A 124,726-nucleotide genomic window follows, 5' to 3' on the forward strand; every position below is an offset into this window, starting at 1 on the left:
CCTTTGTTTTGTTTGTGATATAGTGCTCCTAAATAGGATTTATTAATTTTATTACAAGTATAAGTGAATAAGATTCTATGCACAAATGTGTGTATTTGAAAAAAAATCAATTTCAAATGTAATTTAATATTTTCGACTTGGTTTTGAAATAAAATGAAAAAATATTGAATATTCATCTATGGAGATCAACAACTTCAGGCGATGTTTTCCATGTATATTGCCTGCCTAGGGCCCTCTTGGTGTTGGGTAGGGCTGAGCACCGACTGTTTCGGAGTCAGAGGGCCCAACCTCCGACTCCGACTCCGACTTTGTCAGAGGTCGAATCCGACCTCCGACTCTGACTCCGCGATGTACATAATCCGCTCTGACTCCAACTCCCACTTGTCGGAGCAGAGTTGGAGCAGAGTCGGATTTTTTCTTGAACGAGATAAGGTCTCTGCTAGAGGGCTGTGCGAGGGAGGGGCTTCACGAGAGGGTCGTGCGAGGGAGGAGCTGCGCGAGAGGATCTGCGTGAGAGGAGGGCTGCGCGAGAGAGGGGCTCTGCGAGAGGGCTGCACGAGGGAAGGCCTTCGCGAGAGGGCCGCACGAGGGAGGAGCTACGCAACAGGATCTGCGTGAGAGGAGGGATGCGCGAGAGAGGGGCTCTGCGAGAGGAGCGGCGAGTCAGCGACTAGCAAGAGAGGGCTGCGCCTGCTCGAGAAAGGGGCTCTGCGAGAGGAGCGACGAGAGAGGGCTGCGCGAGTTTGAACTTTGAAGATGATTCGAGATTCATTCGGGAACGAGGAACCCGCACCTGACCTAATTAGTTCAGTACCCTAGGTCCCCAACGGCACCGTATTATCAATTATGTATTGTATAGTAGTATAGTTACTAATTAATATGAATCTATTTTATATTATATATATATATATATATATGAAGATTCATAAAAGAATATATGATATATATTATTATATATGACTATTAAAAAAAAGGGCACCGTATACGAAATATTAGTAATACACTAATATACTTGATATATATAATATATATATTAAATCTCTAATATCTTATACTTGATATATATAAATATATGTAATATACTAATAGTATTATATATTAGTATTAGTTATTATTAATACTATATATTATACTAAAAGTGATATTAATACTATATATAGTTATAGTCATTTAGTATAACTATATTGGTATAAGTTATAGTGATGTAGTATAACTATATAATATATTAGTATAAGTTATAGTGATTTAGTATAGTTATAATACTACAAGTTATAACTATAGTCTATATTAGTATTAGAATTAGTTATAGTGATTAGAATAACTATATATTAGTATTTGCTATAATGATTTTAATTTAGTATAACTATATAATAGTATTAGTATACTATTACTAATACTAGTATATCGCTATAGTTAATAGTACCCTATAGTAATATAACTATATTAGTATTACTTATAGTGATTTAAATTTTAGTATAACTATATTAGTATAAGTTATAGTGATTTAGTATAGTTATAATACTATAAGTTATAACTATAGTCTATATTAGTATTAGTATTAGTTATAGTGATTAACATAATTATATATTAGTATTTGCTATAGTGATTTTAATTTAGTATAACTATATAATAGTATTAGTATAAATATTATACTGACTATATCACTGATTGTATTAGTACACTAATCACTAATGTCTAATACTAGTATATCACTATAGTTAATAGTATCATATAGTAATATAGTATTAGTAATTAATACTATAGTGATTTATATAGTAATTTATATATAGGCTTAAGGTGGTTTACTAATTTATATATAGTAATTAATACTATTAGTAATTTATATGAATAATACTTTAGTTATTATACATTAGTATTATATGTTATTATAAATTTATAGATTAGTGTTTATACATTAGTATTACAATATTACATGTCGATATTATTATGCATCTTAGTGTTTATAGTATATTATATATACATTAGTATAATATGCTATTATATTTATACATTAGTAATTTAGTGTTACATGGTAGTAATATTGTAAATTTGTAATAGTATGATATTCACATATAGTCATATACTAAACTATTATTAGTCAATTTAGTCTATATATTATAATATAAATATATTATTTAACTAGTATATTATTGAGTTTAACTAACTATATAAAATATAGTTGTATAAAATTTAAATAATTAATATATAGAAAAACACATCTTTTTAAAAAATATGTATAAAATCAGAGGTGGAGGCGGAGTTGGAGGGCCACGTCAAATGCGGATTCAAAGTCGAAATCGGAGGCAGATTGTCGGATTTTTGCTCAGCCCTAGTCTAGAAGGGGCGGCGTAAGGTGGTCGGAGTACCGTTGCTGGTACCCCGATATGGAAAGTCGTCGTCGACTCCATGTAAAACACCTTTTGGGTGGTGGCCAGATTTGTGAGATGGGTTTCAGAAAAGAAAGGAAAAAAAAAAAAAGAAGAAGAAGAAGGAAAGAGGTGGACATCAGTGGTGGGAGGAGGCCGGGAAAGGCATGTCGGCTTCTTCTCGTCGGCGACGGCCATGGCTGTGCCAAACTGAAGGAAAATTAGATATGAAACATGGGGCGACGTTGTTTAAGGATGAAGAAGAAAGAAGAAGTAGGGTATGATTTCTTAAAACCTGTTTGGACCTTGGACCCATACTGGGCCGTGGGCTTTGGCCCAGTCCAAGGAAATTAAAACAAAGGAACAACGGGCTAGCACAATGGGCCACTGTGTGGCCTAACCTGAGAATAACCAAAAAAGAGGAAGGAAAGGGTTGTAAAGTCGGGCTTGTACAATAAGCCTAACCCGCGTCTATCCATTACACTAAACCAGGTTGCAGTCTAGGTTCTCAGACCGGTTTCGTCCAGACCTAGACTGTTTAGATTATTATATTATTATTTATTAAAAAAATCTGAAAAATAATTCTTTCTTTCTCTTCTCTTTCAAAGCATGTACTTTATTATTTAATAAATGTATGAATTATTTAAAGTTGAATTATAGCTATTAGTTATAAAATTCTTAATTATTGTTTCTTATGAATTTTATTCTATGGTAGGCCATATAACTATATGAATTATTTGTACTTGAATTATGGCTATATGTTATAAAATTCTTAATTATTATTATCTTTGAATTTTATTGTATAGTTATCCATATAAATGTATGAATTATTTGGACTTAAATTATGGCTATTAGTTATAATTATTTATAAAATTCTCAATTATTGGTTTTATGATTTTTATTGTATGGTTGACCATACATATATAATTGTTTATCCCATATCGGGCAAATGGTTTGCACCAAAATTAAGGAAAATATTTGTTGCCCAAAAGTATAAGATTTTTTTTTATAATTTTTTTGAAAAAACCATTAAACTCCATAGTAAAGAAAAGTATGATGAAGTGAACAATTTGTGTGTCAAGATTTACTCCCAAATAAGGATTTTGATGACATTATTAGTTTATCCATTAAAGTAAAATTGGAGTGAACAATTTGTATGCTAGAGTTTACTCCCAAAGGAGAATTCTGGTGATATTGCTAGTTCATCCACATAACTTGAGGTTGGAGGGAACACTTTGTATATCAGAGTTTATTTCCAAAGAAAAATTCTAATGATACAACTAGTTCATCCATAGAACTTAAAATTGGAGAGAATATTTTGTGTTAAGGTTCACTCTCAAATGAGGGATCTCAATGACACTATTCGTTCATCTATAATGGTTTAAATTCTATTATTGTTTATGAGTGTTGAACTCAAAGTATTAATTTGATTAAAACGTTTTTCTTGCAATAAGTATACAAATATCTTTACAAGGTTTCCCGTACAGAATGAACTCTAATTTAGAGAAACATGAGCATGCCAAATTTGCACTAAGAGTTTTAAACCTTGGATTATCTATTCTAAATCTAACATAAATTATTATTGAGAATAATGATAAGGTTAAGAAAAGTACATATTTAAGAAGATTAAATTAATTACTACATATCAAACTATAGGAATTTTTTAATTTTGTACATAATATTTTACTTCAAAGGCATTATTATTTCATTAAAGTAATGAGATATGAACAAGTTGGTAACATGATTGTTAGCTAGATACAAATTTATTTTGCTAATTTGTATGAAAAATTATTTGTATCTTTTGAAAAATGAAGGAAATGATAGTGATGAAAATATAAGAATTGCGTCAAGTTTGAAAGAAATAAAGACACATAAAGATTTAAGTGCCCTAACATAAGATATAATTCGAAGGGAATGGTAAACCTTTTTTTGTATAAGTTTTGAATCAGATCTTATACATATTTTATACCTTCTTATTAGATTAAACTCGAGTGCAAATGTTTATATTTATATAAGTTTCAAATCAAGCTCTATAAATATTGATACTTATTTTAGTAGTTGAACTCGAGCACAAATGTTCAAATTTTTTAAATTGTTTCAACATGTTATTTATGTTTGTTCTATTTTTCCTTTTAATAAAATTTTTATTTGTCATGCATTTATAATAATGCTTTTGTTAAAAGTTTTTTCTTTTCACTCATGAGGCATATATTGGAATAAAATAAAAAATAATTTATGAAAATCTTTTTTGTGGTATAGAATTTTTTGTTTGTTTGAAATAAACTTAAAATTTTGCGTACCTATGTAATTGTTTTTCATAAATTTAAGATAATAATGTAATAATCATAGGCCAACTTTTCAAATTCTCTCATTAGTGACCAAATAAATTGTTCGACAATACATTTTGGCTTTTAGATTATAATCTCTTACTCCTTTAAATGAGAAAAACAATGCTAAATATATGTAAAAATAAAATAATATCTTAATTTTATCACCTCTAATTATATTGATTAATATATATACTTAAATGTCTATTAAGGTTTTGCTTACTGTCACAAAATTTTTATTTTATTTAATTTAATTATTATAATATTTTTAAATTTTTAAATAAAATAAAATAAATAATTTAATTTTTTTAACTATTAAAATAAAAATAATATTAAAAAAATATATTAATAATATTTTCTTCAACTTTTAATTTTTATTTCAATTCATCACATTTTATTTATGAAAATATAATATGAAAAAAAAAAAAAAAAAAACTTACAATCCTGGTATCAACACTTCAACAGAGAACGGGAATTTATGAGGGGGAGTCCCAAGCCCAGTCCGATGGAGCCTAAAATCATATTAGCGGAAAGCTCCGACTGACAGCAGCTCTTCGGCTACTCTCTATCTGAGCCTGCTCTTCTTTAAAGGTAGGGTTTTATTGAAGCTAGGGTTCCCATTTCGGCCTAGAACAATCTTCACGAAATTTTATATTGTCATGATTGCTTATAATTACTGCACGCACGCGCACACACATTTGGTCACACGGCTTGTGAAAATTGCTGTGGCTGTTTGATAATTTGTAAAGCTGTTGTTCTTTTGTAATTTTAGTTGGGGGCAATCTGCTGCAAGATTTGGAGGGGGATGGCTTCCCTTTTCAAGGTAAGTTGGTGCCCTGCTTTTGTTTTAGGCAACTTCGCCATCTTCATTTTTTTCCGAACTTATAATAATACCCATGAATGACTATACGTTTCGTATAATTATTTCGGATTATTTGGAAATTCCATAGTAAGTTGTTTGGGAGTGTGGAAGAAGTCCTGTCAATTGAAGTGGGACTAGTTGAGTTACAAAAATATGCTACCAAGGAACTCGGGTGCATTTCTGAAATACTGTCTCTACTTGTATTTTGAGAGGGGCTGTGTTGGCGTTCCGTAAAATCTTGACCTTGTCATGCTAGTTTCTTACAGACCTTGTAACCATCGTCTTGTATTATATTGTTCCGTAAATTCAAGGGTTGGAACTATTGTCATAAAAAGTTGAAACAATCATCTCATGGATTTTTATGGACTAATCTATGCGACCACATCGAAATAGGTCCAACTTTTTCCAATAACACTGTTCAAAATAATGAATTCCTGTATTATATGCGTGTAAAGTATGAATGAGCCTATTCAAATTCTAAGAGAACCAGAACTGGCCTTAAATGTTGTTAGTGCTTGTCTGCTAGGTTTCTTATTCAATATATTTTCACTTTTTTTATTTTGTGATATTTGTGTAAAATTGCGCATTACCACCCCTTCAAGCTCCCCTATCCCCCTCAACCCGTAGAAAAAAAGGAAAAATCAGTTCTTGTATTAAAAATGAAAGTATGTAAACTATTTATTACCAGACTATTATGCTAAAAAAAAAAACATTACATGAATACTCTTGTGCTATGTGCTCCATCTTATTAATCACTGTTCCTTTCACTGCTTATCAAACTTGCTGATTATCTTATTTTTCATAAATTGTAGGATCCATCAAAGCTTTCAGCATATAGGGATAGAAGATTCCTTGGATCGCAAGAGGACTTTGAACACGCACTTCAGACATCAATTACCGTCTATGTGGGTAATATGTCTTTTTATACAACTGAAGAACAAGTTTATGAGCTTTTCTCCCGAGCTGGAGAGATTAAGAAGATAATTATGGGCTTGGATAAGAACACGAAAACGCCTTGCGGCTTTTGTTTTGTTCTGTAAGGCCCCGCTCTTCTTCATAATTGTTGACATTTTTGGATAATTTTTTTATAAGATTTTATTAATAAGCGCAATGGTGCAACCCAAGTATATAGGTAGTATGCATGAGAGATACCCAGCTAGTAGAAGAAAAAGATTCTACAGTCATGTAGACTAAGACCATTAAAGTTTATAGATAAAGTCCATGAGAGAAGAGTGTGAATAAAGAAACTTTTGAGCTCCTCCGTCGTCCGTTCGCAATCCTCAAAGGTTATCTCCTTTCTTTCAGTCCATATGCTCCAAATGAGGAATTATATAGGGACCATCTTCCACTTTGTTGCGATATGTATTTTGTGGGCTGCCACGCCTTCTCCAAGCATAGAAAAGCTCCACTACTCTTCTAGGCATTACCTATGCCATTCCAACCCAATTGAAGAAATCACACCACAATGCACTTGCGATCTCACAGTGAAGTAAAAGATGATCAACTGACTCCCTATTCCTCTTACACATGCAACACCAGTCTACCAAAACTATATTTCTCTTTCTCAAATTATCCATTGTAAGGATCTTCCAAATCATGGCTGTCCAAGCAAAGAATGAAACTCTCATGGGTGCTTTTGTCCACCATATACTTTTCCATCGAAAATAATTAATATAATGAGCGCATAGAATATTATGAAAAGAGCATACTTTATAACCTCTTCTTTGATGGAATCTAATGAACCTTGTACTCATTTCCCCTTCTTATTCTAGTGGAATTTAACATGTTAAAAAACTCAATAAAATCATCCATCTCCCAATCTTGTACCTCTCTATTGAAGCTAACATTCCATTGACTAGTATTACTTGAAATCACCAAATTATCCACTATAGAAGCCTCCTTAGTATGTGCCACATCATACACCTCAGGAAACACTTCCATAAGGGCCCTATTCCGACACCACACATTTTGCCAAAATCTAATATTTGATCCATCTCCTATTATTTTTTGCCTAAAAAGTGGTCCCCAGTAGAAGCCCACCACCTTACATATCATGATACCTGCCAAATTTTACACATTAGCCACCTGACCCACTAGGACCAATTATGAGTTACCTAAGTTTATCTTTAACCCGCATACCGCTTCAAAACATAGGAATAGATGTGTCATCTGCTAACCAAAAAAAAAAAAAACATAGGAAGAGAGCTCACAAACAAGGTAGTTGATTTGGATCATCTATGTCATTTGCTAACAAAAGATGAGATAAATTTATTTCTGGAGTGTTTTATGCCCCCACAGAGAAGCCAATGATGAAACTCCCAACAATCAATGCAATAATATTTTACTAAGAGCTTCCATGACAATAACAAAGAGCAAAGGTGACAAGGGGTGCCCCTATCGCAAGCCTTTTAACTGCCAAAGAAACCGGAAAGAGTGCTGTAAAGACCTGGCCCAATAATTCTAAAGTCGGAATATTGATAATTTTTATTGGGTCTAAATTATATTTAATGGGCCATATTGGATAAGCTCACGAGTAATAAATTATTGAGATTGATTAGGAGTTTTAATTAGGCTCAATAACTAGGTTAAATCCCATTTATTATTTATTGAACGAGTTAGACTCATTTTAGAATTTAAAGATTGGCCATTAGAAATTTATTTCAATTTAAAATATCACTGATTGAAGTTCCTTACGCAGTCTCAGTCACTGTCAATCCTACATCGAATGAACTACAGGATCATGTTTTTAAATTCAAACTTTTTTCTTGAATGATTGCGACCGAGTCTAACTTGAAATCAAACTTATTGGCATCCTCTCCCAAATCTCTCTATAAATATCTCCATTTCATGTGTTATTTGGAAAAAAACCTTAAATCTCCATTAGTGCAGTGGCTGAACCCAAGATACCCAGTTAAGCACTGTGTGTGTCCCACGTTCACTATTTAGTAGACTGCCTCATTCCTCTCACAACATCCTTCACGTTTTCTCTCCTTCTAGTTCACGTGATTGATCTCATGCCAAAAATATTGGATTAACGTTGAGAGGTAAGTAGCTTGATCATAAACTAGGTTTAGTACACGTTAGCTAGTTATATATATTATTATTAAAACCAATTATTTGGAAGCCAATGTTTATGTACTACGCATGTCATGATATTTGCAAGCATGTCATTCATCATGTTTCATTCCGCATATTATAGTTGTGTATGTATTATGTATCTCATGCAACTTATCAAAAAAAATATGTATCTCATGCATCTCATGTTGCATAAGACACGTAAACTTTCATAAAATCAAGTGTAAGATATAAATCAGCTTAATCATATGGCCATTCAGATGCATGGTACCAATGCAGTCAGAGTGGATGTGCAAGCCACGGACTCAAGCGTGGTCCATCATAGTATTTTATCAGATCAAATCAGCGATTCTAGAAAAGTCTGTTAATTCAGATAAGTCGTGCATGTCATCAACATATTTATGAACAATTATGATTTTAATTCTCAGCATGAAATATTTTATGAAAACCTTATGTTAAGTATGTTTATGTTATAATGAGTTTCTTATTGAGTTATCGACTCATTTTAGTTCGTTTTTATGTTTTTAAACCACCCTAGGTCAGAATATTTATGAAGGTAGAGCTGCAGGATGAGAATTAGTCTAGGGATGCGTGACAGTGGCCTAGATCATGTACAAAGATTTTAAGTTATGATTTTTATTGCACGGACTTTGAGAAATTTTAATAAATGCTTCAGTGCACTCTCATTAATGATTTCAGTATTTTAATACAAAATGATTTTATTTATTATAAGGAATCTTTGTATCTGGCGCAATTATAAGAAAATATTTTAAAGTCAAGTTCAATAGTAGGACTCTGGCTTCCGTGATTTTCTAAAAAAAATGACGTATTTCTTAACCGTGGGGAGTAGCTTGTTACAAGTGGTGTTTATTAAAATTGAGAAATGCAGAGTAGATATGCAATTTTGCATCTAGAGTCGCCATTTTTTCCCAAAACCTTATCTCTCCAACAAATATAAAAGGAATTTCCAATTGACATGATCATATACCTTCTCGATATCCACTTTGTATAACACTCTAGGAATTCCAGCTTTAAGTCTATTATTCAAGCATTCATTAACTATACAAATGGAATCTAAAATTTGTCTACTTCGATAGAAGCATTTTGTGGTTTTGAAATAATCTTCTCAACCATTGAACTCAAACCTATTAGCAAGTACTTTTGAGATGATCTTGTACATTCCTCCCACCAAGCTTATAGGCCAGAAGCCTTTTATCTCCACCGCCCCAATTTTCTTTGGTACAAGAGTAATGAAAGTAGCATTTAAGCTGTTCTCATCTTCTCAAGTTTTCAACTTTCATGAAACTCATGGAAAGCACGCATGATATCCTCATCCCAAAACTCTTGAAAGAAAGCAGAAGTAAAACAATTTGGGCCCAGAGCCTTTTCACCATTCAGAGCTTACATAACTTTGAGCACCTTCATCTCTTTTAATCGCCTCTCAAGTCGCTCAGCCTCCTACTATCCAATGGAATCAAAAGAAATCCCATATAATCGGGGTCTCCAAGAAAATTGCTCAGTAAGTAATCTCTCAAAAAACTGCATAATTTGATTACAAATCACATCTTGATTTGTAGGTATGGAGCTATCAACTAGGACATCTCAATTGAGTTTTTTCTATGATTTGAGTTAGCCATTCTGTGAAAAAACTTTGGGCACCCACTGGTCCTTGACTTTTACCTCCAACACACCTCCTATAATAATGTAATCCTCTCCAGCTCAAGCTTGACTTAGTTCCTCCTCCCTCGTTCCTCTTCAATTAAAGCTCTTGTTTCTTTTGTACTATCCAAATCTCATAATTCTTCTATATGTGCCTGTACCTATTGTTCAACATTGCCAAAAGTCTCTTCATTCTGCTATTTTAGATCCCTTTTTAATGCCTTCAGTTTTCGGGCCAAAATTTTATTAATATCCCAAAATGTAACTTTGTGATGGGATATGTAGTCAATATGAAATTTCTTAATGAGTTGGCATTGAAAATATCCCATCCCATAATGGGACTTCATGTGGTCAACAAGTAATTTTCAAGTAATATCCCATCCCATAAATAATATATCCCATTCTGTTGAAGATTTCAACTTATATTAGTTATACTTTCAAGTAATTTCTTAATGAGACTTTTTATTGTGTCTATTATGATGATTTCCTGGGCTAGGTTTGGTAGTGGAGAATACTCCACTATTCATTATTTTATTATTACTTTTCACCTATTTTTCACAACTATTCACTACTATTCAATATTCTATCATTACTTTTTCACTACTATTCACAGAATATCTGAGATCACCCCACTACTCAAACATAACCTAAGATTGAAACTTTTCTAGCATGTTTCTCCAAAATTTCCACGTTCATACTTCACATCGTATTTCCATTATCATATGTTTTGGAGTTTTTCCAAGTAAATGTTTTTTTTATGACGAGGGTCCGCAACGTGTCTTTTGCCGGGTTAACCCCGGACCTGTGTAACATGTCCCTATCACACAGATAAGATAAATCATTGACTTTCCACCAATGGGACGTGGCCCCTAGAAATTGTTTACAGCCAAGGCTTTGAACCTTAGACTTGGAGGGGGCATAGGCATACTACCAAGACCAAGACCCTTACCACTTGAGGCAACTCCTAGGGGTTAAGAGTAAACTTTTTGTTTTCACTGCATGTCAACTCGTGCCAGGGTTTTTAAGAATTGATGGTAATCTGAATGGAGTGTTTACAAAGCAAATTTAACTTGATTTGTTCAACTTGAAATGTACTGGAAATTGGCACATCCTTTTCCTGAATCTTTTCTATTCTGATTATAATATACCTCTCCTTCTTCTAGTAGTTCAGGGCTGGTTTATCAAGTTACCAGTAAGCTACTTTTTGTGTATCCTTGTTGTATCATACAAAATCTAGTTTGTTGGTGAGCATATGAATTTCCTTTAGATCTTAGTCTCTTATTGTGCATCTCTTTTAGTTTTACATCTCCCGTGCTTCTCTTTTATACCTCCTGAGTACTAAGGCTACTCCCTTTTTGTTTTCTTTTATTGAAAAATGCAAAAGGTGTAGCCCAAGTACACATGATGTATAGAAGCACCTAACTTGAAAAATGAAAACTCAGTCCATTAAATATAGAAGCTGCTGAAAAGGAACAAAAGTAAAGGAAAACAAAGTCTTAAGCTCCTCCATCATCTGCCTGTGATTCTCAAAATTTCTATCTTTCTTTTCTCTCCAAATACACCACATTAGATAGATAGGACCATCTTCAACACTGCTGTAATTTGTGGGTTGCCATATAACTCTCTCTCTCTCTCTCTATATATATATATATATATTTATGAGCATATAATGCTCTAATTAGCAAAGAGGTCTAATATTCTTTTGGGTATAATTCAAACTAACCCAAATTGACCCAAAAAGTCACTCCACAAGGCATTGATGATCTTATAGTGGAGTAAAAGGCTGTCTACAAATTCACCACTCTTTCTGCACATACAACACCAATCTGTCATAATAATATGATGTTTCCTTAGGTTACCCTTGGTAAGGATCTCCTCTAGGGATGCTGTCCACACATAAAAGCAAATCTCTTGGGCATCGTTGTCTACCAAATACTCCTTATAGGAAGAAGTTACCATCCAAAGGTATAAGGACTTTATAGAAAGAAAATCACCCGAACCTCCAAGACATAATCTAATAGAGTACAATAGATTGAAGAATTTTGTGAAGACATCAACCTATCAATTATGACCCGGCTTGAAAAAACTAACTTTTCACTGATTGGAGTAATTGGAGATCACCAATAGATCATCCATTGAAGCTCCTTACACATGCGACCACTAAAGCCTGTTACACATGCAATACTATAAACCTCTAGGAAAGCTTGCTTGAGGGCCCTATAATGACATCATAAGTCATGCTAGAATCTATTCCTAGAGTATAACCCACCTCAAGTTTAGCTTGACTAAATAAGCTTTCTTCATCTTTTGACGTTATTTTGTATCCCTACCCTATGCAGCCTATATACCTCATTAGAATGGTACCCACCCCATCCACAACCAGATTTTGAATCCACCAAGGCTTTTTAAAAGGCCTCCCTCTCATGCTAGTCATGCAAAAGTCACTTCCCTAGAAGGGCGCAATTGAACAAAAGCAAATTAGAAACCTTGGCCCATTTTACCAGGTGATTTTGAACTTTTCACCTTGTAATTATTGGCAACGCTAGTGGGAAGGGGAAACAACGACAATAAATATTTAGGAAATTAAAGGTACTTTTGATCAAGGTGATCCTACCATCTTAGATAAATACGTCATTTTGCTACTAGTCAATTGGCTCTCAATATTGATCATATGAAGCATTTCAGATGTTTGATCCCCTCTTAACCATCTAATTTTGAGGTGAAGCTCAACAAGATATGGGTTTGTTGTTAGAAAGTACCGACGATACTCTATTAAGGACTTGTTTGTGTAGAGGAAATAACAATGGAAGTTGAGGAAGCTGATGTCGACCCTTCTTTGTGGATCATGCAGTAGGAAGACCCCGCAAGAATTTTTTTTTTTGCTAAGTAATAATTTTTATTGATGTGAATGAAATTAGGCGATGCCCAAGTACACAGGAAGTATACAAAATGAGACACCTAACTAAATTCTAGTAGGCTAGAAAGAAGATAAAAACTCATGAACATTCCCTTCCTTCAATACAATAACAGAAAACTACTGGAAAAGAGAGAATACAAAAAAGTTCCAGATTTTCCCCGCTATACGCTCCTTGTTATTAAAGCACCTGTCATTCCTTTCCGACCATAAACACCACATTAAGCACAAAGGAATCATCCGCCACATGGCTGCTAGTTGGACACTACTATGAGATCTATTCCAGCATGCTAATAGATCCACCACACTCTTGGGCATAGCCCGACTCAGCCCAGCTACTAAGAATACCAGCCCATAGCTCCCCAACCACCTCACAATGTAAGAGCAAGTGATCTACCGATTTCCCATTCTTTTTACACATGTAGCACCACTCCGTGATCATCATACCTCGCTTTCTTAAATTATCAACCGTCAAAATCTTCCTATGAGCAGCTGTCCAAGTAAAAAAAGCAACTTTAGATGGAACTAATACCTTCCATGTACTCTTCCATGGAAAGAAAGTGGGCTGTAGGATTGTGAAGATCTTGTAGAAGGATTTAACAGTAAACTTTTCTTTCCTCGTGTGAGTCCACAACATACGGTCACCCCCATTGACCCCTAGCTTTGCTGAATACAAGCAACTGTAAAAATCTGCCAGCTCTTCTAGTTCCCAGTCTTGAGCATTTCTTGTAAAAGTGACATTCCAAGTGATCATCCCATTGGCACGACATAGAACTTCTGAAACTGGAATTTGCTGATTTCCAGCCAAGTTAAAAACAACTGGGAAAGCCATGCAAAGAGGACTATTCCCACTCCATACATCGAACCAAAAGCGGGTACGTGTTCCATCGCCCACCTCAAACTTGAGATGTTTTTCAAAGGTGTTCCACCCTTCCTTATGAATTTCCACAGGCTCACTCCATAAGACCCTCTACCCTCCTTAGAGCACCATCCCCCCCACACAAAACCATACTTATGATCAATAACCTCTCTCCACAGCGAGTTCCCTTCCATATGGTACCTCCACAACCACTTTCCTAATATTGCCTTGTTAAATACACAGATTTCGCACCCCTAACCCCCCATTCGCAAATGGACAGCTCACCCTTTGCCAACTTACAAGGTGAAGTTTGGGTTCCTCCCCTATGCCACTTCACAAGAAAGCTCTAAACAACTTTTCTATCCGGTTTGCCACACCCACCGATAATGGAAATAGAGAGAGATAGTAAGTGGGAAGGTTGGAAAGAATGCTTTTGATAAGGGTTAATCTCCCCCCTTTCGTTAAATATATCCGCTTCTAACCCGATAGTCGTTGCTCAACCTTCTCTACCATTCCATCCCAAATACTCTTTGCTTTGAAGGACGCCCCCAAGGAGAGTCCAAGATATTTCATAGGGAGAGAGGCAATTTTACAACCTAGTAACTCCGCTAAAGAGGCTATATTATTCACCTCCCCCACCAGAATCAACTCCGACTTCCCCAAGTTCACCTTGAGTCCCGAAACAGCTTCAAAACACAACAAAACTGCCCTTAAAGCTTGAATCTGGCCATTGACAGCATCACAAAAAATGAGTCATCTGCAAATAGTAAGTGAGAAATGGAGCTGGTATTACTGTTGCTGCCCACTGAAAAACTAGCAAGAAATCCCCTCCTTACGGCGGCCTCCACCATACGACTTAATGCCTCCATTACAATAACAAAAAGGAAAGGAGATAGCGGGTCCCCTTGTCTCAAACCCTTTGAAGATTGAAAAAAACCACATGATCTTTCATTTACTAGGACCAAGAACCGAGCGGTCGAGACGCAATGTTTAATTCATTCACACCACCTATCCCCGAAACCACATCTTCTAAGCATATAGAGTAGAAAATCCCAACACACATAGTCATAGGCTTTTTCCATGTCGAGCTTGCAAAGAATCCCTGGGGTGCCTTCTCTCAACCGATTATCCAAACACTCATTTGCTATCAAAACTGAATCCAGGATTTGCCGACTCCTTACAAATGGATTTTGAGGAAATGAGTTTGTCCATCACCAAACTCATACGATTAGCTAACACTTTTGATATGATTTTATATATCCCACCTACCAAACTAATAGGTCGGAAGTCTTTCAATTCATATGCACCAACTATTTTCGGAATGAGAGCAATGAAGGTGGCGTTTAGTTACTTCTCAAACTTTTGACTAGAATGAAAAGCATGAAAAATCTGCATCACTTTCTCCTTCACTATGTCCCAACTCTCTTGAAAGAAAGCCATACAAAAGCCATCCGGACCCGGGGCTTTGTCTCTGCACATACTTCTCACCACGAGATGCACCTCCTCTTCATCAAACGACCTCTCCAACCAACCTGCTACATCCGAATCCAGTTGAGTAAAGAGTAAACCATCTAGTTTGGGACGTCATTCTTCTTTTTCAGCAAGGAGATCCTCATAATACTGCACTATGTGGTCTTGGATTTCTTCGGAAGAATGTAACACATTTGAACCGGAATGGATGATTTCAATAGCATTGTTGCGCCTATGTGAATTAACCACCTTGTTAAAGAACTTAGTACATTTATCCCCCTCCTTCAACCAAAGTGCCATTGATTTTTGCCTCCAAGATATTTCTTCCAACAACAAAACTTTCTTAATTTCGGTCACCACCACTTTCTTCCTTAATAAAGAATCCACATTAACTACCCCTTCCTCCAAAGCCTGCAACTCATCCCAAAGGATATTTTTCTGCACTTCCGTATGTCTAAATTCTTCTTCATTCCACTTCTTTAAATCATACTTAATGGCTTTAAGTTTACCCGCCACTATGAAACTAGGGGTACCATCAAAAGAATAATTGTCCCACCAAGCCCCTACCTTCTCCGCAAATCCTTCAACTTCCAACCACATATTCTCAAATTTGAATGAACGTCTACCCCCACGAATACCATCACAATCAAGCAACATTGGAAAATGATCGGAGCAAACACGTGGCAGTCTTTTCTGACATAGGTCCGGACATTGATTCTCCCAAGAAGAGGAGACTAGAAATCTGTCCAGCCAGGATCCCCCTAGGCTATTGGACCAAGTGTAGGCCCCCCCAACTAGCGGAAGATCCACAAGATTCAGATCAAAGATCAACTTTGAAAAGGTTTCCATTGCACTTGACAACGTCGAAGCCCCTGCCCTCTCACTAGGGAACTGAACAATATTAAAATCTCCGCAAAAAACCCAGGGTAACCCATAAGGAATGAAGACCCGCCAATTCCTCCCACAAGAAGCTTCTATCTCTATCTACATTGGGCCCATACACACCCGCTAATGCCCACATCCACCCATCCTCAATGTTCTTAAAAGATACAGCCATTGAGAACACCCCCATGCAATCCTCGACCATCTCCACCACTCTCTTATCCTACATCACCAACACACCTCCCGAAGCTCCCGAAGCTCCCGATGAAGCTAAATAACACCACCCCACAAAAAAACAACCCCACAAGCTATGAATTATGTATCTATCAACACCACACAACTTAGTCTCTTGAAGGCAGACAGTGTCAACCTTCCAACTACGGAGGAGGGATCTAATGCAGGGACGTTTATTCACGTCATTGATCCCCCTTACATTCCAAGAAAGGATTTTAGGCTTCATTAAATGACGAAGTCCGCTATCCCTTCAACCTCTCCCTCCCCACACTTCCCTCCTTGTTATCGTAATTAATAGAGCTTTTGAGACGTTTCAACTCCCGGTTCCGTTTCACTGCTGATTTCAGAACTGTAGGTGTCCTTGCCTCCATCGCAATCAAAAGGGCCTTAAACTGTTTTGCATACCCAGCAAACGATATTCCCACACACTCTTGAACTTCCTCTACTTTTTTTAACAGCCAGTCGGCTGTTAAATTGTAAACTGGCTTTGGAGTGATAGTGCGTAACGAGGTAGGGCTTTCCAACTCATCCTTATCACCCTCAATGCTACTGACCATAAGCTGATCCACTGATTGAACCATAGAGTCAGCCTCCTTCGACACCACTGATGATGATCCAAGACCCCATCAAACCCCCCTTCCATATCCACCACCCACAACTCCCGAGTGATACACCCCTCATCCAACTCCCCATCCTCCAAAATTTTCCCAAAGAATCCATCTTTTTCGACCTCCATCGCCTCCAAAACCCCCTCTGCCACTTCCAATGCCAGGGGCATTGCTTGAGCTACGCCTGGAGATTCGACTGTGATCGGCGGCATGGTCTGTGCGCACCCCAACTTCCCCGATGAGGGAATGTTCTGCGATATTGGATCCGCAACCATCTCCCCTGAAACTTCAGTCCCCAGTGGACAGAGCCGCTGCAATGACGTCGAAGGGATGTCGGCGTCCTACGTCGCACCTTTCCGTGCAGGTCTCGATGATTGGATAGCAGGTACACAGATGTTCCCATCACGTCGCTTGCTCTCCTATGTTTCTCGGGACTCTGCCGATGTATATTCCGGCACCCCATAAGTCGACCTATGACGGCGACCCCTAACCCATCGTTGACGGTGGGGGTTGAGACCCACCCGACGATGATGGAGTTTCGGCTCTCGATGGCCGACGTCTCCAAACTTTCCCCTCGACCTGCTGCTTGATAGGCTGGGCCTGTTGAGTCACGTAGAAGGCCTGTTGGGCCTGCAGTTTAGGTTGCTGGGCATTCACGAGCCCATCAACAGAGGGCCCTATCCCTTTAGAACTAAGCCCTTCAACCTGAACCAAGCCCAACTCCCTCCACCCCCCCTCCTCAACGCTGCGTTTCACTGTCTCCATATTACTCTGCAGAGTACAGATTTGAGCCTGCATTTCTGACAAGAGACGAACGATGCTTTCCTTGTTGAGGCCAGCACGTCCCCTGCCATCCTCCCAACTCCTCTGCACCCCAACCAAACCACCATCCCTTCTACGCATGTTAGAGCTAGAGCCCAGTCTAACTGTACCTCAAGCAATGTTCAGAAAGCTCGGTTTCTGTAAAGCTACCAGGCTGCCGTCGACGCTGGCAATGCCGACCCAACATCACGCCCTACTTTACCAGCCTCCCTCAAAACCTCCGCCAACCTCCTCCATCCCGCTCTCTCTCGATCCTCAGGAATAAAAATAAAGTTCCGATGACCCCCCTGTTTATATTCCACCAAGGCCATTAATGCTCCTTGAGGATTGGAACATCTTTGAGCTATGAAGCCCCTATCTCCTTCCCGATGAGCTGTGTAGAACTCTCTTTTCCCCAACTTCAAGCAGTTATCTAGTGCCTTGATGAACCAGTTTGTTGCAGTTGATCCCAAGTGTAGTTTTTTTACAAACTTCCAGCCACGTTCAGTGATAAGCACCCTAGAACCATCTCTCACCACCATAAAGGACTTAAATTCAATGTTAACAACATTCGGAGCTACCATTTTCCTATCCATACACTCACAGATCATTTAGTCAATCTCCCACAGACATCAACACAGTTCAAACTAACGAACAGAGGAAAAGTGTACGGAGAGAAAAAAAGAAAATGGTGGACTCGAAGAAATTTATTCTAATAATTTTTTCCAAGAGTAAGATTTTGTTAATGGTAATGCAGACGGTAATCGTGTATCTGGCATGGTTCTTTTTTTTTTTTTTTTTTCTGTTTTATTAGTCTGTGGCATATTTCAAGAACTAGAAATATTTGGGGATCCCACAAGAAAATTAAATAGGGTACTTGCATCTTTCTCTCTCTCTCTCTCTCTAACTTATCAAAATAAAGAGTGTGGGCAACAAATGCAAGTGAGGCGTGCATAACCTAAAAGCATGAGAGTTGCTGATAAGAATGGAGTAGGTAGTGAGAGTGGAGCAAAAATTTCTAAACAAGCATTTTGGGGATAACTTAGAGGTGCTGGTTTTCCAAGGTTTAATGAATGGGAATGCTGATTTGACGGGCATTGTAATGGAGTTGTAGAAGGTAACCAAAGGGGAAATGAGGACTAGGGAAGGCAGAAGTGGGAGGGGGGTGATTTCGGGAACTTTCGAAGAGCTTGCTGTATTAGAAGACCCCATAAAACAAACATCTTTCTGTTTTGATTTAATTCTCATTGACGAGAATGAGCTGAACTACTAGATCCACTGCACAGTAGGCCCCCTGAGCCCCTGAGTCCAGGTACCTCGAATTGGGTGTTGTAAAAGGTAAGAACTTTTCATAAGCTTGTGGGATTATCTTGTGATGGGTTTGAAGGATAGCTGTCAGCCTTATTTACAACAATTGATGCAAACATAGTCTTCTAGATGTCTATCAGAAGAGGCTTCCCAGATTGCTATTGGATAATTTCCCATTGGTGTTTGATTGCAAAGGGTATTGCTTTGTATTGGCAAGCAAGTTGAAAGCCTTGAAAGAAGATCTTAAAAAATGGAATGGGGATAAATTTGGTCATATAGAGAGTTGGAAATCGATGTTATTGAATGAGTTTTGTGGTCTTGATTGGATTGTGGAAAAGAAAGCTCTATCCAAGGAGAAGTCTTGCACAAGGAAGATGCTATTATGGAATCTTATGGAAGAAGTGAATTGGAGAAAAATCAAGGACCCAATGGTTCAGGGAAGGCGATGGAAACACCAAGTTCTTCCATTGAGTGGCTAACTCGAATAGGAGGAATAATTGCACTAGATCCCTAGTGATGATTAATGGTTGTCTCATTAGACCATACAATTGTAACTTGGCATATTGTATAATTCTACCATTGCCTATACTTCGAATAGTTTTGTTGGCGCCCTAAAATGGACGGCATAAGTTTTGAGGTTGTTGGCAGGGATGATGCCATTTGGATGGAAAGAAAGTTTGAGGAAAGTTATGTCCTTGAACCATTGCAAGCCTTTAATGGCGTTTAGACTTGCTCTTCTAACGTGATCAAATGAGAATGGGTAAAAGGCTCGCAGGGAATGACGCGACAGGATATGGATGGCTAATATCTTGGGCCGAAAATGCATTAATAAAAGAAAGACATATACTAGAACCAATCCTCATTACCAATGAATCTAGACAGCAGAATCTGGTCAAGGGCACTAGGGGACCTATGGAAGGCTTATGATCACACAAATTGGGATTTCTTGCTATACTTGTCAAGAAGATGTGGCTTTGGGGCAAAGTGCATGAGTGGATAGCTCAGTGTTCACCCTTCGGATTTATCAAAAGGTTCTGTGGTTTGCATCAAGTGGACCCATAATCTCCCTTTCTCTTTGTAGTTGTCATAGAAAGCTTTGAGTAGAATGTTAGGTGTAGTGGTGGATAGGGGACTGCTATTAGGCTTTTCAGTGGGACAAAGAAACATGAATGAGCTGCTGGTCTCTCATATCCTTTTTGCCGAAATTGTTATTCTATGAGGATGATCCAAAATATTTTTGACATTTACTTTTTGTTTCTATGCTACGAGGTTGTTTTAGGCTTGAAAGTCAATTTGGGCAGAATCAAAGTTGGTTTCTACTGGGAATACATTTAGGCACTGTCCGGTATCCTTGGATGTAGGGTGACGCCTTTGCCTATATCTTCCACTAGGGGCTTCATATGAGGAAAAGTATATATGGGACAGTATCATTGAGAAGATGGAAAAGAGATTGGCAGAATGGAAGCAACTTTATTTGTCTAAAGGCTGATGGATCACATAGATAGGGGTGGCAATTCGTGTTCGCGGGTTGTGTTTGTGTTCATGTCACGTCAAGTCATGAGTATTAGACTATATGGGTCCACTCTAACGATCCGTTTAATTGAATGGGCCAGATCCTAAAACCCTAACATGACTGGTTATTTCATGTCGGGTTCACGAGTCGTGTCATATATTGCGACCCCTACACAAATAAAGAGCTCCATCACTATTTTTTTACATATTCTGTCCTTTTCCCTTCCCATTCGGTGTGGGCAAACGGATTGAGAAAATTCAAAGGGATTTCTTGTGGGATGATGTAGATGGTGAATCCAATCCAAATACCATCTATTTAATTGGTCTATGGTACGTGCTCATGTTTGGGGGTTGAAAACTTGATTGTGTTTAAATCGAGCATTGCTAGGGAAATGGCTGTGGTTAGGGGTGGGCACCAGGTGCCCGGCACCTGGCCTTCCCTTTCGTCTCGCCCGACTTGTAGGGTACCGGGCATGTGGGATGGATTGTTCAATTATTGTTTTTAAACGGGGTGGGTAGGATATCTACCTGCTCGCCCACCCTACCTATACAAAAAAAGCCCCTACATTTCTACACAGTTTTCTTCTCTTCCTCTTCTCCCTACTGCACTTCCGTCTCGTCCCTCTTCTTCTTCTTCATCTTCTTGTTCCTCTTCTGGGCGAGACCCATGCCATGATCAGGAGGATCTCAAGTAGAGGCGGGTTATTGGTGTTGGAAATTAAGTTTGGGATATGTGGGGCAGATGGTGCTCAATGCAATTAATGGACCATTTGGGTTAGGTGTATGGAAAAAATTCATGAAGAATTCTCTAGGTCCGCTAGATATGAGTTGGAGTGATGGGTCTAGAATTTGTTTTTGGCATGACTTATGGTGCAGAGATCAAACCTTAAAGGAAATCTACCCATTAATATTGATAATATTATTTTGTAAGGTAGGCTTCAAGACTGATGGATTCTTCCAGAGTGAAGAAAAACTGCAAGGATCAATTGGGGTGGATTCATTCAAACAGAAAAAATTGAGTTTAGATCTTTCCATCAAATATTGCATTTTATGGCTGAACACTCTTTTCCTACGGTGGCTTTTTTTTTTATTTTTTTTTTATTGTATGGACAGCAGCCCATTGTAAGATCCTGACTAAGGAAAACTTAAGGAAGAAGCATCTTATGGCCATATACCATGTGCAATAAGAGTACAGAAACTGGACCATCTGTTGCTCCACTGACGTTGCTAGAGGGTTTTGTGGGTGTCGATTTTTCAGCTCCTAGAGATTTGAGTGGCTGATGCCCCAAAGGGTGGTGTATCTATTGGGGGGTTTAGGTAGGTAGACCAGGAGACAATTATATATGGAAGATGGCTCCGATGTGCATAATGAGTGGGTATTTGGAACAAAAGCGCTCAGATTTTTTAGGACTGTGAGAGAACACTACCAGAGCTAAAACTCTTTATGCTTGTATGATTTTACCAATAGTCAACCACCCACAACACTACTAGATTTTCTTCTTTGTAACTTTTTTGGACTCTTGTTCTCTTTCCCATTCTTAGATAGGCGTCTTTTGTATACTTCTAGTGTACTTGGATAGTATCCTTTAGTGCTTTTTAATGAAATTCAGTATGGTTACTTGTCAAACAAAAAAAAAGTTTCTTGATCGCGGTGCCATTTTTCATGAATTATATGGCTTCTTTTGACTGGTTATGACTTGTGGAGATGGATGGATGGTGCGCGCAATAACTTATTGTTTATAATCACATCTATTGTTGATTGTTATGTTTGTTTTTTATCAGTTACTACTCTCGAGACGATGCCGAGGATGCTGTCAAATATATAAGTGGAACGATTCTTGATGATCGTCCTATCCGTGTGGATTTTGATTGGGGATTCCAGGAAGGTAGGCAATGGGGCCGTGGTCGAAGTGGTGGACAGGTGAGCTGTTTTGCTTGCCATATATTGCCTGATATCTACGTCTTTACTTGCTTTAATTGAGTCTTATCTTTTTCCATGCAGGTGCGAGATGAATATCGTACTGATTATGATCCTGATATCCTTCTGTTTTTTATTTTTTTTTTATTTTTATTTAATGTAATTTCAATGTCATAATATGTCTTTTTTCATGGTAGTGCTGATATTTTCAGAGGTTAGTAGGGGTCAGGAAAGTTGTTTGATATTTGTATTGTTGAACAGGTTATGGTTATTAAAAATGTTTGTTTGCTTATTTTTATATTCAGTTAATATATTGAGCTTTTGCCATGGGTTTTTATTTAGATTGTAATGCGTCAAGGAAAGCCCAAAGCACATTTGGGTTTATAATCCAATAGGACTAGTCAATGTTACAATTGGAATCCCTTGGAATCATTATAAAGTGCAAGAACTACTCAATCCGGGCTAACACAAATAGCAAAAATGTGTAGAGGACGATTCGCTGGAATTTTAGCTAACATTCACTATGAAATATCTATGTTGATGGATAAAAGTTTTATGTGGATGCTAATCGGTTGAGGGAATCGACCTTCTTTTCTTTCTTCCAAAACCTTTCTTTTTTAGGTATGCCACTCCGCAAGCTGGGAACTTGTTATCCCCCATCTTATTGACCTAAAGTCAATTGAAGAAGAGGTTGAATATTTTGCAGTTGCACTAATAATGATCCTTCCACTCCTCCCTTTCAGCCTCCCTTCTGCCAAGTGTGCACTACCATGAAATGATCCTATATCCTGTTTCAACTAGATGCTGTTGTTGGCTTTGTTTAAACCAGCATTAGCTCAAGCTATTTGTTATTTTTTCCCTAATTCACTTGGTGGAGCCACTTTTTTGAAATGGGCATAAATTATTTACTCTGAATTCTTTTCTAGGTTAATCTTAGGAACTATAATTCCATGAGGTCAAGGGTGTTGGAGTTGAGCATATCAATATGGTTTCGTGGCAATGCTAGGAACTTACCCTTCTCCTCTCATTCTCTCTAAATCTTGTTATACTTTTCTACATATTACCTTTTTCCCATCACATTGAGCCATTTCATTTTGCCCTTAATGGAAACTATGTGACAGTTGAGTTTTGATCTTACGTTTAGCCTGATGATAACTGATAAAAGATAATTGCTTCACTTTTATTTCCATTCAATGAGCATGCTTGACTTTATAGATAAGTTTAACTAGTGGAAATTAATTTCATTTTCGATTGGCATTCTTTGGTGTTGGGATGTATGTGATAAATATTAGCTCTGCCAACCAAAACATAAATGACTTATTCTTCTGTACTTTCTTTGCATTCTTCAAATATATATATCCATGTCTTGTAAATTAATCTCATTTGACTTGTGCTTGAAGAAAGATTGTTCTGCAATGTTCTTGTATACTACCTGTGTACTTAGGCTTTGCCTATTCGTATTAATATAATATAATCTTTACCTATCAAAAAAAAAAAAAAAAAGATTGTTCCACAATGTTGACCATTTGATGCCCTTGTACTTTTGTTATTCTTAATCATGAGCTGGAAATAACCTTATACTTAGTTCATGTGGTTTCCTTAATAAATGTTTTACCTAGAGGAGGTTATGGAAAGTTAGTTCAGAGGGAGCTGGAAGCGCAAAGGCAGCTTGTAGATTATGGTGGCGGTTCATTGGGCTCTTTCCCGCCAGTTATGCCACCTCAGTGTAAGTTATTCAAAGCTAATCCATGTACAGGTCTCTAGCTTATAAACTATGACTATAGTTCATAGCTTGGCCTTTTTTTGGCTTGACATTCCAGTCTGGCTTGTTTGCTTATCTTTTTTTTTGTTTTTTTTTATCGAAAAAAAAAGTTTGTAGCAAAAAAGAAAAAAGATAAGTAAAGAAGCACCAGGAAACAACAAAAAAAGCAATGGAAACTTGATCTATAGCCATGATATACAAGCACCACTAAGCCCTGACCATCTTAAAACACCAAAGTATACAATCTAACCGCCAAACCAATAGAGGGCCCATCCCTGTCTCTTTGAGGTGTAAACCACATCCATAGCTGTCACGGTCTTCCTCCTAGAATCGCAGATGAATTCTCCAAGAAAATCTTGAGAAATGCTCTCCTCATAGATCAGGCCCCTGACATGCTTTACACCAACCCTGTGAGCCAAACAGCGAATTGTGGGCTTGGTGATGCCCTAGATGTTATCGTGGAGGACCTTACGGCGCCGCTTCGCTCCTCCCTTGCCCAAACCTTACCTCCTTTTCCATGACCTGGCATTTTCCCAGAAAGATGTTGAGAAAGAAAAAGTCAGAACTGAGCTTGCTGGTAGTCAATTAGATCCTATCTTGTTTACATATCTTAGGCGTATTTTGAACATTGTGGCCACAAGTGTATTCTGAGTTGGTCAAGTTAGGAATTTCATATCTGATACATTGGACTGAGCCTAGTTAGGTCAGCCACAGCCAATCATACAGTACCCCAAGGCTGCCTCTGACCATGGGCCGAGTAGATAGGTCTGGGTGCAGCTGGCCTGTTGTTTAAAATGCAATTGCAAACACAGTCAAAATTTGCTTATATAATACACTTGTCGGCCATAAATTGTTTGGTTGATATGTCGATAAATTGTTTTACCAAAACATACATGGATACATGCACCTGCAATTGTTATTAAAGAGAAGTACGGAATAGAAAATGGACAAAGGCGTGCAGGAAGGTTCAAGCATTATGGAAAAAAGGTTAACCGGCCGTCGTAAAAGCATGGCCTTTGGGGAAGGTTCTTGTTCTAAATACTTTTGGATGATGAGGAATCTCTAAGACCATGCAAACCCAACATATCTTTAACCTGGTTAAACCCCGGACCCTTGTAATGCGTCCTCATCACATGGATCAGGTAAATCATTGGCTTTTCACTAATGGGATGTGGCCCTAGAATTGTTTGTGTCCAAAGGTTCAAACCTTAGACCTTGTTCTAAATATTTTCAGTTGATAAATGATTTAGGCCTTGTTTGTTTTCCAAAAACATCTCATCTCATCTCACCTCATTATTACAACTTTCTCAAATCCCCACACAAAATAAAATAAACAATTCAACTTTTTCAAATCCCAAAATAACAATAATATTAAAAAATATACTCTAACAATATTTTATTCAACTTTTTAACTTTAATATCAACTCATCTTATCTTATCTCTGAAAACAAACGAGCCCTTACCTTGAGTGCACCGTTTTTGCAGTGTGCTGAGAGATGATGGTTCCATTGCAACTACTCTCCAGCATACAAACTGTATTTGTTTTTCATCAAGAAAATATAGATTTTTAGATATTTTGCTGGTCCTAAAGTGACCCATTTGCATGACACAGAGAAGCGTAAACCGCCCATCTTATTACAAGGTCACTTCTGGAGCTCTTGGAAACCATTAGAATAACAGACTGTTCTGGTCTTCTGTCATGCACAATATATGGTGTTGCATATTGGGACCTTTGAAAAGCTTTATTGTAGTCTTAAATTCCTATCTGTTATCCTTAATAATATCTGCTTCTGCAAACTCTGACTGTTTTAGTCCTGCAGATGGTCGACATGGTAGAAGCCATGGTCATGGGGGCTCTTATCGTAGAGGTAGCTCCTTTCTAAAAACAGTTCTGCTATTGATGTACCTGCGGTTTATACAAGAGTTTTGGCAATTTTTGAACTGCATGAGACTGTCATAGGGCCAGAGATTCTGTTTAATTGGTTTCTTCTATTGTAGATTACCAACGGAAGCGACACCGAGATGATGATGGCCATGGGCATGAGACCTCAAAGAGAACCTCAGATCATGAATCCAGGAGAATCTCTGATCACGACTCCAGACCGGTAATTCCCACAAGATGATTTTGGCTAATTCCTCTGCATTCTCTTGTAGAATGGCTCCAACTGCCAATCCACTAAGAACTTGCTGCACTGCTTATGCAAAGAGTATTATTTTTTTTTTTATAGTAGGGTTTTACCCTGAAGGGAACCCTTTCTGAAATGCTCGATGGCCTGAGCTTGAACCCTGGCCAAAGAGGGGTTTGGAAATAGTTTTGAACCAGCAATAGAATGCCACTCGGTTAGAACCTCACTAGCTATGTTGCAAATCTGCTTCCATTTCATTGGATTTGCAACAAGTTGGTAACTGCCACAGTTGTTAGACATTGGAAGAGGCATGTTGTGTGCTTTTGTTGTAATATTTTGGTTATTGTTCTCCCTCAATTTGACATCATTTTGATGTGACAGGAGAAGAATCCGCGATTTCGGGAGAGTGGCGATTCTGATGATGATGAGGAAGATGACAGGAAGCAACGATCTTAGCCAGATTAATGTTACTCTATCTAGTAGAGAATTTTTACTTGGCAGTTGTGTTTTGATAAGCAGACGTTTCCAGATTTGAGATAGGACTCTTTTATGTAATGTACACTCTGTTTGAACAATTTTCTGCATTTCACGCGGGAATCCTTTCTCAAGATTTAAGTACTGTAAAGTTCATTTAGTGTCTCTGGATTATGGTCAATTTATCCCACGTGCTAAATTATGGTTAATGAGTCGGACTCACTTAATGGATGGTTGTAATATGGTATTCCCAGGGTTTAAGACGATGAATCTATTCATGAGTAAATATGAGATCGAAGGCCACTTGGCATTACATTTCCATGTCTGACCCACGTCATGGATGAGGCAATTGCCCCTCATAGGCGCTGGTAAATAGAATCTGAGCTAAGTAGGAACTTGATAATCCGCTCAAAATGGCTAGTATCTGCTCAACTGTCAACTCTAAATGAGACGGAGCAGCAATTTTCCTTCCCATTGACAATTAAACTGAATTTTGCACATTATACATTATCACTTTACTGGATCTAACAAAACTGTTACATGTGAAGGCCTTGAAAGTCTTTCTTCCTTTGGACCACGGTAGGCAACAGAATAGTGAATTTGAAGGTTTACGCAACCCATGGAACCAAGTCTTGAGCTGAAGAGGAAACCTTCCAATGGAAATCAAACCCACTTTTTTCGATCGAGAATCCAACCAGAGAACCATATACGCGCAAGCACGCTACCCAAATGCACCTTTCGCATAAATATTTACTCAACTTCTGTGATGATTCTTCTTTTACGTAATGGTCGCGTTGAAATGCTTCCAGGAGCACTGTGAGCTTTTCTTCTCTCTTCTTTCTTCCTAGCAGCTTCAGTCATGGTGCGCCTCAGTGCAGCAGCCTTGTATATTGGTAATGGCAAGTGCCTATGCCTGCAGAATTATCATCAAACATCAGTATATGCGAGATCATTCCTTCCTAAGTATTCATTTTGCCATCACTTCACGGGAGATGGAACAAGCTACCAACTAGACACTTGAAATTTGCTAGAACTCCACGTATTGCATTCTTAGAAACATCCACCTAGGAAAGCTCTTTACAGAAAATGGATTAGAAAAATGTTCAGTCTCATACTTAACTATTTGTAAAGCTTCTTCTCAGAAAATGAGTTAGAGCACCTCGTATGGCACTGGCACGTACGTGACGTACCATTGTGCCGTTTCAAATAAATAAGCCAGAGAACTTTGTAAAGCACCAGTCCATACAACCTGTGTCCTATATTGTTCGCCCGTTATTCCAATAGACAATTTAACATCCTTTCCAAGTTATTCCTTTACTTTCTTTGAACAAATAACACTCCTTTCCTAAAGTAGGATTTTCTAAGGTGCCAAACAAGTTGGAATGGTGCATATTCATTAACCAGCAATTGCAATGTGCTGATCAAGTATGGCATTGCAATTAGTGGGGCCTACATCTCAATGCTCTATATGGGCAACCATGCCAAAGTGCATAAATCATGTAAGTGGGTTAGTTATGACCGAGTATCTGAAGGAGCCTCCTTCAAACACCTAAAGCTGATAATGATACTGCTCCATCAATAAGGAGCACTCATTGATGCTTCATGAATGCTTTTATGGAAAAACTTACATGGCCCCTAACATTAAGTCGGCACAAAATATCTTAAGACCATCTTCAAAGAAAGCCAGGCCTATCAAAGAGCTAAAATGCTTGTATCATCTGTGCATACCTCAAAATACGCTTGACCTCGGGGAGGTGTTTGTAGCGATTCTTGACAGCCTCGTGATAGTCATGCTTTTTCCTTTCCCTTGGGAGAAGCTGCAGCATAAAAGATAGATGGTCAGGGCTATACGAGGATGCAACGATGATACCGGATCTCCGATACAGAAATCAGCTAAAAAGGCAATGGGACCGTTAATGTCTAAAAAATAAGTTACTAGGCTTGATTACAACATTTCTATTTCTGACTCTTTAGGCCTGAATTCACCATGTGCAATTTTTGTATGAGGTGTATGCACTATTGATGTCAAATAGTAAGACAGTTGACAAAGAAGCATTACAGAATCTGGAAATGTTAAAATACAAATTTTATGACACCAGCAAGATAGTCTTAAAACAGAACCGCAGAACACACAGGAAGAGATTCTTACTACTCCCATTTGTTCTGATGCTTTAGCCTTCCAAAGCCTGAGGTTGGTATCATCACTCCCGGAAATAATATAACTTGCATCGCAGCTAAACTTGACACAGAATACCCTATACAGAATGGGAACTTTTTTAAAATTTGCTTAAAGTAATACAAATTAAATAACCAATTAGAAGAGGAAAACGCAAAGGTCAAAGAACTATATGTAGTACAACCTCTGCATCCTCTGTGTGTGATAGATTTCCCTGCTGTGGCCACCATTAAACTGGAATATTCTCACCTGCATAGTACAAATTCTAAATAAGCAAATGCATGTGTCCATCCCTTAGTATTGAACAACAGTCATGACTTGATGCAACGAACTCACTGTTCTATCATAAGATCCAGTAACAAATTCTCGACCAGTTGGTGAGTAATCGATATCCATCCTGAGAAAATTAAATTCAAGGGTCAACATCTATAGCTTACAAAATGATTGTCAACGAGGAGGATAAATACCATGAAGCATAAAGAACAAAATGCATTCGAAAGTACAAGTGAGCCATCTTACACTGCAGAAACATGATCTTTGTGAACCATTCTGGCTTCATCAAGTTTCCTAGCATCATAGCTATAACAGTTGCTGTCCTCATTAGCCTGCATCCTCAAAAGACTTTAAACAGTGATTTCCAAGGTGGAAAAAGAATATTCTGTATATAGAGAGCATGAGGTTAATATATTCTATCATGGTCTATGACCTAAAAGCATTGCAGTACATTCTCAATTTAGTTCATGATATACAACCCTCTGAAAGGTCTAACTTCTTCAATGTTTTTGCTGAAGAGGGAAAATATATAAAAAAGACAACCACTGGTTGGGTTCCTTTTTCAACTTTGTATCACCAGAAGTAGGGACATGTGTAAGAATTATGACTGTCACAATGTGGATAGGGGGATACACATATTTATGGACTGGCAACCATAACAAGTTGGCAATATGATGTTAAGGTATTCTCCCAATTACATTCGGAAGTCCCTACTCTGACTGCAGTGTGGAATATATACACTATCGGAATGAAATTTGACTGCAATGTCAAACATCCAAGAAATCCAACAAGGAGACAGAGATAATTTGAAACAACACTTGCACAACAAAATGATTCAAACCATGTGCTTACAGCTGTGAAGTTCATTGGCTCCATTGGGTTCCAACAAATAGAATTAGTTTTTGTCTGTAATCCAAAAAAACAAACAGTCAGTTTGGTTATAGACAACTGCAGATAACATAAATTTTGGAGTTAAGGAAAGAACAAGTTCAGAATGCCTCAGAAGACGGGGATAAAACATCGGGCAAAAGTCATCTGAAAAAAGGGGTAAAGTAAGAAATGTTTTATTGATAAAAGTAGAGCTCAGCATGAGCGGGCTATACAACAGATACACTTAGTTGGAGCAGGAGAAGAGCAAGAAAATTGTGGAAAGTAAAGCTAGAAAGACATGGAGAGCTGACATCCACCAGTAGGGAACATCACAGAAGAAGGTCTTAAGATCTTCAGTGGTCCTTGAATACTCGATGCTTCGATCTCTTTTCTTTCATTCCCTATGCTCCACATCAAACAAGCCCGTATCATTTTTCATAAGATCTCACTGAACGGGTTTTCAAACCACCCCTTCCAACATGCTAGTATTCAAACCAGAAGGACTGCTTATAGCACTAGAGACTACTAACAGCTTGTCATGTTAGCCACCTCGCAAATGGACTAAGAGATGATCCATAGATTCAGCATTCCTTTTATATGTACAACACTAGTAGAGTACAATAACATGCCTCTTTCTTAGGTTGTCCAAGGTAAGGATCTTCCCAAGTGTTGTTGTCCAAACAAAGAAAGCTGCTCTCAAAGGAACCTTGCTCCTCCAAACGGCCTTTCCATGGACAAGCGATACTGTCTTGGGGGAATAAAAGATGGCATATGACTTCAAACTCCCCTCTTCGATATGCTATGCATCATCTTGTCTTCCCCACCTTATCTAACTTTGAAAGAATATAACTTGACACTTAAAATACAAATTGCATAAAAAGAATAACATAAAAAAGGAGAAAAGTTTTCTATAGGGGTGAGTCTCACCATTCTTCTAACCGTAGAAATCAAAAAGAGATTTTATTCATGATCTTTTTTAATAAGGAAGTATAAATTCTATTCAAGCTCAAAAAGTGGTGAAATCCAAGTACACAAGAAGTATACAATAAATACACTTCCACCATTAAAAGAAAAAAGTAGAAGAAGATCCTGAAAACTAGAAACAGTATCACCATTCAAACTTTCCCACTGATTTCTCACAATATTCAAAAATCATCTCTCTCTCCATCTACACCACATCATGCGAGACAGAATCAATTTCTACCAAACTTCACAATGATAACGACCAAACTGTCCTTTCTAACATGCAAAGAGATCCTCCACTCTTCTAGGCAATACCCAATCTGCTCCAAGTCTGCTGAATGTATAATTCCACAAAGCATTAGCTACATCACAGTCGAGCAAAAAATGGTCAACAAATTATCCACTACTTTTGTACTACTTTTGCACATACAACAGCAAGCAAGCACCAACACAGGCCTCTTAAATTAACCCAAGTGAGAATCTTCTCTATGACAACTGTCTAAATAAAAAAGTAACTATTTGTGGAGCCATGTGGAGCCGTAGTCCTCTAAATATTCTTCCAATAAAAGGAAGTTTTAGCATGGGGATATATTGCATTATAGAAAGATCTGACTACAAAGACTTCATGCTTAGAAGAGGCCCGCCAAATCTCGTCTCTCCACCTCTTCCCATCTTGAAAGAATATAACCAGTCAAACAGAAAAGGAAATCAAGAGGTTCATCTCCCAGTCTTGTGCTGTCCTAATAAACGAGACATTCCATTGTCAAGAATCGTAGGAAAGATTGCTTAATCATTCACCTTGAATGCTTTCTTAGAATGAGATGCTGAATAATTCAGGAAAAGCTTCCTCAAGAGACCAATCTTCACACCACACGTCATGCCAAAATGAATCCCATAACCATCTATCATTTGAAACAAGTAAAGCTGGAAAATTCCTCCACTACCTCCTATATTCTTCCAAAGACCAGCTCCAAACAAACCATTCACCTTATTAGAACAGCACTTGCCCCATGAGCTACCATATTTAGCATCCACCATGAATCGCCATAAACTCTCCTCTCCTTTGAACAAAATTAACTTCCAAACCTCCAAATCTTTGACTAAAATTGGCAAACAAAACTTTGATCAATGTGCCCAGTGCAACTTCAATCCTCTCCCATACCATTCCACAAGAAAATCTATATAGCTTTGCTAAACAATTGGCAATGCCAACAGGTAAGGGAAAAAGAGAGACGTAATATGTGGGTAAGATGGACAGACTACTCTTAATCAACGTGACTTGACCACCCATAGAGAAATACATCTGCTTCCAACCAATCAATAGACTCTCCATCTTCTCAATAATGCCATCCCAAATAAATTTGGCCTTGAAGGGAATTCCCAAAGTAAGCCCAAGATCTTTTAACAAAATGATGACAACCTACAACTCAAAAAATAGCTAAATAAAACTTGTAGTACCTTTCAAAACTTAAATGAATACAAGCCTTGCTTTACCCTGACAACAACAACGTCTGACTGCATCCACATATTTTCAAATTTCAAGTGCCTTTCACCACTACGAGAATTCTGCAATCAAGAAGAATGGGGAAATTGTCCGAGCAAACTCTAGGGTAACTTTTTTGAGACACTTAAAGGTATTTGACTAGGGGTGACAATATATGACACGACCCATGAACCCAATACGACATAAGTAGATTTGGATTTGATATAAATGAGCTTGAGTCAAAATAGGTTGACCTGATAAGACATGAATTATAAACGGTTCAATTGTGGGTCAACCCGCGAAACCCGTATAACACAAATAAATTCTAAGTGTTTAGTTTTATATGCCTTTATTATTGTTGGGATGTAATATTAATATTAGTATTTGACTGCTCAGTTATTTTATAGAAATATTAATTTTCATATATATATTATTGGTTTGAATATTGATCATAATTTTTTTTTTTAATCATGAATTCAATTGTAATTGTGAATGATTTATATAGTTATCATGTCTTATATATGATATTATATTAATTGGGTTAAAATAAATCGGGTTAGCTCAACCTATTTATATGAAATAGGTAAAATGGGTTGTATTCAAGTTAACCCAATAAAAATTAATTATCAAGTGGGTTATGCGGGTTGTGTCATGTCACCTATTATTTATATGTAAGGGTGTAATCGGTCCAGTCCAGTTGGTCCCAAGGAGTATTTTTAGACCGGACCGAAACTTTTGATCCACCCATTTTCCACCCCGAGACCGGACTGGACTGTTATCTATCATTCCGCCCATTTTTAGACCAGACTTTTGATCCACCCATTTTAGAGTCTAGCCTGTTTAATTAAAAGGGTCATGTTCGAGTTCACCCATATAATCTAATACTCATAACTTGGCACAACACAAACATGACCCGCAAACACGAATTGTCATCCCTGTATTTGACCTCCCAATCAGTAGAAATAAGGAATTCGTCAATCATGGACCAAGAAACATGTTTGTGATTATTTGACCATGTAATTTTTTTATAATTTTCCGACCATGTAAAATTACTGACAAGCGGAAGATCAATCAAATTGTGATAAAAAATGAGTTCTGAAAAATCCCCATAACTAGACAAATACAACCTTCACCTGATCGGTCACTAGGAAAAAACTTGTTATATTAAAGTCTCCCCCAATGCACAATTGCAAGTTCCACCAACCAACTCATCCCATAAAAACTGTCTCAAAATCAGACCATACTCACCTGCAAATGCCCATTGAAATTGATGTTTCAAAAGAATAGGTTGCGACATTCTCCATGTAAGAATCACACTTTTACAATCCTTCTATCCCACATACACAGGATCCCTACAGATGCCCCCTTTGAGTCAACGCCACCAATCCACGAGATTGCATCCCCATAAACTATGCACAAGATTCCCAGGCATATACCCAGTTTTAATTTCTTGAAGACAAATCACATCTGTTAACCCTATGATATTCCAATTACAATATAGTACTTTTTAGGCTTCATACAAAAACAAAGGAATCGCTCCCTTTACTTTTTCCACAGAACTATCGCTTTCCGAATCATAATTTATAGAACAAGTGAGCCAATTTAGTTCCCTAGGAACCAGAACCAAATTCTGCTGGTACTACTCTTCAAAACCCTCTCATCAAACCCCTATAAAATGTTTGAAGCTTCTCACTTTTGTAAAACCTAGCCTTAGAGTACATTCTCTACACTACTAGATTCACCAAGAAGCAAAAATCCAAAGGTTCATATTAAATAGAGTATTACAATCTGATTATGACGGAATTAAAGCAGTATAATTTCCTACAACAAAACTCACAAAAAGTCCCATCCGCCATGGGCAAATCAGGAAAACCCAATATGCTCCTACTAAAAGAAAAATCCAAATTCAGGATAGACATCCTCTTAACCCACCCCTCCCTCCCTCCCTCCCTCCCTTCTCTCTAGTAAAAAAAATCCAAATAGAAAGATCACATCATGATTTCTTATGGGGGGGAGGTGTGGAATGGGAGCTGAAATCTCACCTTGTGAGCTGGTCCAAAGTTTTCTCCCAATAATGTAAAGGGCTAGTGAATTTGAAAATTGATCTCCTTTGAGAGGGAAAATGATTATGACATTATGCCAACGAACGAGAAAGCTTGTGGGGGATGATGGTAGACATGAAAAATGGTAGGTCAGGGGGTGATTGGAGTTCTCATGAGGTTAATGAGACTCTGGGATATGAATTGTGGAAAAACATCATTTGGGGTTGGGTAGAGGTTCTCTAGACTTGTTAGATTTGACTTCTAAAAGGCGTTAGATATGAAGTGGGAGATGGCACCAAAATAAAGATCTGGCACAATGCATGGTATGGAGACCAACCATTTGAAGAGAGCCTTCTTGGTCCTGCTCATCACTGCAAAGTTAAAAAATGCTTCGGTGGCTGAAAATTTGCATAATTCAAATGGTTCTAAACACTGGGAAGTGGATTTTGTTAGAGCAGTGCACACAAAATTGGGAGATGGAGCTCTAGGCTTCTTTCTTTGTTAGGCTGTACTCAATCCGGGTGGGATGGGAGAGAGAACAAGAAGTTTTGGCCCCAATCCAATGGGGTGTTTGATGTGAAATAATTTTACCGGATATCGTATTCACATGAACGGTTGTCTTTTCCATGAAAAAACATTTGGAGAAGTAGAGGTCCATTTAGGGTGGCAGGCTTTGCTTGAGAGGTGGCTTTAGGAAATATCCTCACCCTGGATAATTTAAGGAAGTGACTATTACAATTATAAATTGGTCTAACATGTGTAAAAGGGATGTAGAAACAATGGATCACATTGTTACTACATTTTGAAGTAGCTTGTGCTCTTTGACAAGCTGAGAATACTTGAGCTACCCACGGGTGGGTAGAATATCTGAGAATACTTGAGAACAATTGTGTTGCCAAACGGACCCTAAGTCATTACTGGTTCTTCAATTTGTGGCTGTCTACATGGTTTTTTTTTAGTGATAAATCATTTGCATAGAAACTTCCAAAGAAATAAATTATTATACTTATCCAAGATGAACGGTCTCTTCATTTTCTCAAACTGGTGTAGAAACTTATTGTCATCCAATCCAATCCCCTCCCCTCCCTATTGTTTTAGGGAAAGGAACCACCTTCAGAATACCTCTAACTATACAGTCGGATTTTTCACCTAAACTGCATAGCTTTCCAACATGATTTCACCTTTATACCTCAAGTTTATTATCATTGTACAAAAACAATCTCATGTTACCTTTTTCACATTCACATAAGAAATGCAAAAATGAGGACAATGTACAATGCAGAAACTTAAATTGGTCCCGCTTTTTAAAGCTTAATAAGAATCTCTTCAACCGATGATAGACTTAGACATAAACTCCAAATGTTAAGAGTTTTATCAAGTGATATTTTGAAAGCGTGCCCTCCTCCACCCATCCCAATCTTGCTTCAGCAAAATAAAAATAGAAAACAAAGTAAAGAGAATAAATCGATAACCCCGTTCCACATGGGCAATGCTGACATCCCAAGTCCAAAATACATAATAATTCACAGCAATATCATAGAAGTTCAAGAACAAAATCACAGAAACAGAGAAGTCCAGGAACTGTAGCTATGTGATGTAAATCAAAACATGGTAATGTGCCAACAATACTGACATACTTTTGTTATGTATAACAATACCTGCATAATTAATTTCCTCGTTGGGGATGACATGCGCAAATCATAGAGTGTTATGCTGCGATCACTATTATTAGAGGAAAAAAAAAGGAATTATACAAACGAATTACATATTTGATGCACAAAATAATTTTCTTTCAGACAAAGGAACAAATGAATTATAAAGTACATAAATTGCTCAAGGATACATAAATCACATAGTTTACAGTTTCCACCACTAAATATGAAGTGGAACTTATTTCAAGATCTACTTTAAAGTAAAAAAAAAACACACGAGCAACATACACCCATAGAAGTTACTTGAAAATAACTGATCTCAACCCAAAATCGGAGAGAAGGGGTAATAAAAAAAGTCACACCAAACTGAATCACTTTGGTTCAGTTCAAGACCAGTCTCAGGTTATACAACTACATGAAATACCATAAAGAACCAAGTTGGGTGGGTTGAGCCAAGGCAGCTTCTTAGGCAATTATCTAGTGTTGCAAGGATTTTTCTTAGTCAGATCGGAGCACTGTTTGATGGTAGAGCCAAGGGGCAATCTTGATTAAATTTGAACTACTTATCAAAAGTAACCTTATGTCACATGTTAACGCAGAAACTGATTAATAATTTTGATATGTTATATATGCACTCATACTGGAGGTCAGGCTACCATACCTGTCACCTAAATGTGAGATCAGGCCGGACCAAGCAAGTTTTGTCATAAACAATTCCATGAATGCATAAAACATTTTAATCCAAACCCACATAAACCCCAAATGGTCAGGTTGGGTTGATTCACAGATTACCCAGACCTAAGTGGCACCCCTACAGCCCTACTCCAAACCATCATAGGATCCCTAGCCAGCACATACTGCCTACAAGATCACAGATCACAAAGCATGGAATAGACAGGTCCTTAGGTACCTTAAAACTCCTTAATAGAAACAGAATTATCTTTCATTTTTAAAGCTTTCTTTACCATATGTTTCATATACTACCATTTAATAATGGAAAAGCCCCAGGACTATTTCCCAACGTCCTTGTCAACTTAGTTTCCATATGAAGAAGCCTAATGTAAAACATCTTTTGGGAGAAGCAAGGAGTTTTAGAGGCAGAAAAATAGAATTTTGGTTCATTCTTTAACTTCTTTTATTTGTAGTTCACAAACTTGTAAGGACTAAACAGTAAATTTCATTTGACTTCCTTTGAACAAAATATAAACTGTGATATACAGATTAAGATTTACACATTACATCCATATTACCAAGCACGAATTGTTATTAATTTAGAAGTCGACATTCATACCTAGCTGATGTTGCCAAGAGATTTGGTTCTCCAGGATTGAATCGAACAGATATCACAGTGTCAGTTCCCCATTCAAAACTCCTTACAGGCTGAGACCTAAATATGAGAGGCACATTGTCATAATATCCCATTTCATTATATGCATATATACAAACAATTTCAAATTTTTATTAATCTAAAAGGTGGTGACATCCAATACACAGGCTATACCATAGATATGCCTAAACCATATATACGCCTAAACATTAGGAGAAAAAGAAGAAGAGAATCGTGATATAGAAGACCAGCATCACAAATATGAGAGACCACCCAAAGAAATAGAGAATGAAGCAAACTATATTTTGTTGACTGATTTCTCAGTCTTCAAAACAAGTTGAGAGCTAAACCTATTGTGGTTCCATATATCCACTTGAGCACCAGCTGTGGCAAAGTAAACCCCATCCCATTGGTGATCAACAGCCCTGAGAATTACAAAGTAGACCTTGGTGAGAAAATAGAAACGAAAAGGAAAAGAAAAGAGAGAAAAATATCACACTATAATGATGTGAAAAGTCATGGCATATCCCTGATAAGTCACTGGAAACCTTACCAAAATGCATTCTTCCAAACATAAACTTCCAGTGGCTGAAAAAAAAATCAGACGTAATTTTTTCAGGAGGTTAGAAATATGGTCAGAAGCACACTATTCAAAAACACCAAACCAAATCTAGATATTACCACCTTGACAGAGTTATCAGAAGATTCATATGACTCCTTAAGAGTGGCAACGGGTACATTCCAAAGCCTGACACTGAACATCGAACAAATTCACCAAGATAGACATTACATGCATGAACAGTCACCCAAAACTCCATCTTCAAAGAAAAAGTTACATCCAGCTAATTTTGCCTTACGTGCAATCAGTGCCACATGATACAAGAACACGTCCATCTGTAGATGCTGTCAGACCTCGTACTGCACCTTGGTGACCAAGAAATTGAGAAACTGTTCGCCTTTAATTCAGATTTCAAATTTTATAGTCAATTGCACGTCTTTATGCATCAAAAGGAACACACAACCAAAAGTCTATTAAATAAGAAAAGGAAGATGCATAATGGACCATGTGGTCCAATACAACTTGACATCAATCAATGTAACATGCATGCAGAAATATAAGAAATTTAACCATTGTGAGATCTAGTTTTTCCATGATCAGATGCACAACTAATGGCTATATGTTCTGAGCCTGACCCAACCCTACCCAATTTCTCTTATATATTTAGAAAATATATATGACAAATTTGGCTTTTCTCGTTCCTGCACTTCAATTATTGTGGAGATTAGATGCGCCCATAAAAAAGACGAGGTGTTCTCTTAGATTACAGAAGAGGTTTAGACAAGGGACCAATAAAGAAGACTTTACCAGAATACAGACAAAACTTTCCAGACCAATTTAAATACAAGCAACACAATGTTAACTCGGGCCAGACAAAAAAAGGAAAAAGAGTGATTCATCAATATGGTTAAAGAACTGAAGACAAATAGGTTTGTGTTTCTCTTTTCAAAATATCAACATAAGCATTACGTAATAAATACAATTTACCAGTTTTCATCCAAAAAACTCTAGAATAATTAAGAAAAGTAGCAGGAAAGACATGGCTCGAAATTCTAGTTGCGGCTTAATGAGATACCTGGAAGCAATATCCCATAGGCGAATATCTACAAAACATTCAAAACAGAAATAATTTAGAAACTTTAAAGAAATTTAAAGTATGACCCAGGAGTTACATGACTATAGTGGGCAATGCGTCAATAAACAAAGTAGATAACAGCATCATGATATTAGGAACCAATTCATGCCACCAAACAGGACTCACTGACTATTAATTAGGCAACATGTTTGGAGTTTGTTTTATGCCCCATGACTAGAACACACCAATTTAAGCACTTCAGAGCAAATTAAACAAACTTATGCCACCTTGTAAAAAGAAGTCAGTATTTCTCTGGGCAAAATAAGAATTTGATTATAACACCAAAAGTATACAACTGCAAACTCAAAAATATAGTCAAAACTCGTAGCAATCCCTAAAAATTAAGGAAGAATTCTAGAATTGAAACTAATTTAAAGGTTAAATCTATTTTTCATACCAACTATATGTCCGTTTATCTGAATAGACTTTTAGTTTATCGATCATAAAAATGTTGATCCGAACAGACTCAAATCAAAATATCTTTAGTTGGTATGATCAATATACTTTTAAGATTTAAATTGGTTTCCATTATATTGATCGGGCACAAAGTTTTTTTTTTTTTTTGGGGGAGGGGACAAAGGAAACAGCAACCCTAAACCCAAATTTCAAGTTCCTCCTAACAAAATTTTTCCGGTCAAATTAGTCCAGTGGTTTCTGCACAATCCCATAACTCTCTCTCACACACACACACACACACATGCTAATCAGATAACAGAGCACATGTTGTGGGCGGGCTAACTTAAAATTAGAGAATTACAGCGTAAACCAATCAAAGAGCAAAACCAAAGTTATCTAGCATTACCAGGCCAACAATTATTGGCTTAACAACAAAAGAAGTTAAGATTGTATATACTGGGCTAGGCCTATTCTTGGAGTAATATAATTTGTTTACTTATAAAAAAAATAAATAAATAAAGTTAAGTACCTCCATCCATTGAGCCAGAAAATATTCCTTTCAAATTATTCGGGTTCTTTGCCATACATGAAATTGCATCTATATGCCCGTCCATTGCTCCAATAAACGGCCTTGCAAAAATCTAAAAATACTCCCAGAAATCAAAAGCACATTAATCAGGGAAAAAAAAACTTACCTATTAAACACAAAATCCATATCCTTGTCTAGAAAAGAAAAAAATTAATGTTTTCTCAGAAGATGAGTTCATTAATATGAAAAAGGGCGCTAAACCAATACACATGAAGTTTGCAAGAGATGCAATGAACTGATAAAAGTAAAAAGTGCTATAAATTAGTGAAAGATAGAAATAGAAAATTCTATACCATATTGGACCACTATGACAGTAGTTTATTTTTTTATCAGTAAACAGAATATTATTGATCATAAGAATAGGCAAGAGCCCCAGTACAGGGAATTCCGGATTTCAAGAAAGGAAGACTGGAGCTTTAACATCGAATTTTTGTAATCTTTGAAACCACGCTCATTTCTTTCCCTCCAAATATACCACAATATGAGTAAATGCTACTCTGCCCCCTACTTTATATTACTCACTTTGCCCCCTTGATGTGGGACATGGCTTATTAAAAAAATTAAAAACACAAACATAAAAGGGTAGAGGGAATCTAGGCTTTTAGTCTTCCTCTTTTTGTGTTTTCAAACGTCATTTTGTTTTGACTATATATTTTTTTAATAAGCCAAGTGGGCAAAGTGAGTGGTATTAATTAGGAGACATAGTAGCATTTACTCGCCACAACATACATGTCGCGTCATCCTCCACAATTCTGCACACTGATGTATACTAAACTGTCCTTTCCAACATGATAGGAGATCCATCAACTGGGGGAATCATCACCCATCGATCCCAAACGGTTCAAAAATCACATTCCATAAAACACTAGCAACCTCGCAATGCAGTTGAAGGTGATCCCTAGTTTCTCATTCTTCTTGCCTATGCAATACCGGTTGATCACTAAAATTCCCAGTTTCTTTCTTTGTCCAAGGTAAGAATTTTTCCAAAACTGCTGCCTAAATGAAGTTCCCTCTAGGGATTTACGCCTCCAAATAAGTTTTCAAGGGAAAGGGGCTCTATCATGAGTACCTAGAACATTGTGGAAAGACTTTGCAGTGCACACTCCTTCCTAAATAAGCCCCAAACTATTTTATCTTCTCCATTGCCTCCACCCAACTCGAATACAAATGTCCAGATTTTCAACCAAAAACCAATATAATAGCGTTAACTGGCGCATATACGATAACAAAGCAACCGAATTAATCATCCAAATGCCCTATACTCGACAAAAACCAAAAAAGAAGTATTGGCATTCCAAATCACCTTGTCTAATTTTGCAGCGTTAAGAGCTCGCACGTACTCCACCGCCTTTTCTTGGGGCCGAAGGTTCGGGTCATAGTTCCGGAACACTCTCTGATCACAACCAATACAAAAAATGACAAATTTTACGGAGATAGAAACTGAAGAGCAAATTACTTGTTCATATAATGAAAACAAAAATAGGGACAGAAGAAACAGAGAGACGTGTGTTTGAGTGGTGTAACCTGGAGGTCTTTGCTTCGTTCTCGAGTGAATTCGTCCGTGGAGCGTGAGATTACTTTGACCTTCATTGTGTCTCCGAGAGAGAGAGAGGGAGTTGGGGGCCACGCCGGGAGGGGGGCGTGGAATGGAGCAGAATGCCTGAGCTTTAGTGTTTGAACTTTGCAGGCAGAAATAGTAAAACCCCGAAGATCTTCTAACGAAAGGACGTAGCAAAAACCCTATTTGTTGGGTCGGGTCGGTTTATCACCCGAGTCTTTATCTCGTTTGGGCTGCACAGCCCAATCAAATTGGAAACAAACGAAAAAAATAAGAGAGAGGAAGACGGAGTCCGGTTAAAGCCTCTAACTATTGATATAATTACAACTTTTATATAATCATATTTTAATTTGAGGATGATTATGTAAAATTCAAATTAATTAAATTTTAGTATTTGATGAGGCAACATTATACATATGAGATCTAAAAGTGATAAAAGTATCACATTGTACATATGAGATGAAAGCTAAATGAGAGAGTATAATGAGGTAAATTATGTTTCTACATCACCAGCTGGTGTTTGTGACATCAAGTCTCAATTTGCATGCTCCATTAGTATGTAAACATTTTCTTGCGTCCTACACCAATTTGCATTAGAATTGTAAGTCCAAATTCTTATCATGTCACACAAAGAAATATGTGGCATGAAATGCTCGAATTGACATGGTTTATCAACACGATTCAGTTGTAAAAGGCTTTTTACAAGGCATGGTGTAATGACCTAAACGAAATTCGATGAAAATAATTTCTATTAACATTAGGAATGCTATGAAAATCTAAGAAGATTTCATGAATTGAATGATCGATTAGGTTTTAGTCTGTTAGCATAGTCAATTTATGATCTGCTATAGGGACAAACCAACTTTTTTATTTATTTGAGGCTCTTAAGAGCATATTTGGTGAAACGAATTGCACTATAAGAATCGTATGAACTTTTAGGATTTTATGGTGCAATAAAAAGTTTTGAGTCTTTTGGGTGAAAATAGGCCAACCAGAGAGCATACGTGGTACCTAGACCAAACAGATGTCACATTGCCATGTAGGATGCTCAAATCAACCAAGGATCACTAGGAGATCTCATTGGACACATGGTGCCATCACAACCCTCTATTTAGAGCCCACTTTACACTTTTCAAGAGAAATACCAATGTGTAAGGTAGATAGAGTGAAAACCAAGCAACCAACATGCCTTCTTACACAATGACACAATTTTAACTACTCAAGTACAACCTTGACCAGCCAACAAAGAAGGTTTCAACCCTAATAAAATCCCAAATTTTTGTGTGGGAGTTGAAACCCAAATCCTTGAGGTAACTGAAACCCTAAACTCCCAAAGTTTTGACTATTGTGTTTCCCTCTTGGTTTAAACCAGTTCCATAAGCAACCATCTTCTCGTGTACTATCTCTTACACCCAACTATCTTCTCATGTACTATCTCTTACACCCTCATCCACTCCCTTACTCCATGGTATACTCATTTGACCAAAAAAACTGCAAGTGGACTTGAAACCCTAAGTGAAACCTTATCTATACCCTAAATGGTGCCAACCGGATTGCTAAATTTAGTTCTAGCAAAACCCTTCCTTTTTCCCTTAACTTTTCACACAAGCTTTCCCCCATTGAATGAACACTCCATGGCCAGACCAGATTGACCTTGTACCCTTGATTCAGCCCCAAATAGTGTACTTTATGGAAAGTAAAACACTCGATCTCTCAACGCCCAAGCTCACCATTCGATCAAGCATTTCAGGCTCTCCATTCCAGCCAATTGTTTCATTCATCTTAGAAGCAACCTTCACATCATTGTCATGCATTCCACCCATTCCAAGTCTGCCCTCCCTATAGCCCTATGCCACCCTCATTTCTTCCTCAAACTTGCAATTTTTTATCTCCTTCTAGAGAGCAAACTGAGAGACAGAGCTTTGGAGAGAATAGTTTAAGTTCTTTGCTTCTTTGGATTTCCAGCTTTGTAAGTTTCTTTCCTAACTCAAATCTCTTTCATTTTGATTATGCTTTGAGTCTTGGACTTATTGGAAGAGAGTTAGTTATTATTAATTGAAGTTTGAAGGTTAGATGATGGGAAATTGGTGATAAGGTGTTCAGTTTGGAGTATGTTCATAAAGCCTTGAGAGTTTGTTTGTTTTGTTGGATTATCCTGAAAAGTTTAGTGTTATGGTGTATTGCTTTGATTTTTATTTAAGTTCTTGGTTGGATTTATAGCATATGAGGTTTTAATAAAATAAATTTGCATGATCCTAAGTGTTAGAACAGAAACCCTTCAAGCATGAGATTGTTTGGTTTAGTTTTTCATTCTAGCTTTAGAAACTTAAATCCATGGTTTTGATTTTATAATCCCTTATTATTAAAGCTTTGCTTTATGGTTTAATTTAGATATTTAAAAATTTATGACTAAAGTCTTTGTTGGATTTGATAAACATGCATAGACGTATGTTTTTATGCAAAGTTTATAGGATATTGACTATTTGGTTTCTTTGGTATTATTATTTGCTATAATATGTTAAATATGGTGCTTAGATCAAGTTAGGACTTGAATGTGAGGTATATGAATGTGTTATTTCAAGAATATATGCATGTAAATTAAGGATTTAGTTATTTTGTTCAAGGCCAAGCATGAATAAGGTTCGGGTTCAAAGATTTTAGTGCAAACCGATTTTTACATGTTGAGCAAATTGATTTTTGTTGTTAGTCATACATGTTATCAACTAGGATTGAGGATTAACATGTTAGAGGTTAGGATTTGTGGACTTTTGAAATTCTTGGTCTCAAAATACAAGCAAAAGGCCAAAGACACCAAGATTAGGTTCAGTTGACCTAATCTTGATGTTTTATGTTAATTATTTGATATGTCAAGTGTATGGTCTTGAAAATTCATGTTTTGCTATCTAGGCATAATATTAGAATTAGGGATTTGATATTTATGAATTGTTAAACTCAGGTCTAGGCATGATGGTGTGAAAAATAGTTAAATGCAAGCAAGTGTGATTTCTAGCCTATGATAGGTTTGACCAAGTGAAATTCTCGTAGTAGATTTGAGTTTTTGTAAATTCTAATTCCATAGATGGACTTATAATGAAATTTTCATAAGGTATATAAATTTTGATAAATTTTAGGGCTCATTTGTAATTTCCATAAGTTTAGGGGCTAATTTGTAATTTTTTAAGAGTTATGGGGTAATTTTGCAAATTAAGCTCAAAGTTATTAAGTCCTATTTTTATGAGGTTAAGCTCAAATTAAACTCAATGTTCAGGAAGCGACTTGGAAGAAAGAAGTTGATATGAAAACTAAGTACCCTCATCTGTTTGGATTGTAGTGTAACTTATGTTTTCTCAGTGAACATGGCCTAGCCAACTTTGTATTCACTGTTTTTGTACGAGGATTGCATTGCATCAGATAGTTTTCATTTGATGAGGCCACACGATGAGGCAGAGTCGAGCCTTCCGAGGAGTGCACCTCTGTTCCTACACCTAAGACATCTAGGTCATTGATGTCGTCGACGCACCGAGGATGCCTTCTCATGCAAGGGCATGTGCCTAGTAGCGATGATGTTCAGTAGGAGGTTGAGCCTATGCATTTTGCTAACATGTACTATGATTTAGACAAAGATGCACTGTACTATCTACTTTAAGATATCACTATAGTGGATTCTGACTTACCTCCACCCACATCACCCAGTGATTCTATAGCCAGCGACGATCAGTAGCTTTGTGAGTATCTTTCTTCTTTTGTCATGATAGTTAATTATATTTTTGTATGTGCACTCAGATGTAACGACCCGAAAAAACTTCGGTGGAAAGAGTTTCTTTAGACCTTAGAAACGTCATGAAAACCAAAAAGGATTTCATGAATCGAGCGATTGATTAAGGATGCCCATGTGTCATCTCAAATCTACATTTAGGATGTCCAAATCAGCCTAGAACCACCCGAAAAACTTTTTGGGACATAAGGCACAATCCAATGGACACTTATCAAGAGTAGTACAAGTGTGTAAGTGATGGAGTGAAAACCAAATGAATAGGCTTCTTACACAATTCTCTATTCTATCCACTCAATCACTTTTTGGCCAATCAAAAAGAGGGTTTTAACCCTAATGAAACCCTAAACCTAGAGGTGCAAACCGAAACCCCAAATGGTTAGGGTAACCAAAACCTCCGAACCCTAAACTTGTGGACAGTTTTGGTAATGTGATTCCCACTTGATTTAAGCCACTTCCACAAGCAATGAACCACTCAAATACACTATTTTACACCCTCATCCACTCCCTTACACCTTGGTACTTGCATTTGGACAATAAAAATTAGATTTGAACTAAACCTTAACCGAAACCTCAAATGGATTGCCATTAGGTTAGCCTCACATTAGTTCAACTGAAACCCCTTGCTACCCTAAGCTTCTCCTACAAGCCTGCCTTTACTTAAAATTTCATACCATGATTGAGTTCTTACCTCATTTTCATCCCCAAATAATGTTTTAAAGAAAGGTCAAACAGGTAACCACTTACACCCTCAAAGTCACCCACTCAGCAGCAGCAAATTCAGCTCAATTCCATTAGTTTATTTTCTCTTTTTCACAAGTTAACCTCACTTCATGTGCATAACTTCAACCACCAAGTTAGCCCCTATACACCCCTTACACCACCTCTCATTTCCTCCCACACTTGGTTTATGTTTCATCACTTTTCCTAGAGAGGTTTCTGTAGCTTTATGTTCTTGACTTCCAACTTTTGTAAGTTCCTTCCCTTGGCTTAAATCTCTTCTATTTTTTTAAGTTTTGAGTCTTGATTACATGGGAGAGTATTGGTTGAATTTTCACGGAAGATTTATGGATGAATGTTGGTGTTGAAGATGAAAGGGTTCGGTTTGGATGTTTGTTGTTGAATCTTGGAAGTTTTATGTTGTTTTGATGAAAAAGTTTGTGAATCTCGGTCTATGAAGTGTTCACATGATTTTTTTGTAAGTTATGGTTTTATTTATAGCATGTTAGGCTTTTATAAAATGCTCTTGCATGATCTATCAAGTGCTAGAAATCGGATCCTCCAAATGAGTTTTTGTTTGGTGTAGTTTGTCATTTTAGCCTTGGGATATTGAATCTATAGTTTTGATTTTTGAAAATATTGTCATTAAAGCTTGATCTATGGATTAAGTATGATTTTTTTAAAAGTTTTGTGACTTAGGGCTTTCTTGGATTTGTAAGGCTCTCGGGTTTGGTGTTTGTTTTGATGGATTATTTGCTAGGGTATGTTGGATTTAATGTTTTGACCAAGTTAGAACTTGAATGTGAGGTTTATGGATGTATTGTTTCAAGATTTATTGCATGTAAATCAAGGTTTTAGTCTATGTAATTCAAGTCAAAACCATGCAAGTTTCGGTTTCTATGATTTCCTTGCAAACCGAGTTTCATTTGTTGTGTTTTGTGATTTTTGTTGTTAGTCAAGTATGCTATCAACTAGGTTTGAATGATGAACATGTTAGAAGTGAAACTTGTGGACTTTTGGAGTCCTTGGAGTTGAAATGAAAGTATTAGACCAAGACCATCCAGATTAGGTTCGGTTTAACCTAATCTTGATGTTTTATGTTATTCTTTGAAGTGATCATTTTAAGCTTTTGTAAAATGTGTGATTTGTCTTGACATGATTTTAGAACTAAAGACGTGATATTTGAGAGTTTTTATTTTTGGTTAAGCATGTTAGTGTGTTAAATGGACAAGTAGAAAGTAAAAACACGGTTTTTGGCCTATGTATGAATCGGCCTAGTGGGCTTCTTATAGTAGGATTTAGTTTTTGAAAATTCTAAGCCCATATTTGGATTTAGGATGAAATTTTATATGAGGTATGTAAATTTTAGTGGGTTTTGGGGTCCGTTTACAATTTTCTTAAGTTTAAGGGCTAATTTGTAATTTTTAAAAAGTGGTAATTTTGCAAATTAAGCCCAAAGTTATTAGGTTATATTTTTATAAGAATTAATTGAGAAAGTCGAATTCTAGAACGTATCTCATTTTAGCTTACACTACGTTTACGTTACACACGACATTATGTAAGTTAGCTTCTAACTTACTTATAGTATGTTTATGTATGTATGGTGGTGAGGTCCATGCAGTTAAATTTATGTTTTAATTATACTTATTAAATTTAATTATGTTATGCCATGCCATACTGTTATGTATATCAATTATGATCATTTGTCACTAACTCACTCAAAAATTAATAGTACAAAGGTTATCCCAAGTGCGGGAGAGTGTCGCGTAATAATTAGGAATATATTCCTAAATTGTCTCCTCAGATAAAGTTACTTAATCAAACTTGTTTAAAATGGTGAAAATATTCATAAAGAGAAAATAAAAGTGGTGGTATGTGCAATGAATGGAATAAAAAATGGGAATAAAAAATGCACTAGTCATGGACTAGATTCATATTTTTAAATTTTTTTAAGTGTCGGAATGAAATGTAAAAGACTAATAAATTGAAATTAACAATCAAGGAACCAACTAAGCTAAACAATCTCAATTAATCAGAAAAGTAATTAATAAAATCGAAATTATTTAAGTCCTAATTAAGCTTTAATCAATCTAATATGTAATGGAACTAAGAGATTAATAAAACTAAACTAAGAATTAAATTTGATTAGAAAGTAATTGACAAAATATGAACTGAAAATTACAAAAGCCCCAAAATCAAGATTTTAGGGTTCATTCTTATATTCAAATCACAAATTCTCAAAATCAATCCATAACAATTGTAATCACTGTTAAACGAAAGCTTAAAAGAGTAAGAAAAATAACTATATCAAACTTAAACATACTTAAAATAAAATATCCAAACTCTAATGATTCTAAATTAAAAATCGCAAAAATACACTATAAAATTCAGACTAAAATTAAATAGAAATTAAGGAAAGAAAAGAGCAAGCCAAATGGATGGAGATGAAGATGGAAAGTAGTGGAGGAGACTGGAGAAGCTGCAATTTGGACCCCTCGAGATGCTTCAAGCCGCACTCTTTTCCTCTATGCGTCGTCCGTTTCTAGCCAGCCGTTCAAAAATGAAAAAGAAAGAATAAAATCCTCTCTCGTTCGGGTCGTCCCAAATCACAAATGTGTGTTGGGTCAAAACCCAAATGAAAAGAAAATGGGCTCGTATGCAAACGTGATTTTGTTTCTCTTTTTTCATGCATTTCATTTCTTGGCCCATAAAAAAAATAGAAATTAGAAAAGAAATAAAATAAAATAAAATAAATAGGAAGAATACAATATAAAAAATATATTATTCATGTGAAGGAACATTATCCAATTAAATCACAAGTTATAAAATTAAGCATAAATAATGCTAGTAACCAATTTAAATCACAACTCAGATTTATGCATCTTAACTATTTTTCCATCTAAAACCAATAATAATGTAATGAAATAATTTAAATATATAGGTTTTAGATGTATAAAATATGCGATAATACAACTCAATCACATCCCCAACTAGCGTTTTGCTAATCCTTGAGTAAAATAGTAAAAATTAATTGAGATGAATATTGCATAAAAATTGAAATCCAAATAGAAGTAATCAAACACAATTCTGAATTCTCACAAAACTGACGTGTTACTACTTAACCCCCAGGGGCTATACCCACCAAGACTATCTCAACAATCTTTCACATAAAATTAACTGGTTGTGTATTCCTCATTACTAGCCATGATTTGTCATAGGATTTTTCAACCTTAAGATTAATTATTGCTGATTCTAACTACCTCAAAACCCAAGAGACTAGCAGTTTTCAAGTCAGCTCTGATTTTAAAGGTTGAACACTCAACCCTCAAAGTCTTGGGTAACTGTTTCTAGCTCTTAATTTAGGAAAGCTCCATAAATCGCTTTCATCTTTCTTTTTTCTTTTTTCTTTTTTCTTTTTTCTTTTTTCTTTTTTTTTTCTTTTTTTTTTCTTTTTTTTTTGAAAAAGGCTCGGTAGTCCTGCAGTTTACTTTTACTGTGTTAAATCAATGAACAGTAAATTGAGAAACATTACAAATATAAGCATGTGCAAAATGTCCTTCAAATTTTGTCATTCGTTCTACAAAAATCTCACCAAGTCTCATCTCAATGAGTATAGCATCCCGGTGTTTCTAGCTACACATCAACAAAATATGATGCATAAAAAATCATGCTCTGTGCTCAAGCTTGAAAATAAATCTTCACAAAAAGAATTCCGCTCAACCACTCCACCAAGGTGCTCAGATTTTACAAAATACTAGAAATAGAGTGTGTGTCAATCATATGTGTATCAATGTACATCACATTAATGCAATTTTTTTTTAAAATCTGTGCACACCCGCTCCCCCCAACTAATGAGAGACATGGTTCTCAATGAATCGAATGAAAAAAAACAAAGTGCATAGGAATAAGTAAGCAACATAGACAACCAAACATGTGATATAAAATCAAAACAAAACAATGAATAAATATAAAAGAAAAAATGTAATTAAACAAAGTCGTAAGGGGGAAAAAATTAAAACACTTCCCTAGAATCTTGCACAAGCAAGATCTCTTCGTTTGGATCAAAGGCAGTCATAAAAGGTTTTAGATGTTGTCCATTGATAGTGAAGCTATTGTCATTCTTCGGATTAACAATGTCTACCGTCCCGTGAGGATGAATCTTCTTTACAATGTACAGCCCACTCCATTGGGATTTCAATTTACCAGGAAAAATATGTAAGCGAGAGTTGTAAAGAAGAACTTCCTAACCAAGTGTGAAATGCTTGGAATGAATTTTTTGATCATATAAAATTTTCATGCGGTTCCTTCGCCAGCTGAGCGTTGTCATAGGCATCCCGAATAGCTTCATCCAATTCATTGATCTGTAATTTTCTCAACTCTGAAACTTCATCAAGTGACATGTTAACATATTTTATAGCCCAAAGAGCTCGATGTTGAATATCCAAAGGTAAATGACAAGTTTTACCAAAAACTAATCGATAAGGGGACATCCCCAAATTAGTTTTAAAAGCTGTCCTATAAGCCCACAAAGCATCAAGAAGCTTAACTGACCAGTCTTTCCTATTATGATTGATAGTTTTCTCCAAAATGATTTTAATCTCTTTGTTTGCCAATTCTATTTGCCCATTTGTTTTAGGGTGATAAGCGATAGAAACTCAGTGTGTGATATCATATTTCTTCATGTGTAGAAAATGGTTTGTTACAAAAATGAGAACCTCCATCACTAATGATAACTTTGGGCATGCTAAAGCGAGCAAATAAAGATTGCAAAAATTTTAGGACAACACGATGATCATTTGTTTTACAAGCGACAACCTCCACCCATTTTGAAACATAATCCACAGCCAATAAAATATGTGTTTCCAAAGGAAACTGGAAAAGATTCCATGGAGTCTATTCCCCAACAGTCAAAAATTTCTAAAGTGAGAATAGGGGAAAGAGACATCATGTCTCTTTTGCTAATGGATCCCCATTTTCTACAAGACTCATAAACTTTATAAAAATTATAAGCATATTTAAACATGGAAGGCCAGTAAAAACCGGTTTGCAAAATTTTAGCGACTATTTTCTTTGCTAAAAAATTACCACCACATGCACCCATATGACAAAATCTCAACATAGAGGAAAACTCATCATTGGGAATTCATCTTCGAATCAATTGGTCTGAACATTATTTGAAAAGGTATGGATCATCAAAGTAAAAATGTCGTACCTCAGAGAGAAATCGGCGTTTATCTTCAATGGACCATTCAGAGGGCATTTGCTCAGTCACCAAATAGTTGACTATGTCAGCAAACCAGGGAGCTTTGTGAACCATAAATAGCTGCTCATCCGGGAAACTATCATCAAGATGAATGATGACTTTTGAAGGGGAGGATGGTGGCAATCTAGAGAGATGGTCAGCCACCACATTTTTTACTCCTTTCTTGTCCTTAATGGTGATGTTGAACTCTTGAAGTAGTAAAATCCAGTGGATCAAGCGTGGTTTTGCATCTTTTTTAGTCAACAAATACTTAAGAGTAGAGTGGTCAGTGAAAATAGTAACAGAGGAACCAAAAATGTAAGTCCAAAATTTATCAAGTGCAAAAATCACTGCAAGCATTTCTTTTTCAGTAGTGGTGTAATTTTTCTGGGCATCATTCAAGGTTCTACTGGTATAATAAATCATAAAAGATATATTATCCACATGCTGTCCCAAAATAGCACCCAACGCATAATCACTTGCATTAGTCATAATTTCAAAAGGAATGTCTCACTGTGGGGGTTGCATAATGAGGGCAGTGGTAAACGATTTTTTAAAGGTATCAAAAGTTTTTTGGCACTCATCAGTCCAAACAAATTCAATATCATTTTGTAAAAGAGTGCACAAAGGTTTTGCAATAAAACTGAACCCTTGAATAAACCGCCTATAAAAGCCAGCATGACCAAGAAAAGAACGAATATTCTTAACCGTCCTAGGGATAGGAAGTTTAGATATTAATTCGATTTTTACCTTGTCGACCTTTATACCTTCAGAAGAAACAATATGTCCAAAGATAATACCCTGAGTAACCATAAATTGATATTTCTCTCAATTAAGTAAAACATTTTTTCCCTCACATCTCTGGAGAATACGTGTCAAATTGTGCAAATAACTATAAAAAAATTTTCTAAAAACAGAGATTTCATCTATGAATATTTCACAAATATCCTCAATCATGTTAGAAAAAATACTCATCATGAATCTCTAAAAGGTGGCTGGGGCATTACATAAACCAAAAGGCATTCTGGTAAAAGCAAATGTGCCAAAAGGATAGGTGGAAGTGGTTTTCTCCTGATCCTCAGGCACTACAACAATTTGATAATAACCAGAGTATCCATCCAAGAAACAATAAAATGAATTATCAGTCACTTTTTCTAAAATTTGATTTAAGAATGGTAAAAGAAAATTATCATTCCTACTAGCTGAGTTAAGTTTTCTATAACCAATGCACATTCTCCAGCCAGTAACCATTCTAGTTGGAATCAATTCATTTTTTTCATTTTGAACAACAGTTAAACCATATTTTTTTGGTACTACTTGAGTTGGAGTTACTCACTTACTGTCTGAGATGGGATAAATGATACGCACTGCGAGCAGCTGAGCACTTCCTCTTTGACAACTTTCTTCATGGTAGGATTGAGCCTATGTTGAGTATCACGAACTGGTCTAGCATCATCTTCAAGAGGGATTATGTGGGTACAAATAGCAGCATCAATACCTTTGATGTCGGCTATTGTCCAACTAATTGCGCCTCGATGCTTTCTTAGGACTTCAATCAACTGGACTTCATCCTTCTGATTTAATTTTGAGAAAATCACCACAAGGAAAGTGTCATCCTCAGGACCAAGAAAAACATACGTTAAATCTTGAGGAAGTGGTTATAGTTCCAACTGATAAAATTCTTCCTCTAAAGATTTGAGTATGTCTGGTGGTGGTAGAGTTTCAAACTAGGGTTTCCATCTTGTGCCTGCAAATTATATTTCAAGTGGTAAAGAAGAATATGCAAAACAGTCCAAAAATTCAAGGACATTTTCATCAATATGGTCAGTTTTTTCATCAAGTAAAAATTCATGTGTCTGAAAAATGGAATCATGATCATAGAAAGGAAACGTTGAGCAAATAAATTTTGTTGGTATCAAACTCTCTACAGCATTCAAATCACTTGTGTCATCAAAATGTGCTAGCATATTGCAAGCATTGAAACGTTCAACTCAAGTGCTATGTTCCTAAAAGTAAGCTTCAAAACTTTACTTCTGCAATTAATCAAAGCATTTGACGTCGCTAGAAATGGTCTACCAAGGATGACAGGAGCTTGGTAAATAGTGGAGGCTGGCTGCTGCATATCAAGAACTACAAAATTCACTGGATAGTAAAATTTGTCCACCTGGACCAACACATCCTCAACAATATTCCTTGGCACCTTAACTGATCTGTCAACCAACTGTAGCATGATGGAAGTCTTTTTCAACTCACCTAATCACAACTGCTCATACACTGAGAAATGTAGTAAGTTCACACTACTCTCCAAATCAAGTAAAGCTCTCCCAATGCATGACTCATCGATCATAATGGAAATGTTGGGAGAACCGGGATCTTCGAACTTCTAAGGAGTTTCACTCAATATCATTGCATTGACTTGGTCTATTAGAAAAGCTTTCTTCTTTACATTCAGCTTCATCTTCACTATGCACAAGTCTTTCAAAAATTTTGCATACGAAGGAACTTGTTGTGTGACATCCAAGAGTGAAATATTAATCTTTACTTGCTTGAAGATCTCCTGAATCTCATTATGATATTTGTTCTTTTGGCTAGCTGTCAATCTCTGAGGATAGGGAACCACATGTTGGTACCCCTACTAGTTTTAGCATCTGCACTCACAGGCTTCTTCGACTCTAGTCTCACTACCTCTGGTTCTTTTTTAGCTTCATCAGTATTTGTTACATTTTCAGGTGTAGGAGCAACTACCTGTCTGTCAATGGTCATCTCTGGTTGGACAACTTCTTTTCCACTTCTCAAAGTGTAACATCCCGATCCTATATCATTAGAGACAATTACACGGATATTTTATTAGGTTTGATAATTAGGTTATTATTATTATTATTGTTATTATTATTCTTAGCAGATTTTACATTTATTATATTTGTTATTATTATTATTATTTAAGAGTTTATTGTTATTAGGATAACTACTCTCATATTTTAAGTTCCACGTTTTCCCTCCTCTCCGCCCCGCACGTATCCTCTCCTATGCATGCACGTCTCTTTCCTTAGGGTTTTATTTTTTTAGGGTGTTCTCTACCACCTAGACATATATGTTTTTTTTACGCTGGATCTCCTGCATGAAGAAAACTCACGCCGCAGACCAAGAAACACTTCGAACCTTGCCCAGCCGCGACAACTCCACGCCACCACCAGCCACCACAGAAGTCAGCAGACCATCCTCAGCGGCCAAGACAAGCCGCAACAGCAACGGACATGGAGAAGCCTCTGCTTCTCTTCCACGGTAACGACCACACGGACGCACCTCTGTTTTACACTCACGGAACAGAGCAAGCCCATGCCTTAGCACCGGGCACCACTCAGTGAGACGCAGCAACCGGAAAGGCCACGACTCGACGACGGAACCACCACGGCGACCACCCCACTGCGCAGACCATGCATGACCGTGAAGGACCTCCAAGCCCTGTCGCACGTAAGCCACGCGGTGGCTTCTTGCCGAGCACCTCGACGCTACCAGTCCAGGTTGTTCCGCCGACCACCTCGGGACGTCGGAGCACCACCCACGATGCCAGAAACCGCCGACCAGCTCTTCCCCGTGGCACCTACTCCATCCCGGTTGGCCTATGACCCTCAGCGACCCAGCTCAGTACGTGCTCCTCCCTCTCTCTCGGTTGCACTGCCGCATGGTTCACTTCCTTCGGCGTCGCACCACCTCAGACGAGCCCCAGTCACGCCGCCGTGACCCCCGCCAGCAACCCAGAACCGCCGCACGTCAGTCTTCTCTCGGTGAGCCTTTGCTTCGCACGTCTCTCTCTCCCGAGCTCTCTGTTTTCTGCAGAATATATTATACACGTTTTGCTGTAGGTTTCAGTCTACTAAGTGTTAGTAGATGAAATTACAAGTATGCCCTTTCTAATCTAGTATCTTGAAGCAGTGTTTTTAAGTATAATTATATTTATAACCTTACGTTTGAGTATTTGTTAATTATGAATATTGTTATGTCATTTTAATTAAAGTTGAGTTTAATTTTGTTAAGTAAATATATTAGTCAAATGCTCTTTTTATTAAGAAATTGTTTAAGGAATTTAAAATGTGTTTTTAAGTACATTATGAAGCCTATTATTTTAGTTAGTTTTCTTTTATCTATTTAGTCGGATTTTAATAAAATTATTATGTTATATTTTAAAAAGAATTAAGGAATATGTTATGAGTTTTGAATAATATTATGATTAAGTCTACTTTTATTAAATCGAATGTTTCCACCAATTATTTTCGAATTATATTTATATATTTACAGTTAAAGTATATTTGAAAGATTAGATATCATATTTCAGCAGTAAGAGTTGTTAATTTATTTTGAACGATTTATTAAATGATATTAATATTTATTAAGTTTCTTATAAGATTTAATAATTACGTTAAGAAATGAAACTAGTTTAAGAATTTAAGTTTTTTTGTGAATTATTTTAAAATAGCTCGAGTATTTCTACTAAATTATAAATTAGTATTTTAAGTAATTTAAATACTATGAATTATTGATTTTTAGTGTTAAACAAATATTGGTTTGACTATGTTTTAGAATTTCGAATTTAGTTAAGTAGGATATTAGCATTTATTTTAGTTCCAAATAATTTAGTGATAGTTATTTATTGAATATAGGTCTCAAGTTACGAAGTATTATTCAAGGAGAAACGCATCGAGGTAAGTAAATTTGATCATAAATTAGGATCATCATAGTTAGCTTATATGTATGTATTATTCAAGCCAGTTCTTTGATAGCCATTATTTATGAACCGCTCATGTACAAGCATGTCATCCAGCATAGCATATGATCATGTCATTCCGCATCATGTTTTAGTTTCAGAAATTATAGTTATGTATGTATTATGTCATGCATCTCATGTGTATAAGACACATAAGCCATCTTAAATTCAAGTGTAAGATAAAAATCAGATCAGTTAATAAGATGGCCATTCAGATGCATGGTACCAATGCAGTTCAGTTTCAGGGTGGTGTGCAAGCCACGAACTCAGTCGTGGTCCACCATAGTATGCTAGAATACTATCAGCAGTTCCCCTTGCTGCAGCGGGATGTGGGGCTGGTGCACAACCTTACACACAGGGTTAAGTGTGTTGGCCAATCAGATAAGTAAGATAAATCAGTCAGTTAGTTCAGATAATTCAGTCATACATAGCATAAGCATTAGCATGAACAGTCATGAATTTTAAGTTCAGCATGAAAGTTCTTATGAAAATTTTATGTTTATTACGTTTTCGTTATGATAGATTTCTTACTGAGTCATCGACTCATTTTAGTTTATTTTCATGTTTTTAATTACCCAGGTGAAAATGATGATTACGAGCAGGCAGGCCAGGAGTAGAATGAGCATTTTAGTTTTGTTCAGACTTTTTTTAAAATAAAATGTGTCTCTTATGACGAATTTATTCAGTTATTTCTTCAATATTTTTGGGAAGACCTTTTTTATTAGACCTTTTATTTCATAATAAATTACTTCAGTTTATTTTTATTGTGAAATTAGAGAATCGCTTGCCGGGTTTATTTTTTTCATGAAAAAATACGTGACACACCTAGCCTACGGGAAGGGGGTGTTACAATTTGGTATCAGAGACAGGTTGATTCTGTAGACTTTTCAAAAAAAAAAAAAACTTTTTGTAAAATTTTTTTAGTTAAAGTTACCTAGGATGCTCCTAGCCTGCTCGCGAGTAATCAAGGTTTGTTTAGGATTGAATACTTTATGGTTTCTACCAGTAGAATCATCATTGTAGTTATTATTTATGTGAATATCGATATATTAGTTCATGGTTATATTAGATTATGGCACCTCACTCGAGGTATTTATGTAGCATGGATATCTAGAATTTTATGAGAATTACGTATACTAGGGTTACGTGTCAATTTGGTTATGACAATGTAATTGATTGATGGAAGGTGAAGTTGGGAAACTCTTACTTTTAAGATTGATAGTGTATCTAGCTCAGGAGAATAGGTGAAGATGACTTATTTGATGGAGTCCTATTTAAATTAGAGAATGTAATTAGTTGGTTTTGGAGATTATGGCAAAAAAATTTGCATATGGTGTTTGGTATTTCACAATGTCTGACGGAAGGTATATTATAGGTAATATGATTCTCTCGTCTAACAGGAATAGTGGGAAAAAAAAAAAAAAAAAAAAAAAAAGGATTTTAGTAAAAATCTCATGTGTTGTGGAGTTAGGTAACAATAGAGCTATTGAAAGAAATTGATATGTCATATATTTTTGAGGTACGAGAATTTAAGGTTTACAAGTAGAAGATGATTTAAGTATACGTATGCTTGAGAGATGCACATTAAAGTTTTTATGGTTAGGTTGACAATTATTAGAGAATAACACCAGATGCCAATGTTTGATTTGAAAGTTTAATTGATGTTGCTATGCTTATAATTGGAATGTAGGCCCATAACCATAGGCACATGATCATTGTGGTATTTCATTTTTGAGAATTTTAGAATTTTAGAATTGAGATATTTTATAGACTTTGAACTTTGGAGGATTGTAAATTTCTTTTTATTTGAGGTTATTATTATATGAGGAGATTTATTTATCATTTTATGCGAAGAATTTATGTGAGTGATATTATCAGTAGGTTTTTGTCAATCTTGTTATCGAGGTATATACTTTAGGCTTTTATTGTATTTCTAAAGTGTGTGATCATTGATAGTAAGTGCACGTGTAAAAGGATATGCGAGACTTAGGAATGAATAAATGAGGTTTAAAATTTTGAAAGGTTAGGCTCGACTAAATGATCGAAGATCTAAAATAGAAACATGGAAATAATGTGATGGACAAATTTGTAGGTTGCTTGAGGTATTAGCAAATTCCGAGGACGGAATTTTTATAAGGAGGGGAGTTTGTAACATCCCGATCCTATATCATTAGAGACAATTACACGGATATTTTATTAGGTTTGATAATTAGGTTATTATTATTATTATTGTTATTATTATTCTTAGCAGATTTTACATTTATTATATTTGTTATTATTATTATTATTTAAGAGTTTATTGTTATTAGGATAACTACTCTCATATTTTAAGTTCCACGTTTTCCCTCCTCTCCGCCCCGCACGTATCCTCTCCTATGCATGCACGTCTCTTTCCTTAGGGTTTTATTTTTTTAGGGTGTTCTCTACCACCTAGACATATATGTTTTTTTTACGCTGGATCTCCTGCATGAAGAAAACTCACGCCGCAGACCAAGAAACACTTCGAACCTTGCCCAGCCGCGACAACTCCACGCCACCACCAGCCACCACAGAAGTCAGCAGACCATCCTCAGCGGCCAAGGCACGCCGCAACAGCAACGGACATGGAGAAGCCTCTGCTTCTCTTCCACGGTAACGACCACACGGACGCACCTCTGTTTTACACTCACGGAACAGAGCAAGCCCATGCCTTAGCACCGGGCACCACTCAGTGAGACGCAGCAACCGGAAAGGCCACGACTCGACGACGGAACCACCACGGCGACCACCCCACTGCGCAGACCATGCATGACCGTGAAGGACCTCCAAGCCCTGTCGCACGTAAGCCACGCGGTGGCTTCTTGCCGAGCACCTCGACGCTACCAGTCCAGGTTGTTCCGCCGACCACCTCGGGACGTCGGAGCACCACCCACGATGCCAGAAACCGCCGACCAGCTCTTCCCCGTGGCACCTACTCCATCCCGGTTGGCCTATGACCCTCAGCGACCCAGCTCAGTACGTGCTCCTCCCTCTCTCTCGGTTGCACTGCCGCATGGTTCACTTCCTTCGGCGTCGCACCACCTCAGACGAGCCCCAGTCACGCCGCCGTGACCCCCGCCAGCAACCCAGAACCGCCGCACGTCAGTCTTCTCTCGGTGAGCCTTTGCTTCGCACGTCTCTCTCTCCCGAGCTCTCTGTTTTCTGCAGAATATATTATACACGTTTTGCTGTAGGTTTCAGTCTACTAAGTGTTAGTAGATGAAATTACAAGTATGCCCTTTCTAATCTAGTATCTTGAAGCAGTGTTTTTAAGTATAATTATATTTATAACCTTACGTTTGAGTATTTGTTAATTATGAATATTGTTATGTCATTTTAATTAAAGTTGAGTTTAATTTTGTTAAGTAAATATATTAGTCAAATGCTCTTTTTATTAAGAAATTGTTTAAGGAATTTAAAATGTGTTTTTAAGTACATTATGAAGCCTATTATTTTAGTTAGTTTTCTTTTATCTATTTAGTCGGATTTTAATAAAATTATTATGTTATATTTTAAAAAGAATTAAGGAATATGTTATGAGTTTTGAATAATATTATGATTAAGTCTACTTTTATTAAATCGAATGTTTCCACCAATTATTTTCGAATTATATTTATATATTTACAGTTAAAGTATATTTGAAAGATTAGATATCATATTTCAGCAGTAAGAGTTGTTAATTTATTTTGAACGATTTATTAAATGATATTAATATTTATTAAGTTTCTTATAAGATTTAATAATTACGTTAAGAAATGAAACTAGTTTAAGAATTTAAGTTTTTTTGTGAATTATTTTAAAATAGCTCGAGTATTTCTACTAAATTATAAATTAGTATTTTAAGTAATTTAAATACTATGAATTATTGATTTTTAGTGTTAAACAAATATTGGTTTGACTATGTTTTAGAATTTCGAATTTAGTTAAGTAGGATATTAGCATTTATTTTAGTTCCAAATAATTTAGTGATAGTTATTTATTGAATATAGGTCTCAAGTTACGAAGTATTATTCAAGGAGAAACGCATCGAGGTAAGTAAATTTGATCATAAATTAGGATCATCATAGTTAGCTTATATGTATGTATTATTCAAGCCAGTTCTTTGATAGCCATTATTTATGAACCGCTCATGTACAAGCATGTCATCCAGCATAGCATATGATCATGTCATTCCGCATCATGTTTTAGTTTCAGAAATTATAGTTATGTATGTATTATGTCATGCATCTCATGTGTATAAGACACATAAGCCATCTTAAATTCAAGTGTAAGATAAAAATCAGATCAGTTAATAAGATGGCCATTCAGATGCATGGTACCAATGCAGTTCAGTTTCAGGGTGGTGTGCAAGCCACGAACTCAGTCGTGGTCCACCATAGTATGCTAGAATACTATCAGCAGTTCCCCTTGCTGCAGCGGGATGTGGGGCTGGTGCACAACCTTACACACAGGGTTAAGTGTGTTGGCCAGTCAGATAAGTAAGATAAATCAGTCAGTTAGTTCAGATAATTCAGTCATACATAGCATAAGCATTAGCATGAACAGTCATGAATTTTAAGTTCAGCATGAAAGTTCTTATGAAAATTTTATGTTTATTACGTTTTCGTTATGATAGATTTCTTACTGAGTCATCGACTCATTTTAGTTTATTTCATGTTTTTAATTACCCAGGTGAAGATGATGATTACGAGCAGGCAGGCCAGGAGTAGAAGGAGCATTTTAGTTTTGTTCAGAATAAAATGTGTCTCTTATGACGAATTTATCCAGTTATTTCTTAAATGTTTTTTTTTGGGAAGACATTTTATTAGACCTTTTATTTCAATAAATTATTTCAGTTTATTTTTAAATTGTGAAATTAGAGAATCGCTTGCCGGGTTTATTTTTCATAAAAAAATACGTGACACACCTAGCCTACGGGGAGGGGGTGTTACACAAAGTAAGAACGGTCTTCGTTGTCTCAATAACATCCCCTAAGACATTATGTACCTGTTGTTGTTGTTGCGGTATATTTAAGGATTAGGTTGAGGATGTGCTGGAAATTTCTCTCTCTAGAGTGCTCAATGTCATACTCATCTTATTGATGGTGCCCCGCAAGTCATTTATGGCCTGAGTGTTCTGATTGTTTGTGGTGGCCTAAATCTACATGAATTGCTGAAATGTGTTGGCCATCTGTGCCATACTGTCATCTAGAGGCTTCTTTGCAGATGATTGAGGCTGAAATCCTAGAGGTGCTATAAAAGGATATCTCTGAGAACTCAGATATGACTGATACTGGTACTGAGGAGCAGCCTGATGAAATGGCTGCTGAGAAGGTGGGGAAGACCGGCCAGGCTGATTATTCCTCCATGAGAAATTTGGGTGATTCCTCCACCCCGGATTATATGTATTGAAGAAAGGCTGATTTTGTGCTCTATTTATCCAGTTCGCTGATTGCATCTACTCAGTGCCACTCTCCTGAAATACTGGCATAATTGGGCAATCTTGGGTCTTGTGGTTCGAATCAACGCATATAGAGCATGCCTATACTGTTTTCACAACCTTCACCTTTTTCATCTCTGTGACCTCTAATCTTCTAGTCAATACAGCTATTCAGGCTTGAACGTCAGTGTCATCCTTAAACTCATATCTGCCCCCACCAGCAATAACCTTCAGTGGTTGTGCTGTCAATGAAACTCGATTAGTCCGAGTGTTCCATTGTTGTGCACTCTCAGCAAGATAGTCAAAAAATGACAATGCTTCATCAGGTTCCTCGCTGACGAATTCTCCATTGTACATAATCTGAACAAACTGCTTGAATTCTGGAGTGAGACAAGTGTAAAAATAATTTACCAGCCTCCAGGATTCAAAACCTTGATGTGAACAGATGTTCACCAAATCCTTATATCTTTCTCAGCTGGCCTGAAAAGTCTTATCAAATTTCTAATTGAACTGGCTGAACTGCTCTTGTAAATACTGAATTCTCTAAAACTGAATTTTTTTTTGTAAGAACTCACGCTACATATCAGACTAACTAGAGATAGAATTAGGCCACAAAGAATTAAACCAAATCTTCACTTCATTCTTTAAAGAAAAAGGAAATAACGAAGTCTAATAAACTCATCAGTAGTGGCTCTATTGATAAAAGTAGTACAAGCCAACTCAAAATCTGTCAGGTGCTAATAATGACTCTCAGAATCCATCCCATGGAACTGAGGTATCACCGACATCATGCCATACTTAATAGAAAAATTAGGTGCATCATCAGGTAAAATAATGCATGATGGTGTAGTGGTGCGAGTGGGCTGCAAATAATCCCTAAGAGTGCGTGGTGCAGGTGCAGCCATGGTTTGTTCAATTTCAATGTCTTCGTCTATAGAAAAAATAGAAGAACTATCTATCTTTGAACTGTGTATACTACTCTCAGTGCTCAATGTAACTCTAAGCAACCTATTTGAATTGTTTCTCACCCACAACATTAAGTATCAGTCCAAATAGCATAAGTAAGGTTCAAACGACTGAGTAATAGGTGACAAGTAAACTGTGTAATCAGAGATAAGATAGTGAAAGAAACATTTGAGATAAAAAAAAAAAAACAACGAGTTTAAATTTACGTCAAACAACGGCGCCAAAAACTTGACTCACTAAAAAATGAGTAGCACAAAGGCTATCCCAAGTATAGAAGGGTGTCGCGTAATAATTAGGAAGAAATTCATATATCGTCTCCTCAGAAAATGTTACTTAAAATCAAACTCGTTTAAAATTGTGAAAATATTTACAAAGTGAAAATAAAATGGGTGGTATGTGCAATAAATATAAGAGTGCAAAGGGAATAAAAAATGCACTAGGCATGGACTAGATTCATATTTTTAGATTTTTTTTAGTGTCGGAATGAAATGTAAAAAACTAACAAATTGAAATTAACAATCAAGGAACCAACTAAGCTAAACAATCTCAATTAATCAGAAAATTAATTAATAAAATCGAAATTATTTAAGTCCTAATTAAGCTTTAATCAATCTAATATGCAATGGAACTAAGAGATTAATAAAACTAAACTAAGAATTAAACTAGATTAAAAAGTAATTGGAAAAATACGAATTGAAAATTGAAAAGCCCCAAAATCAAGATTCTTGGGTTCATCCTTGTATTCAAATCACAAATTCTCAAAATCAATTCATAGCAATTGTAATCATTGTTAAACGAAAGCTTAAAAGAGCAAGAAAAATAATTACATAAAACTTAAACATACTGAAAATCAAATATCCAAAATCAAATGATTCTAAATTAAAAATCACAAAAATACACTATAAAATTCAGACTAAAATTAAATAGAGATTAGAGAAAGAAAAGAGCAAGCCAAATGGATGGAGATGAAGATGGAAAGCAGTGGAGGAGGCTGGAGCAGCTACAGCTTGGACTTCTCAAGATTCTTTAGGCCGCAGCGTTCTTTTCCTTTGTGCATCATCCGTTTCTAGCCAGCCGTTCAAAAACGAAAAAGAAAGCATAAAATCCTCTCTCGTTCGCGTCGTCCCAAATCACAAATGCGTGTTGGGTCAAAACCCAAACGAAAATAAAATGGGCCCGCATGCAAACGTGATTTCTTTTCTCTTTTTTCATGCTTTTCATTTCTTGGTCTATAAAAAAAAATAGAAATTAGAAATAAAATAAAATAAAATAAAATAAAAATGAAGAATAACATATAAAAAATATGTTGTTCATGTGAATGAACATTATCCAATTAAATCCCAAGTTATAAAATTAAACATAAACCATGCTATTAACCAATTTAAATCACAACTCTGATTTATGCATTTTAACCATTTTTCCATTTAAAACCAATAATAATGTAATGAAATAATTTAAATATATGAGTTATAGATATATAAAATATGCAATAATACAACTCAATCAGTCACTTGTCGTGGCCATCATGTCATGAAGCATGCAAGCATGTCATGAAATATTTTTAAGTCAAGTATGAATAGTCAAGTTTACATCATGGTAACCCCATGTGACAAGACATTTTGTATAATTCTATCTTAAGTAAGCAAGGATGCCATATTTTTCATAAGCAAGATCATGTGCATCAAGCATACATGTCATTGTTACTATCAAGCATGGTTATTTATACTATTAGTAGTGTAGGAGCCTTATTTGCTGAGATTTATAAATCTTACTGTGGTAGTCACAACTACTATTACTCCTGAAATGGTAAACAATGTATCAGGGATCAGAGAAACTGCTCACCCCCAACTGGATGACATCGAATAGGCCGAAGAGGAGCCTCAGGAAGCTCATGGGGTTGATCCTCCAGCTTTTGGATTTTTATTTTGGATATGATAATCGAGTTGCGTGAGCAACTTTGTGTCTTGTTTAGGTTTTATGTTGTTTGAAACTATGGAGTTTTGTCTCCAGTACTTTATTATTTTGTCCACAAAAAAATTGGACAAATGTTATGGCTTTTGTTTATGTGACTACTAATGGAAAGTGCTAATGTTTTGGGATTAGCATTCCGGTACTTGTATATTGTTCAAAAAAATATTTATCCATTGTGTTTATTTTATATTGGTAGGAGCATACTAGGTGCATTGTATTATTAACTGTAATGAATGGGGGTATGTAACCTTGTGTTGCATATCCCAACGCTTTAAGCTCTATCAAATCCCAAGGGAAGTTTGAAGGCATCACAATCATTTTGTTCTAACCAACTATTTTATTAAAGAGGGTCCATGTTTTGCTACTTTTGTTATATGGATGATTTAACTTAATATTTTGGATGAATGATGATTTGTTATATATGAATGAAGTGTAAGAATGTTTTGAGATTAGTATTCTGGTACAATGTTGTTGATAAAAAAAAAAAAAAGATATCCACTGCGTTTACTGCATATTGTTAAAAGCATGCTAAGTGCATTGCATCTTAACTAATATGAATGGGCGTATGTAACTTTGTGTTGCATATCTCAACACTTCATTCTCCTTCAAATCCAAGCGGAGTTTGAGGGCATCACACATCGAGTAGGCATTTGTTCGGAAAGTTAATCAAATTATTATTTTATTATTCAAATGCAATTGAATATAGCTCTTTGATAATTGGTTCTTTCATGTTGACTCTTAAATTCGTAGGTTTTATTTATCTAGTGTTGCTCAATATTAGAATTTATGAAAGAAACTGTGATGCCCCCAGACCCTGCTTGAGATTGGAGGGAGAATGAAGCGTTGGGACATGCAACTCAAGATTACTCACCCCTCATTCATGACAGTTAACATGCAATGCACCTATTATGCTTCTAGCAGCATACAATAATCACAGATAAAAAGCTCAAATCCAAGTAAAGATTGAGCAATTAAAGTATGGTACCAAATAAAGAAACCAATTAAGCTCAAAATTATTTGTTTAGAGACTTCCAAAATACAAACCAAGGTTTTAAACCACAACTCATTTCCATCAAAATATTATTGTACTGTGTTTACATAGTCGAGAAATTGTACTGTTTGCCCTTATCCTTTTCTATGATCTTTTACAGGTTTCAAAAAGTTTCAGCACTTCATAGATGAAGTTCTCGATTGACTTTAGTCTCTTTACTAATGTTGGCTCTGCAGAGCGTTCAGGACTCTTTGGGGCCTCCTTGGTTCGTGGGGGATCTTCCCTCTTGCATTTCCCCATCACTTTCTCCTAGACCTGTCACAACTTCTACCATTCCGAAAAGATGTTTCTTTTGATTTGTGTTAAGTTAGATCTATGTATTAAGTTTAGATCATCTAAACCCTTGTACTTGAGTTTAAGTTGAGTTTGTGATGTATATTTATGGATGCATGATTTCGGTGCAAGCTTTGAAGTTCTTAGCTATTTGCTTGATTTAATCTTGAAACTTGGTAATGACATAGTTAGAATGACGTAGACCTAACTAAAGCTTTTTTGTAGTGATCATGGGTGAGTTGTTTCAAGAAAATTAGCATGCTACATCAGGTTTTTTGTCAAATACTCAAAAGTGAAGGACTAGCTTGTTTCGGTTTTTCGGTTATACTATAGCTTGAATTTTTTTCTCTTTGATATCATGAATTAGTTTCCTAGTGTTGTGTAATACCATCTAAAAATGCGTACTTAGAATGTTAAAAACTAGATTTTTTATCTATTAAGTTCATGGTGTTCATTTGTAAAAGAAAGGTTAAGGGTCATCATGCCACAGTTCAGTTGTGATGCTAAGTGTTGTGTTTATGCTTGGTAATTCATATGATGAAAATTTGGTCATGAAGGATATGAATATAGTAAATTAACATGTTATTAAGCTCGGACTTAGGATTTGATGGAGTGCGAAAATTCGGTTAAGTCACCATTAGTATGCAATTAGGCTTAAATCACACTTAGTGAAATTTAATGTATCATGTGTGTAGGCCTTGGTGGATTTCTAGTAGTTGTTGCATGACTCATTAATACATGAGGTTTGTGAAGTTTAGTGATGTTTGGGGCTAGATTGTAATTATTAAAAGTTTAGGAGCTTATTTACAAATTTCAAAGAGTTAAGAGGCAAAGTTGCAAATAGCGCTATAAGAGTGTTAGATTCTAAAATTTTCTTTGATAACGAGACTCTTAACCTTATTATATCTCTTGTTTCAGCCCATGTTGATTTATTAAACTCAAGGACTTTGTAAGTTAGTTTCTAACTTACTCTCGGTATATGCCCGTATGCTAAATAATAAATACCATGTCAGTGATCCTTGTGTGACTTCAATTCTCATCAATATCTGAAACATCTATGTTATACTATGTTGCCATCTGTCATGAAGCATAAATATCTGTCATGAAGTATAAATGTCCATCACAAATTTCAAGTTAAGCATAAAATTTAGTTTTGTCACGATCTCAATGTTAAGATGGAGGATTATCTTAGTAGAATTCTTCTATCCACTCTAGAGTGTATAAGATGGAGTGGAATCTCCTAGATTCACAAAGAATCATAAACAGGTTTCAAATTGGGTCAAAAGATTGCAAGAGCGAAGTCAAAAGACACCTAATGCTGGTGGGTGCCACTATGACTCCTGGTAATGGTTAATTCAAACTAACATGAGGTAAGACTGATTATGTATGCATAACTGTTATAAGGACCTGTGATGTGGTGCGGTAACTAGTAGGAGCACACGATCTATGGGGAACTATGAGACGTCCATCGTCTATAAGAACAATAACAAGAACAAGAATGAACGAAACCTTTTTATGAAGCAAACATGTTATGAAATATGAAACTCTGATGACGATGATGCTATTTTCCTTGTAAAAACAAGCTCATGTCAATCATGCATACACATTATGTTTATTATCATGCATACTTTGTGAACTAATGGTAGATTAGTAGCATAATTTGCTAAGATTTGTAAAATCTCACTGTGGTAGTCACAACTACCATTCTCACCCGAAATGATAGAAGTTGCGTTAGGTTACTGTGAAGAAGGACAAACCAACCTCGACGAGATTGATGCGAGAGGCTAAGTTTGGAGGACCTAATGGAGACTATCCTTTAGTTTTTTTAATGTAATTCTACTATTGATAGCCGAGCTGCGCGAGCGGTTCAATATGTAGTTCAAAAACTATGTAGTCAATTGTAACTAGAGAGTTCTTACTCCAATACTATTTTCTTTGATTTAAGACTATGTTTTGATGGATGTTGAATCAACTTATGTATTAATGTTATGAAAAATATTTTGAGATTTAATCTATTCTAGTACAACTTATGATTGAACAAAAAAAAAATTTGCTACGATTATTGCATATTGCTAGAAGCATGCTAGGTGCATTGTATATTATCTGAAACAGGAGTATGTAACCTTGTGTTGCATGTCTCAACGCTTCAGCCTTCGTCAAATCTTAAGCGAAGGTTGGGGGCATCACACCAACCTTCAAGCCACCTTCAGCCAATTGTTTTGTCTTGCTATATGACGCCTCAATAAGTGGCTTAGCCACCATAACAACTGCCAAAGCAACAATTAAAATTCCTCTTTTAATTCTATCCAAAACGGAAACATAGTAACAGAAATTATGCAACGTGTTTGCTCCTCTAAATATTTGCAATAATTTCCTTCCTACTAGTTTTTGTTTGGTCGACTTTTTAACTTGTTAATCTCCATTTTATCAATTCTAAATCATTTCTTGTGAAATTAGGAATGTATTAGAAAGAGGGAAGATCTAAAAGCAAAATACACAATTTGTTGGTTGTCCTACTAGTGTAGAAAAATCAACTTTAACTCTCAATTCCTCTTAAATTTTGAGCCCTTTAGATTGCCTTTATTTCATCCCTTCAACTCAACCTCAATATGTGAAATTAGAAGTATCAATTAACCTCAAAGTTCATACCAAAATCAACTCTAAGCAGTTACAACTGTGGACAGCGAGGCGACAATAGAACATTAGCTTCTTCACCTCTCTGGCTCACTCATATTTAGCTACAATCTCTTATCTTTTTGCTCACTCATGTTTATCTCTTGATTTATCTATTTTTCTTCTATTCCCTTCATTTCGTCTAGTCCTTTTTCACGGCAATAGCATCAAATGGTAGTGGCAACTGAAAACCAGTATCTATTACAGTAAACTGTAGTAATTTCAACAACATCAAAACTGAAGCAAAGCTCTTACTTCTCAATTCCTCTTACATCAAGCCTTCTATACATTAAACACATTTTTAAGCCTTCATTCACGATTACATTTTTCATCCTAGCCTCTCGAGGTCTTCTTCAAATTATACTTCTTCTTCCCCTTTTTTAGTTTCAATTATAGGTGTCATAATTTCCTGCACCTCAACAATACCTTATATAAGTGTCCCAATTTCTTTGCACTCAGAAGCAAAGAAATTCAAAGCAATGCAACAACAGTTTTAAGTTTTAACCCTTTTATTGTCTGTCCTAGTTTCTATATATTTTTTCTTGTTTCTAACTTTCATTTTCAGCGAATTAAATCCTTAAACCCTTGGAACACCTTAAAGATGTTCATAGTAGCAGTCACAATCATTCTTTTATACCAAACCCACAGCATGAAGTTTACCCTGTTCCCTTATATGCACTACAACAAGACTTAACTCCTAACCTCTTGATGTGTACTTTAATTATTGTTTTCAGTTCCCACTTTACAGCTTCTATTATAAATATCTTAATTTTCTAAACACTAACCACACCCTATAGAGACATATAGATGTGTTGGAAACTAAAAATAGAAGTCTCAAACCAGACATAGCAGCAAGAATAGTAGCAAAAACACAGTTGTTGTTTCACCATCAGTTTCAAGTTTTAACCTTTTCAATTGCATTGATTCTTATCCTACCATTGAATTCCATCACTCCACATTTATTCTTGACCACAATAGCTTGAAGAACTCAACATAGGAGCTTGAAAACAACAATTACAATAGAGAAAAATAGCAAATAACATAGAGGTAGCAGTCGTAGTTTTAGCTTTTAACCTCATTATTTGCTTCAATTTCTATTCCTCCATTTCTTTCACAGTTTATGTTCTAAGTGACCTACCTCTTAATACTCTATAAAGATCTTAAAATAAATACCAAATAGCAACTTAACATCAACCACACATAGCAGTATCAACCAATGTTTTAAATTCCATTTCGGTCATCATTCCAGTTTAAGCACTAGAATGCAATATTTTGTTATCGATGCATTCCAGTATACTGTTTTGAGATTAACTATATATATATATATACATGTATATATATAAACTAATGAGTAATATAATAAATACATGTATATGTAAGCGTATATTATGTATGTGTGTATATATGGAAGAATTGAAGATTTATAAAATGAATATATGTTGAAAATATTAAAACAAAATACATAAATATTAATTTTAAAATATAATATTAAAAAAATCACAAACTTGAGTTGAGACATAAAAGAGAAATAATATTAATATTAATAAAATTATTAAAATTATTAAAAATAATGATATTAAAAAATAATGAGGTCAGATATTTAAAGTTACAAAATAATTAAAATTATATAAATACCTTTTATATTTTAAAATTAATTAAATACCATCTAGATTTAAAGTTTTAAAAATGTCATCCAAAATAAGAAAATTACAAAACTACCATTAAAACAATTTGTAATGAAATAGGGTTCGGAATGATTAGAACGGGCTGAAATTTGGAAAGAAATGGAACGAGGAGGTATAGTGTAACAAGTACCACACTGGAATGAAAAACTCCAGCCAGAATGGTTGGAACGGAACAAAATTGAAAACTTTGGTATCAATACTGCAACTATGACAGTAAGTTCCAACCTAACGTACCTCGAGCTTGACTTCAATTTCTACTTATTCCTCTCTAGCCCCTGCTTTGAGTGTACTAACTTCCAAACCCTAGCAAAACCAGTTGATGAAAGAACCAACTGATAACCTTGCACCAAACCTAAAATTAGTTATTGTCCAAACCTTCAACTAACCTTCCTCGATTGTTTTGACTCTCGGTTCCACCATCTTTAGGTACAATCCTCTTCTTTCTTACTTCCTCTTTTATGTTGCACATGTTAAATTGATGAATGAATGGATGCAACGCACTAGAAAGGTGACCTCAAGGATTAACAAGCTATAGCTTTGAATTAAGAAAAGAGTAGTAAAGAAGTGTATGGAAGATTGATTGGATAATTGAATGGGTCCAAGTGAAGGATGTTTAAGTCAAAGGTAGCTTTAAGTCAAGGATGTTTATGCAAGTTCTAAGTTTAAGTTGTATATGCACTTGAAAATGAAATGATGTAAAATTATTTGAGCATGTAGGTTGCCATCTAAGATGCACATGAATGGAATGCATGAAATGAAAATGGCATGGAGTCCATGGTAAGTATTATGTTCACACTCTTCTAGAGTTTTTCCAAATGACATGAAAATGAAATACTTCTTTTAATGAAAATGAAATTAAATGCTTTTATGAGAAAAATATTTTTTTTATGCAATGAAAGGAAATGAAATGTTTTCTTAGAAATTGAAATGTCATATAAATGAAATTATGATTTATGAATCTATGCTAAGGTATAAATGCTTTGAAGTATATGTATGTAATGGTCTTTTCATTGGTAATCCTTTTTTATACATCTCTATGGTAATTGTATGCATCATGAAATGGGTGTCATATATAGTAATTATTATTTTTATGATCCATGAAATGAAATGATGATATTTTATGCTCAAAGTTATGAAATGATGTTTTATGAAATGAAATAAACTGATGAATGAGAAGTAAATGAATGAATTAAATGAAATGAATGTTTTAATGTTTTAATGTATGAAGCTATGTAACGGTCAATGACTAAATGAATGATAGTATTAATGGGTTGGGTAGATTGTAATGTTGGGTAAGTAGTATTGGTAGTGCACTTAGTGCTGCCTCCTGATGGTAAGAGATTCCCAACCCGTGGTCAAGAGTGGTGTTTGGGTTCAAAAGACCACTAACCCTAAGTTCCTAACACATGGGGGGGTGCAATAATATGTGTTGGCCAATGTAAATTGATGACAGTTAAATTGAATGTTGTTAAATCGTTTAACTCTTTACTAGGAACTATACAAGGTGTGAGTAATGTTTTCACGAGGAAGGAAAACCTATTTAAAGAAAAACCTCACATTGTAATGTTTTCAAAAGAAATTTTATGTGTATGAAGAGGAATAAAAACTTATGTTAGTATATGTTTACAATATAAAGTAATGTTCACTAAGTATTGAACTCATTTTATTTTTATGTATACCCCATCCAAGAATAAAATGAGCACGAAGCGTCAAGATTAACATGGCCCAAGTTAAATGTGGCAGAAGTCTAGTCATGTTTTATGTAATGTATGAACTCATCTTTTGTAAAATGACTTTGTAGTTAATTTTATTGAACTCTGCTCAAACTCTTTCAATTTTCAAAGTTGGTTTTAAATTTCAAATTGGGAAATAACATTTACAATTCTAGGGTGTGCAAGCTCTGCACTCCCTTTTCCTAGGGAGGAAATGATAAATTTTAAAAAATTCAGTAATTCTCCTATCATTTTATAAAACTATTTTTTAAAATTTCAGCACATGGATGGACATTACACATTTGCAGACCTACCTAATGAACCATAGGAAAAGGAAATAATGCCCATATTATTATATTTTCATAATATTTTTGCTATTGCTATTTTTGGTGACCATTTTTCTTTCTCATGGAATTAATAATGCATTGTTTGGTTACACAAACCATATTATTGTATCTCATCTAATTATTATAATTTTTTTAAATTTACACAAAATATAATATTTAATTCAACTTTTTCAAATCTCAAAATAAAAATAATATTATAATAATATTTTATTCAACTTTCATATAATCTCATGTATAATCAAATGAGGCCTAACTCATAATTACGATGGTCTCATTTTACAAGAGCGGAGGAAATCAAAATGGGAGAGGACGCAATATGAAGTCCATTTCAATTGATGGCGCAGCGCTTTCAAATTTCTTTAGCACTTGGTATAGTTTCTTTTAATCTTAATTTTTTAAAAGATATTTTGATTTTGACTTGGTTTGTTAACTTGAATGTTTTTTTCTTTTGAACGTGCAAGTTTTAACCCAGATTTGTGAACTCCAGGAGATATACCTCAACAAAAAGATAAAAGAGACATTATAAAAACATTATTTTGATCTGAAAATAAAAAGAACCGTAATAATAGAAGCTTTTATGATGCCGCTACAAGAGGCCTATCCACCCGTGCTGATATCGCAGCCATCGGTTCCATTAACCTTTCATCATGGTTTAATGAACAAGGAGTAAAAGGCCATGCGTATCTCAATTCAGCAAGAAACTTGTTTTCACGATTACAAGGAAAAAAAATGATAAAACCTCTTTCTGAAAAAAGTGCCAAATATGCATAAAATATGCTGTCAATAAATTTGTACGTTTGCTAATTTCTAGACACCTAATTTTCTGAGTAAAAGACCAAATGCGACAGAGACCAGGAAATCATCATGAATTTTACCAATGATCTGGTTGCTAGTACCTCACAAGCATTAATGACCTTCTCAGTTTCCATGCCCTTTGGTCCAAATCAACTCTACTGCTCTTCTCTGTAGTCTGGGTTCTCTTTCAAGATTACAAAGCCTTCAAGAATGGGAGACAGAGGAATATATCTGCATAAAAAGTTTTAACTGTTAGTATAAAAGCTAAATAGCAGAAGGTTATAGAGCCACCTTTTTTCTTCTTTCATATGTAAAACTCCCAAAGCCACTTTGATGGGGGTGCTTACTTCTCAGTAGCCAGTTCTGCTCGATCACCAGCAGCCAAAAGAACAGGTGTTGAATGTGTCTGGAAACCAGTTATGGTTTTGGGACGACCGGCCTGGCCAACAACATCAACAGCTTGGCCCACCCGAACAGGAACAGAAAGAGGTTTGAGATTCTCATCCACAGTCATCAACATTCTTGGCTGTCACCACATAGTTGAAAAGCTAATTAGTTAATTAAATTACATGATTTGTTTTGCCCACTAAAGCTACCAAATTGAAAGATTAGTTGACTATTTCTGTTGTAATCTTGGGTTCGCCTTCAGGTCGTGTCAAGTCCAATTCATGTCATGTATATAAAATAACCCTAAAAAACCTTAATCAGCTAATTTGGCGTTGCGTTTCTGTCAAATTTGCGAGTGTGAGCTCTGATTGAAGAAAGGGAAAAAAGTGAGACAAACTAACACTGACCTGCATTGCCAAAACAAGGAAGTAGAGAACATAATGATACTTTCCCAAGATGATGGCTTTCATATCAAGGCATGCATGCAGCATTGTTATTATTCCAGCAAGTGCCGTCCTGTCAGATGAGACAAATGCTTATGCATGTAATGAGGGAAAAAAAGGGACTTGGAAAGCCACCCTCAGGTCACAGCTGGCTCTAGAATTGATCACTTGCAGAAGTAAAGATAAGATACTTTTAAAAGGAGTGAGTTTGTAAAGGTTTCACTGCAGAAGGATTACTTACGGGCATAGCAAAAACCGTTCAGAATGATATGGATTAAGAGTCAATAAACCCTTCCCCAAATGTACAAGACCTTGAGCAATTCGAACCTGAAAAAATGGCAAAGGATTGTCAATGCTATTTAATAATGGCGAGAAAATTAAACCAAAGAATCAATAGAAACATTACACAGAAAAGAAGGCTGGCATCTTTGTAGTAATAGCTTGAAAGATTGCGAAGCATGCCAGCTATTCGAGCATTGTTGGTTCCTGCACCTATCAAACCCAAGGAGATTACAGCAGCCTGTAGCATCCAAGTACATATATATATCAGCCTCAAACAATAGCTATAAAAATAACAATAGACATTGATAGGTAATTAATTCTAATATCCAATTAATTAGTTCTAATATATTACCATTGCTACTTCTGAATCTGTATCATGGCTAAGTCTGCTTAATGTGTCCATAACATTGACCTGACCAAAAGAGACAATAAAAAAACTGGTAAGCAAGGAAAATCACGGAAAAAAACTATTAATTAAGTTTAACATGAGATAACTGATTATACTCAAGGTATGGATTTAAAATAGGTTCAAACAGCTTATTTCAACAAAATTAATCGAGTAGTTTCTAAAAGGTTTTTAATAAAATCTTCAATTACTTGTATAAACAATGAATGGCGAGATCACCAGCATATGGCAGAAAGCAACAGAGAAGATAAAAGACATCCTCAAAAGGAAATCTAGGATTCAAGTGATTCCTAATTTATTAAATCAGTTCTATTAATTTACATATCACTAGGAAGTAGTTTTTGATAAGATCTCTAAGAAGCAGGTTAATAGTCATCTATAGTTAAACCAGCTAACTGAGACATGAATAGGCTTTTCCAATCAACCATCCACTAGTAAGTCATCCTTTTCCAAATACCTTAGGATTTGATATGCAAAGAAGACCAAGAGCCAAGGGAACAGCACGACGGATGTTCTGCTCGCCATACTGTAAAAGATGCTCTAGTGAACGAATTGCCATCTCAAGCCCCAATTCTTCAGCCATTGCTACCATAGCAATTCCAAGCACAGCAGGACCCTGGTGGGTTTCTCCCTTGTCAAGATGTTGTGAGCAATGGCCCAGAAGATTTTGAACCTATACAGAAAGACGATTAAAAGCTACCTTGTGCATGTAAGAGAGACTCATATTGTAAATGGTACAATAGAATACCTTGAGAACATTCCCTGTTCCGGCATAGGCACATGAAAGTAGTGTCATGTCACAGTATCTTCTAATCTTCTCATTAAAGGTCTTAGAAACTTCAGCTGTTGCCTCCACGCTTTCCTGTTAAACACCAAATACAGATCAAAGAATAATCAGGGAGAATGGAACTGTTCGTATGATGTTCTCACATAGTATGGCATCTTTGGTCACATTGAAAAATTTACCATGCAATAAGAAAACATACTAATAGTCTATGGTACCCATGGTCCCAGATATGTTAGAACAACACCAAGAATGAAATATATAAAAGTCTCTAAAGGAGTAGTGAACTTACCTGCTTCCCAAGGTATAGAAGACCAAGGCCAAGAGGCAATAACCGAGTGAGGGGCTCTCCCAACTCTGACTCACTTCGGTCCATCAATGCAAATATAATTGCCTGAGCAACCTCTTCATTGCAGGAACCCACATATACCAAGCCCAGAGAGATTGCAGTGAATGCAATTACATCAAATGGAGCTTTGGCATCATTGAGTATAGGAGCCAATTTTCTCCGTATCTGACAGAAGTGTAAATAAGTTAGCTTTAATTTAAAAGACACTAAAAATCAGATAAAAACAGCACTTACGACCAAAGGTTACAACTTACAAACATCTTTCAACCCGAAAAAAAAAAAATAGTTCTCAATTTGTCAATCTTTCAGTAACCAGAAGATAAATCAAGCATGCATCTTGTTGGATCAGTAAACAATTTCACCACCATTAGCAAAGAGGTGCCCATCCATCACCATAAGCATGCTTGTGGTGCCCTAAAGATATATTGACATAAAGCAAGCCACTTCACCTGCTCGTTTTGGGTACCGGCATATGCAATTCCAAGGCCCATTATCGCACCGATTCGAATGGATGAATCTTCTTTATCTACATAATCACCTAGAAGTGCAAGTGCCTAAAAAAGGAAGTCGAGTAAGAATGGATATACAATTCAAGATCATATGGTCCGTGACAAATATAGTTAATGGAACTTACGGGATCACAGTCATTCTTGATACCACAATTCACAATCCCAACTCCTAATAATGCACCAGAAAGGACATGGCTGTCACTTAAGTGGAAGTACTTGTCAATTTGGGCAAGTCCAGCATCAACATCCCACAGTAAAATCATACTCTGTAATGACAAACAGCAATGAGAATCCAACAAACTGGCTGAATAAGAAGAGATAAACTAGACAGTAAGAGGTTGCATACAAGACTTGCTGCAGCACTAGTCTTCCCATGTTCTTTATTTTTGAAAAGCCAGTTGGCAGAAGAACCACCACTGGAATTGTCTGATGGGATTGTCATTAACTTATCCTGCAAGCAAAACAGTTAGAACATGAGATGAGATGAGTTGGCAGAAGGGTTGCCTCGTTTGGTTACAAAGATGAGATGAGATTAAAAGTTGAAAGTTAAATAAAATATTATTAGAATATAATTTTTGAACATAATATTTGTTTTGGGATTTGAAACAGTTGAATTGTTTATTGTATTTTGTGTGGAAATTTGAGAAAGTTGTAATGATTATATGAGACGAGATCATCTCATCTACCAAACCAAACCAGGATGTATATAAGAGAGCCCCTATTCAGAATAAAATAAAAAATTTAAACACTCTGAAAAGCAAGAAAAAGCACAGTATCATGTGCTACTATCCATGAGTAAAGGGTGTTGGGGGTGATCTTTGTCAGCTCTACCACTGAAGCTTTATTATTATTATTTATTTATTTATTTTTTATTATCTTCAAAGGTCCTTGCATTCTGCTCTCTCCAAATACATCACATTAAGCAAATAAAAGAGCCCACCTCCATGCTACCAAAACTTTATCATGTCCCTGCTATCCTCTCCACCTCACCAACGATTCAAGCACCCTTCTAGGCATAATCCACTCAACACCAAATTCCTTGAATAGCAAACACCATAATTTCTCGCTACATCACAATGAAGAAAAATATGTTCAATGCATTTACCATTTTTCCATCACATACAGCAACATCCCACCATAGTGATATTCTGCTTCCTCATTAAGTCCAATCAAAATCTTTACCAATGCCATCATCCACATGAAGAAAGCCACTCTTGAAGAGGCCTTCACTCTCCAAATGCTCTTCCAAGGTAAAAGGGAAACCTATGGGTAATGCCAAAACCTTATAGTATAACTTCACTTTAAACTCGTGTCTCTTGAGGGCCAGATTCAACCTCATAATATAACCCATGGGTAATGTCAAAACCTTATAGCAACTAAAGGCATATGAAAGGTCACCTTGTCTACAGGATCAGCTACCAAGTCAACATCCATACCAAAATGGAAGACCATCCACTTGCACAAAATTTGGTTCTTAGGGGACTATTGCTACCTCCAATTTGGGCCCTTCTGTGCTAGATAGATTCTCACAAGGAGAAAAGAAATATAAACCGAATCTGGAGACAAAGAACTTGTGGGGATGGAAAACTTCTAAGGCACCTTAAGCTTCAGTTGTATTACATTGTGAAGGGCCTCAAACTTTTTTTTTTTTATCAGTAAAAAGTAATTTTCATTAATATGAATGAAAATAGGCATGGCCTATGTACACAGGGAGTATACAATAGAAAACACCTAAATACATTCTTAAAAAACTAAATTAAAGCTAAGAACTCATGTACACTATTTCCATTAAGAACAATGGCTGAGAACATAAGAGTAAAGTGTGCAGAAAAAAATTCTGAAGCTCCTCCATTGTTCGCTCCCTATCTTCAAAGCATCGTGCATTCCTTTCCATCCAAATACATCACATAATACACAACGGGATCATCTTCCAAGCTGCTGCTACCTGTGAACAACCTTGTAGACCCTTCCGACAAGCAAACAAGTCAACCACCTTTGCCGGCATAACCCACGCTACATCCACCCTACTAAATATCCCATTCCACAACTCTCTTGTCACCTCACAATGCAATAGTAGATAGTCCACAGATTCTCCATGTTTTTTCCACAAATAACACCAATCCATCACGATGAGGCCCCTCTTCCATAAATTATCCGTGGTTAGAATTTTTCCAAGTGCAGCAGTCCACACAAAAAAGGCCACTTTGGAAGGTGCACGTGACCTCCAAACACTTTTCCACGGGAAAAGTACATTACCTTGTGACACTTTTCCACAGGAAAAGTACATTACCTTGTGATGCCAGAATTTTATAGTATGACTTGACTGAGAACTTCTTGTTGTCCTTGCACCACCATTGTAACCTATCGTCATGTGCTGTAGGTCTTTCTGACGAGTATATCAAGCTAAAAAATTCTGAAACAGTAGACAACTCCCAATCATGATTATCCCGAGTGAATAAAATATTTCACTGATAAGAGTCTTGGGCAAACACACACAGATCCGCTATCGAAGCCTCCATATTAGCCGCAATGTTATAAAGAGCTGGGAAGGCCCTCTCCAAAGAACACTCTCCACACCAGACATCCTGCCGAAACTTGATGCGAGTGCCCAGTCCGACCACATATCTAATATTGTTTTCAAGGCACTGCCATCCCCACCTTATATATCTCCACAAACCCACACCATACCCCTCACTTCATTAGTGCACCATCCCCCCCAAGCACCACCATGTCTAGAGTCTACAACTTCCTTCGACAAAAACTCCCCATCTTCTTGATACCTCCATAGCCACTTCCCCAATTTATTGAAAGTCCTCAAATTGCGCACACCCAAACCACCACTCGGAACTAGGGAGCAAACTTTACTCCAACTAACAAGATGGAATTTGGTTTCTTCCCCCAGACCACCCCACAAGAACGCCCGGAATAACTTCTCGATTCGATGCGCCACCCTTGTCGGCAACGGGAATAAAGATAGGAAATAGGTTGGAAGGTTAGATAAAGTGCTAGTGATCAAAGTGAGTCACCCTCCCTTCGATAAAGAGTCGTTTCCACCCTGCCAACCGTTTCTCCACTCTCTCAATAACCCCTTCCCATATACCTCTAGCTTTGAAAATAGCCCCCAAAGGAAGGTCCAAATATTTCATAGGCAAAGAACCCACTTCACACCCTAACGTTTCCGCTAGTGTACTGATATGGGGCACCACACCCACCGCCACCATCTCAGACTTGCCCAAGTTTACCTTGAGACCCGTCATGGCCTCGAAGCACAACAAGAGTGCCCATATGGCTTGGATTTGACCCACCTTCGCTTCACAAAAGAGAAGGGTATCATTTGCAAATAAGAGAAGTGAGATCATTACAAAACCAAAAATACCATTGCCTGCTGAAAAACCCGCTATATAGCCTCCATCAACAACTGCCTTCACCATCCGGCCTAGTGCCTCCATAACAATTACGAAAAGAAATGGAGACAACAGATCCCCCTGCCTCAATCCGCGGGAGCTACAGAAGAAACCAACCGGATTACCATTTACAAGCACTGAGAAACGCACAATAGTTATGCAATATCGAATCCATGAAATCCACCTGTTACCAAAACCACATCTCCCAAGTAAGTAAAGGAGAAAATCCCAATTTACATGATCATAGGCTTTCTCCATAACAAGCTTACAAAGTATGTCTGATTTACCCTCCTTTAACCTCTGATCCAAACACTCATTGGCAATAAGAACTGAATCAAGTATCTACCTCCCCCGCATGAAGGCATTTTGAGACTTCGAAATGATTTGCTCCATTACCACACTTAATCGATTAGCCAGAACCTTGGAGATAATTTTATAAACTCCACTCACTAGGCTAATGGGACGGAAATCATCAACTTCCAACACTCCCTGTTTCTTCGGAACAAGGGCTATGAATGTCGCATTGAAGCATTTTTTGGATTTTTGGAAAGCATGAAATTCAAAAAAGACCCGCATAACATCACATTTCACAATCTCCCAACAATGTTGGAAAAACCCCATCGAAAACCCATCCGATCCAGGTGCTTTGTCTTTGGTCATGCTTCTAATGACCTTATACACCTCATCTTCTTCAAAAGGTCTTTCCAACCAGCTCGCACTTTGCATTTGGACTCAAAAGGCAAACCATCGAGCTTTGTCCTCCAACAAGTCTGCTCCGTGAGCAGATTTTCATAGTAGTTCACAGTATGGTTCTCTAGATCAGGGGGGAAGAGAGAACTTGATTACCTGCCTTAAGAGTCTCAATAGTGTTGTTGCACCTATGAGAATTGGTCACTCTATAAAAAAACTTCGTACATTTATCCCCTTCTTTTAGCCAAAGAGCCCTGGATTTTTGGTGCCACGATGTTTCCTCCATCAACAAGACTCTCTCTAATTCAGTCACCACCACTCTCTTCCTCAATAGTGCCTCTTTAGAGGCATTTCCCATCAACACCTGTTCCTCCAAGTCCTGAAGCTCCTCTAATAAGATAGTTTTCTGGTTGTCAATATTGTCAAAGTTCCACCTCCTTAAGTCTTGATTTAATGCCTTAAGTTTCCCAACAAGAATGAAACTAGGAGTACCCGAGAGCTGATAAGAAGACCACCAGGAACGAACTTTCTCAGCAAAACCATCCACTGCTAACCACATATTTTCAAACTTAAAATACTGGCAACCCCTATTAATGCCACCACAATCTAACATAATAGGAAAATGATCCGAGCAACACCAGGCCAGCCTCTTTTGATACAACTCCGAATAATGGATTTCCCAAGGAGGAGAAACAAGAAACCTATCAAATCTCAACCACCCCCTACTGTTGGACCATGTGAAGCAAGGGGAAGATCCATAAGATTCAAATAAAAAATGAACTCAGAAAACTCCTCCATTGCTATTGAGTGGCGAATATTCCCTAATCGTTGCTTGGAAAACGAATGATATTGAAATCTCCACCCATACACCACGGCACATCCCAAAGATAATATACACTAGCCAACTCCTCCCACAACCTTCTCCTTTCTCTATCTCAATTTGGCCCATAAATGCCTGCATATGCCCATTCTCACCCATCTACTACATTTTTGAATAAACAAGCCACCGAAAAAGTCCCAACACACTCCACCTCCTCCATAGTTCTTTTATCCCACATCAAAAGTACCCCACCAGACGCTCCTTCCGAAGCCAAGTATGACCAGCCCACATAAGGACATCCCCATAAGCTACGAATAAGTCTTTGATCAACGAACCTTAGTTTTGTTTCTTGAAGACACACCACATCCGCCTTCCACATTCGCAACAAATATTTTATGCGAAGGCGCTTATTGCGATCATTAAGCCTCCGCACGTTCCATGATAGAATCTTAGGTTTCATGGACAATGGTCATACCCCTCCCTTTCGTTCTATCCCTACTGCTACTTCCCTCATTCTCTTCATAATTTATAGAGCATTGTAGTCTTTTAAGTTCCCTATCCCTCTTTGTAGCCGACTTCAATCTACTCTCTTCAATGGCTATAATAAAAGCTCAAAACCTGCACAAGACACCCCAGCACAAACTTGCAACTCCTCCACTTTCATAAAAACCCAATCTGGAATAAACTCATAATTGGGGCTAGGAGGAAGCACTCGTAATGGTACAGCATCTCTTTTGTCTATGCATTCTCCTTCACATATGACCAACTGCATATCATCTCCTTCTGAACTTGCTTTTTATCACTATTTGGGCCCACTACTTCACCGGCAGCTAAAGTCGATTTCTACCCAACAAAGATTTCTCCAGCCACCACTTGAAACGTACCTGAGGGATCACTGTCGATCCTCAGAAGTGTCTATGCATCCCCCGTAGTTGGCCCCTGTAGCAACCCACCAGTGAGGATTGAACCAGTGAAGGTATTCTCCTCAATCGCAGGACCTTCAAGCCCCAAGGACGTCTTAAAAGCGCCGTCAGCCTCTGTCGCACCTTTCTATGCGAGATCCGAGCCATTTGCATCAATAACGACTGCATCAGACACTGTTACGATACTCGGAAGGGTCTGTGCATCCCCGATAGTTGACCCCTGTAGCAACCCACTCATGAGGGTTGAACCAATGGAGGTATTCTCCTCAATCGCAGGAACTTCAAGCCCCAAGGACGTCATAAAAGAGTCGCCAGCCTCCGTCGCACCTTTATGTGCTAGTTCTGAGCCATTTGCAACAATAACGGCATCAGACACTGTTACGATTACTGCCCGCACCACCACCTCCACTGTAGGGACTACCACCTTCGGCGAGGTTGTCTGAGGCAATGCCAGAAGCGGCAGCTCGGCCCCACCCCCTGATGGGCCAGCTTCCTCCTCTTGGAAGCGGTGACTTGTCTTCCTCCAAAAAGCGCCAGATCTCTTTTGGGTCTTAATGGGCTAAGGCCCAATTTCACGGCCCGTTATCTTTCCCTTCCCCTTACCTATGGGCTCCCTGGCTCGTTGGTCTTCAACTTCCCATCTCTGGCCCAGGTCCAAGCCAAGGCCCAATCCCATCATACCTTTTAATTCAACACATCATTTTAACCATCCCACTCTATTTGTTAACTCTCCCAACTGCACCTCCATTTCACATAGAGCCTTCAACACACTTTCTTCTTTCAAAACAACAGAAACTCTGCCACCTCCATCCCGCAACAGATCATTGCCCGAAGAAGTGACAAGACCTTGCTCCAACGGACCTACTTTCTCTGCACAGTTCACGTCTTGAGGCCTCTCCACCTCTCTGCTATCTCGAAGAACATCATTGTACAATTGGAAATTTGAGTTCTGCACCGTCATAGCTGGTGGTAACAATCACCCTGAAACACCACCACAAGTTTTCTCCAACCCACTTTGTCCCTGTCCCCTGTTATGAAGATGAAGTTCCAATGTCCCCCTCCACTACTCCACCAATGCCATATATTCTCCCCTCGAGTTGGTACAATGTTGAGCAATATAGCTCCTATCCCCATCCATATGTGCAGTGTAAAAACCCTTACCCTCCCCCTTCAAGCACACCTCCATTGCATTCTAAAACCAGCGTACTGTCCCCAATCCCAACTTCATCTTTTTTATCACTTTCCATCCCTTCTCTGTAAGGATCACGACCCTCCCATCCCTTGACACCTCGAACAGTTTTGATTCAATATTGATAAGCATATTTTTCCAATAAAAATATCCTTCGAATACACCATCAAACACTCAAAGCACCATCGAAAGCAATACGAAGGAAAAATCAAACAGGAAAGAAAGAAAATAAAATCGTAAGGTGTACGGAGAGAAATTGAGGAGAAAGAAAATAATTGTAGATTAAATTTACCACAAGGACCTCAACTTTCAGGAAGACAGCTTAGCCACCTGTACTTAGTTGACAACAGGGGAGAAGGCTTTGAATACGTTTCGACAACTGGGGTCGAGGAAGACGGCCCACCTCGTGAAACAACCCATTTTTAATTAGGTTTGAGAAAGAAGCCACTCGGCAGGCCTTTTCCTTTACCCTGGACCTGGTTTATGGAGCCTTTTAACTCAATTCTAGGCCTATTTGGATCAACTCCTTTCCCATTTACTAGCCCATTTGAACCCTGCTGTGCGGCTTTATCTCTCAGCCCAATTTACTCCATCAGCCCATCCATTGTCTTCCTCTCTTCAAGCCCACATCCAAGCCTTTCAAGAGACACCCAATCTCTGTCTTCAGCAACTCTAGCTGCATTCTTATATAAAACAGAGATGTGACCAGCTTCAGTTGAGCTGCTTGCTCAACAGAAATCTCGGCATCGGCAGATTTTTGCAGTTTGAGGGGCCTTTCTTGTGATTCCTCTACAGCTTGTATACATCTCATCCTGCCATCTCTAACTAATCACAAGACTAGCCACTCTACTCCTGTGATTTTCCTATTTTCTCAGCCACTGAACAATCCCTTTCCATACTTCAGCATGTCTTTGGAAGCCCTTGGCACCACCAGGGCATTTGGTTTTGAGGCCCCAATTTGTTGCGGCCACAATGAGGCTCCTCCACTGCCTTGATGATGGTCAATAATGAACTGAAACTGCATTGAGACTTTGCTCAAGTCTACCAGAAACACAATAAATCCTTCATATGATCTAACTTCTGGAATGGCAAGATAGAGTACTGTTTCCACTATCTTTAACGTTGAAAAAACCTTCAACAAATCCTTCTCAACAAGACTCTCCATAAAGAACACACTAACCAGTAACACAACCTTCCCATTGAGACTGAGTGAAGAGCAGCCCTCCTCCGCTCATTGATTCTTACCACTATTAATACCTCCTTGACAATGAACCCTATCATCTTCGACTCAGTAACAACCCATTTGATGAAACCATAAGTTTGGCTCATTAATGAACTCTACCAATTGCACCAATTAAAAAAAAAAAACACAAAGAATGAATGGATTCACCGGTGAGAATCACCGGAGAGAACTACTAGGAAGAGAGAGAGACAGTTAAAGAAGACTTAAAAGAAAAAACTATGAGAAACATCAAGAAAACTCACACCCGTATGTTATTTCTCATGCATACAGCACATTTTACCTGACCAAAGCCAGCATTCACGAAAGCATTAACAAAGGTGGCAGCAAGATTTTGTCTAGCTGAGTCAACACTCGCACCAGCACTAGCCCGGCCATCAAGTAAGTGTGCCTAAGAAAAAACAAGAGAAAGCGCATTAGTCAAAATGATACACATTCATTTTAACACAATGAGAAATTCGAACAACTCTCTCTCTCTCTCTCTCTCTCTATATATATATATATATATATATATATATGCTTGCTTGGTTTTGTTTTGTTTTGATTTATTGCTGGTAACTAATGCACCTATAAGAGGAACTTTAATCATAAAATTACACATTGTTGACCAAACATTGAATTGATCATGAATTCAACCTATCTAGTTATACAGGCCACTGACTACATATTTATAATGACTAATTTTATTAAAAAAATAAATAAAGTAAATTACATATACAATACACAAGAAGGAATAAGGAGACTGCTTTTTCAACAAGGTCTCGAAATAGAGAGAAATCATAGCACCTACCTACCAGCTTTCATCTTTAAATAGAGGCAGAGCTATGGCTGAGTCTAAAATGTACGAGAGATTCACACTAAGTCCATAAGAAAGAAGAAAAATAGAATTACTTTTTTATGGCAATATTATAAGCAGTCATCACAACATACAAGTTCTTTATACCATAACTAACATTAACAGTAGAGGACAATAGCACCATTCATGATGAACTTGAGACTCAATTTTCCAAAATATTCCCTACTTCCTACGAGATTTCTTGGTAAATCATGAGCACTTTTACCAAAATTCACAAAGAACCATACCAACACAAGGCAGCCATCACAACATACAAATTATTTATACAATCTAACATTAACAGTAGAGGACAATAGCACCATTTATGATGAAATTGAGACTCATTTTTCCAAAATACTTCCTAGGAGATTTCTTAGTAAATCATGAGCACTTTTACCAAAAGTCACAAAGAAGAACCATAACCAACGCGTGAAAATCACGTGTTAGTAGAAAAGCAACACAATAATAAACAACATTAGAGCAGTCACAACTAAACTATATCAATATACCTGGGCTCTAAATAGCTCAAGAACGAACTTTATAGTAATAGATTTGTGTTGAATGCATAAAAGAAACAGAGAAACTGTTAATCATCTCCTCCTTCATTGTGAAATTGCCAGAGATTTGTGGTGTTTGGTCTTTAAGATGTTTGGAATAGATTGGGTTGTGCCTAGGTGGGTAGCGGAACTCTTGGCATGTTAGAAAAGAAGGTCTAGTAGGAATAACCTTATTGTTGTTCAGAATGTGATCCTTTCTTGTTTGATATGGTGCAATTGGAGATGGAATGCCAGCAGGACCATCAGAAGACGAGTTCAGCTTTACAACTTTGTTTACTGAACTCCTTGATTGGTGTTTTGTGAATGCTTCCATAGATGTTTCTAATTTTGTAGATTTCTGAGCTCTTTTTCCTTAGCATTGATTTCTACTAGTATGTTCTCTTATAAATTTTTGTGTACTTAGGTTGCTGCCCTTACATCTACAATATAGTTGCTCTTACTCATAAAAAAAAAAAAAAATTGTTGTTCTCAAGTCAAATCTTATCTAGCATTATTGATTATACAAATAAAAAAAATTCAAACCTTATAGATATCTTCAGGAGATTTGGGTTCCATGACCTCAATATCACGAGCAAGTGTGAGATAACCTTCACTTAACTTGATGTTGTTTATTATATCTTGCAATGCCTCCCGGTCATCATCATCTGCAACCATATCATCATCTAGCTCAAATGCAACACCCTGCATCACAAACAAAAAAAAAAAGTAAGCTAACAGATATATGTATAGCAAAATTGACGGCTTTCAAACAGAAGGACAGGCCCCAAGCATGTAATCAGCCCAGGCATCTAATCTAGGTCTTGATCATGGATACCTTACCACTTGTACCCTCTCTTTAACTATCTATCAACAGTTAACACATTTTAACTATCTAAAATAACATTAAATTACAAGATCTTACAAATGTCATTTAGAAATACGCACCAACAGAAAATGCTGAAGGGCCAATGGTTTCAACTCCAACAAAACCATTGGTTCTCAAGTTTTTTCATCATAACATCCAGTGTTGTTAAAAGCACGCTTAAGTGCAATGCACCAAGGCCAAAGCACTTTGCTTATCAAAAGTGAAGCACACTCACAAAAGCTCTCTTTTTGAGGCATTTGTGCGAGCTTAAAGTACAAAAAAAGCAAGCTTTTTTAAATATAAAAATCATTTCAAGACCCAGAAAATTATGTAAACAAATATTCTTAAGTGTTTAGATGATATTGAAGATCATTACATACCATAGCTCCACATAATGTCATATGTGATGTTCATGCTTTGAACTCGATATAATAGTCCAAATTGGCTTTCTAGATGGAATGGCATTTGATTGCTTATGTTAGCATAGAAGTCAACTAAAATTCTTGCGCTTTTTTGGTCATGAACCTTTTGGTATATTTTGGTTCAAGCATCTACTTTAATTTAATAATGACTATCAAACAAGTTTTTTTTAATGAGTGGCTATCAATACCATATATGTATTCTCCAGTAAAGCACAAGAGAATTATATTAAATGTCATGTTTAAGTAATGCTTGGCTACCACGTGGGTGGGGGCCACACCCATGGTAGCCGTTCCAATTTTTTGTTTTTTTCTTTCCTAAGGTTGATATATTTAAATAAAAATACATTTTCATTATAAAATTTCTTTAATTATTTTTTTAAAAAATAATTATTTTAAAAAGTTCAAGTTGGCACGTGGCAATCTGTAATTAACTCATAGTCAACTAACACTGATAGACAAAAAAAAATTTAATAAAGGGCCTTCTTTTTAATTAACTCAGTCATATCACATGGTTAATTCTCAAACAAATTATATAGGATCTTAAACCTAAGGCGCCGTTTCAATAGTGAAAGTGTTTCATCTCATCTCATCTCATTATTACAACTTTCTCAAATTCTCACACAAAATATAATAAACAATTCAATTTTTTCAAATCCCAAAACAATAATAATATTAAAAAATAATATTCTAACAATATTTTATTCAACTTTCAACTTTCATCTCAACTCACTATCCAAACGGCACCTAAGTACCCCATCGCACAACAGTGTTCGACCAAAATTTCCTAAATCTATGTAATTACTTGATTACTTGATTTTCAGCTTGCATTACTCTAATATATTGAGTTAATAGGCTAAATATATTACCATCTTGCTTTTAAACCTTTATTGTATTTTGTGGGCTTTTTTGTTATTTAATACATTAATTTTGAAATATGTGCTTTACTTCATTCAGGAGCATGCTCGTGCTTAGCCCCCGGTCTCTAGACAGCGCTTGGGCTTTTAAGTGCCCCTATCACTTTTAACAACACTAATAACATCACTCGAAAATGACCAGCAATTTATTATAACCGGAAGTTACTTTCTATAGCAGCATGGGAGATGGGCATTGGAAATTCCCTTCCACATATTCCCAGTAAAACTAATGGTGCATGATCTTGCTAAATAGTCTCTTTCATAAAGACTGTTAGATGTAACACAATCTCTAAAAGATAAAGGTGTCCATCAACAATGTAAACTACAAGCGTCAAAATCATATAAAGTTCAAGACTTACATGTCGAGCAAGCATGTAACAGAATTGCTTCTTTAGTAGCAGATCATCACAGGTTGTAAACACCTGCTTCACATACTGCCAACAGATACTTTGACTATTAGAACCAGATCATAAGATAATTTTGAGGATCACATCATATAACATCCCAATCAATGAAGAAACCTAATTCTTCAAGCCACTATTCACCAAATACATGAACAGAAACATCATTCGCAATCATATAGTCAGGAAAGAATGGATTAAAAAAGAGCATATTGAACTCTAACAAAGCACAAACCTGCAAGTTATCCAGATATAGGGCTATCTGAAGTGCATTTGGATACTCTTCAAATTTTGTATAAATCAGGTAGGCAATATCCAGGACCAACATATCATCAGGACCAGGGAGGTACCTGCATTATGTTGCAAATCATGGTAGAGAGAGAGAGAGAGAGAGAGAGAACAACGTCAAGGCAAAAGCTTGTAATTTATTGATCATACATGAAAATTAATTTAGGGTGCTCGTGTAGCATTTTATATATGACAGGAGATATATGATACAGAATATTCTTCTGTAAATAATAAGAACCTCTAGAAGATATATGATACAGAATATTCTTCAGTAACTAATAAGAACCTCTTCATTCTTACTTATCAAAAAATAAAAAGAACCTCTTCATTCTTGATCTTTAATGAGCATCAAAGTGGTTAAAAATTTTATGAAGTATGGTGTTCCAAATCCTTGAACAAGAGCAAGGACATGTTGGATGTTAATTATTTAGAAAGTAAGCTCCTTTCCCATGCCTATGCCAGTTGTTCAAATGCATGTATCTATTTATTTATTAAAACTAATAAATAATTTTCCATGCAATTTGACCACAAAATGAGCAATAAATAGCCAAACGATAACCGGCAATATATGTAAACAATTTTTTTTGTAAGTACTTATATGTATATATACACGTACAAACAACTGTATGTACCTATCTATATGCATATATATATATATATATATTTGGTAAGTAACACACTCATATGATAGGTCTACCCACAACCACACCCTCCAGACCATGCCAACATGGGGAGGAAATACTGTTCTCATTTCTTTCCATTTTAAATTTGAGCTTCTTAAGCATCAAAAGATGAATCGGTCGGACCAACATCACCACAAAATTATGGAATAATCCCACTACCTTGCTGAACTGGTAAGGTAGAGGCATGTCCTTTTGAAATTCGTACTGTCCACATGCTCAATTAAGATATCAAGGTCTTCAACCTGGCATTCATCAGATATAACATATTTCAACCTTGTATAAACACATAAGAGAAGAAAAACAAAACAAAAACAGAAGGGAGTGGGAAGCACAACTAAAGAAGGTTAAAAGAGCAATACTGCTAACTACCTCCATTAGAAGATCAACAGCTTCAGGTTCTGCATTGTGCTGCAGAGCATTACAAATGTATTAGAAACAAAGACACAATCCTTTAGTGTAGTAGCTTACACTTATGTGCAAGGCTGCATACTTTCATTAAAGATAAGAAAGGCAAAGTAGATTGGACTGATCAATTCTTAACTAAGTAGCTATTTAATGCTGCACATTAATTCCCTCCCAGAATTTTGCTGAATTATAAATTCAGTCCGGATTTTTGGTAATCCAAAATGTCAAGATTCCCATAACTTATCTCTTGAGGGTACAAACAGAAAGATTGGAAAGAATTAGGCAAGCAAAAGTTGGGGAAAAAAAGAGTCTGGAATATTACTAATTTTTTGTACGGTGTGATTCCGACCATTTTTCTCTGGTCAAATGCCTTTGTATGAGAACAAATGATTTTGCCTATGACACAAGCCAAATATTCCATGTTTTGTGATGAAGTCTGATCTGTTAATGAAAATTAGCATGGCCAGATACATACTAGTGATTTTCCCAGTTACCTATTTCATTTCTAATCATGAATCATAGTATACACGTTATTGCACAATCAAAAAAGGAAAAAGATTAAATACGAATCATACCTTCATGTGAAAAGCAACTATCTGTTGAACAAGCTCCATAAGATCATCGATTGCAGCTTCGTCGATCTGTTATGGTGTAAGAAAATCAAATATATTCATAATTTAAATAAAAAGCTCTTAAAAATCTAATGTGTAGCACCGTAGAACATAAATTTCTTGAGAAAATTAACTATCAACACATGTCCCACTACTACAACATGTAATACAACTCCAACACCTTACACATAATACATACCATTAAAGTCGTGGAAGAATACTTATTGTAGTACATGATATCATAGAACATTATAATACAGAAGCACTTAATGTGCTTCTCAAGATTCATATGAAACCAGTTTTAACTAATTTCAGCTGTAAATCCACATGACTTGAGAGCTCTCATGCGCCAACTAAAAGAGAAGATTTAGGCCTCGTTTGGTTACACAAATGAGATGAGATGAGATGAAAGTTGTAAGTTGAATAAAATATTGTTAGAATATAATTTTTTAATATTAATTCTTTTTGAGATTTGAAAAGGTTGAATTATTTATTATATTTTGTGTGGAAATTTGATAAAGTTGTAATGATTAGATTATATGAGATGAGATGAGATAGTTTGTATTGTGTAACCAAACGAGGCTTTCCAGAGTGATCCTAGTACCTAAAACCAGATTTTCACGGAAAAATTATCATAGCATTCAATAAGATTGATTTATTACCTGTCGTTTAGCATACTCTTGCGCTATTTCACCAGCTAAGTTCCTGAATACAAACAAATAAATCACTAGAGATTATAGCATTTATCTGTATAAATTGAATTTCAATCATACTAATAAAAACTCTAGTACCCAAACATAATACATCAAACAACACTCACCTTACATACTCATGGCCCCATGAACCAATATCACCTTCTGAACCCAACAATCTGTACTTTAGGCTATCCTGAAAGAGTTGGTACAAAAAAATGGATATGAAAATATAAAGGACAGATAAATGAATAGAAATCTCAGGAATATATTACCACCAAAAAACTAGTGAACTTACTACAATGTTTGCATGAGAATGTACGCAAAAGATACATGAATGGATACGCCGAATAGCTTAGAAAATGTAGCCAAAACAGAAGGTGCAAGACAAATGAAGCAGCCAATGCAAAATATACTGAACCAATCGCCAAAGAGAAAATACTTTTTTTCATAAAAAGCAAGAGAATAATACTACTCAACCCCCAAAACAACTATGCATACCCGTTCACCCTCAGCAGACATGGTGAGCGCCAAAACTGATAGTATATCTGCCAAGTAATTCTGTATTCACGAGAAAAATAATTAGAAAAGCTATGGAATGACTGTATAATAGATAGTGTCCAACCAAACATGTCATACCTTCAAATCTGAGTCCTGCATCGTTTCATAATATGCTTTCAGAGTTCCATAGTGAGGACGAAGAAACTTCAGTGGCTTTGGGACAGAGGTCATGGAGCTAGTAGAGGTCCGGATTTCCTGTCTACAAGATAAAATTTTACATGCTGTCAAACCATAGTATGATATTCATGATGCATAGCTACTCACAAATAGCATAAAGATTTTCAGAAGCATCACGACCATTCAAGGGGCTGCTAGTGAAGGTAACAACTCAAGACAGCTCAATGCTACTTGGACCATCCATCAGAAAAGGGCCTTGATTCACTGGTCACAAATACCTTTTATCTCCAGATACATCAAAGGTTTACAAAAAATTTCAAAAGGGGGCCACATTCTAAGCACAGTTTCATACTTATGGTCAGCTGCTAATTTCACTTAGTAGCCTGCTTTGATTATGGGGACCTTACAAATCCTCTTTGATTTCCCATTCCATCAAAAAGATGAATAGAACCATAAGATAGAAAGGCTCTAAGTTTGGTGCTTCTCTTGTGCATGTAATGGCATTATAGATCTAAATTCTTATATTCTTTTGTAAGAAGATGTCAAATGCTTGATAATTTATGAACAGAAATGCACTGAATATAACCCACCCATGGATAGCCCAAGTGGTAAGGGCGAACTTGTGTGCATGTGCCCCATGTCACAGGTTCGATTCCCCTTGGGATCAAACTGTGATTTAAGCGGGAGGCCATGGTGGCGGGTTGCCGTGCTAGTCTCCCCAGGAGTTTAGGTTCCATGGGTGAGTCCTAGGAGCTCTGCCATGGGGTGGTTCCCCCGTCATTAAAAAAAAGAAGAAATGCACTGAATATAAAAAGATCATTCTATTCTTTTCAGAATAAATATAGGTGATTCACTTATAGCACATCCACCCAATTTACCAAAATACCTTTCTAGCTAAATTTTGGTAAAAAAAATCATTTGAGCCCCACATCTTCCTACATTAAGGATAATTTTGGGGTTGCTGCACTTGCTCCCCACAATTGGGGAGCAATTGTTTTTCTTTAGACATAAAACCTCACCGAGGTAGGGTCAGACCCACCCTTTGAAAGAAAACCCCAAATACAAACCATGTATTAGTAATCCAGGGAAACTCTAGTGCGAGATCGAACCCAAGATGTCCAAGTCTAAAGCTCATCTCAAACCCACCCTTTGGCTTCTAGGATACACCTTTGAGGAATCACTTGGGAAGTACCTATATCAGCCCCAAATTGCTTTTAATGTTTTTTTATCCAAACCCATAATAGTAGTTACTTTTTTACCTTATCTACCATTCTCTCGTGACCAATGTTTTGGACAGTCAATTTTTTAAAGTTAGATGACTCTTTTCTTTTTCACTTTTCATCTTTAATTATATTTTTTTATTATTATTATTATCCTTTTGGTCCTGTCCTAATTAACTTTGCCATAAAGAACACATGATAAAACCAATAATTGCAATAGATGCTTGAAATAATTAACCTTTTGAGCTTGGATGAAATGACTTGTATATCAAATACCAGAAATCTTATTATTTAATTAAGTTTTAGACAAAATATGTTTATTTATTTACTAATCCTCATTATGTTCAATACTTTTCATCTTTGGATTGCACATGATAATTTCTGCTCCTCTAGCTTTCTAGAATTTCTAGAACCGAGTTATTTTTCTTCATCCCTCTGGTTGATTGTTTGTATGCCCCTTGTGTACTAGGGTTGCACCCCTCTTCACTTTTTTTTGTTAAAAAAAACAAGAAAGAATTGATCAACAATGAAGAATAATTTGTACATGGAGTAGATTTTTTTTAGTAAGTTATCTACATGGACTAGATAGAGATTAAAGGAATAGGAAGTATGACGTTCTTGAAAAGTGGTTCGCTAAAATAGAAAAAAGTGGGTTTATTAGCTACAACTTGGGGAAATTTGAGGGAATGGGTAGTCTTATTGCCTTAGTCATTTATTTCATTAAACTATCTCTTTTCAACATTCAGTGCACCTGTTATTTCACTACAAAGTCTGCTTTCAACATTAAATATAATTAAAATTTGACAAGCAACTTAAGCCTCAAATATTTCACCGCATAACAAAAACTTCAACACCATTTCTCACCGTATAGGATTACGCTTACCACATCCCACATGGGACCAACACCATTCACCCTAAATGACTACCATTCGAGACAAAATTCCACACGCATTACAAAAATTCTCCTATCATATAATGAGCTTCTTCTCGGTTCAACATTCCACATCAATCTATAAGCCCAAACGTGAAGCCCTTTGAAGAACCAAAACAACCGACAAAATATAACAAGTCAAAGAAACGGAGAAAATGCATGAACAGTTGAAAAAAAACAGGGTAAAAATTATTAAATAATTTTAAACCCTAACCAAGTAAAAACTTCACGATTTCTAAACCTGAAGAAGAAGAAAATATGACAAGAAAATATGGATTACCTCATGCTCTCAAGCGCAACCTTCTGCAATCCAGGATCAGGATCCTGAACCCTTTCCACATACAACTCTAATTGCTGTTTCAACGCCAAATCTTCATCCGACTGCGAAACACACCCCGCATTTTAAGTTTTCAAGACTAAAAAAATACGAAAACCCCACTAAGAAATCCTAAGACAACTCTGAGCATCGGGTAAAACGAAAAAAATTGTAAAACCGTAGCAAGCACAATACACGAATTCACAAAATCAAACCCACCAGATCTTCCTCCTTTTTGTCATCCTTCTTCCTCTTTGGCTCCTTCGACGGAACCGTGCCGCTACCACTGGCATTTGGATCCGGCGCCATGGTCAAAACTGAAAAGAGAACTGGGCTAGCGTATGTAAGTAATGGACCTTTTGCTCTCTGGTGTTAAATGGAATGAAACAGATGGGAGTGCCCTAGAGCACAAGAAAAGCAGCTGGCCTCGTATTTATATGTCCATAATATACAGAGCAGTTTTCTTTTTCGTTTTTCATTTTCCAATTTAAATAACACGTCAAAAAAAAAAAACACACACACACACAAAAGCCAAATTTGACGAAACCTGTGCATAGATATTGTGAATTCAAATGTCAACCTTGATTTATTTAATAATATTTTTTTCTTAAATAAAGCTTATAAAAGAGAATATAAATATTTATTAAACAGATATAAAACTTTATGTAAAATACATCGAATGTTATAACTAATATCACTTTCAATATTTACCTAGTGCGAAAAGTATTGTTCTGCAATTTAATTTAAATTAGCAATTTTTTTTTTTTTTTTTGAAAGAGAGACATCAGACTTTCATTGGTCAAGAATCGTTATTCAGTACAATGTTTTCTAAGCAAAATAAGACTGCGAATACAAGAAGGAGCTTCTTCTTTTTTTTTTTATAACAATAGATTAAAGGAAGACATATAAAGTTGACTTAAACAATAAGTCAATTACAGACGTTAATAACTTTTCAATACACTTTCGTGACTGATATGGTGTAACGATCCGATCCTATATTTTTAAAGATAAATTATGGATAATTTTTTTAGTTCAATAAATGAGTTAAAGCCCATACGAGAATTATCAGATAATTTTTATTTTAAACCTAGAGTTGAGGCTCCATCATCATCATCATAATTATTATTATTATTATTATTATTATTATTCTCCAAGCTCATGAGTCCTAATACTATTATCATTCTTATTTCATCTTCATAATAAAACTCCTATCTACCGAATTTTATTCTATAAATTTCAAACACGCACGAAATCAAACCACTTCCATGCACATACGTCTCTTCTTCTTCTTTACTAGGGTTTTCATTAGTCTATATATAAAGGCTTATTACGTCCAGTCCGAGCCATTATTTCCAGCGTGAACAACCAGCCTCTTCCTCAAGCCGAAACCAAACCCAACAACCCACGCCTTCTTCCCCACGTCGCACTCTGATCCACCCGCACGGCAAAGCCAACCACGAGCACACAGCCTTCCTCCACCGTGAGTCGTTCCTTCCGTTGCCTTTCACCTTGACACCAGAAAAGCCACACAACCCGTGAGTCCGTCACCGAGAGAGTCTCGATTTTATCCACCTCCAAACACAACCAACGCTCACCGTAGAATAAACACGAGACCACCACACAACCACACACACAGCAGTACACCAAGAACTACCAACTTTCCCACACGCAGCAACCATAGCTCTTCTTCTCTACCCTCGAAAGTAGCCCAAATACAGTAGCCACCATCATCATCTTCCGTGGAAAGCGGAAGTTGGAGCTGCTCTGTTTTGAAGCCATCGAGACAGAGCATCGTCGCCCAAACCGAGAGCCACGTTTTGCCACTGTTGGGCCGCGACGCCACCGTCAACAGTAACAAATGACGCCGGAGATCTAGCCTCCACCGCCCAGTGACGCCCAGCTCCACCTCCTGAAGCCCCCATGCACGTTGCATGGTGCGTAAAAATTTCTCTCCATCCTCTCACACTCATTCTCTCTCTCGACGTCGCACTAACCAGCCCAAAGGAACCTAGTCACGCTGCCTGAGCCGCCGTGCCATACAGCTCCTCCCCTCGGTGAGTTCATCCCTTGTAAATGCATGCCTCCCTTCCACTCTCCCGATATTGTTTCTCTACAAATTTATAAGATGTATTTTAGGTTTCCGTAGGTTATTGATACAATTACAAAAATGCCCATTTGTGTTATTTTTCCAAAAATACCAATTTCTATTTATGATTAAAAGATGAGAATATTTTAGTGTTAGGAAGAATCTAGGTTTGGGAAATATAAACTATTTTAGTAGTTTAGGTTTTTAATAAAGTCACAGGTTTAATTAGAAATTTATGAAAAATTTCGTATTTATTTTATAGGCGACCGACTATGTGCTGAAAATAGTGGATTAGCGTTGCAAGGTAAGTAATTTGATCATAAATTAGGATCATCACAGTTCAGCTTATATATAAGTATTATTCAAGCCAGTTCATTGACAACCATTATTTATGTACCACTCATGTCATATGCAAACATGTTATCCAGTATAGCATACGATCATGTCATTCCGCATCATGTTCAAATTCAAAAATTATAATTATGTATATATTATGCCATGCATCTCATGTGTATAAGACACGTAAGCTATCTTCAGTTCAATTGCAAGATAAGTAAGATCAATTAATTAGATGGTCATTCAGATGTATGGTACCAATGCAGTTCAGATCAGGGTGGATGTGCAAGTCATGGACTCAAGCGTGGTCCACCATAGTATGCCATAATACTATCAGCGGCTCCCCTTGCAGCAGCGGGACGTGGGGCCAATGCACAACCTCCAACACAGGGTTAAATGTGTTGGCCAGTCAGCTAAGTCAGATCAGTCAGTTAAGTCAGGTCAGTCAGTTAATCCAGGTAAATTAGTCATGCATAGCATAAGTATTAGTATGAACAGTCATGAATTTTTAAGCCCTCAGCATGAAAACTTTTATGAAAATCTTATGTTTATTATGTTTACGCTGTGATGGATTTTTTGTTAAGTCTTCGACTTATTTTAGTCTATTTTCATGTTTTTAAACCATCCAGGTGATGACATTTATGAGAATGAGACTGTAGGACAGGACTTGACCCCTGGAGGCGAGGCAGAGGCCTAGACAAATTATGTTATAATTAGTTTTATGGTCTAAGGTTTAAATAAATAATTTTAATAAGCACGTGAGACTTTCATATTTTTTTTTAATAAGTGCTTCTGCAGACACTATTTTAGATTTTATGTATTTATTAAAGTTCGTTTTATTTATGAAAACTTTTGCATCTGGCGCGTTGTTAAAAAGAAGAGTTATTAAGTTCAAGTTTAGTAGTAGCACACTTGCTCCCCAAAAATTCTAAAATGTCTTCTTTTTTTTTAAGCGGGGTGTTACACATGATCTAGTCCAGACGACAAATCTCTAAAGACCGAAGTCTAAGAGATAGCACAACTCTATCCACGACAAAGTTTGCAGTAAACCAAGTAACAAAACTCCATACCCGACTAATCGGAGTATGGAGAAAAACAACCACATCATCACCGCCTAACCGGAGGGGGGACAACACCCTTCGGACCTAAGTCCGAAGTTACAATGTTTTTGGGTTTTTTGTTTTCTTGAAAATAAAGACAAGATAAAAATAAACTACATTGTAAAAACACTGTAAAAAGGAAAAAACAGTGCACAAAAAAGGCAGCAAGAGGGAAAACTGACGGTCGATCTTGGTGGTGCGTGAGGGCCACACGTCGACAAGTTTCGGATTTTTTGATCCGTGTGTGCGGGCTATGCTCCACTCCGATTGGGGCCACATTTGGTGGTCGTGTAGATCAGCGGCTGGGCAACCTCCTGGTGGGGCTCGTGTTGGCTATTGGGTGCCGAAAAGTCACGATCGGCGACTTTTATATTTTAGAAGTCCCTTCTTCCAACCATATTTTCTCACTCTCATATTTTAATTCTAACTTAGCTATCTGGTGAGCTACCTTATTCATGTATCCAGGTGTGTACTGCAGCTTCCATGTTGGTTTGTCTCTGAAAACAATCTTAATATGTAATGCCCCGACCTCGAGGGTCCGGAGAGTTAACTCAAAACATCTGATAATCAAATTCCAACATTGCTAATACACTTCCAAAAGTTCCAAATCCAAAGTGAACACTTCAAATTTAATTAACCACACATATTCGTATATAAAGTCTTCTATACAGTAATCTCCAAAATTACCAAATCCTCTACATGTCACTTAAACTCACATTTCAACAATACAATTATAAAAAATCATCAATATTCATCTAAAGTTTTTTATTCTTAATCCACTATTCTTAAGTCATCTCACCCAATTCTTCATAGTCCCGATCATCAGCTGAAATATCCAAAAATCATCTAAAAATATTGGAGATAAGAGGGGGTGAGTTATCAACAACTCAGTAAGCAGAGAACATATACTAGTATGTAAACATGAGCCTTTTCAGAAAGTTCAGTATGCAGAAAAAAAAACATTTTATTTTTATATGCAGATCTTAGAAAAACGTGTTATCAGAAAATCAGAGCGATTTTTCAATCTTTTCATACTCAAAAACAACAATTCATTTTTAAGGATCCATGTCATATTCAAAAACGCTTTGGCATAACATAACTGAACATCTTCATCTTATCATATCGTATCATATACTATGTTTAACCTCCGTGGTAGGGTTGTGCTATCCCCGGTGGCCAAACCAGGCAGTATCATGTGGTGAACTTCCCATTTTTCAATCTCGAAGCCCCGAGTGTGCACACAGGAAAGAACACGTAAAAAGACCACTTTGTTTCCAAAGTAGGTGCACTCATATCATATCATATCATATCATGGTGGTACCAACCATATCACGTGAACTAGTATCATCATATAAGAACCATATTCAGAACAGATAAGTATGCCAAAGTTTTATCATATCCATATCATATCAAAACACGTGCAAAACATATTCATATCATTTCCATTTGATCAAAAACAGATCCAATCATTTCATATCACATGCATAAAAATCTCAATGATATTATATTCGCTCTTTTGCTTATTTCAGAAACATGTCAAATATTGATCATGTCTACACAATGCATGTCAGAAAACATTTTCTCTTTTTTCGTACAGATTTCATGAGTGATGCAAATAAACGACCGAAGTTGATTTTTCTCAAGTTTTCATTTCATCACAAAATATGCAGAGTTTTTAAAAAGTCAACCTCAATCTCAATAATCCGTATAAAAACCTAGCATAGGAACCCCGCTTACCTGGACTTCTTAACTTTTCAAACATTTCCTCAAAAAAATGTTGAGTCGACTATAAATCGTCACCTATAAAAAATAACCACGTAATTTCTGTAAGTTTCCAAGCAATCACGTATTTCGATATTTAAGCTTAAACTTCTAAAATAACCTATTTTAATTCCTCAAAACTTAAAACCCTCATAATCTCAAAATATATCATGACTTTCTAAAATTATCAATATTCACCATAACCAACGTCAACCTCAAGACACCAATATATAAACCCGAAACAACCAATAAATCTCACATCATAAATCAATTACACGAACTCCATCATCCAATCCAACCGACCCCCTTACTTTTCGGACTCAGTACGGCACAACCAACCAATTCACAGTAAATATAAATTAGCGCAGAAATACATTTAAATCTCAAAAGTCTTTGGGAAAATACTTACAATGCTATAATATAATTTTAGAAATATCACGGAGGTGCTAGAAGCGGCAACGCAGCAACAAAATAGTGTCAAAAGCACTGTGGCCATGGGTCTCAAAAATCCATTTTTGAACGGGTGTAAACGAAGACCCAAGATTGATAGGGTATGGCTTAGGGATGTCGGTGAAGCTAATGGTTGGTCGTGGGTGGCGGTGTAGAGGGCGGTCGAAGGCTAAAATACCCAAAACGGAAAATATTGATGGTGCGACTTCACCGATGACAGATCAGAGGTGGGGTTGGGTCCATTGGGTTGCTAGGAGGTCGAGGATGATGTGGTGAGAAAATGATGGCCGGAGGTAGTGCGACGGCGGCGCAGCAGCGCAAGGAGTGACGCGGCTTGGTGATGCGCGTGGGAGCTAACGGCGGCGCGGTTGGGGCTGAGATTACAGGGGGGTGGTCGCCGGTGGCTAGGGAGGACGGTGGGCCAGGCGGTGTCGCGCACGGCGACGCGAGGCGGCGAGGCTGGGTGGATGAAGGAACGGACGAAGAGAGGGAGGGGGAGAGTCGTGCGCGCGAGAAGAGGCCAGGGAAGAAAAGAAGAAAGAAAGAAATGAGGTCCAATTCCCACATCTTGGGTTATAAAAGAAAAGAAGAAAGAAATAAAGAAAATGTAGGGAAAGAAATGAGGTCCAATCCCCACATCTTGGGTTACAAAAATGATCCAATATAAACGATTTCAAAACAACAAGTAAAATAAATAATTCAAACGTAGTGATTAAAATGAAAATAAATAATTAAACCCAACAATAAGTTAATTTAATATGAAAAGAAAATTAAATGCATAACAATAATTAATATTAAGGAAACATGTCAAATTTAATTTTCACAAATTAAAAATTATAAAAATAAACCCACTAAAATCTGAAAATTTAAAACAAGATAATCAAATTTTAAATTAATAACAAATAATCCTTCAATTACAAATACACTAAAAATATGAGGCGTTACATAATATCTTCAATTACTGACCATACCAAGAGCATTTTATCTCTGTACTACTAACTTCTCTAACTACAGCAAGAGCATTCCCTTCAAACTCTACCTTAGTAAGGTCGATCTCTATGCAGAAAATTAGAGCCATCCACAAGACACAAATTTCAGCTAATACTGGGTGGTTAGCATGTAGTTGGGCCCTGCATAAGGTTGCTATCAAATCACCATCATAATTCCTGACTACTATTCCTGCACCCATTTTGCAAGTATCTCCTTCAAATGCAGCATCCCAATTGACTTTTACCATCTCTCTAGTTTTTGACATCTACCCTCTCTTCTGACTGGAGCAGGTTCTATATCTACTACAAGATAAGCTTCTTCTTGAGCCTGTTGGAATTCTTCATACTTATATAGGGCATTGTTGTACACCATCTTTGGACTCTCATATTTCCTCTCAAATACGAACTTATTTTTCCTAAACCATATTTTCCTTAAAACACACACTACCTCTCCCAGCTTCTACATATATAAACCTGAGGACAGTCTCTCCCATACACGACTGAAATCTTCCTCTGCACTATTCCACTTTTGTAGAACACGTAATTGTTCTGCCCAGGCATCAGATGCAGCCCGACAGCTCCACAATGCATGACATGTTGTTTCCTTTGATTGCTCACAAATAGGACATAAGGCTGAGTCAGTTACTCTTCTATAAAATAGATTTCTCTTCGTGAGTATTGTCTTATTAATTGCTTTCCAGATGAAAATCTTAACTGAATGTGGCACTCTCATCTTCCATATGCTTTGACAATCTGGTTTAGCTCGATTAATGTCTGATTGCTCTCCCACAATCTGCTTCTTCTTCTGTACTGCTAAGCAATATACACTCTTTACACTAAACATTCCATTTCTGCTCATCCCCCAAATTAGTTTATCTTTAGATCCTAACTTGCTTAGAGGTAGACTACATATGGTTCTTGCTTCTTCTTCATTCATCACTTGGTGGATTAGCTCTTCATCTTAACTCTTATCAAGGTGATTAATCAGCTCACTAGCAATTGCATCCTGGTCCAGAACCTTCACTGGTGATTACACGTGAAAAGTATTTTGAGTAGGCAACCAATTATCCTCCTATATCCTAATTTTTACCCGTTTCCAACTCTCCATCTCATACCTGCTTTAACCAGAGGCATTGACCCCCAAATACTCCTCCAAAGATAAGATGGGCATGTCCCTAACCTTGCCTTCAAAATGTTCTCATCTTTGTAGTACTTTTCCTTCATTATCCTTACAGTCAGAGAGTGAGGATTATTTTTGAGTCTCCATATCTGCTTGGACAACAAAGCTTGATTAAAATAATCTATGTCCCTAAGCCCAACCCACTTATACTCTTCGACTCCCCTACCTTTTCCTGATCCAGATTACCCCACCAAAACTTTGACAGTAGAGATGAGATTTCTGTACACAATCTTTTTGGAAACTTAAACACACTCATAGAATATGTTGGTATTTGCTTAAAGGATTGATTTGATGAGTACATCTTTCCCTGCTTGTGACAAAAGCATATTCTTCCAATTATGAATCTTATTCCATATTCTTTCCTTAAAGACCCTAAAATAATTGTACTTAGATATGTCCACCATTGTGGGTAAACGTAAATATTTTTCCAAATCTCCAATTGCTCTAGCCCCTGAATTTCTTCGTATCAATTCTCTGGTATCTATTCTTGTGTTTTCACTGAAAACTATTGAGATTTTCTGTAGTTTCAGCCTTTGTCCTGATGACCTTTCATAAATATCCAACAGTTTCATCAACCATTCCCAATCTTCTATAGTTGCTTTGCAAAACATGATGCAATCATCTCCAAAAAGTAAATAATTTAATCTAGTTCCCTTTCTTGCTACTGAAAGCCCTTTGATCTACCCTTGTCTTTATGCATTATTAATCATAGCAATGAGACCTTCAACACACAAAAGGAAAAGATAGGGGGATAGTGGATCCCCTTGTCTTAGCCCTCTTGTGGGATTAATAACATCTCCTGGTTGTCCATTTATTAGAATTGAGTAATGGACAATACTTACACACTACATTATTAGTTCTATCCACTTCTCTCCAAACCCCAATTTTTTCATAATATCCCTAAAAAACTTCCACTCCACTCTATCATACGCTTTTGTCATGTCTAATTTAATTATCATGCTACCCTTTTTCCTTTTTTGTCTAGATTGCATAGAATGTAAAACTTCATATGTTGTAACTATATTATCTGTTATGAGTCTTCCTGGGATAAAATCACTCTGATTATGGGCAATCACCTCAGGCAGAACGTGTTTAAGCCTATTAGCTACTGTTTTTGCAATGATTTATACAAAACATTGTATAGGCTAATAGGCCTATACTCTCCAACCCCCTCATCAGTTTTGTTTTTAGGAATCAAGACTATATGTGTTCCATTTAAGGATTTATCTAACCTTCCTCCATTTAAAAAATCAAGAACAACCTTGCTTACCTCATCACCCACCAAACTTCAATAAGATTGGTAGAAATAAGCCCCAAACCCATCAGGTCTTGGGGATTTTAGAGGGGTCATATCCTTGAGTGCTTCTTCTACTTTAGCTCTTGTAAACTCTTTCTGCATTTTGTTGTTCATTGCTTCTGTTACTCTACTTTCCACCTCACCTAAGCATTCCATAACTACCCCATCTTCAGGATTTGAAGATCTGTAAACCTCCACATAGTGATCGTGAAAACATTTCATTATACCCAGCCTCTCTTGTTCTAAATTGATTATGAGATTCACATATCTTCATTATGCTATTATTCTTCCTTTTTTATGTAGCACAAGTGTGAAAGAATCTAGTATTTCTGTCTCCTTTTTGTAACAATTGCTCTTGGCCCTCTGTCTCCATTTCTTATTATCTTCCTCTAATAATTTGCCAACTTCCCTCTATAATTGCTTAATTTCTACCACATTACCAGAGCCTTCTTCTTCTAGTAACCTTTTAACATATTAGACTTTTCTCATATAGTAGCTTCATTCACCAGTGCTCTTCTTCTATTTCACCTTGTTAGTGCCTCACTACACTGCACTAGAGACTACTAAACCTTAGCCATAGCTGCAACTGATCTAGCTTTGACCTTCCACTCATTTTCAATAATTCTTGCACACTCTTCATCATTGAGCTAGCTAGCTTCAAATCTAAATTACCTTTTTTTTCTTCTCCATGATTGCCACTTCCCTTTACATGACATAAGTGAAGGTATGTGGTCTGAGCATCTTGCCATTAAACCTTCTATTTTACTGTTTGAAAACACGTCTCTCTATTCTACGTTGGCAATAACCCTATCCAATCTTTCCTTTATGAAACCTTCCCCCTCCTAATTGTTACTCTATGTAAAAGGATCCTATATATATCTCAGGTCAAATAATTGATTATTCTCTAAAGCCTTCCTAAATTTTACCATCTAAGTCTCAGGTCTTACTCACCCTCCCCACCTTTTCCCTGTTCCACAGAATCTCATTAAAATCTCATGTAATGCACCATGGTACATTCCCTCCTGATTTGATTGTTGATAATAATTCCCATGACAAAGGTCTCTTACTAGTCTCAGGGTATCTATAAAAACATGTCCAAAACTATTTCTTGGATTGATTATCTACACTGGCCCAACCACTAATATGTCTTGTAGAAAAATTATGAAGTTCTAAATTAACATGTTGTTTACACAAAATTGTCAAACCCTCACTCCTTCCTATCGGATCCACCCCTAGTCATCCTTCAAAACCTAACTTCCTTCGTAACCCTTCTAGCTTTGACTTTTGTAGCAAGGTTTCTATTAAGAAAACCATCTCGTGACACTTATTCATTGTGAACACTAACATTCATCTTATACAAGACATGAAACATTGAATCAGATTAGGCTATGTTTGGTTGTTGAACTAAACTCAACTTCTCTCAATTCATCTAAAACCAATCATTGATAGAATCCACTATTTTTTCAATTTTCCATAAAAAAATTAAACTCATCTCAACCTAATTCATACATTTCAACCTAAAAAGTTAAATTCGTCTCAACCTAAAAAAATTAAACTCATCTCAATGACACCCATTAAATATTATTATTCACAACTCAACTCAACTTAACTCATCTCAACATACAAATGTAGCCTCAATTTGACTGATTCCATTTAATATTTTGGATCTGAAATATATAAATAAGATCAAATTGACTCTCAATTTGAAAAGATCGAGTCATCAAAAGTGAGCCACATTGTCCCTTCAATATCATATAAATATTTTAAGGTATGATGTTAAAGAATTAACCTATATAACGTGACACATTGTTTTTAAATAATAGGAATGACAAACTTTGGATGTGGCTAGCTATTGAATAGACATCAAAGTTAATATGATATATATATATATATATATATGCTTCTTCAAAATCTAAAATTTAAGCCATTAAATTCAAATAATTTTTAGGGGTCATGTATCATCAGTTAAAAACCAATGATTTCTGTAATTCGCATTATGTGGGACTGTTATGCAATCTCTGGACTTCCTCGCCATTAATAAAAAGTACTATCTATTTATCATTACTTAAAAAAAAGCGAAAAAATGTTTACCATACATTTAATGTACACTAATTGTTGGGCATGTGCTTGATTCCTCATTTTTTTTATAATTGATCATTTTCAACAGCAACAAAATTTATGGCAAACGAATCTGAAAATCCAAAAATGAAAACTTGAAAAAAATTCATGTCATATATATTACAAGCAAAGTGTGTAAATAGTTTCACAATATTGATATAAATAAATACAGAAGCTAAATATTGTCTATATAGAAGACTCATCCAACAGAACAACAAATTCTTTAACTCATTGATCGCAACGTAAACGAAAGCAACATTATAGCGAAAGCACATTTCTACCTAAGTTTCAAATGGTGTGATATTCCATAACAAATTGTTGGTTGCAAAAAAGAGAAAATATTGTCATAAGCCACTATATTAAATCTCATATCCCACACCCTACATGTCAATCGATTTTACATTTAAAATTTTTCCCTCCTCGTTGAATCAACCGACAATTTGAAGTGTGAGAGAGAGAGAGAGAGCGCTTAAGGAGAGAGAGAGAGATCAGAGAGAGACCTTGAGGAGAGTGAGAGCCTGAGGGGAGAGAGAGAGAGGTCAAAGAGAGACCTGAGCAGTGAGAGAGCTTGATGAGAGAGAGAGACGTAGAATGAGAGAGAGAGAGAGAGAGAGAGAGAGAGAGAGAGAGAGAGAGAGAGAGATGTAGATGAGGGTCTGACATAAAAGAAATAAAAAATAAAAATTGTGTAGTGTGGGATCCAAATAGTTGTTGATGCATAGCAACTCTCTACCAAAAAAACCTCATAATATTATCCAAAATCATACCATTTAGCCATGCCAAAAGCATACAAATGTGTACGACCCGATTTAATATTTATAATGATAATTTTATTGGACGTAAATTACTCTTGATGGGCCATATTTGTAAACCCCATTTCAATCTATTAGATAATTTTGAATAGATCAAATGCCTAGAAATTTATGTGATAAATTATGGATTTTTTTATTGGGCTTGATAATTTGGTTTAAACCCAATTAATATTTATGGACAAGGGGGTCCTATTTTATTAGTATTGGGCCCAACAATTTATTTATAAGTCCAAAAAATACTATCGAATAAATTGGACTCAATATCGAATTTAATATCGAGCCAGGTTACTACATGACACAACCCATTAAAATGGATCTAATCCATGTATGTATGTTTAAAGACCAAGACCTAAGGCCCATAGAAAAGGCCCAAGCCGGTTACCCAAAATCCAAACCCCTATTTTAAGCCTATGCGCGTCTACCTCCTTCACTAGGGTTTCGACTTGTGTATATGTATGTATACATATAGATCTATTTTTTTTTAAATGTGATTTTATTCATTGGAAGTCTTCCACCCTTTATACTGTCTTCATGGTGATTTCTGGCTACGTTTGGGTAGTGAGAACACCTGAGAAGCGTTAAGAATGTTTGTGAATAGTTATGAGTAGAGATTGAAGTGAGTTTGTGGGTCCCATTGAGAGTATTTTGAGTTGTTTGGACGTATGAAGTATGTTTAGTTGTTGACTTTTAGATAGATAATTGAAAAATGTGTGGGTCCCATCAATGATTATTTTTTTTAATGATGATTTTATTTATATATAATAGTGATAAATATTATAGTGATTTTATTTTTTATTTATATATAATAGTGATAAATATTGTAGTGATTTTATTTTTTATTTATATTTAATAGTGATAAATATTGTAGTGATTTTATTTTTTATTTATATATAATAGTGATAAATATTATAGTAATTTTATTTTTTATTTATATTTAATAGTGATAAATATTATAGTGATTTTATTTTTTATTTATATTTAATAGTGATAAATATTATAGAATGTTTGTGAATAGTTATGAGTAGCGATTGAAGTGGGTTTGTGGGTCCCATTGAGAATATTTTGAGTTATTTGAATGTATGAAGTATATTTTGAGTTGCGACTATTAGATTGCCGATTTACCCATGTTGAAATCACAACTCTTTTCCTCCCTACTATAGCTAGGGTTACTATACGTTCATCCCCTTCATCACAAAACTAGGGTTGCCACACCAGTGCCTCAAGCCATGACCCAAGCTCCTCCACGTCTCTTTCTAGAGATGAGCAAAAACTTGAAAACTCGACTCTGAATTTGATTCCGATAAAACAGAGTCATTGAAATGACTCTGAGTCCGATCTAATCCGATTCCGACTTCTACTTTGAATCTAACTTCAATATTATACATATGTTATAAAAATATGTATTTATCTATATATTCATATATAATAGTATAGTTATATAGTTATATAACTAGAATTTATATATTTAAATTCAATAATATACTAGTATGAGTTAATTATTATAAAATAATATACTTATACTATAATATAAATAAACTAATAATAATTAGTATATGTAAATATAGTATTACTAGCATACATAATCAAATATAGAAATAAGTTAGACACTAGTATTTAAATAAGTCTAGAAAAATAAGTTAATAACACATACTAATATACTAAAGTATAATAACATGTAATTTAACAATAGAAATTTTAATATATAATTAAGTTAGAAATAAGTTAGACATCAGTATAATAACGTGTAATTAGACACTATAGTATAAATCTTGTATAGAAATAAATTAGACACTAGTATAAAAATAACTAGTAAGTCTAGTATAATAAGTTAATAACACATAATACTAATTTACTAAAATATAATAATATATAATTAGACACTAGAAATAAGTCTAATATAGAAATAAGTTATCAATAAGTGAAATAATAGTATAATATAATAACATGTAATATTATATTATAATAATATATAATTAGACACTAAAAATAATATGTAATATTATAGTATGATAACATATAATTAGACATTATAGTATAAGTTTAGTATAAAAATAAGTTAGTTATTAGTATAGAAGTAAATTAACAGTGAATGATTTAGTTTTAGTTTTTAATTATTTGGAAAGATGAAATTTGAAAGCCAATAAAAATTCTTTTATAAAATGGGCTATGAAGTTAAAAAAAAAAACCCAAAATTGAAAGCCAAATCAGACTTGGAGTCTACACAAGAGGGAGTCGGATCTGAGCCTTTACAAGTCGGCGCTCACCCCTATCTCTTCCCTTAGCCACAACACATGTCGCCCCAGCCAGGTCGGAGAACAAACCACGGTTGCACTGTAAACCGCTCAGTTAAACACCTATGTTTTAGCAACCACACAACAACCTCACGACGACACCTCTTGCACTGCCTCAAACAGCCTACGATGATGGTGTAAAACCTACTGCACGTACTGTCATCTCCCCATGCAGGCATCTCATCCTCTCAGGTCGCACCACACGAACGAGCACTAGCCATTGAGCATGAAGAATTTGTATTAGTTCTTGCAAGTGTTTGTGGTGCGACGACACATCCGCCACTCTCACGGCAGAAACAACACCCACCAAGAAGACCAACGCCACCACGCTATAGCTTTCTTTCTCCACCACATGCTCCTCCACGCAAAGCCAAGTCGTAGCCATCATAAACAACCAACATAAAAGTCCCTTGTTTTCCCATTCCAAAAAAGAGAATGCTAGCCCTTCTCTCCCTCGTTGGAAGCTACCACTGGGAGCCATCACAAAATACGCCAACAACCACATAAACCGGCAAGTAATCACCCTCTGTCACCTTGCGACGCTACGGTAGGCCCCGACGAGCTCTTCTTTCTCCTCTTTCTTCCACGTGTTTTTTTTCTCTAACTTGACGGCAACAAATAGTTCATCTCTCTAAGTACTCTCTCATCACCTTTGTCGTTGTTGATCTTGGACGCCACCGTAATTTTTGGATACGGCCATCTTTGGTTCAATCGCACGTTTCTTCTCCCTCGATAAGTTTTGGCCCCATTCTTTTGTGTTTTTGAAAGCAAACTTTCCTTGTTTTAGCCTTCTAGAAATGCAGTCACACATTAAATACTTTTACTTAAATACCATTTAATCTTTTTCCATGTAGCTTTTCCATACAACATATTGAAAATTATTTTTATGGGTTATTACGTTGCTGCATTTTGAATGTAAGCCATGGTAAATTATGGTATCGTTTGGATAATGAGTTAAGTTGAGATGAAAGTTGAAAGTTGAATAAAATATTTTTAGAATATTATTTTTTAATATTATTATTGTTTTGAGAATTGAAAAAATTGAATTTTTATTATATTTTGTATGAAAATTTGAAAAAACTATAATGATGAAATGAGATGAGATGAGACACTTTCACTATCCAAACGAGGCCTATGTCTTCAACTAGGGCTGGGCTTGATTTCTTATGTTTTGAGTTGAGTTTATGTGGAATGGATATTAATTTAGACTTGTATCTTATGTTTGGCTCAAACTTTTTGTTACGTTCGGTTCTATATATTTCTATAAACTATATTAATATTATGTTTTAAATTGAATAAATATGTTAGCCTATAAACTTTACTTTTACAAAAAATATTTAAGAGATTTAAAATATATTATTAAATATTAAGTTATTATTTGACTATAATAATCGTTTACAAGAATTTTAATATTAAGTAATATTAAATCTATTTTATGAACTAAATATTTCCACCGTTATTTAATAGATTTAGATAAAATATGTTCCTTACTAGATTATGTTTGAAAGACTAGATATGATATTATTATTTAAATAATTATATGATACTAGTAGTTATTAATTTCAGTATATAACTGAATATTCAATTAGATTGAATTTCCTTAGCTAATATATATTTATTTAATTAAGTAGAATATTCGACATGTTTTTCTAGAAGCGTTAGTTATTATTCGTACTTCGTATAAGTGTCAAGCTACGAAGTGAAACCCAGGAAACAACGCAACGATGTAAGTAGCTTGATCATAAATTAGGATTAGTATATGTTAATTAGATTAGATAGATTATTATTAAAGCTAGTTCTTTTATAGCCAATTTTTGTATATCACGTTATGATTTATGCATGCATGTCATTCATCATTGCACACTTTGTATCTTAATTTTCTACATCATGTTCAGATTCAATATTTTACAGTTATTTATATTATTATGTATATCATATATCTCATGTCGTATAAGATACATCATCTTTCTTAAATTTAAGTGCAAGATAAAATTAGATCAAGTTAATTATATAGTCATTTATATGCATGGTACAAATGTAGATTTAGCGTGGATGTGCAATCCACAAACTCAAGCGTAGTCCACTAGAGTATGCTAGAATACTACCTCAGTGGCTCCCCTTGCAGTCATGGGATGTGGGGGTCAGTGCACAACTTTACATATATGGTGAAGTGTGTTGATAAGTTAGATAAGTCAGAACAGTTAAATTAGTCAATTAATTCAGATAAATCAAGATAACTTATGCATAGGATAAGTATTAGTATGACTAGTCATGATTTTAAATTTTCAATATGAAAACCTTACGTTTGGATTTCTTACCAAGTCTTTGACTCATTTTAATTTTAATTTCGTATTTTTAACCACCCAATTGAAGATAATGATCATTACGAGTAGGTAGACCAAACTTAGAAGAACCAGACTAAGAATTTAGTGACTTTATTGTGTGACTGTCTTTTCCATTTCAATTGGGTTGAAAATTTTAGTTATGTTGTTTAAGACATGATTTATTTTATCAACTCTTATATGTAATAAACAATGATTAATTTAATTATGCAAGTTTATTGTTTGACTTTATTTACGAAAGTACGTGACATTCGTTACCTTAGGGAAGAGGGTGTTACAAAATGTATTAGGATCACATCACTACAAAATGTATTTTTAATTACACATTACTATACATAGTCATACGCAATCTATATATCACTTAACTCAACGTATGATAAATTAACACAATCACATCATAAACTGTACAATAGTCTCATCACTTCAAACGATATATAATCATATTACAAATTGCACACAATAAACAATTACATATCAAATTGTAAAATAATCCTATAACTTCACATGGCATATAATCACAACAAAACTTCAAATTTGATCCTGTCACTTCATATGACATACAACCACAATACAAACTCCACATAATTCCATCACTTCACAAGATACTACCATATAAAAAATGCATAACAATCTCATCACTTCACATGGCATCTAGCCAATTCACAACCAGACTACATGATTCACAATTTCACAATTTCCAACGACAGTTATTTCGAATGTTAGTCTGAGGATTACTTACAGTATGAAAGTCTCTTTTCTAGATGAACGAAACATCCCGAACTTAGCCATTAGTTGTTGGCGTTCCTATTAACAGGTGACGTGGTGGTTGCAGGTTTGGATTGTGGTAATTGATATGTTGCTTTGAAAATCAGCTATTATGATTATGAACTTATGCATTTTCATGTAGCTAGGACAAAAATCGGGACTGAGCGATTTCTGAGATCTTTAGTTTCACAAATGTCTACAATTTATTTTTTTATAAGAACAAATTTTTGCAATTATGTTTTTGTTCGGAGAATATTATTTTCTAGATGTTCTAACTTTAATCACTCATTAGAAGAGCATATTTAAAAACTCAAACAATTTTTTAGAGTTGATGAAAGCAAACCATGTGAAAATTTTGGTTTATAAAATGTCTGCAATTTATTTTTATAAGCACACATCTTTACAAAAGTGTTTTATTCGAACAATAATCTCTTGCATGGCTTGACTTTAATTGTTCATTGGCATAACATTGTTAAAAACTTAAACAATCTTTTACAATTGATGAAAGTAACCTATATGAGATTTTATATTTCACAAATATCTGTAATTTATTTATTTTTAAGTATAAATTTCTACAATTGTGTTTTCGTTTGAATACTTTTATTCTCTAACATGGTTTGACTTCAATCTCTCATTAGCATAACATATTTAAAAATTTCAACAAATTTTTGTAGTTGATGAAAGTAAATTTTGTGAGATCTTAAATTTTCTAAATGTTCACAATTTTTTTTATAATTACAGACTTCGAGAATTATATTTTTGTTTGAATAGTATTAGTATCTAACATATTTTGACTTTAATCGTTAATCAACAATGCATTATTAAAAATTTAAACAATTTTTACAATTGATGAAATCAACCTATGTGAGATATTTAGTTTTAAAAATATTTACAATTTATTTTTTTATAAGTGCAAGTTTTTGCAGTTAATGTGTTTTTGTTTGAACAATACTATTCTCTAGATGATCTAACTTTAATCACTCATTAGCAGAGCATATTTAAAAGCTTAAATTTTTTTCTATAGTTGATGAAATCAAAATATGTGAGAGCTTAGCTTTCACAAATGTTTGCAATTTATTTTAATATGTTCAAATTTCTATAATTGTGTTTTTATTCGAACAATAGTATTCTCTAACATGAACTGACTTTAATCACTCATTGGTAGAATATTTTTAAAAACTTATACAAATTTTTGCAGTTGATGGAAGCAACCAATGTGAGATCTTAGGTTTCACAGTTGTCCGCAATTTATTTTTCAATAAATACAAGATTTTGTAACTGTATTTTTGTTCGAAAAATTTTATTCTCTAACATAGTTTGGTTCTAATCTCTTACTAGCAGAGTATTATTAAGAGTTTAAATAATTTTTTATAGTTGATCAAAACAAATTATTTGAGACATTAAGTTTCATAAATGCCTACAATTGTTTTCCTATAAGTACAAATTTATGCAAATGCATTTTTGTTTGAACAATATTATGTTCTAATATGGTATTATTAATTGACAGAGCATTGTTAAAAGCTCAAACAATTTTTTTCAATTGATTAAAGTAACTAATATGATATCTAAGGTTTTACAAATATGCCTAATTCATTTTTTTAAATGAACAAGTTTTTGCAATTATATTTTTGTTCGAACACTTCTATTTTATAACATAACCTGACATTTTAAATCTCTTATAGCCAAAGCATTGTTAGAATTTAAACAACTTTTGTAGTTTATGTCAATGAATTATGTGATATTTTAGGTTTTACAATTGTCTTCAAATTGTTTTTGTAAAGTACAAATTTTTAAAATTATGTTTTTATTCAAATAATATTAATCTATAAAATAATCTGACTTTAATAATTAATTGAGAAAATATTATTAAAAGTGTAACAATTTTTTGCAGTTGATGAAAACAACTATGTGAGATAAAAAAGTTTTACAATTAATATCTGTGATTCATCTTTTTATAAGAATAAATATTCGTAAATTGTATTTTGTTTTAACAATTTTATTCTCTAACATAATCCGACTTTAATTTTTAACTAGTGGAGTATTGTTAACAGTTTAAACAATTTCTTGCAATTGGTAAAATGAAACTATGTGAGATTTTAGGTTTCACAAATATCTGCAATTTGATTTTTTTGTAAGGATAAAAGTTTTAAAATTGTGTTTATGTTTGAATAATATTATTCTCTAATATGGTTTGGCGTTAGTCACTCGTTAGTATAGCATTATTAAAATTTAAACAATTTTTTCGTAATTAATAAAAGCAAACTATATGAGATCTTTAGTTTAACAAATGTCTACAACTTATTTTTTTATATGTACAATTGTGTTGTTGTTCAAACAATATTATGTTTTACCATGACCGGACTATCATGTATTAGGCTGAAAAATGTGACACATATAATGTTTCAACTGATATGAGTTGAGTCTGACTAGAACTAAATAGTACTTTATTTGTTAACCATTCATTGTCTTCTTTTTTTTTGAATGAAAGTATCAAATGGATTATAATGTCTGAACACGACATTAACTGCAAGAAACTTCTCATGAGGTGAAACATCAAATCTCTCATTCGTGTACTTCGGAATTATCTCTCAAATCTTCACTTTCCAAAACAAAAGGGAGCTTCAAAAGAATAACCTATATTTTCTCATTTTGAGCAATAACAATTGACTTCTAGTGCAGTATAACAAGTTCACATTATGATACAAATTACAATAAGTCTAACCGTAAATATGTATGAGTGACTTTGTCAATTTCATGTCTCAATTCACTGTCCGTCTTCTCTATGTTATACCTCAATTCATTGCCATTTACTCTATGTCATTCTGAATCTTTTTAGTCTCATGTTGCAATAAAAAAAATGATACTCATGTGAGCTCTATAATTCGAATTTGAATTTGGACAGATTGAATTCTTGAATCATTACAATCTTCTACATTTCTACCTTTGAAACAAATGAGTGAGACACATTTTTCAAACCGTCGTTCATGCTTGCTATTATAGCCTCAGTCTGCTTCCATGGCACAAATTGTCTCACTAATCTCTTAAAGTAAATAAGTCAATGAGAAACAACTAATTTTCATTTAATTTTACATGCTCAGAAATATGCCTACAATCTAATTCTCAAATCGAAGCCAAAGAAGCTAAAAACGGATCGTACATAGACTTTGAAATTTTCCAAAACCTCTAAATCCACTTATTCACAAATGTGTTTCTGATTGCCCCTTCGCCTATAAGCCGTAGCAACTGTCATTCGAAAGTTTTACAAATATTATATGTAATTTTATCTTTTTATAAGAATAAATATTTTGTAATTGTGTTTTATTTGAACACTTTCACTTTTTAAAATGATCTGACTTTAATCTCTAACTGGCAGAGTATTATTAACAGGTTTAAAAATTTTCTTACAATTGATGAAAAGAAACTATGAGAGATTTTAAGTTTCCCAAGGATTTGTGATTTTGTTTTTTTGTAAGGACAAAATTTTTAAATTGTGTTTATATTCAAATAATATTATTCTCAAACATGGTGGTTTTGCTTTAATTACTTGTTAGCATAATATTATTAAAATTTAAACAATTTTTCTTACAATTGATAAAAACAAACTTTACGAGATCTTTTGTTTCACAAATGTCTGCAATTTATTTTTTTACATGCACAATTGTTCACAATAATGTTGTTATTCGAAAAGTGTTATGCTCTATCATAACAGAGCTACCATGTATTGGGATAAAAAATGTGACACATATAATGTCTTAACAAATGTAAGTTGAGTCTGACTAGCATTAGATAGTATTTTATTTATTAATCAACAATTATTTTTTTTTATTTTAGATGAAAACATAAAATGGATTATAAAGTCTGAATACGATACTAAATACATGAGACTTCTCATGAGGTCAAGCGTCAAATCTATCACTTGTATATTTGAGAATTATCTGTCAAATCTTCATTTCTTACTAAAATAATAGGCGGCTTTAATAGAATAACCTATGTTTTCTTCTTTTGAGCAACAACAATTAACTTGTAATCCAATACAACAAGTTTACATCAAGATACGAATTACAGCAAGTCCAACTGCAAAGATGTAAACAAAAGTACCTATGCAGTATTTTAGTATATCATAATTTGCTCCTACTAAGTAGACCCTAAAAGCATGAGTGATTTTGTCGATTTCATACCTCAATTTGCTGCGCGTCTTCTTTATGTCAGACCTCAATTCACTGTGCATCTTCTCTATGTCATTCTGAATCTTTTCAATCTCATGTTGCAATAGAGTAAAATGGTGCTCCTATGAGCTCTTGAATTTGGACAAATTGGATTCTTAAATCATTTCAATTTTCTGCATCTCTGCCTTTGAAACAAAAGAGTAAGACATTTTTCAAACTGTCGTTCATAGCAGTTGTTATAGCCTCAACTTACTTCAACGGCACACCTTGTCCCTTTAATCTCCTAATTATGGCTAATGTGTTAACGAGAACCAACCAATTTCAATTTGATTTCAATTGCTCAGAAATATGTCTACAATTCAATTCTCTAACCAAAGCCAAAGAAGCCGAAAATGGATAGTACACTGATATTGAAATCCCAAACCCATTAAATCCGTTTATCCGCAAATATGTTCCCGATCGCCCCTACCGCCTACAAGCCGCAACAATGTCAATTCTAAAGTTTACAATTATTATCTGTAATTTATAAGTTTATAAGAATAAATATTCTGCAATTTTGTTTTATTCAAACACTTTTATTCTCTAACATGATCTGACTTTAATCTAATTGGCAGAGTATTATTAACATGTTTCAATAATTTCTTACATTTGATAAAAGGATATTGTGTGAAATTTTAGGTTTCTCAAGTATTTGCAATCTGATTTTTTACTAAGGACAAAATTTTAAAATTACGTTTATGTTCGAATATTATTGTTCTCTAACATTGTCTGGCTTTAATCACTCGTTAGCGTAGCTTTTTTAAAATGTAAACAATTTTTTTAAAAATGATAAAAGCAAACCATACTAGGTCTTTAGATTCACAAATGTTTGTAATTTCTTTTTTTATATGCACAATTGTTCGCAATTGTGTTGTTGTTTAAACGGTATTATGCACTACCATGATTGGGCTACAAAGTATTGGGGTGAAAAATGTGACACATTAAATGTCTTAACTGATGTAAATTAAGTATGACTAGCACTACATATTACTTTATTTGCTAACCATCAAATGTCATTTTTTGTTTTTTTAGATGAAAGCATCAAATTGATTATAATGTTTGAACACGATACTGATTACATGAGATTTCTCATGAGTTCAAATGTTAAATCTCTCAGTTGTGTACTTAAGATTTTATCACTCAAATCTTCACTTCTTTTCAAAACAAAATGCAGCTTCAAAATAATAACCTATATTTTCTTATTTTGATTAACAATAATTGATTTGGAATGCAATACAATAAATTTACATCAAGATACGAATTACAGCAAGTCCAACTGCAAACGTCGAAATAAGAATATCTATGCTGTATTTTAGTATATCGTAATTTGTTGCTTCCAAGAGGGCCGTAAAAGTAAGAGTGACTTTGTCAATTTCCTACCTCAATTCACTTTTCATCTTCTCTACGTTCAAACCTCAATTCGCTTACATCTTTCCTATGTCATTTTGAACATTTTTAGTCTCATATTGCAACAAAAAAAATAGTGCTCCTGTGAGCTGTAGAATTCAAACTTGAATTTGGACAGATTGGACTCTTGAATAGGGGTGTAATTTTAAACCGGAAAACCGGTCCGGACCGGACCGGACCGGACCGGTTTCGAAAATCCTAAAACCGGCCGGTTCCGGTTTTAGGCTTTTTGGAACCGGACCGGACCGGACCGGACCGGTTCATAAAAAAAATATAAAAAAAAAATTTTTATATATAAGTTATTAAGTTTTATGCAATATATTATATATATATATATTAATATATAAAATTATAAATTTATATGTGAAATTTTTATATATAATATATATAATTATATATATTCATATATGAAATAATTTCATATTATAATTTATAAATTATTACATTAAATGTTAATACTAATATATAAGTTTATAAATAATACTAATAGTCTAATATAGACTATAGACTATAGTTATACTTATAATTAATACTAAAAGATTTTACTAAAAGTTTATAACTAATACTAATATTAAATATATAGTTTATAATTAATACTAATATATAACTTATAACTATACCAATAGTCTTATATTAATACTATTATATAGTCTGATATATTATTTAGCTATACTAATATTAATATTATAATATATAAGTCTATAACTATTTAAATAATACTAATAGTTTAATATAGACTATAATTATAGTTATACTAATATAGTTATACTAAATCACTATAACTAATACTAATATATATAATGTAACTATACTAATAGACTAATATTAATACTATTAATCTATTATATAGACTTATATATTATATAGCTATACTAATATATAAGTCTATAACTATTTAACTAATATTAATAGTTTAATATAGATTATAATTATAGTTATACTAATATAGTTATACTAAATCACTATAACTAATACTAAAATATATAATATAACTATACTAATTGACTAATATTAATACTATTAATCTATTATATAGTCTAATATATTATATAGCTATACTAATATATAAGTCTATAACTATTTAACTAATATTAATAGTTTAATATAGACTATAATTATAGTTATACTAATATAGTTATACTAACACTATAACTAATACTAATATATATAATATAACTATACTAATGGACTAATATTAATACTATTAATCTATTATATAGTCTAATATATTATATAGCTATACTAATATATAAGTCTATAACTATTTAACTAATATTAATAGTTTAATATAGACTATAATTATAGTTATACTAATATAGTTATACTAAATCACTATAACTAATACTAATATATAATTATACTAGTAGGCTAAATGTATATTACAAATATTTATATATAGTTATGTTAAATTACTATAGTCTATTAAATGTATTACAAATGTTTATATATAGTTATATTAAATTACTATAGTATATATTTTATATATATATTAATCATATATATCTAACTATATATTATACTATTATAGTGATACTATCATAATAATACTATATACTATTAGTTTTAGTATATATATTAGTATTAGTTGTAGCTATATAATATATTAGACTATATAATATATAATAGTATTAGTTATATATAAGCATTAATTATAGTATTTTAGTAAAATTATATTAGTATGACTATAGTCTATATTAGACTAATAATATTAGTTATATATTAGTATAGCTATATAATATATTGGACTATATAATAGTATTAATATTAGATTATTAGTATAGGTATATATTAGTATTAGTTATAGTGATTTAGTATAACAATATTAGTATAATTATAACTATAGTCTATATTAGACTATTAGTATTAGTTATATATATAAGCCATCAGTATTACAAATATTTATATATAGTTATATGAAATTATTATAGTCTATTAAATATATTAAATATTTATATATAGTTATATTAAATTACATTGAAAATACATTAAATGTATCAGTATTAGTATTACAATTTACAAATATTTATATATAATTATATTAAATTCATAATATCATTTAAGAATAAAACACATAGTCATTATAATTTATTACATGGGTCCCGCAAGCTTCAGCGTTCAGCCTTCATTGATTTATTACAATTCATTAGTCATTGACTCATTCTCTCAAGTCTTGACTCTTCAACCCTAAAAACCGTCCTCACGAAAAGTAAAATCGCCTCCAGCCTCTGTCCTCACGCAGCGCCGTTTAAGCGAGAATCTCAGTCTCTCCTGCTCTCAGTCTCAGGCTCTCAAGTACTCGTCTCTCCCGAGTCCAGTAGGGCAGTACTCGTCTCATCTCTCCCGATCTCGTCTCTCAGTCCCCTGGGTAAGTTTTTTTTTTTTTTTTGAAATTACATATTAAGATTTATGTGATTGGATTTTGTGATATTAAGATTTTTGTGATTAGGTTTTGTGATATTGAGATTTTTGTGAATATGTGATTGGGTTTTCAGTTTTGTGATATTAGGATTTTTGTGATTGAATTTTGTGATATTAGGATAAAGTTGAGGATAATTTATTTTAATCGTATCTCACAGTTTTGTGATATTGAGATTTATTCAGTTTTTGTGATATTGAGATTTATTCAGTTTTGTTACCGTGTTTATAACCAACACTATTTAGTTATGATATTAATAATTTAATATATGTGCTATAAAGTTAAGTTCTTGTTCTAGGATAATATAATTTTTCTATTGTGATTTTAGGGTAAATTAGTAACTAATCATTATTGGTTGATAAAAGTTACTAATCATTATTATTTTTTCTTAATGTTTATCAATTTTTTCTTAAAAGTTACTCAACAATTAATGTTTATTTTTGTTACTACAGAATCATATATGGATCCTTCAAATGAAACAGAAACACACGGCAATATTCAACCTACAGTGGAAAGGAGTCAAAGGACTATGGAATCAATGACGACTAATGATCCGCTTTCTCCCAAATCTAATGTAAGTAAGCCATCTATTGGTAGAAAAAGATCAGTAGTTTGAGATTATTTTACAAAGATTCATACTGAGGATAAGTCGAAACCTAGGGCTTCATGTAACCTTTGTGGGATGACTTATGCTTGTGATCCTAATATAAATGGCACAAAATCTATGTTGGGGCATTTGGAAAAAACATGTAAGAAGTCTCCACTTAGGAAAGTGGATAGAAACCAATCTATATTGGGTTTCCAGTCTGGATCAAGCAGTGGGGGGCTTGTACCTATTTCTTTTAGTGTTGAGGCGTGTAGAGAAGCCTTAACAGAAATGTTGGTTGTTGATGAGCTTCCTTTTAAATATGTGGAAGGGGAGGGGTTTAAAAAATTCATGCTTGTTGTGCAACCTAGATGGAATGCGATTCCATCACGTGTAACGGTTGCAAAAGATATTTATAAACTTTATTTGAGAGAGAAAGAAAAGCTGAAAAGTGCTTTTAAGGGGCAGCGCATTTGTCTAACCACGGATACATGGACATCCGTGCAAAATTTTAATTACATGTGTCTCACTGCACATTTTATTGATGAAGATTGGAACATGCACAAAAAAATTCTCAATTTTTGCAAGGTTGAAAACCATAAGGGTGAGACACTAGGTAAACAAATTGAAATGTGTTTGCTTGAATGGGGGAGGCCCAAAATGTTTACAATTACACTTGATAATGCAAGTTCAAACAATGGGGCAGTTTCGTATCTCAAAAGAAAGACAAAGAATAGAAGGGATACGATTTTGGAACATGAGTTCTTGCATATGAGATGTTGTGCTCATATCTTGAACTTAATCGTTCGGGATGAGTTGAAAGAATATGATCAATCAATTGCAAGAATTAGAGGAGCTGTGAAGTATGTAAAATCATCTCCACAAAGGTGGAACACATTTAAGCAATGTTGTGACAATGAGGACATTATTTGTAAAAGTGGTGTATGCTTAGATGTAGCAACCCGTTGGAACTCCACTTATATGATGTTAGATAGGGCTGAAAAATTTCAAAAAACATTTGAACGGCTAGAGGATGAAGATCCGGGATATATTAAGAGTGTTGGGGAGGATGATAATGATGATGATGATGCTGTTAGTGAGTTGGGTGGAGGAGGGACATCCAAGTTAGGGCCTCCAACCATGGATGATTGGGATAAGAGTAGGTTGTTTGCAAAATTTTTGAAACTTTTTTATGATGCAACCTTGCGTTTCTCGGGGACCAATTATGTCACTTGCAATAGCTTTTTATTTGAGCTAGCAACAATTCAAGCTGCAATTAACATGGAGTGTGTGGAAGGGCCTCATAATTTGAGGACAATGGCATTTAGTATGAAATCTAAATATGAGAAGTATTGGGGAAATATTGAAAAAATGAATCTTTTGTTGTATGTTGGGTTGGTTTTTGATCCTCGGTATAAATTGCGTGGTTTAACATATATTTTTGAATGAATATATGAGGATAATAGTTCAAAAGTTTTTATGTTGGTGGATCGGGTTCAAGATGCCTTGACTCGTTTATATGATAGTTATTGTGAAAATGATGAAAGTAATGTTGGGGTACAAGATCAAACTATAAGCCAATCTAGCGAGAGAGGGGCTAGTAGTACAAGTTCAACTGCTGGGGTAGGTCAAGGTGATTTCAGATCATTAATCCATGCACAAATTAAGAAGCGTTTGGAGTCGGATAACTCTTTGGCGACTAAATCTGAATTGGAGAGATATTTATCTGAAAAATGTGAAGAAGATGATGTGAAATTCGACTTGTTGACTTGGTGGAAGGTCAACTCCATTAGATACCGCGTGCTTTCAAGAGTTGCGCGGGATGTTCTTGCAGTTCCGATATCTACAGTGGCCTCTGAGTCAGCTTTTAGCACAGCAGGTCGAGTACTTGATCCATTCCGCAGTAGCCTATCTCCACTTATGGTAGAAGCTCTTATTTGTACACAAAATTGGCTCCGTTCTTCTGCCCCGATTAACATTCGTACTTTAATGGATGATGTTGAGGAGTTTGAAAAAATTGATACAGGTATGTAGCATCATTCACCTTTTCTTTAACTATATCTTAAGTGTAAATCATATTAGTAATTTGTTTTAATTATTATGCTTATTTTTTTTTCCCTTTTGTGTAGAGATCATGGAAGACTTAGGGAATTCTTCAAGACCTACTTCTTTGGCCGGAGATAATTAAATTTAAGGTATGTCAACTTGTATAACATATTTCTTTAATTTTTTTATTATTTAATGTAATTACTAACTTTTTATTATAATTAATTGCTTGATTGTTGAAGGGACCATTGGAGTTGGTGGCTTGGTGTATAGTTATTGAAGTTTTTTGTTGGATGTTCTAAGTTATTGTAATTTGGACTTGTAATTTGTTGGATTTTTAGACTTGTAATTCAGACTTTTTAAGTGTTTGGACTTGTAATTTTTTTGACTTGTAATTTAGACTTTTGGACTTGTAATTTGTTGGACTTTTGGACTTCTAATTTAGACTTTTGAACTTATTTTCTACCATAGGCTCATAGGCTTGTTGATGTCCATTCTTGAATTTCTTGTGATTGCTCTAAAAAATATATGTGTAAGTACTAAGTTATTTCCTTTAATATGCAAGGACTTATTGTAGATAAGTCAGTTTATTGCAGATTTTTTTTTCAGTTTTTGTAGTAGTTATATTTATAAGTTTGTAAAACAGTTTTTTTCGAGTTTTTTTCAGATTTTTTTCCTGTTTTTTATAAAAGCCATTTTTTGGAGTGAATCAGATTTTTTTATAGTAAAACATATTTTTTATAGTAAAACAGATTTTTTGTTGTAAAACAGATTTTTTATTGAAGTAATTTTTAGTAAAGCAGATTTTTTTATTTAAAGTTAAAACAGATTTTTTGTAATAACAGTTTGTAAAACAGATTTTTTTAAATCAGTTTTTTTATTTTATAAACAAATTTTTAATAACAAACTATGAAATTTACATTTTAAAAAAAATCGAAAAACCGGACCGGACCGGACCAGAAACCGGTAAAACCGGAAGTATCAGTTTAAGAGAGTAACCGGTGCGTAATCGGTTTTGGAAAATACAAAACCGGTACATACCGGTTCGGTCTTAGATTTTGTCCAAAACCGGACCGGACCGGATCGGTTACACCCCTACTCTTGAATCATTGCAATCTTCTACATCTTTGCCTTCAAAACAAATGAGTGAGACACATTTTCCAAACTGCCGTTCATAGTTGCTATTATAGTCTTAGTTTGCTTCGAAGGCACAGATTGTCCCTCTAATCAGAAACAACCGTTTTTCATTCGATTTTACATGCTAAAAAATATGTTTATCATCTAATTACTTATTCGAAACCAAAGAAGCAAAAAATGGATCGTACACAAACGTTGAAATTCCTCAAACCCTCTAAATCTGTTTATCTACAAATATGTTCCCAATTACCTCCTCCACCTACAAGTCGCAGCAACGGCCATTCTAAGCTTTAATAATTATTATCAGTAATTTATCATTTTTTAAGAATAAATATTCTACAATTATATTTTGTTTGAATACTGTTATTCTCTAAAATGATATGACTTTAATCTCTAACTAGTAGAGTATTGCTAACAAGTTTTAACAATTTCTTAAAATTGATGAAATGAAACTATGTGAGATTTTTTATTCCTCAAGTATCTGGGATTTGGTTTTTTTATAAAGATAAATTGTAAAATTATGTTTATGCAAATTACGAGGTCTTTAGTTTCACAAATGTCTGCAATTGGTTTTTTTATATGCACAATTACGAA

The 124,726-nt window shown here is 35.3% G+C and overlaps 3 protein-coding genes and 2 pseudogenes across 3 annotated transcripts; 1 reads left to right on the forward strand and 4 right to left on the reverse strand.

The window, feature by feature from the left end:
- Positions 1 to 5,138: 5,138 nt before the first annotated feature.
- On the forward strand, positions 5,139 to 27,366 carry LOC109001451 (nuclear cap-binding protein subunit 2-like). Its single transcript, XM_018978732.2, has 9 exons — positions 5,139 to 5,284; positions 5,466 to 5,516; positions 6,368 to 6,591; positions 22,660 to 22,798; positions 22,880 to 22,913; positions 24,411 to 24,521; positions 26,378 to 26,425; positions 26,556 to 26,662; positions 27,065 to 27,366. Exons 2-9 carry the CDS (start codon positions 5,499 to 5,501, stop codon positions 27,137 to 27,139), a joined length of 756 nt encoding a protein of 251 aa, XP_018834277.1. The 5' UTR covers positions 5,139 to 5,284; positions 5,466 to 5,498; the 3' UTR covers positions 27,140 to 27,366.
- LOC109001452 lies at positions 24,531 to 25,796 on the reverse strand (annotated as a pseudogene).
- A 209-nt stretch (positions 27,367 to 27,575) lies between the features above and the next one.
- LOC109001450 (DDB1- and CUL4-associated factor 13) lies at positions 27,576 to 42,322 on the reverse strand. The gene is made up of 17 exons (XM_018978731.2): positions 42,147 to 42,322; positions 41,926 to 42,015; positions 40,563 to 40,674; positions 39,578 to 39,605; positions 38,801 to 38,899; positions 38,628 to 38,697; positions 38,497 to 38,531; positions 38,294 to 38,368; positions 37,908 to 38,003; positions 36,623 to 36,686; positions 30,459 to 30,512; positions 29,853 to 29,938; positions 29,670 to 29,730; positions 29,518 to 29,582; positions 29,307 to 29,412; positions 28,886 to 28,974; positions 27,576 to 28,070 (listed from the first exon to the last, which is right to left on the reverse strand). Exons 1-17 carry the CDS (start codon positions 42,210 to 42,212, stop codon positions 27,908 to 27,910), a joined length of 1,359 nt encoding a protein of 452 aa, XP_018834276.2. The 5' UTR covers positions 42,213 to 42,322; the 3' UTR covers positions 27,576 to 27,907.
- A 31,002-nt stretch (positions 42,323 to 73,324) lies between these two features.
- LOC109001453 (26S proteasome non-ATPase regulatory subunit 2 homolog A-like) lies at positions 73,325 to 95,220 on the reverse strand. Its single transcript, XM_018978734.2, has 25 exons — positions 95,028 to 95,220; positions 94,773 to 94,873; positions 92,303 to 92,423; positions 92,165 to 92,224; positions 91,792 to 91,859; positions 91,634 to 91,676; positions 90,936 to 91,001; positions 90,325 to 90,363; positions 90,115 to 90,197; positions 89,220 to 89,334; positions 88,943 to 89,017; positions 86,926 to 87,084; positions 85,295 to 85,402; positions 77,092 to 77,196; positions 76,871 to 77,011; positions 76,686 to 76,790; positions 76,180 to 76,401; positions 75,852 to 75,965; positions 75,561 to 75,776; positions 75,050 to 75,109; positions 74,822 to 74,935; positions 74,657 to 74,742; positions 74,380 to 74,488; positions 73,933 to 74,111; positions 73,325 to 73,816 (listed from the first exon to the last, which is right to left on the reverse strand). Exons 1-25 carry the CDS (start codon positions 95,115 to 95,117, stop codon positions 73,741 to 73,743), a joined length of 2,655 nt encoding a protein of 884 aa, XP_018834279.1. The 5' UTR covers positions 95,118 to 95,220; the 3' UTR covers positions 73,325 to 73,740.
- A 21,157-nt stretch (positions 95,221 to 116,377) lies between these two features.
- LOC118348507 lies at positions 116,378 to 117,557 on the reverse strand (annotated as a pseudogene).
- Between the last annotated feature and the right edge of the window lie 7,169 nt (positions 117,558 to 124,726).

Source organism: Juglans regia, chromosome 1 (genome assembly GCF_001411555.2).
Source record: "Juglans regia cultivar Chandler chromosome 1, Walnut 2.0, whole genome shotgun sequence".
NCBI classification, from domain to species: Eukaryota; Viridiplantae; Streptophyta; class Magnoliopsida; order Fagales; family Juglandaceae; genus Juglans; species Juglans regia.

Coding starts and splice junctions, on each gene's coding strand:
- LOC109001451 (XM_018978732.2), top strand. Junction 22,914..24,410: donor TCGTACTGATTATGATCCTG/ATATCCTTCTGT, acceptor TAAATGTTTTAC/CTAGAGGAGGTTATGGAAAG. Junction 24,522..26,377: donor GCCAGTTATGCCACCTCAGT/GTAAGTTATTCA, acceptor TTAGTCCTGCAG/ATGGTCGACATGGTAGAAGC.
- LOC109001450 (XM_018978731.2), bottom strand. CDS start 42,212: ATGAAGGTCAAAGTAATCTCACGCTCCACGGACGAATTCACTCGAGAA. Junction 38,698..38,800: donor TCATGTGGCACTGATTGCAC/GTAAGGCAAAAT, acceptor TTCGATGTTCAG/TGTCAGGCTTTGGAATGTAC. Junction 36,687..37,907: donor CTCTTGGCAACATCAGCTAG/GTATGAATGTCG, acceptor CTCTAATAATAG/TGATCGCAGCATAACACTCT.
- LOC109001453 (XM_018978734.2), bottom strand. CDS start 95,117: ATGGCGCCGGATCCAAATGCCAGTGGTAGCGGCACGGTTCCGTCGAAG. Junction 75,966..76,179: donor TTCTATACCTTGGGAAGCAG/GTAAGTTCACTA, acceptor GGTGTTTAACAG/GAAAGCGTGGAGGCAACAGC. Junction 73,817..73,932: donor GCAGAACTGGCTACTGAGAA/GTAAGCACCCCC, acceptor CTTTTTATGCAG/ATATATTCCTCTGTCTCCCA.